The sequence below is a fragment of the Spodoptera frugiperda genome, chromosome 9 (assembly GCF_023101765.2).
Source record: "Spodoptera frugiperda isolate SF20-4 chromosome 9, AGI-APGP_CSIRO_Sfru_2.0, whole genome shotgun sequence".
NCBI lineage: Eukaryota > Metazoa > Arthropoda > Insecta > Lepidoptera > Noctuidae > Spodoptera > Spodoptera frugiperda.
Window position 1 is genome coordinate 5,360,873 of NC_064220.1, and position 144,179 is coordinate 5,505,051.

The 144,179-nt window shown below is 35.1% G+C and overlaps 3 protein-coding genes and 1 long non-coding RNA gene across 54 annotated transcripts; 2 read left to right on the forward strand and 2 right to left on the reverse strand.

Moving 5' to 3' along the window:
• The first annotated feature begins 370 nt into the window (after positions 1-370).
• LOC118271251 (probable cytochrome P450 49a1) lies at positions 371-28,174 on the forward strand. Its single transcript, XM_050696043.1, has 13 exons — positions 371-514; positions 3,400-3,527; positions 4,856-5,029; positions 22,242-22,407; positions 22,877-22,966; positions 23,330-23,446; positions 23,654-23,730; positions 23,867-24,062; positions 24,646-24,793; positions 25,314-25,477; positions 25,745-25,823; positions 26,308-26,511; positions 27,194-28,174. The coding sequence occupies exons 2-13, from the start codon at positions 3,416-3,418 to the stop codon at positions 27,299-27,301; spliced, it is 1,635 nt and encodes a 544-aa protein (XP_050552000.1). The 5' UTR covers positions 371-514; positions 3,400-3,415; the 3' UTR covers positions 27,302-28,174.
• A 315-nt stretch (positions 28,175-28,489) lies between these two features.
• Positions 28,490-99,753, reverse strand: LOC118271484 (mucin-2). 50 transcript variants are annotated; one of them, XM_050696002.1, is made up of 14 exons: positions 99,605-99,753; positions 43,151-43,203; positions 40,690-40,967; positions 39,983-40,142; positions 39,255-39,428; positions 38,735-38,913; positions 38,149-38,284; positions 36,177-37,686; positions 32,777-34,724; positions 31,805-32,200; positions 31,685-31,744; positions 30,989-31,564; positions 29,717-30,918; positions 28,490-29,383 (listed from the first exon to the last, which is right to left on the reverse strand). In XM_050696002.1, exons 2-14 carry the CDS (start codon positions 43,181-43,183, stop codon positions 29,160-29,162), a joined length of 6,876 nt encoding a protein of 2,291 aa, XP_050551959.1. In that variant the 5' UTR covers positions 43,184-43,203; positions 99,605-99,753; the 3' UTR covers positions 28,490-29,159. The 50 variants fall into 50 exon arrangements, with proteins under 50 accessions (XP_050551959.1, XP_050551956.1, XP_050551953.1 ...); XM_050695999.1 differs by having other exon boundaries at positions 30,989-31,624; XM_050695996.1 differs by having other exon boundaries at positions 30,989-32,200; positions 36,177-37,195; positions 37,316-37,686.
• LOC126911071 (uncharacterized) lies at positions 30,748-35,809 on the forward strand. Its single transcript, XR_007705638.1, has 6 exons — positions 30,748-30,898; positions 31,029-31,199; positions 32,352-32,471; positions 32,592-32,692; positions 34,145-34,208; positions 35,661-35,809. It is a non-coding gene; the product is annotated as an uncharacterized LOC126911071 (long non-coding RNA).
• A 30,871-nt stretch (positions 99,754-130,624) lies between the features above and the next one.
• On the reverse strand, positions 130,625-142,844 carry LOC118271483 (hemicentin-2-like). Of its 2 annotated transcripts, none has more exons than XM_050695770.1 (20): positions 142,586-142,844; positions 140,973-141,208; positions 140,389-140,511; positions 139,800-139,889; positions 139,131-139,265; positions 138,209-138,374; positions 137,892-138,070; positions 137,343-137,424; positions 136,613-136,773; positions 136,128-136,299; positions 135,393-135,641; positions 135,230-135,302; positions 134,593-134,783; positions 133,942-134,113; positions 133,606-133,700; positions 132,791-132,863; positions 132,202-132,392; positions 131,756-131,927; positions 131,423-131,517; positions 130,625-130,824 (listed from the first exon to the last, which is right to left on the reverse strand). In XM_050695770.1, the coding sequence occupies exons 1-20, from the start codon at positions 142,818-142,820 to the stop codon at positions 130,640-130,642; spliced, it is 3,075 nt and encodes a 1,024-aa protein (XP_050551727.1). In that variant the 5' UTR covers positions 142,821-142,844; the 3' UTR covers positions 130,625-130,639. The 2 variants fall into 2 exon arrangements, with proteins under 2 accessions (XP_050551727.1, XP_050551728.1); XM_050695771.1 differs by having other exon boundaries at positions 140,973-141,126; positions 142,586-142,699.
• Positions 142,845-144,179: the final 1,335 nt, after the last annotated feature.

Consider the following 144,179-nt stretch of genomic DNA (forward strand, 5'->3'; position numbering starts at 1 on the left):
GTCTTTAGTAATTAGAATTTTATATTTTCCACAACCAACTTCATTATGGATATCAAACGTTAAGGCTTGATTAGTAGAATAGAGCTCATTAACCCATTACAATTAAAGTTTATTTTAGCACTTATTATGATTTTAATTGAATTAATTATATTCACAATAAATAGAATTTTCTAGCGTTCGATTTATCAATTATGCTGTAATGGGTTAAAACCGCTTAACATATTTTTTTATGTATTACTTTTCTTTATTCGGAAGGAAGTTTAATAAAAAATCTACGTGAAGAAACGTTGTCCACTTTTCTAAGGGCGATTTAGAACGACATCGTTCACGGTGTAGTGGAAACGCGCTCGGAAAGCAAGCACCTGACTTATGTTCAAGGAAGCTCAGTCGACGTTCAACTTGCTAGGGGTATAGAGGGGGTCAGTAGAGTTCATGCTATTGTTACTGATTACGTGTCAAAGTGTGTGTCAAGTGTGTCACTGATAACGAACTTTTTGGATTTGTTTTTGCAAAGGTATGATTTTTTTTTGGAATGTGTGATGTTTGTGTATTGGAAATGATGGGTTTGGGATGTGCAAAGGTTAATTGCCGGTGTTTTTGATTATGTTTTATTTATGGTGAACTGTTTTTATTTTGTATCACCTTTTGCAGTTTGAGGTATTGTTTATACATGTTTTTTTTTTTCACGATTTGAATTATTGCTTTAAATGTAGAGAATTATAAAAATGGAAGTTCTATGTGTTAGGCTAAGTTTTGTAATTAATTAATTATATTATATGATGAAAGGTTTGCCTTTTCAAAATTGTATTGTTTGTAAATAATCCAAAGATTATAATTATATTTTTATAACTAAATGGAACAGCATAATTGGTTGACCAATTAAAATAGATTAATCTGTTTTCTTTTAAAACATTTTTGCGTGATAATTATTTTTTAGTACATTGCTATGTTAGGTATTTTGTAATTATATTGTCAGATCTCACATGATAATTAATCATCTAGAATATTAGACCTGTCAATAAGAAAGAAATACATATTATGAAAGTTGATTTTCAAAAATTCATACTTTTCATAATACTTATGTTAATATAAATGTCAACTTTTATATGAATAAAAATAAAATATATAATTAATGAACTGAAATATATTCATGCAAATTATATACATATGTAGGTGGTAATGTCTGCAATTTCTAAAAATAAACCATAGTCACCTTGATAGATAGGTCTAGCTAATTTTGCTATAATTAATTGTTTGACCTCACCTCAAACATTAGAATATAACCTAACGCCTCTTTACATCTCCATAGCTATCAAACTTAAACAAGTTTCATATAAAATAGATGAATAACTAACATTTTTTTTATAAAAAGGGAACAGCCTTCAATTTTCTTTACCACTTCATTTTTTAATTCAGGTAATATGTATCCTAAAACCTTCTCCTAAGTCTAAATGCTGTACAAATATAATACTATGCTGAAAACTACATCAAAATCGGGTCAGCCATAAGCAAGACAATACATATATCCAGGTCAAACTGAGAATCTTCATTATTTTTTTAATTCGGTTAAAAATAATTATTATATAAATGATATTTATTTTTACACGTCAATCTCTTAAATAACTAGATGAGGCCGGCATTTGAGAAGAAAATATGCCGAAGGAAGCTCAGAGGTCATAGTCTCCTTCTATTATTTATTCTGTGTCGTTCGAAATCTCGAATTAAAAGGTTACTTTTAATGAGCATTCAAAATAAATAATCTAAATGTATAAACATTACTTCAGACTCTAGACAACCTTGTTTACTGAAAGGTCACAAAAATATTCACACGATCATGGCTATCTTCTTAAAATGCATTAACTAACATTGTAATAGTAACTATAAATAATGTCTGCATCAATTACTTTTAAATGGTCTTCATATTGCTCACGATTTTCACGTTTTATTTAAATGCCCCCGCTGTGTTTAGATTGAGTGAAGGTTTTCATAGTAGGTAGTATCATAAAGATTATAAATATTACAACTAGCTGTTACCTGCAGCTTCACTAGTGGTGTTGAAATACAGAGGTATTATTCTCCAGCCAGCCTATATTACTCCTTTTTTTTCTTGTTGACGGGAGGAAACCTTCAAAAGGCGCCTAGCTTTTTGGGGAAAAAAACTAGGGAGTGTGGGATTTTTACCGCACTAAAACCTCCCCGGTGGCCACCATCTGCACCTAAAGGAGGCACCGGGCCCTCTTAGTAGACCAACCCCGGAGCCCCCGTGGTGCAACGCCTGTTATGGCACTTCCCTATGGAGACCTATATGTCATCCTTATACCTCTCTGTGTAAGCCTATATTACTCCTGGCAGGTTACCAGAGCTTCAGGTCGTATCAGGAGCAGGAACGGAGTCGTTTTAGTCAGTAACAGTGAAATACTTCCTCTCGTCTCTTAAATCTTTGGTGAAACAACACACAGGTGACCAAATCTCAAATTCAAGTAAAGATTTACGATATCAAGCATGACACTTCGCAGTTGACTGCCCTTACGAATACCATACTGATAAATCCAGTACTTAAAAATAAGTTGGGTTTTCCTTCCCGACGCTATTACTCCAGAACGCATGAACTGATTTCCACGGTTTTGCATTCGTTGGAAAGGTCTCGGGCTCCGTGAGGTTTATAGCAAAGAAAATTCTGGAAAATTTTCAAGAGAAAAGCGGGAAAACAGGGAAATCATTGGTGGCGAAACAGAGTTCACCGTGTTTGCTAGTATTATATAATAATACATACATGTAATAGAAGTACTAATAAATAAATGTGATATATTACCACGGAAAGTATTATAAACGTGTTGGTGTCTGCGCGTCAAACACCAGTTTATTACTAAAGTAAAAGTTTAGTAATAAATAAACGAATATAAGTATTTTACACATAAATTGTACTTACTTTTACATTGTTGTTTGGCTTATGTAGTGATATGTTTATATTTATTTAATGGTGGTGATTTTAGTAAAGCTACTTAGAGCATTTTTTATGGTATAAGCCGGTAAACGAGCCGATGAAACACCTGATAGTAAGCAATCGAAACTCCAGAGGGGCTAGAAGTGCATTGCAAACCTTTTAGGGGTTAGGAATTTAGGGGTTAGGAAGTGTTGTTAGGGAATCGGGGATTGAGAAGGGGGTTAATTGGGTCTCCGGTAACATCACTGTTTCTCATTTCATAATACAAATGTTGATCGATTGGAATTGGATTTTAGAGAAAGCCTTAACCGCAGACTCCTTGTTATAGCTTACAGCATAGCAAACAGCTGAAAAAAACCTCACATGACCCAGGAATTTAATCAGAGACTAATCGACATATGAGGCGGTTTACCAAGGTAATTTTATTTAATGATAATATTTCTTTTTTGTTTCAGAGCTAAATAATAAATAATGAGGGGTCGAATCAGCGTAGTAAAATGGCCGCTGCGAAACGTCAGTGCCGCTCGATTGATAACGACTAGTACACAAAACACTAAACCGACCGAGAGTGCGTTAGAAATCAGTAAGTATCTAATATTTATGGATTTCCTTTACTTGATTTATTGCAATTGTCGCTTTTTGCTACCCAGATGTATGGTTTCCGCGACTATTTAACAGCAATGCGGTTGATTTCAGTATCTAAAATCTCAGTTTTTACATAAAATCTATGTGTAATTGGTCGACATAGAATTTTAGATTAGAAACTAGCCCATTGAGAAATGATTGGTGATTTTTAGTTAAAATAAGAAAAAAATTTAAAGTTTGAATTGTTGCCAATAACTCTTATGTATACACTAGACTTTAAGAACGTTATTAATACTAGAACTTTCAAGAAAATTGCGTTAAAACATTAGAATACAACGATGATTACAGACTGATACTAAATAAATATTAGAAGTTTAGTGATAGTAATACACTACACAGAAAATTCACCCTTATAGACAATAACTAGAAGTACACTAAAACATCCTTCTTTATAGGGACATTTTTTCCTAATGTTGAAACTAAAATCGCGTACAACTCTTGCGCAAACTTCACGGCGTGTGAGCGTGTAGGTAATAGTGTTTCCACCAGTAATTAGATCTAGATATTTAAGGTTGCATGGTGATGTAAACTAGATAAACTTAGATAACTTAAAATTATAGTATCTAATGTCTTATAATAAAGAAAGTACTTTAATTATCGTGTTATTAGAGTTCAAAGTTGCTAGCCGCATTTTATGCTGCTGTTAAAAGCGTTTAAAAAGATTTTACACAGCCAAAGCGCAATACATTATCTGACAACTAGTATTTGAAGTTAGACCTTCAAAATTACTATAGAGGATTTTTATAGAGTTGCATATACTCTGAACTCTTAGTACAAGTTTGCTTTACGTTTAACGAAAACGAAATGAGAGCGCGTTCGGCGCTCTGATTGGCCGGCTCCAATGAACTAACCAATCACAGTATCGAATGCGCTCTCGTTTCGATCTCGTTAAACGTAAAGCAAATTCGTACTGAGGCCCCAATGCGTATATTGTATTTAACTGTGAGAACAGTTTCGTGAGAAGGTCTTGTTTAAATAAGAATTTAATTTTTGCTTATCAATCACAGTCGGCCTCGAGCGCCAATTTGCGAGCCGTTTTTTTAATGTTTGAAATCATTTTTATTACATCTATAACAAATCTAGATAACACTATTATCTAAGAAAACAATCTGATTACGGTACAAATTTTGGGAACAAAGCCGTTCAGTCATTTCTTTACACTATAGCATAGTAACAGAAAAAATACTCACGATACACGATTTTCAAAGCCGGTTTAAGGCATTCATCATTACTTTCATAAAACCCATTAAGATGTACTCGTTACAGGTCAAAAACCAGTTCAAACATGTCCGGTAAAAGGATTTCGCGCGAGATCCACTCATGCGGCGATCGACACTTCCATATTTGACATGGCTCCGTCGGTAAAATCGTGGGATGAAGTACCTGGACCACGCCCATTACCGTTCTTAGGCAACACTTGGCGGTTCACACCTTATATCGGTAAGTTTTTTTTTATGTATATTGAGTACTTACTACGGTACTGTGTATTAAATTGATTAATGTTCGAGGAGGTTGGTCGACTAATTTCAACACGATAGGGGCTCATAATTATCTATAATGTAGGTGTATTAAATTTATTAATGTTCGAGTAGGCTACTCGACTAATTTCAACACGACAGGAGCTCATAATTATATACAGGTAGAGTAAGCAAATAAGAATTCATTAAAAGTTTTTTTATGATCGAAAATATCTCGAACATAAGACTATGTATTATTATATTTAAGGCATTATTGGTATTGCTTATTTTACATGATCAATTTTTGTTCAAACATTTCGCGCATAGCTGTAAAATACGGAGCTGTTTATCTATTTATGGTATTAGAGACTTAGACATTCATGACTTTAGTACAACACATGGACCAACGCTTGCGTTGTGTTTCGTTATGCGAGTGAGGTTACTGGAGGTCTAATTACCATACCATTCCCAATCTTCCCGATCCCCAATTCCCTGAAAACCCTTAAATTCCTTACCCCAAAAGGCCGGCAACGCACTTGTAACGCCTCTGATGTTTTCGGGTGTCCATGGGCGGCAATGATTGCTCACCATCAGGTGATTCGTCTGCTCGTTTACCGGCTTATACCATAAAAACATACATAAACTATACATAGATAGATTAGACGTAGATAGAAGTAAACGTACTAAGCGGAGGTAGTTTACAACAAAAAACATCTCAACAAACGTGTGTTCTCTAGTGTTATACATTACTTAGAAATCTGTTTCAATGCACTAAGGCACAAAAAGTGCAGTTTCACACCTAACATTATGATCTCCATTTCCCTAATAACATAAAAGAATGGGAGCTCATCTTACACTGGCTGGTGACTTAAGAGAAATGACATGATGTTCTCGCCTAAATAAAAAAAAAAATGAAACTTTCATGTTACGAGAAACAATGTAACTTTTTCTTTTGTCTTACGTAATCATGTTTGTATTGACTACAGAAGTCATAGTTGACTGACTGACTGACTGAACGGTTGGCAAAGTGTAGCGGGTTAGATTCCCGCATGGAGCTCTTTGTGTGATCCACAAATTGTTGTTTCGGGCCTGAGTGTCATGTGTATGTGAACTTGTATGTTTGTAAACGCACCCATGACACAGGAGAAAATCCTAGTGTGGGGCAACGTTTAAAAAACAATAGTGTCGAGTGATGTTCTGGCCCTGGATTTGCAGATATCTGCAATATCTGCAAAAATGTCACCGTATAGTTCCATTCTAATTTAATATTATATTTAGTGTATCTTAAATATTTTTAAACTGACGAGGTCGTAGCTTCCTAATCAAGGTTCTGAAACTATTTAGTATATTATTATTTTTAACATTTACATATAATATTGTTTATACATCATTTACACTTGAATTGCTCCTCTGGCATTGAAGTTTAAGAATATTATAATTTATTTTACGAATATTCATTACTGATTGACGACAATGACATTTGATATATTAGTTTTAATAAAAAGTAATGTTACCAAATTAGTTAAATTTATAGAAGAATAGTATTTCCGTAATATCGTACTTAATGTTATTAATTGTTTCCTTTTTTCTGAATGGTTGGTCAAACAAAGAGTGAACTCAAGAAAAAGTAATATTTTTTTGAGTGGCGAAAACACCCAAATACTTCTCTCACCTTGGACGAGGCGAAAGGGAGTGTCAGACTCTTATCTCTGACTAGAATCTACACCGTTTCTACTCCTGCTTTACGAGCCGAAGCCCCAGTAACCCGGTTAGGTCATCCGCAGCTCCGGATCAGGCGTCAGCCCCTCTTCTAGATTCCGTATTACTGTGCTATTTCGAAAAACCGAAAAAAGAATTAAAAACATATTGTACGATATAGTAACCCACGAAACCTCACACCACCGCGTTCAACCACTACCAATGAGCCAGTATTTAACCAGTAACAAGTTCAAAATGTACTCTGCATTTCACATTACCATTCACCTCAAGTAAATTTAAAAGTTATCTTTCTGTCGGTCCATTTGTGTTTAATATCGCATTCACAAGCCACGCATGCGCAGAACCGTTCCACGAAATTAGTGTGTGTTCCTTTAAAATACCGTTCCGTTGAACCTGAGTAGGTAGTGCAGTGCAAATTGCATACTACTGAATGCAGGTACGAAAAGTTAAGAAGATTGTTGGGTCATAAGTGATTATTGCTTTTTCATGGTATTATTATTTAAAAGGTTTGACTACACGGTTGGTACAGTGACGGGGCAACTGACTGCCACGCAACGTGTAGCGGGTTTGATTCCCACATGAAGTAACTCTTTGTAAGATCCACATATTGTTGTTCGGGGTCTGGGTGTGATGTGCATATGAAATTGTATTTTTCTATGCGCACCTACGACTCAGGAGTAAAACAGTGGAGAGCAACGTTTAAAAGAAAAGGTACGACTTTGAACGGATAGATAGAGTTGCAGATGATTAAATGTATACGACTAATTTTTAACATATTAAGACTTCCAAGTACTTAGAGGATGAGCTCTGCTCAATTCAGAAATCAAACTCAACACAGATACAGTAGATTTACGTACAAATACGCCTTTTACCACTCAACTAACGCTAAAGAGGCAATTTTTCTACATACAAACTCACAAAAACAAAGATAAACAAAAGAAAAACATGCATCTGGAAGCGATTACCAATGCCCATCAAATAATAATAATAAGTGTTACGAAAGCGACTATTACATAGTAATTAACATATTACGTATACAAACGTGGCCAGTTGATACCACCTCAAAACCTTGACTGTCTACCGCCCAGTGTGTTAATCTGTTGACCATGAACTAGTAAACTTGACGTTATACGGAACATCGGTTAATTTTAGCTGGTTCTAGAATGGCATTTCTAGTTTTAGAGTATCTTTGTATGTTGTTATGTAATGGTGATTGATGTCATGCTTTTTATTCCTTGGTGGGGTTGATTTATATCATGTAAAAGGGGGTTATTTATTTTATTTTACACTTTCGGAAAACTTACAGCTAACAACTTAAGATAATTAAAAAACAATAACTTAATGATGGCCAATTACAAGCTTATCTTATCTTTACCAAACTGGCTTTACGTTTAGGGTTAATTCATGGTACGTATTAATAGGTCCTAAATCTATTATTAAAAATCTTTTTTACGGGATAGACCGGCAAACGAGCAGAACGAGCAGACGGTTCACCTAGTTTTAAGCAATCGGTGCCGCCAATGGACAGCAAACACTTTTAGAACCTTTAGTTAAATGCCATAGGCTGGGTAGGGAGATATTGGGCCTTTGGTAACCTCACTCACACGGTGAAATAAGTACAACAAAAACGTTGTTTCACGTCGGTTTTTATTTAGGCAGTGGTATCACACTGGTTCAAACTTAGTTTATTTCTGAATTGTTTAATATTTGCATTGAACTTATAATTACCATAATCACCATAAGCATATTTAATAAGCAAACATTGATCTCATTAAACAACAGCAGCAATCTTAAGAAATACAAAAGTACCATAAGTATAAATAAAAAATATTTCTCAACCAATCCCAATGGAATTTATGTCACAAAGTTATTCATTTTATTATATGTAGGTATAATATTACTTCTATTATCATATTGTAATAAAATTTATAACATAACAGAATGTTGACAAATATTTTTGATATGTTTCGCAATGGCGATAGAGTACAAAATGCGTTGACGACCGCACCTGTTTTGGGCTTAGGTTGGATAGATGTGCGAGGTAAAATCATACCAGTTTAATCTTTATCTACAAAGATCTGACCAGAGGCGGTAATTAGGCACGCCTTTTTTATGGTATGGTAAACGAGCAGACGGATGGTAAGCAATCGTCGCCGCCCATGGACACCAGAAACACCAGAGGAGTTACAAGTGCGTTGCCGGACTTTTAGGGTAGGAATTTCTGGATTGCTAGGGGATCGGGATTGGGATGGGGGTAACTGGGCCTCCGGCTCCGGCACCTTCACTCACACAACGAAACACAACGCACGTCGGTTTTCGCTGAGGCCGTGGTATCACTCCTGTCGAGCCGACCCATTCGTGCCGAAGTATGGCTCACCCATACTTAAAACTTCTACTGGTCTTTAGTAAAGTCAGATATCAGTTACTGGTTATCGTAGCACAGCAAGCAAGGACACCCAATTACAAGGTGGACGGACGACCTGACAAAGGCCACTGAGAATTGGGCGATTCTCCAATAAAATCACAAAAGTTAACAATTCTGCCGATTGAAATACAAAATTTGGTTTCCATAAATTAAGCTGTATTATTCTCAACATATCCAATAAAAATAAGGATGAGAATAAACCACCACAATGCTCAATAATGCAAGAGAATAATGATTTGTTAAATAAAAGTTAAAGTTTTCTCTCAACCGGCTGATGTAGAGATTTCGGGGGAGGCCTATGTTTACCAGGGATATGTGATAATGTATTCAGATGTAATCTTTAAGTACGTGTATTGTATACTGTTTCTACCTTTAGGTGCCCACTTAAATGATTCTTCCGTACGTTTGTGTTCCGTTAGAGCTGTTACCTCAAAAACTACTTATCCGATTTACGTGAGTTTTTTATTTAACAACTTAACTGTCCAATGAGTCACATATGAGTCACGGAGAACTTTTGGAATAAGTTCAAGAGTCACAGGTGACTCATTTCTTTATACAACTTTGGCACATACTTTTGTTATGAGCGTGAAGTAATATTATAATTATAATTACGTGAACGTATCGCAAAAAACCTAACCTACATGATAACAAAATAAAATTTCGCAAATTTTTGTATCTTTGGTATCAGGTCAAAAAAGAATAGCCGATGGTCGTAGGGTAGTGGTAATTTGTATTGTATAGGGACAGTGAAGTTGTTAAATAGAATTGTCTGTTTTGTTTATTAGATGTAGTACAGGTTTTCCTAGCCAGATGTTTTGTTTTTTTTAAATGGATGCATTTGTACTATCTACCACTCAATTATTTCGAGACTATTATTAATAAGTTTTATTTAAAACCCAACGACATGTCATTATCTGGACGTTAACTATTACGATGCAAGTGATAGCACACACGAATCTTCAATAATTACGCTATAATAAGCCATCTGTCCATTGTTTTAGGTTTCATAACTGCGCGCACGCATGCGGCATAACAATTTTCTTTAATATCGCTACTATTATGAAATTTATCTAGGACAAGGTCGGGTTTTGAATCTTCGTGCACGTTAACAATGCATTTGTCTCATTCTAATGACAATATGATGAAATGAAAGATTATATTATGGGTAATTTATGGTTTTATAAAACATACTAGCTACTACCGCCGTTTCGCCCGCAGCTTGGCTCCTACAAACCCAAATGTGATATTTATATTGACATGACAAAACTGGATGAACAATAAATTGACCTGTCAAAAATGGAACCAGTAGAATTCTAAGATTAGTGCGTTAAAACAAATAAATAAACTCTTTAGTTTTATATGTTAGGTAGTATGTTAATATGTATAGATTATTGTGTCTGAAGACTGTTAAGAGGCTGGTGAGTGACAAATCCTCCTTCTTTCCTTGGAAAACATTGCTGAAGCTGTGGGTGAAAACCAACTTTTACTAAGCATAAAATAGTAATATTTTTTCATACAGTCGTGAGCAAAAAAGAAAGTCATTGCGCGTAATTTGCAATAGTAAATTGTGGCGCGACGTAATTTGTCATTATGCAGTATCCAATGTTTATTTTATGTACATTTGCAAACGATACTTCTGACGTAGTAGTTAATAATATAATAGGACAATGATAGATGTGAATAAAAAAGTCCTTGAATGTTATTAGTGGTTATATCATTACTACTTAATGAAGCAGGACATGACTGTATACGATTTTGGGTTTAAAAATATTTTGATTTTAAGTAGTTTCAATTAATTATTACATATTAACTTCTGCCAGCGGCTTCGCTCATGTTCCCATGCTATTCGATCGCGTTCTAAACTACAATTTACCCCTGTTCGAAATTTCATATCGATCCCTTCAGCCATTTTGACGTGACGGAGAAACAAACAAGCAAACATACAAACTTTCACATCTATACATATAATAAAATCGTAGAAAAGTGCTGTCTGTACATTGAAAATAAAAATAAAAAAAATTGCAGGGGTTATTGTTATGTCGATGTCGAACCCAAAAATGTAATTAACTTTTTTTTGTCTGTTTGTCTGTTTGTCTGTTTGTCTGTTTGTCTGTTCGTCTGTGCGCGCTAATCTCAGAAACGGCTGATCCGAGTTGGATGCGGTTTTCACGAATATATTGTGGGATGCTTAAATTTACATTTAGGGTTTGTTTCATGTCAATCGGTTCATAAATAAAAAAGTTATGTCAAATTAAAGAATCACGTCGAACATTCTATGCTTATACCATTAATCTCCGCAACTATTTGACGGATTTGGTTGAAATTTGGTACAGATATAGTTTAGAACCTTAGAAAGGACATAGATATATTTTTATTTCAAAAATCAAAAAATAAAAATAAGAAATAAATTATTTATAAATAATTCTATGTCGATCGTTACACGACTTCGGTTCATGTTATTGTTTTAATTTATCGAAAAAAAGTAAATAAATAGTAAAAAGGTATAAAAAAAATAATATCAATATAATAAAACATTTAGTACAAAGAAAATGCTCTAACGGAGTATAGATAATTCTATGTCGATCGTTACACGACTTCGGTTCATGTTATTGTTTTAATTCATCGAAAAAAAGTAAATAAATAGTAAAAAGGTATGAAAAAAATAATATCAATATAATTAAACTTTTAGTACAAAGAAAATGCCCGAACGGAGTATAAATAAATAATCCAAGTTGTCTTTATCCTCGATAGATGGCGTTGGGATCGAAATAGATCGCGCTATGGTTTCGTTACATTCATTTGGTTGGGTATCGGCCGAGCGCTTCGGTACTATCGTAGAAAAAGTGTATTATCAGTCGTATGATTATTTATCTGTAGTGGTCCTGCTGTTTCGTATATTCTAAATTGGTTTCGTTGTATTTGTCAATTAATAAGTTTATTTGTTGGGTTTTCCTGGTTTTTTGGTTAAACTATTTAACGTAGGTTTAGTTTGATATCGATTATTAGTAGTTACTGTAGTTAGTTTTTTTAATAAAATTGTAAGTCTAATTTTTTTTCATTAGATTAGATTTAAGTCGTTTCTTTTAAATTATTTAGTTTAAGCTTGGTTATTATAGCATAGAGGATAGGTTGTAATATAGTTTCTTTTTTAATTGTTATAAATTCGTAATTCGTAGCTTTCTTTAGTTTTAAGTTAGTTTAAGTCCGTTTTTAAACTATTTTTTCAATGCCCTAAGTGAGTATACATCTATTAAATTCAAACGCAGAGCTCATTATGTTGATTTTTGAAGAGTTCCCTGGAATATCTTCCACATCTCATTTTTGAAGAGATCCCGCGAGATCGGGAACTATGTGGTTAAAACCAAAAATTTGCCGGAAGTCACTATTCCATGCGAACGAAGTCGCGGGCAAAAGCTATTGAAAATAAAAATAAAAAAAATAGCAGGGGTTATTGTTATGTCGATGTCGAACCCAAAAATGTAATTAACTTTTTTTTTGTCTGTTTGTCTGTTTGTCTGTTCGTCTGTTCGTCTGTGCGCGCTAATCTCAGAAACGGCTGATCCGAGTTGGATGCGGTTTTCACGAATATATTGTGGGATGCTTAAATTTACATTTAGTGTTTGTTTCATGTCAATCGGTTCATAAATAAAAAAGTTATGTCAAATTAAAGAATCACGTCGAACATTCTATGCTTATACCATTAATCTCCGCAACTATTTGACGGATTTGGTTGAAATTTGGTACAGATATAGTTTAGAACCTTAGAAAGGACATAGATATATTTTTATTTCAAAAATCAAAAAATAAAAATAAGAAATAAATTATTTATAAATAATTCTATGTCGATCGTTACACGACTTCGGTTTATGTTATTGTTTTAATTTATCGAAAAAAAGTAAATAAATAGTAAAAAGGTATGAAAAAAATAATATCAATATAATAAAACATTTAGTACAAAGAAAATGCTCTAACGGAGTATAGATAATTCTATGTCGATCGTTACACGACTTCGGTTCATGTTATTGTTTTAATTCATCGAAAAAAAGTAAATAAATAGTAAAAAGGTATGAAAAAAATAATATCAATATAATTAAACTTTTAGTACAAAGAAAATGCCCGAACGGAGTATAAATAAATAATCCAAGTTGTCTTTATCCTCGATAGATGGCGTTGGGATCGAAATAGATCGCGCTATGGTTTCGTTAAATTCATTTGGTTGGGTATCGGCCGAGCGCTTCGGTACTATCGTAGAAAAAGTGTATTATCAGTCGTATGATTATTTGTCTGTAGTGGTCCTGCTGTTTCGTATATTCTAAATTTTATTGGTTTCGTTGTATTTGTCAATTAATAAGTTTATTTGTTGGGTTTTCCTGGTTTTTTGGTTAAACTATTTAACGTAGGTTTAGTTTGATATCGATTATTAGTAGTTACTGTAGTTAGTTTTTTTAATAAAATTGTAAGTCTAATTTTTTTTTTAATTAGATTAGATTTAAGTCGTTTCTTTTAAATTATTTAGTTTAAGCTTGGTTATTATAGCATAGAGGATAGGTTGTAATATAGTTTCTTTTTTAATTGTTATAAATTCGTAATTCGTAGTTTTCTTTAGTTTTAAGTTAGTTTAAGTCCGTTTTTAAACTATTTTTTCAATGCCCTAAGTGAGTATACATCTATTAAATTCAAACGCAGAGCTCATTATGTTGATTTTTGAAGAGTTCCCTGGAATATCTTCCACATCTCATTTTTGAAGAGATCCCGCGAGATCGGGAACTATGTGGTTAAAACCAAAAATTTGCCGGAAGTCACTATTCCACGCGAACGAAGTCGCGGGCAAAAGCTAGTTTATAATATAATATGTTGAAGGAGTAGATAGGATTGATATGTGAATTCAAACATCGTAAAATAATGGTTGTATAGTAACTGTAACAGCATAGTATAATGTACTATCTTGTCATCACCCCTACTCTTCCTGTGTCCTGTATATAGGGGTCGACTGTAGGACAACGTATTTAAGAGAGACTGGGCAGCACTGCTCTTATATTGGAGAGGTCCATTGTCCAGCAGTAGATTGTCATAGGCTGCTGATGTTGAATTCGAATTTTATATTAGCCTGAGTAGTGGTTAGTGGTAAATGTGAAGTGAAACAAGCCATAATGGCCGGTAATAGGCGCAGGTTCCGGAATTACTCGCTACACGCAACGGTCTTCCTTCCTTGTGCAATCGCGGCGATGTTTTAGTACGATGACCAAGTAATTTAATGGTTGTGGAGACAAATCATAATTTTTTCCAAAGTCTGAGCAGAACTGGTAGTACGAGAGCTATTATGAACCTTTGTGTTATATCTTTCACATTCACATCATCACATTAACAGCCTATAAGTGGCCACTGCTAACTAAATGCCTCTTCTCACACGGAGGTTTGAGCATTAATCACCACGCAAGCTCAATGCGAGTTGGCGATCTCAACCTTGTAATTATAAATTATAAACCTAGCTTTCTTCACGATATTTTCCTTCACCGTTATTACGACAATATAACACGTTAATATTAGGCCAGTTACACATTATCGATCCATATGAAAAGGAATCTGCTACCAAATACTGGACAGGATTCCAGCCCGAAAACAGTGAAATCGACCTAATGACACTTTACCACACAGCGAAGTTAGTCAACCTTTTAGGGCTCATAAAATGTCGCGGCACTGCCAATTAAAGGTGCTACCTTCAATAAAAACTGGAAACGAGTTAACTAATTAGAAAGCTTGTCCAGAAGGACTGGTATTGCAAACCCTTGATTAGAAAATGTTGATCTGGAACTTTAATTTGATGTTTGATTTCTAAACAGATTGAAAACAGTTGTGGTGAACCGCTGATTATAGAAATGATAACGCGAATTCTTACTATTGTCAGCATAAAACTATACAAGCGCCCCTAGTGGTAAGAAGTAGAAATATTTTTAGTAAAAATTTTAACTTACGCTTTTCATTTGTTGTTCAGAGGTTGTTGGAGATGCATAGAGGTGTATTTAGAGTATATTTTTTTAGTGTTGATAAGTCTGCGTTTGGCCACCAACCCGTTGACTGCCAGAACGGCGAAGCGAAGATGTGGCCGAAGATGGAGCACACAGACTTAAAAAGTACCTATTCACTCTGACATTGAAAAGACCCGGGTCGTATTTCTCAGGAAAAATAGAACTTATAGACTACAGTAATAATTGGGTCTGACTGTCAAACCCAATACATAAATTTATTTTTATAATAGTAATAATTGATGCATCTGCTATAAATAAATTGCATTTTATTATAATCAGTGTTCACCTTGACCGATATTGCAAATTATTAAAGTGATTTTGAGATGAAGCGTCAAGGATATCCCGTTGAAGTGAGAACAATGGACACTTTACTCGTAACCACTTTGATGAACGCAAAGCATTATAAAGCAATTTTGATAACTATTTAGTTCCTTTAAGGTTCATTGTTGAACAATTTTTTATTATTTTTAACATTTATTGTAGTTTGCGGTTTAAATTTAAAAAGTTGACTGTATATTATGCATCGTAAATTCAGTACATCGTCGTATCGTACAGTTGTCCAGAGCCGCGGCGAACTTAAGGGGTTGCCGGGGCTTCGTTTTAAAAGCAGGAGTAGGAATGGGGTGATTTTTAATCAGTATTTTTTTTTTCATATACCTTATGTATGTTTATTACTTTTAATCAGTGCAAATAAACTGTGTTTCTTTCTTTATTCAGTAAGGTTGTGGCGACGGATGACGACATCCGTTGATTTTGCTCGTCGATAGTCTATGAGCGACTTCTGTCATCTGTCACTTGTCATGTCGCCATAAGAGACTGGCACGCCATCTCGCCTTACCTAAGGAGGGAGGAGTCATTGGCTGTTTTCCCTCCTCAAAAAAGCCTATCGTAACGTATCGTAGTACTACAGGTATCCATCTTTCTCAGACAAGTTTCTTAACCAGTATGGGTTTCAATACAAGTTTTCTCCTAACTTGACGAACTAGGGGAAAGGTTGGTCTGCACTAGGTTTTCTAAACTGGAATCACTAGTCGTGCCCTTTAGTATTAAGCGTGACTGATTAAAGAAAATTTTCTCTCTGAGATGATGGAAAGATCCTATCGTAATACCTTGTGTTTTTTCTATAGTGTTAGGCTTGAAAAGCAGGAGTAGGAACGTGGTGCTCATTTTTCCCTTGCTCACAGCGAGAACCGACATTGGATGATTTTCACTCCTTAAAAAAATCTAACTTAATCTAACAAATGATCGTCGTAGCCTAAACACATCTATATATATATAAATCAATTGCTATTCCTTTGTCTCGCTAAAACTCGAGAACGGCTGAACGGATTTATCTTATCTTGGTCTTGAATTATTCGTAGAGGTCTAGGGAAGGTTTAAAAGGTGAGAAAATATCAAATAATTGACGGAAAAGCCCTAAAAACAGCCCTTTTCTTTATCCCATACAAACGTTTTCTAACTAATACGTAGAGTCAATTTGAGCTTTATTGCTATTGGATAAAGTTCATTGTTGGATAAATGCTATTGGATACTAAAAAACAAATGCTATTGAATAAGACTTGGAGCACAGAATCCCTACTAATATTATAAATGCGAAAGTAACTCTGTCTGTCTGTGTGCTTTCAAGCCTAAACCAGTGAACCGATTTTGATGGAATTTAGTACTGAGATAGAATAGACCTTGATACTTTTTATTGCAAAAAAATAGCGGAGAATGGGTAAAAATAAGGGATAAATGGTCATATGGAAATTCGTCATTTTAAAAGCTGTAACAGTAAAACTTTGTATTTAGATACTTAATGAGGAACGAAAGAACATGGTCTACTTTTTATTGCAAAAAAATAGGGGAGAGTGGGTAAAAATAGGGGATGAATAGTCATATGGAAATTCGTCATTTTTAAAGTTGTAACAGTAAAATTTTGTATTTAGACACTTAATGAGGAGCGAAAGAACATAGGCTACTTTTTAATAAAAAGGGTAGAAGGCATAGTATTTTTAATAGAGGAGATTAATGTTTACTTGAAAATTCGTCATTTTCGTTAATACGTTGTCTGTGGCTTCACTCGCGTTCGATTCTTATTTAAATACACATATACTTATTTAAATCGCCAATATCCCTACTACCATACTAATGTTATGAATGCGAAAGTAATCCTGTTTGTGTTGAGGTTACGCTTGCACGAATGTTTTTTTTTTTGGAATATAACAACGAAACAATGTATTTTTTTATTGATAGGCAATATATAGGAAATTAAAGGATAATAATATAGATAACCTTGGCTACTTTTCATCATGATTATAAAATGATGAATCGGCGGTCGTGGTTTCTTTGGAATACATATCTTTAAAAATGCTAACAGCAACATATTCTCAAGTAATTCACATTTTAGATGACATACGGCAGCATTTTGACCACTAACACCACTACGCGGACGAAGTCGCGGGCAAAAGCTAGATTCGATAAATTTTCATTTGTACATGTCAAATATTTGTTGTTTCTAAATTCAAATTCTGTAAATAATAATTGACATTTATGCATAAACTATGAAAAGGGTGAATAAACAATTGTCTGTATTTTTTTTAATCTATTGAAAATGTTGAAAATTGCATTAAGCATTAATAGAAATTCCTCAAATATTAATTATGCGTGCGTTCAGAAATAATGACAAATTATCAACAGTTACGCGTGTGTTCAGAAATTTATTTTGTGTAAATTAAAGTTTCTATTCACGTTTTCGAACAAACGATGCTCTTTCAATATAGTCTATTGGTGTGAATGACACTGAAATTCGTATTGCGCGTTTTTTAAAATATGCAAAATTAAATGTATATTTTTCAATATTTCTGAGAGATTATCTTAATATTTCTTCGAGTTTTAAAGACTAAGAAGATTTTTATTTGCTAATAAGTGTTTGTTAATCAAGGTAAGTTCACATCTTCATTATTGATTTTTAGTAACTTTTGGTGACTACACAATACTACAATTTGGTATACACGGTTATGCAGAAAATGTATGAGAGCTTTTTATTTTCAGTTGGAATTTCGTTTTTAACAATGCTACCAACCAGACGTACAAGCTTAGGCCGCAGAACTCGAAATACGGCAAGTCAAAGAAATATAAGAGCAAATCAAACTGATGAGCAACGCGAAGCGCGAAATGAACTTGAACTGAATCGATATCAAGATAGAAATGTTGTGTTTAATCCCCACAAAGCTGCATTCAGTTATAATGTGGCAATTGATTACAGTTCAGAGCAAATTGTTGCTATTGGACTAATGAACATTGTGTGTCCACATTGGGATTGAAATTAAAAAATGAAGCCCCTGGATTGTGTTGCGCCAGCGGCCAAGTCAAATTGACGCCATTGGTACCGCCACCAGAGCCACTACATTCATTGGTTCATTTTTTGACTCATATCCAGCAGTACAATAATTGCTTTCAAATGACATCATTTGGGGCAACAAAAGTTATACGAGACAATTTTTTGCCTACTTTTAGCAAGTAAGTATCATGGCAAACGTTTTTTTTTAGTTTTAAAACCATGTAGCTGGTGCAAAATATGTCGAGTCAGTGATGTGTTTATTTTGTAAACAATAAATCAAATACATAATAATAGTCTATAATCCGAAGACTTAATCAGCAACATTTATAACATGTTGTATTTTATAGTGGCATGAGCAAGATGTTCTTGGTAAACTAAAGCTGCCGTGGAAGGCTGTTTAATGTCGAGGTTAAAAGTAGTTTTAATTTGAAATGATGTAAAGTATTGTGGCAGTATTTTGCGAGCCACATGGTGGTACAATTTGCTATACAACTACCTGTATACATATTTATATTCTTGCAGATTCAGGGATTCAAATATATCATCAAACAGGTTCCTTATTGCCAGTGCCTGTTGAAGACTATACATTTTTGCAAATATATTTTATGGACAATTCAGCAAGAGAAGTCGTTGCGCACACAACAACTCAGTAAAGAAATCCATTGTGATGAACAACTTCAAACATTTTTCCTTCAACACAATAAATTAGTTGCATTAGACCGATGCATTAGACATTCACAAATGCATTAGATCGCATGCCATCAGATAATCACAAAATTGTCATCAGAGCCGATAAGGCGCCTGCAGGACAGTGAAATGATTGAATCCTATGAAATAAACACTATTATGAAAATATATTTTGTTTTTTTTTTAAATTAGTAAAGTCCTTTTCAGGTATAGTGAGATCAGGAAATTATGGATTCATTTTTATATGGAGGATATTTATAGATTCCAATTCAAATTGAATAGGGACTCATACATAACTCAGCTATACAAAATAAAGTAGAGCATCATTGCTACGCGAAAGCGGTACGAAGTTCGCTGGGTCAGCTAGTATACTTATAAAGATGTATCACGAGCTCGTCGTAGTCTAAACACAGCTGTAACGGCAGATGTATCATTGATGTGAGCGCATTGCTGACCATGTAGAAATTTTTTGACGCCTTAGATGATGACAATTCCCTCTCTTGTAAATAGCTCCTTTGGTGTTACAGGTGTTTGACTCGTTTGCCATCCATTTCCCATAAAAAGAGTTTTGAAGCCATTTTACTGCTACCAGATCACTGCATAGTGGTGATTAGACAAAGTTTCTCTTTGTACTTTAGATGTAATAACAGACAATCGTGGCCACAGATGATGATGTATTAGCACCAAACAAATCTGCTTTTTAAGTAAATATATTCGTAATTGTTGTTTTTCCTATAGTTTTGTTCTTTGTGAAAGTTGTTCATAGCTCTTTGTTAATGCAGTAGATGTATATTAAAAAATATGAAATGTTCGTTATGAGTGCATACAAATTCAAACTGGTAGCCAAATATGTACTCAAAGAAAGTGCAAATTAATAATTCCGTGTTCATAATTATGTATTTAGGTTGTATGTGATGTTTTTTGTATATTTACTAATGAATTCTGTTGTGTGTCACCACGATGCTTGACATTTGTATTCAATTTGATGATAGGATCAGGATATTTACCATATTATTTGACATAGAATCTTCTTTTCTACTATAAAGCGGTAAACGAGGAGACGGATCACTTGATGGTAAGCAATCGCCGCCGCCCATGGACTCCCGAAACACCAGAGGCGTTACAAGTGCGTTGCCGGGGTTGTCATTGGGTGTTAGGAATTTAAGGGTTGTTAGGGAATCTGGGATTGGGAAGATTGGGGTAACTGGGCCTTCGGTAACCTCACTCACACAACGAATAACAACGCAAGTTGTTTCACGTTAGTTTTCTGTGAGGCCACTATCACTTCGGTCGAGCCGGCTCATTCGTGCCGAAGCATGGCTCTCCCACACTTAAAATGATCCCCAGACTTATAAATTTTACGGACAGTATCAAATTAGCTCCATCATAAATAATGCAATTAATGAAATTTTTATGAATTACTTCCTCAACATTATTGCACTAATCATAAAATGTATTATGAACATATAATTTATAGTGTTGGAAGATTAAACAAAGTACCTACAAATAAGATTAGAAACAATTGCAAATCAAAAGTCTAAATTCGAAAATTCAAACACGTTCCAAATCGTTCTTAACAACCGAATCGAAATTAGTGTAACGATTAATCGATAAAACGAGAAACGATGATCTTAGAACTCTCACTTTCTTAGGGAGAGGTCGCCACTGACCGAGTATTTTGAAAGTGAAACTGCAGGGAACGGGAATTCGCGTGAACACGGTTCTCGATTCTACCATAGTGTAGTTACGATTCATTTCTCTTCTCGATTAATCGGTTTCGAAAAAGGGAGAAGTAATATTTGGAATGTTTATTTATTCATGTACATTGTGCAGTGTACCGGTTTCTCTGAAGTTTCTGGGTCATTTCTTTTTTGGTTTTTGGTAAATGTAGCCCTCGGTGTGGGTCCTCAGAATGTACTTAATTGGCTGCAAGTAACGTGTTGTGATTTACATTACAGTTAGTTGATTAAAGAAATAAATGGCTTTAATTAGACTAGCGGTCGTGTAGTGATGGATTTTTAACCGCAATTTACCTAATTAAAACTTCTCAACAGTGATTTTATTTTTGCCCACCCTTAGGAGAATAAATGTCATTATGTTACAAATATCAGCATCGGCGTCATAATCTGGGGATATAGTACCTGGTAAGCCCGTTAGGTAGTCCGGAGCTCTGGTGGTTCCGAAAGTAATGTATCGAATTGACATTTATTTTTCAATATCCGAAGGTTTATCTACTAGCTTCCTCATATTTAAAAGGATAAGATGAAGGAATAAGGTAAGATTTCGCATTATAGCTACAGAAAAAAAATCTTGATATGGGAAAAATGAGTAAACATATAAATCTAATAAGTATTTACTCACAGTACATTCATGTTCAATTGTACATCGTAACAAAGTTTGCGTGATTGAATGTGCGGGTAACAAATTCAAGTTAGGTTAGTATAAGTACTTACATACATACCCACATTGCGTTTATTGATGCAAGTATCAATTAATTACGTTGGTAATTAAGGACAAACATGTTTTATATTGGTTTCTTTTTTATTGTTTATACGTCGAAAACCGAATTAATATTAATAATCCATTAATTCTAGCAGTTACTAGGACAATGACGAAGACATTACAATCTTATTAATTAAAGTGAACACATTGTGTGAACCTTGACCTTTCTGTAGCAATATGTTTCATGCTAAATGGGCAAAATATGGGAATTTGGTATCATTCCACTTTCAGTAACGAGATAGTAATTTAATTCCAAATCAAAATCAAGTCACTTTAATGCATTCATAGTGTACAGTGTGGTCTACAATTTTAATGCAGTAATATGTCCCAACTATGGGTCCTTTTGGGCACCGCAAAAGTCAAAATTTCAGAACCACGAAAAAAGTGTCTTAACAGGTTAAACGGAATTCAACGCAAACGCACGGGGGTTACGTTAGCGGAGGTTTAGACTTAAACTTTTTTCTATTGACAATGGGCAGATAAATGCTTAAAAATATATTTTTTTCTATTACAGGAGGATATTCAGTAGAGCACATAGACAAAGTGTGTCTGTCTTTGCGAGCTGAGTATGGGAACTGCGTGAAGGTGACCGGTCTGCTCGGGAGACCTGATATGCTGTTCGTCTTCGATGCCAGTGAAGTGGAAAGGGTGTTCAGAGGTGAAGACGCGGCGCCGCATAGGTAAGGAGTAAATTGGCAAAGTAAAGTAGAGTATTTATTGATGGACTAGCTTTTGCCCGCGACTTCATCCGAGTGGAATGATGACTTCTGTTTTTATATATATTATATGTGTAGATTCATTTACTGCTTATTGATTTAAAAAATATTTTAGCTAAAAGCAGCAATTTTAACGGATGGTTAAATGAATATCATGTCTTTTGATCTCAGTAAGGATAAGTAGCTAAGTCCACCAGCTATTATAGGCGGGTATAGGTGAGTGAATCTATACCCTGGGCATAATTTTAGTTATGTTATGTTAAATCAATTTTTTTTTAGTTTGGCAGATCCAGGAATCCGTAACTTCTCGTTTGATAGTCACGCTTATGACCACTTCATCAACAAGGCGATTGAGTCATTAGATTCGTTTACAGGAAGACTTCATTTGTTTAATTATGTTTTGTTTATTTAATAGTCGTTTTCTTACTTTCAGACCATCAATGCCTTCTTTGAACTACTACAAACACACTCTGAGGAAAGACTTCTTTGGTGCAGAAGAAAACTGTGCGGGTGTTATTGCAGTGTAAGTTAACATAATACACAGTTATTGCAAAGATCTAAACTATTTGTATGTGATTTTTTAAAATTCATCATATCAAGTTAAATTTCAGAATGTTGCCACCTTGATTTTGCTATTTTTTCATAAACATATTTTATTTCATGTTTGTACTGTAACAATTATTACTTTTGTTTGTATTGCATTTTTGGTGCATCGAGCCGGTGCTTAAAAAAATATTTTTCTTTCTCTCTTTCTTTCTTTTTTAAATGAACTAAAGCTGGAGTAGTTTGCTTCATAATTTTACTTTTCCTTTGTTTCTATTTCTATCTGAAATCCGTGCTTCGTTTTTTTAAATAAAATACAGAAGATATGAATGTTTATTTTCAGTCATGGTGATTCCTGGTCTGCTTTCCGAACCAAAGTATCTCGGGTGGCGTTGAGCGCTGGGGCAGCAGCTCAGTACACGGTGCCCGTCGCTGAAGTAGCTGAAGCTTTCGTCCAAAGGTATGACAATATTGGTTCATTCAAAATTTGTATCATACTCGGCAGAGGGCTCCCAAAAATAACAGTTTCTTATAAGGTGAATTTGAGACCAAACTATTTTAAAACACTACTATTTTAAAATGATTGGTTTTTCTACATACATACTTACCTATCTACGTAGAAGGTTAAAATTAGTAATGGTACTTATAACAATATACTATTTTTCAGAGTACGACAAATAAGGGATGAGAATTCAGAAACGCCGGGCGATTTCCTGAATGAAGTCCACAAATGGTCTTTGGAGTGTGAGTATTGTGATTTTAAGTTATTGTAATAACACTCAAATACTCTAACTTATTTCCCCTATGCTTGTACAGGGTTTCTTGTAAAAAGGTCTTTATATAAACATATTTATCAACGTATTCCTAAATTTAATTTCAGCCCTAGGATTAATAGCTCTGGACACAAGACTCAATTGCTTCGACGCGTCAGAAGACTCAGAGAGTATGCGCTTAATTCACGCCGTACAGACGTTCTTCCTAAGTGTGGGTGAACTCGAACTGCGCGCCCCCTGGTGGAGATTATACCCAACTAAGATGTTCAGACAATATGTTGAGGCTTTGGATACGATCCTTAGGTAAGGCATAATAAAATATCCTATCACCCAATACAAAGTATCTTATTACTCAAGTCAGTTCATACTCTGTCAATATACCGGATTTCATCAAAATCCGCTCAGTAGTTTCAACGTGATTGACGGACAAACATCCAAACCTCTAAACAAACAAACTTTCACATTCCGATACCTTAATTGACAAACCAGTTAACTCCTTATGAGCAATTTTTCAGGAGACACTTAAAACTTTATCATACTTTTGTTACTCACGAATGTGGAGTTGGCAGGTTAGCCAACTCCACATTTCCACAAACCTGTCAATTAAGGTATCGATTTATAATAGTATTCTAAGTGTGATTAAGTAATATTTCCGGAGCTGCGGACAACGTAACAGGTTACCAAGGCTCCGGCTCAAAGCAGAAGAAGGAACGGGGTGGCTTTTAGTCAGTACGAGTCTGACACGCTCTCCCGCCTCACCCAAGGCGGGAAAAGTCATTAGAAGATATTCTTCCTCAAAAAAAGTGTGATTAATAATTTAATGCTTCCTACTTCATTTCATTATATTGATAATACTCTAATCATGTCGTATCTTTGCACTTTCCAGCGTAACTCTCAGACACGTGGAGAAGGCGCTAAAGGAATGCGAAGCTAATGGCAGCAGTAAGTCACTGCTGCAGGATCTCGTCACAGCAGCTGGGCCAAGAGTGGCAGCGGTAGCGGCACTAGACCTGTTCCTAGTAGGAATTGACACAGTGAGTTAACACACCCATATTATGAGCAAACGTTATTTATGGAGTGAAACAACGCCAATACCCAAATAGCAAATAACAAATAGCCTTGAAATTCCTAATCCCGTAGGCCCAGCAATTTGTACTATTTATAATATTTTATTATTTATTTTAATAACTTTATAATTATGCATGTTATAGAATTATAAAATAAAATTGTGACATGACTTTAAGTTGAGCAAGTTATGGCGCCTACTGTAAATATTATAGCAACTCAACAGTTTCAAAAAGTAAGGAGTTTGTCAGGCGCATACTCATTTGTATAGAGATCAAGATTATAATGACTTTACTTTCAATTGCGTAGACATGTTGCTGATTGCCACAACATTTAGGACATTCTTTACAACCTATTACCTAATTTGAGCTGTAGAATTTTTTTAGACCCTCTTAGTTCAAGTCCAATGAATGTGCAGTGCAAATATATTTGGAAATGCATGTATCATTAGAAAATGTTGTAAGTAAATAATTATGTTTCTTATTACAGACATCAAACGCAGTAGCTTCAATTCTATATCAGCTATCTTTAAGGCCCTCGGTACAAGAAAGGTTGTACGAAGAAATTACCAAAGTTCTTCAAGGCAGACCAATGAAACCAGGAGATGTGAATCAGATGCCGTACCTGAAGGCGTGCGTTAAAGAAGTTATGAGGTTAGTCACAATTTCACTGATATTTTGTAATATAAAAATATTATAAATCATAAAAATAAAGGCCCAACTAAGCTGATTTTTTGTAATATAAAAACTGGTACCGTCCATTTGAAGAAAGTAATATTTGGGTTGTTTCAAATAGAAGCAAAAGGTGGAATTTGGCGCTACTTTGCTTGCTGATGGGGTCAACTATATTAAAATATGATTAAGAATAAAATAATAGTATTTTAATGAGATTGTTAAATTAAAGTTCTGAAATCATTTTAGGATGTACCCTGTTGTCATTGGTAATGGACGGCAGCTGACGAAGGATACTGTCATCTGTGGATATAATATACCAAAGGGGGTAAGTGTAGAGATTTTGTAACAAAACCAAATTTTAAACCTTATAATTATTCGTTGTTGAAATACCAGCAATATGGGTCAACTAATAAAGATGATATTGGAAATAACATAATATTAAGACCTTGAAAAAATAATAGACATGTGTATATTTGAGACCCAATAAATAAACCACCAATTTTGCCAATTGTTAGTCAAAGTCAAAGCGCTTTTGCAACTAAGTGTAAAGATGATGGTCACATAATTATTATAGTGCTTAAGACTTAGTAGTTAACCAAATTAATCAACTATTTTTCTTATGTTACTTGGTTTCCACAAGTTAACTCTTTGACGATAAACTCGATTAGTTTCAAGCCACTCTAGAGACTAATATTCGTGAGCAGCATTCTACGTCATGTGTTAAGTTACATGAGTAAGCCAAAAAACATGATAATTATTTTAGTCCCACAAAAGTTATAATTCAACCACTTTTCTTTTTAAATCCGCAGACTCAAGTAATATTCCAACATTACGTGATGGGGAACAGTGACGACTACTTCTCAAATGCGTCAGAGTTTAAACCAGAGAGATGGATGACCAGGTCTCCGGCGCAGAAACATCATGCCTTCGCCTCTTTACCATTCGGCTACGGCAAACGAATGTGTCTTGGTAGAAGATTTGCTGAGTTGGAAATACATACTGTCATTTGTAAGGTCAGTACATTTTTGAGGTCGAAATAAACCGCAATTCGCCTTGGTAAGTGATGATGTTAACCTACGATTAAGCACGTCTGCCGATAAACATTACCATTCACTCTAGAGCTTTGAAGACACCCAGGTTACACCATCAGGAAACAAGACTGATAAATAGTAGCCTACTAGTTATATAGTTCGCACTAGGAAGCTTGAAGCGAACCCGCAAAAAAGTAATATTTAGCTGATGGGGAAAATACAATTATTAATAATGTTAATATAGATTCTAAAGACTAGGAGAACCACACTTAGCTGCGGAGAACCGTAAGTGTTATGGGGCTCAGGCTCAAAGGTTGTTTTTAGTCAGTAAGAGTCTGGTTTGACTCTCTCTTTTGCCTAATCTAGGGTGAAAGTTGTCTTTCAATTGATTTTAATAAAAAATTATTGATAATTTACAGTACTTCTGATATCCCTGAAGGGGTATTAGCAAGAACATGGTACGGCATTGAGAGCTATACGGTAATTATATTTAGGTCAAGTCCTATTTAAGATGAACATCAAGATAATTATCAACCGGGATATATCTCCTGTTTTTAGATAACACGCTTTTGCAGTCCGAACAACGAAATTGACAATTGATATATTTTGTCTCAATATCACATTAGATAAAAACTTATATAAAATAAAAATTCCTATTTTCCAGATGATACAAGCCTTCAAAATGGAGTATCACCACGAGCCAATGGACTATCACATTCATCCAATGTACACGCCGAATGGACCAATCAGAATAAAAATGACGGATCGGTAGATTTACCGCTTGTATATAACTTAGTGTTAGCATTGTAATGGTCTAGGAATGCTAAAAGCAAACTGGATTTAAAGCTCAATTATATAGTTGCAATAAAATTGTATTATAATTCTCGTGAGACATATTATTGTTAAATTTATTGTGTTCAACACGCGGCCCTTGGAAGCACGACGTTCGTCGCGTCTGCATGAATATGAGCCCCTAAGGTGGCTAGAAACTTGTCGACTTGCTTCGGCAAACTGTTACACAAGCTGTTAAACACAATTATTAATATAATAATTGTCTTACAGCCGTACTCAGAGTTATTGAATGGTTACTTAACCCAGTCCTTAGCAATTGTTTTCGATACAAAATCGTTAGTAAGAAATAGTGTAAGTAATTATTAAATGACTCTGAGTGTGGCTGTTAGTGTTTTAGTCTTAGGGACTGTTTCACAATATTATATCTAGATTTGTATCAGACAAAGAATTGTATGAACTATCTATCATATAAGTCTATTGGATATTTGAATGAAGGTGGTGAAACAGACGCTTAGGGCACTTCATAAACGACATTGTGTTTGTGTCTATACTAAATATTTTTTATCTATTATGGTATTATTAGTGTGGATGTAAAACTGTAAGTTCTACCTATGTTAATTCACATTTTACTTGGCATTAACTTATTATTGTATACACAAAAATAAATTTTATCTGATTATTAGTATCTACTACTACCAAAAACATCATTTTAATATGTCTTTTAGGTGATCTTGTGTTCGTTAAGTTACCATTTCAATTATGTGTAACATAATTATGTAAATATTGTTATTATATTAGATACATATAGTTGGGAAATAATTATGTTGTGTTTTGTAAATAAAATGTCTTTCATATTTTTTTTTGTTTTAATGGTTGCCTGTTTTATGTTTTAAAATGTGGGTGCCTCTAACAATGTGGCTAGAGACTGTACATTGTAATTTGGTAGTTGGCCAAAATATCGAACACCGTTTTTAATGCTCATTGAAATAGCATTGCAATTTGAAACTATACCTTCCTACTCAGAATTTCGAAATCCAAAAATCTGAACCATGTTTTACACAGCCACCCGGTCACATATTATGTTTGCAACCCATACCTAGAGAATCTGAATCTCTATTATTGTATAGAAAATGTTTAAGGTAAAAATGCAGGATAAAATAAAACAATATTTTTTGACATTCATAGAATGTTTTACTTAGATTGACTCGACAAGCAATCTTAGGTACTAACATTACAAAATCATTGAAAATAATATTCCATGAGTACACTCTGTTTAAAGAAACATATCATTTATATTAGTTTTGTCGAAAAATTGTCGTTTATAATGTACTCAATGCGCTACAGAATGTACTCAAGTCATCTTATATTTATATTAATACACACTATATAATTAATTCAAATGGCCACATCAGCATACTGGTATAAACAATATGTATTTACACGAAAAAATATCACAAATGAGTATATTATTTCTTTATAAAAAAAATGAGTAATTTTTGAAAAAACAGGATTTCAGAACATATTTATAAGAATGTTATACATACAAAATATTGACTAGCGATATAATATACATTATAGATTGAGGACGCATCGAAGAAGACACTATATATTGTATTATATTATGGCACTATTTTATGTAGTGATAAAATAGGCATGCCTAGCGCATGAAGTATTAAGATAAAGCTTATAAGGCAGTGACGTCACATTATACAAATCAAATTATTCATATTTAGCAGCCATTATTAAAAAATCGAGAATTGGAATGAATCAAGTAGCTAGTAAAAATTAAAAATTAAAATATCACATTATTAAAATTTAACACGACAGTTATTTACATATTAACAGGGGCTTTGCGCAGTTGTGTTTACAGACGCAGTTCTTAGTTTATTTTTCTTGTACATATAAATGGCAAGTGTGATTGACATGATCATTGCTACAGCTGATCCCATGGCAATGTATATGATGGCAGTGCCACTTGTTGCAAAGGCAGCACTTTCGCTGCTACCAAATACGTCACGAACTTTTCTTGATCTTGGTTCTGTTCGCTTGAAATCGAACGAATCTGTGAATTGAAAAGAAGATATTAAAATTACACCTCAAAGTACAATAGCACGTTTATTATAAATCAAATTGTAGTCAGTAAAAATTACAGTAACACCGTTTTTTAACTAGGGTGACAACGGTAAGTTATAAAGAAATAAAAAGATTATTTTATGGTGATTATCACTTCACTTTTCTATTTAGAAACGAAGTGAAAAGTATTAAAGCGAGTCCAATTGGGATTTCATTTACAAATGGACGAAATACTTATTAATAAAATATGTTAGTTAATTGTAAAAATTGAAAACTTGATTTACAACATTGTATGTGTTGTTTCACAAAAAGAACTACGTACCTATATAATCGTTGACGTTATCTTCATTAGTGTCCTTAGTTGCTAATCTGCTGACTCTAGAAGATTTGATTTCATTTTCTTCTGGGAATGGTGGCAAATAAGTTGAAGGTGGGTTAGTGCTAGCTGGAGCAAACGGCTGTGGGCACTTTGGATCCCTTGATCCTGGATAACAAGAACTGGGGGTTGGAGGTTCCGGTTTGGGACACCTAGGGTCAGTTGATCCAGGGTAGCAACGTGGTGGCGCAGGGGTCGTTGGCTTGGGACATCTGGGGTCAGTCGATCCAGGGTAGCAACGTGGGGGCTCAGGAGTCGTTGGCTTGGGACATCTGGGGTCAGTCGATCCAGGGTAGCAACGTGGTGGCTCAGGAGTCGTTGGTTTGGGACATCTGGGGTCAGTCGATCCAGGGTAGCAACGTGGTGGCTCAGGAGTCGTTGGCTTGGGACATCTGGGGTCAGTCGATCCAGGGTAGCAACGTGGTGGCTCAGGAGTCGTTGGCTTGGGACATCTGGGGTCAGTCGATCCTGGGTAGCAACGTGGTGGCTCAGGGGTCGTTGGCTTGGGACATCTGGGGTCAGTCGATCCTGGGTAGCAACGTGGTGGCTCAGGAGTCGTTGGCTTGGGACATCTGGGGTCAGTTGATCCTGGGTAGCAACGTGGTGGCTCAGGAGTCGTTGGTTTGGGACATCTGGGGTCAGTCGATCCAGGGTAGCAACGTGGTGGTTCAGGAGTCGTTGGCTTGGGACATCTGGGGTCAGTCGATCCTGGGTAGCAACGTGGTGGCTCAGGGGTCGTTGGCTTGGGACATCTGGGGTCAGTCGATCCTGGGTAGCAACGTGGTGGCTCAGGAGTCGTTGGCTTGGGACATCTGGGGTCAGTTGATCCTGGGTAGCAACGTGGTGGCTCAGGAGTCGTTGGCTTGGGACATCTGGGGTCAGTCGATCCTGGGTAGCAACGTGGTGGCTCAGGAGTCGTTGGTTTAGGACATCTGGGGTCAGTCGATCCAGGGTAGCATTTGACAGCGGGTGTCACTGGTGGTAAATAAGTGGGAGGAGTTAAGGTGGTCGGGCGTGGTGGTTGGGGACATTTAGGATCGGGAGAACCCGGGTAGCAGACTGGTTTAGGCGTTGTTGGCTTAGGACACCTGGGGTCATTTGATCCAGGGAAGCATCGTGGTGGTTCAGGTGTCGTAGGTTTGGGACATCTGGGGTCAGTTGAGCCAGGGAAGCACCTTGGTGGAGCAGGGGTTGTTGGCTTAGGACACCTGGGGTCACCTGGGGTCATTTGATCCAGGGAAACAGCGCGGTGGTTCAGGTGTCGTAGGCTTGGGACACCTGGGATCAGTTGATCCCGGGAAGCACCGTGGTGGCTCAGGTGTCGTTGGCTTAGGACATCTAGGGTCAGTTGAGCCAGGGAAGCACCTTGGTGGAGCAGGGGTTGTTGGTTTGGGACAACGTGGGTCCGTGCTTCCAGGGAAGCATCGAGGTGGTTCGGGTGTCGTTGGCTTAGGACATCTTGGGTCGGTACTACCTGGGTAGCACCTTGGTGGAGCAGGAGTCGTTGGCTTGGGACATCTGGGATCAGTTGATCCAGGGTAGCAACGTGGTGGCTCAGGAGTCGTTGGCTTGGGACATCTGGGATCAGTTGATCCAGGGTAGCAACGTGGTGGTTCAGGAGTTGTCGGCTTAGGGCATCTGGGATCGGTAGAACCGGGGTAACATTTAAGTGCCGGCGTCACTGGTGGTAAATAAGTGGGAGGAGTTAAGGTTGTCGGGCGTGGTGGTTGGGGACATTTAGGATCCGGAGAACCCGGGTAGCAGACTGGTTTAGGCGTGGTTGGTTTGGGACATCTGGGGTCAGTCGATCCAGGGTAGCAACGTGGTGGCTCAGGGGTCGTTGGCTTGGGACATCTGGGGTCAGTCGATCCAGGGTAGCAACGCGGTGGCTCAGGAGTAGTTGGTTTGGGACACCTAGGGTCAGTCGATCCAGGGTAGCAACGTGGTGGCTCAGGGGTCGTTGGCTTGGGACATCTGGGGTCAGTCGATCCAGGGTAGCAACGCGGTGGCTCAGGAGTAGTTGGTTTGGGACACCTAGGGTCAGTCGATCCAGGGTAGCAACGTGGTGGTTCAGGAGTCGTTGGCTTGGGACATCTGGGGTCAGTCGATCCAGGGTAGCAACGTGGTGGTTCAGGAGTCGTTGGCTTGGGACATCTGGGGTCAGTCGATCCAGGGAAGCACTTTGGTGGAGCAGGGGTTGTTGGTTTGGGACAACGTGGGTCCGTGCTCCCAGGGAAGCATCGAGGTGATTCGGGTGTCGTTGGCTTAGGGCATCTAGGATCGGTAGAACCGGGGTAACATTTAAGTGCCGGCGTCACTGGTGGTAAATAAGTGGGAGGAGTTAAGGTTGTCGGGCGTGGTGGTTGGGGACATTTAGGATCTGGAGAACCCGGGTAGCAGACTGGTTTAGGCGTTGTTGGCTTAGGACACCTGGGGTCAGTTGATCCCGGGAAGCACCGTGGTGGTTCAGGTGTCGTAGGTTTGGGACATCTGGGGTCAGTTGAGCCTGGGAAGCACCTTGGAGGAGCAGGGGTTGTTGGTTTGGGACAACGTGGGTCCGTGCTCCCAGGGAAGCATCGAGGTGGTTCGGGTGTCGTTGGCTTAGGACATCTTGGATCGGTACTACCTGGGTAGCACCTTGGTGGAGCAGGAGTCGTTGGCTTGGGACATCTGGGATCAGTTGATCCAGGGTAGCAACGTGGTGGTTCAGGAGTCGTTGGCTTGGGACATCTGGGGTCAGTCGATCCAGGGAAGCACTTTGGTGGAGCAGGGGTTGTTGGTTTGGGACAACGTGGGTCCGTGCTCCCAGGGAAGCATCGAGGTGATTCGGGTGTCGTTGGCTTAGGGCATCTAGGATCGGTAGAACCGGGGTAACATTTAAGTGCCGGCGTCACTGGTGGTAAATAAGTGGGAGGAGTTAAGGTTGTGGGGCGTGGTGGTTGAGGACATTTAGGATCGGGAGAACCCGGGTAGCAGACTGGTTTAGGCGTGGTTGGCTTTGGACACCTGGGGTCATTTGATCCAGGGAAGCACCGTGGTGGCTCAGGTGTCGTTGGCTTAGGACATCTAGGATCAGTTGAGCCAGGGAAGCACTTTGGTGGAGCAGGGGTTGTTGGTTTGGGACAACGTGGGTCCGTGCTTCCGGGGAAGCATCGAGGTGGTTCGGGTGTCGTTGGCTTAGGACATCTTGGATCGGTACTACCTGGGTAGCACCTTGGTGGAGCAGGAGTCGTTGGCTTGGGACATCTGGGATCAGTTGATCCAGGGTAGCAACGTGGTGGCTCAGGAGTCGTTGGTTTGGGACATCTGGGGTCAGTCGATCCAGGGTAGCAACGTGGGGGCTCGGGAGTCGTTGGCTTGGGACATCTAGGGTCAGTTGAACCAGGGAAGCACCTTGGTGGAGCAGGGGTTGTTGGTTTGGGACAACGTGGGTCCGTGCTTCCGGGGAAGCATCGAGGTGGTTCGGGTGTCGTTGGCTTAGGACATCTTGGATCGGTACTACCTGGGTAGCACCTTGGTGGAGCAGGAGTCGTTGGCTTGGGACATCTGGGATCAGTTGATCCAGGGTAGCAACGTGGTGGCTCAGGAGTCGTTGGTTTGGGACATCTGGGGTCAGTCGATCCAGGGTAGCAACGTGGGGGCTCGGGAGTCGTTGGCTTGGGACATCTAGGGTCAGTAGAACCAGGATAGCATTTGAGAGCGGGTGTCACTGGTGGCAAATAAGTGGGAGGAGTTAAAGTTGTTGGGCGTGGTGGTTGGGGACATTTAGGATCGGGAGAACCCGGGTAGCAGACTGGTTTTGGCGTTGTTGGCTTAGGACACCTGGGGTCATTTGATCCAGGGAAGCATCGTGGTGGTTCAGGTGTCGTAGGTTTGGGACATCTGGGGTCAGTTGAGCCAGGGAAGCACCTTGGTGGAGCAGGGGTTGTTGGCTTAGGACACCTGGGGTCATTTGATCCAGGGAAACACCGCGGTGGTTCAGGTGTCGTAGGCTTGGGACACCTGGGGTCAGTTGATCCCGGGAAGCACCGTGGTGGCTCAGGTGTCGTTGGCTTAGGACATCTAGGGTCAGTTGAGCCAGGGAAGCACCTGGGTGGAGCAGGAGTCGTTGGTTTTGGACAACGCGGGTCGGTGTTTCCAGGGTAACAATTTGGTGGTGCAGGCGTAGTGGGTTTAGGACATCTAGGATCAGTACTGCCTGGGAAGCAATTTGGGGGTGCTGGAGTTGTAGGTTTTGGGCAGCGCGGGTCAGTGGATCCAGGGAAGCACCGTGGGGGTTCGGGAGTTGTTGGCTTAGGGCATCTGGGATCGGTAGAACCGGGGTAACATTTAAGTGCCGGCGTCACTGGTGGTAAATAAGTGGGTGGAGTTAAGGTTGTCGGGCGTGGTGGTTGGGGACATTTAGGATCCGGAGAACCCGGGTAGCAGACTGGTTTGGGTGTGGTTGGCTTTGGACATCTGGGGTCAGTTGAGCCAGGGAAGCACCGTGGTGGGGCAGGGGTTGTTGGTTTTGGACAACGCGGGTCGGTGTTTCCAGGGTAACAGTTTGGCGGTGCGGGTGTGGTTGGCTTTGGACATCTGGGGTCATTTGATCCAGGGTAGCAACGTGGTGGCTCAGGGGTCGTTGGCTTGGGACATCTGGGGTCAGTCGATCCAGGGTAGCAACGTGGGGGCTCAGGAGTCGTTGGCTTAGGACATCTGGGGTCAGTCGATCCAGGGTAGCAACGTGGTGGCTCAGGGGTCGTTGGCTTGGGACATCTGGGGTCAGTACTACCTGGGAAACATCTGGGTGGTGCTGGAGTTGTTGGCTTAGGGCAACGTGGGTCAGTGTTTCCAGGGTAACAGTTAGGAGGTGCTGGTGTTGTAGGTTTCGGGCACCTGGGGTCTGTGCTGCCTGGGAAACATTTTGGAGGAGCTGGGGTGGTTGGTTGTGGACACCTAGGGTCTGATGAACCTGGATAGCATTTTAATTCAGGCGTTACTGGTGGTAAATAAGTAGGGGGAGTTAATGTTGTTGGTCGCGGTGGTTGGGGACATTTAGGATCCGGAGAACCCGGGTAGCAAACTGGTTTGGGTGTCGTAGGCTTGGGGCACCTTGAGTCTGTGCTACCGGGGAAGCACCTTAGTGGTTCAGGAGTTGTTGGCTTGGGACATCTGGGGTCATTTGAGCCAGGGAAGCAACGTGGAGGCTCAGGTGTTGTAGGTTTAGGACATCTTGGGTCAGTTGAACCAGGGAAGCATTTTGGTGGAGCAGGGGTTGTTGGTTTAGGACACCTGGGGTCAGTTGATCCCGGGAAGCACCGTGGTGGCTCAGGTGTCGTTGGTTTAGGACATCTGGGGTCAGTTGAGCCTGGGAAGCACTTTGGTGGTGCAGGTGTCGTAGGCTTGGGACACCTGGGGTCAGTTGATCCCGGGAAGCACCGTGGTGGCTCAGGAGTCGTTGGCTTGGGACACCTGGGGTCAGTCGATCCAGGGTAGCAACGTGGTGGCTCAGGGGTCGTTGGCTTGGGACATCTGGGGTCAGTCGATCCAAGGTAGCAACGTGGTGGTTCGGGAGTTGTTGGCTTAGGGCATCTGGGGTCAGTCGATCCTGGGTAGCAACGTGGTGGCTCAGGAGTCGTTGGCTTGGGACACCTAGGGTCAGTCGATCCAGGGTAGCAACGTGGTGGCTCAGGGGTCGTTGGCTTGGGACATCTGGGGTCAGTCGATCCAGGGTAGCAACGTGGTGGTTCGGGAGTTGTTGGCTTAGGGCATCTGGGATCGGTAGAACCGGGATAGCATTTAAGTGCCGGCGTCACTGGTGGTAAATAAGTGGGAGGAGTTAAAGTTGTTGGGCGTGGTGGTTGGGGACATTTAGGATCGGGAGAACCCGGGTAGCAGACTGGTTTAGGTGTGGTTGGCTTTGGACACCTGGGGTCATTTGATCCAGGGAAGCACCGTGGTGGCTCAGGTGTCGTTGGCTTAGGACATCTAGGATCAGTCGAGCCAGGGAAGCACTTTGGTGGAGCAGGGGTTGTTGGTTTTGGACAACGCGGGTCGGTGTTTCCAGGGTAACAGTTTGGTGGTGCAGGCGTGGTAGGCTTGGGACATCTGGGGTCAGTCGATCCAGGGTAGCAACGTGGGGGCTCAGGAGTTGTTGGTTTGGGACATCTGGGGTCAGTTGATCCCGGGAAGCACTTTGGTGGAGCAGGGGTTGTTGGTTTGGGACAACGTGGGTCCGTGCTCCCAGGGAAGCATCGAGGTGGTTCAGGTGTTGTTGGCCTAGGACATCTAGGATCAGTACTGCCTGGGAAGCAGTTTGGAGGTGCTGGAGTTGTAGGTTTTGGGCAGCGCGGATCAGTGGATCCAGGGAAGCACCGTGGGGGTTCGGGAGTTGTTGGCTTAGGGCATCTAGGGTCTGATGAACCTGGATAGCATTTCAATTCAGGCGTTACTGGTGGTAAATAAGTGGGAGGAGTTAAGGTTGTCGGGCGTGGTGGTTGGGGACATTTAGGATCCGGAGAACCCGGGTAGCAGACTGGTTTAGGCGTGGTTGGTTTGGGACATCTGGGGTCAGTCGATCCAGGGTAGCAACGTGGTGGCTCAGGGGTCGTTGGCTTGGGACATCTGGGGTCAGTCGATCCAGGGTAGCAACGTGGTGGTTCAGGAGTCGTTGGCTTTGGACATCTGGGGTCAGTCGATCCAGGGTAGCAACGTGGTGGCTCAGGAGTCGTTGGCTTTGGACATCTGGGGTCAGTCGATCCAGGGTAGCAACGTGGTGGCTCAGGAGTCGTTGGTTTGGGACATCTGGGGTCAGTCGATCCAGGGTAGCAACGTGGTGGCTCAGGAGTCGTTGGCTTTGGACATCTGGGGTCAGTCGATCCAGGGTAGCAACGTGGTGGCTCAGGAGTCGTTGGCTTTGGACATCTGGGGTCAGTCGATCCAGGGTAGCAACGTGGTGGCTCAGGAGTCGTTGGCTTAGGACATCTGGGGTCAGTCGATCCTGGGTAGCAACGTGGTGGCTCAGGGGTCGTTGGCTTGGGACATCTGGGGTCAGTGCTACCTGGGAAACATCTGGGTGGTGCTGGAGTTGTTGGCTTAGGGCAACGTGGGTCAGTGTTTCCAGGGTAACAGTTAGGAGGTGCTGGTGTTGTAGGTTTCGGGCACCTGGGGTCTGTGCTGCCTGGGAAACATTTTGGAGGAGCTGGGGTGGTTGGTTGTGGACACCTAGGGTCTGATGAACCTGGATAGCATTTTAATTCAGGCGTTACTGGTGGTAAATATGTCGGTGGCGTTAAGGTTGTAGGTCGAGGTGGCTGTGGACATCTCGGATCAGGTGAACCCGGGTAGCATCGTGGAGGTTCAGGAGTCGTTGGCTTAGGACATCTAGGGTCAGTTGAGCCAGGGAAGCAGCGTGGTGGCTCAGGAGTAGTTGGTTTGGGGCACCTTGGGTCAGTGCTACCTGGGAAGCACCTTGGTGGTTCAGGAGTTGTGGGCTTGGGACATCTGGGGTCAGTGGAACCTGGGAAGCAGCGTGGTGGCTCAGGAGTAGTTGGTTTGGGGCACCTTGGGTCAGTGCTACCTGGGAAGCACCTTGGTGGTTCAGGAGTTGTGGGCTTGGGACATCTGGGGTCAGTGGAGCCTGGGAAGCAGCGTGGTGGCTCAGGAGTGGTAGTAGTCGTATATTTGTCGGCAATAACTGTTGGCAACGAAATCCTCCGATCACGTAGTGTAGTGAGCTCTGAAAGTTGTGGTGTCGTCGGTGTTGGCTGTTGAGGACATCTGGGATCAAGTGAGCCAGGGTAACACTTCAGTTGTGGTTCAACCGTGATGCGTTGACATCCAGGATCACGCGATCCAGGGTAGCATTGTGATGGTTTGATCGTTGTAGAAATTTCCGTGGTACCGCAGTTCGAGTCGCAGTTGTTTGTGCATAGCTGTAATAAAGGACAAATTATTGTTATTAGAGTTATTGTATTTAATAATCCATCATTAATATACTGCGTGATTTGTCATTATAGCGTGATCTCGTGTACTCTATACATATAGATCATTTCCATTTGTCGAACAAAGGGATAGTTAGAGTTGATTTGTTCTATAACGGCCAGTTTCAATAACCTATCTAACTGGCCGTAACTCTATACGAGATTATGTGATCTAATAACTAATCACTCTTTATTATAATAAGTTTATAGTCAGTAACTAAGTTTACAGTAAGTAATAGATTAGATGAATATTTAGTTACTGTAAGATCGGGTTTCTTTGACCCTAGGGGATAACTTTGACCCAAATTCTATAGCCAATAACAGCGCACCGTTCCACGTCAACGTGGAACAGTGCGGTAACGTGGCACGTTGACGACATTATCCGTATTTTAGTAAAAGTTAAAAAATATTTACCTCGACGTTACACGTTAGGTAGACTTGGTCGGTTTCAGGGAATCGGAAAGCGCTCACTTTGCTGTAGGCAATTAAAGTGGCACCGCTCTTGCCTGTGTTTGTAGTTTTCTGCCAGAAATCAATCAGCTTTTTCTTCCTGTAATTGAAAAATCAGTATTTTAAAGACTGTGACTGATTCAGTAGACGTGAATTTTTTTTGTAATGTTGTATTTCAATTTTTATTTATTCATTTCATAGTTTATAATTTATTGCATACACTAATAAAATACGTTTACGTTGTAATAGTAATTTCAGCACAATGGGCATTCTTATCAAACGGGTTTCTTCCAGACAACCTCTGAATGGATTTTTATTTTAATTTAATATGTTAAAGAAAAGTCCTTAAACGCACTTTTAATATACTGTAGCATCAAATGCAAACTACAGTCGACACACGTTAATTCGAAATTCAAGGAACTCTTAAAATATTTCGAATTACCAATTGTTCGAAATATCACATGGTCAGGAATTTGAACTCAAAATGAATTTGGACATAAATATTATAAAACTATAAAACTTCCTGAGACAATATCACAGCACAACTTACTTGGGACAACCGTTCTTGTCAGTCAGTTGAATCTTGTTGGTACTAGGACCATCGTAGTTTTCGTTGTCATAAGCCCAGCAATCGTGTATTTTAAGGCTGAACTGGTTTCTTACATCCTTGAGATACACAAGGATTGTCAAGTATTCTCCAATTTTGATCGAGTTCTTCAGTGGAGTGGTCTGAAAATAATTTTGTAGTTAGTAATTTACTCTAAGTAACAAACTGGTGCACGTTTAAGAAGTCTACTTGTAACAAAGTTATATCTAAAGTAGTTCAACAAAAGCGTTGTGAGTTGTATCGTGAATCATATTTTTTTAAACGTGCGTTTACAAACATAGATGTTGTTCCGTGCGGGAATCGAACCTGCGACACGTTGCACGGCAGCCAGTGGCCTAGCCACCTCGCCAACCGTGCAGTTTTTAGTTTTTTTATCACATTTGTAGTTCATTGTTATAACTTGAAGCGAGACAACATGAGAATTAGAGAAAATTAAACAAGATAGTAAAAAAATAATACTTACATTAGGAAAGACTCCTACTTGGATGTCCATCCAGCATTCAACTCCTCCGGCGGGTCCTTCGACTGCAACCACATCAAGCATGTCAACCATGAAAGGTTTTAGCTTGAGAGTATGCTCTTCTCTGGACGCCGTCACTCCAGTCGACACTTCCAGGGAAGTGCGGGCACATGACACCTGGAAAACGATGAGAAAACGGTTCGATATTGCTTTTGCATTTGACAGGTTGTACGATATAAACTGGTAGATAGAAAGGGAACGTTCTATTGCAAGATTATAATTAGTTACCTATCTATGGTATTTTGAAATAAATTCCATACGTACGTAGGTATGTATGTATGGCATTTATACATACATAACCTCACGCCTGTCTCCAATGGGGGAAGGCAGAGACGATGGAACGCCAATTGCTACGAATCTTACATACCTCTTTCGCTTCATCAACAGTCATTAGTCTTTTCATGCATGCTCGTCGGTAAATACCATCATATGTATCAAATGTATCGAAATTAGAATTACGATTAATTTGAGATAGATCTCAGATAGCTAAAATCTACCGACATGACGAATAGTTATTAAAATTCGGTCGGAATACGGTCTTTAGTAGGTAAAAGACAAATATCGCGATTTGCTTGTGTTGTGTTTATACGGATTTGGTTATGTGTTGAATTTTTGGCCACAAATTGTTTCTTTGAAAGAATGTCAGAAATCAAATCTATGTTTATAGATACCTTGCGAGCGAAGTCCTGAGGTCCTTGCAACAAGTCGTCAGCTTGGAACACAAGTACGTTGTCGATGGTACCACATGCATTGCAGAGAGGTCGGGAGCCACAGCCATTCAGTGGCACTCTGAATGAGTACCGAGACTGACTGTTGCCCAATGACACATATCTGAAATTTATCGAATATTTTGTTAAGAAACTTTGCTCTTAAAAGACTAGTTAGATCAAAATTATAGTATGAAAACCAATAAAATAATTTACAATGTACCAATACATGGGAAATGGTGGATAACATTAGCTGTATCATAAAATATTGCAATGGGTTTAGTAAACCGTTACTAACGGTGGTAGTTTATTGTATTTTCTAAATTGTTTTATCTTTATTTCCACCTATCAATAGAAACTAAAAGAAACCATATAAACAGTCCTGGGCGCTTACTCTTGAAACCAATCTTAATTTCAATAAAATCACAATAATTATTCAATGTCAAAACTATACAACCCCAATCGTAGCTGTTAGAATAGCATTCAGAGTACGGAATATAAAGTCAAACTCAATACCATTTAGTTCATTCAATATCCACGCAAGACGGATGCAATGGGCGCTAGTGTTGCAACTCAACAATACGAAATTTTACAATATCAATTTCAATCGATCGGAATTGGATTCAAGAGTAAGCCCCCAGATACTTTATTAGTAAACAAAAAATACTTACTTGCACTTCGGGTCATTTAAGTAACCCTTACTGTAAATGATGCCATCGAAAACGTCAGCGAACTCAACAGTGACGTCGATATAGTTGCCTGAGCATTGCACGTCGATATCAGGAGACAAGGGCGAGTCAGCCGCCCTTGATCCTCTTATGAACGTGACCCCAGCATCCTCACTACTTTCGTAGAAAGGCGAGAGCACATTGTCTCCGGACAACTCGCGGTTCAGCTCAACCGCTGTGAGCGTTTTTGGTTCATCTGAAACAGCTGTAGCGAGCGACAGCTACAGCGAGGCTTTTATTACACTTTTGTTTTGAAAACACTTGCAAAGTACGATGAAATGAAATCACTTTATGAGTGCTTTTCCATCAGAGATGTAATATGTTGTTATGATAAGAATAGGTAATAGTTAGGCTGTGAAACTATGTGACCGCTTCCACCGATACTAAGCTATGTACCGGTGCGAGGAAGATGCGCAGCTCGAGTATGCGATGTATCGATAGTAGAAAAGCCATTAATAGCACGCATCTTTCCATATAAAAACAAGTGTATCATATATAACTATGTGTAGGTACCAATGAATATGATTGGTGGAAGCCAAACGCATCCACAGCAACGTAATATAGCACATCTCTGGTGGAAAAGGACCCTTATGAATTTATAAGGCAAAACTTGTTATTTAGTTGATCTCAGGAATCAAATTAGAGCTCCACTGTTCATCAATCGGTGCAATAATGACCTCTGATTTAGGCGGCCGTACTCAAAAGTACTTTGCCTTACGAAGTACTACCAAATGACTGCGTTAATATTTTGTCTATCACATTAAATATTACAAAGTGGCAACTATTCGTCGAATAGCCAAGGATCTCTGATGTCGTTAGTTATTATTTTTATTATCATATAATCTGTATTTATTGTTCGTGGCAGCACAATGAGTGTTTAACTCTCACGTACTTAATTTTGTCTCACTACCCACTGCACAATATGAAGATTAGAAACACGCTCTACATAAAAACTGACATTTTTAACACATTATTATTTGGAAAATTTTAAACGAATAGATACGTTTTTATAATTCTTATTTGAAGTATCTAACCTTGTGATGTCATTTTGATGGTAATTATTTCAAAGTCAAAGTTGAAGTCAAAATTATTTATTTCAAATAGACCGGGAAGGTACTTTTGAACGTCAAAGCAAATATTACAATGTTAAAAAAATGTCTGGTTGTCGGTTAGGTCTCTAGTGAAGCTTTTAGCATTCAGGATTTAGTTTAGGATTTAGAATACATTTTCGTTAACTAAAGAGTAATGATGGAGTTTCATGCTCAGTTTTTCTTCATACTTAAAATGAAAACCTATTTTCACTGATTATTTAACGTAGTAACGTATAGATAGTTACTCTATACGTTACTACGTTATACTGTTAGTCTACGCCTTAGTAGATTAATTTACTAAGGCTTTTTTGCTGGTTTCAAAAGTTCCTGCACTTTAATTGATAATGTGTTTGATTTTACTACAGTTCCTTGGTTTTAAGGTTATTGTGCCACTGTTTCAACTTTATTGTATTGATATAAAGTCGAAAACCCAATGACCAAAAAATTTACTGATTGAAGTAGGTATGTTGATCAGAGGCGACTGTAACTTGATGATATTACGTTATGTTATGTATTACTTAACACATAACATTGGTATTGGAAGTCAAAGGGAAATTGTTTCACAATTATTTAAATGAGTGAATGTGTGAACTTACGACCTTAAGATTAGGTTGTTGTCGGGTCAGAAGCAATCACTTGATTATCTATTCATTCATTAACCTGATTGTAAAATTATCTACGGTTGTCTTTTATGTGGAAAATTATTTGGTAACTTATTAAGTACCTACTTTGTTTCTTGTTGTTTGAAATATTTTTAATGAGGCCATTGTTTTGTAGTTTGTTGGGTTAGATTAGTTTGGTAGTACTTATAATAATTAGTACTTTTTTAAACTTTGCTTCACACTAGGTTTTCTCGTGTTGCGTTTTCAAACATACATAAGGGTCCAGACCCGAAACAACAATTTGTGGATCACACAAAGTGTTGAATTTCCGTGAGGGAATCGAACCGGCTACATGTTACGTGACAGGTTGCCCAGCCACCGGCAGCAGTACAGTAAGAAAGTATAGTCTGGAGACATCTTTAACTATTCCTGTCCTATTTATGATCTAAAAAGATTACATTGTGATTTTTGTGGAGTAATATATTTCAGTCAACATAACAAATCCATGAAAATATAGAAAAAGGGTAAAAGCTAAACATTTCGAATGACTAAACACAGACAAATTACATAGAAAGATTACATTAATCACGTTAATTGAGATCTTTCTGTGAGGTCTTACGATAGACGAGTAATAGAATAATCAATGATGAATAAATTATGATGAAATTGTTTATAATGATCGATGGGAATATTATGGAGATGGGTACTAACCTGCACGAGTGCAATCAGTGCCGCTATGCGCATGACAGCCGCTTCATGGGGCCCTGGAAATAAGAAAATAGTTTTATTATTAATCTTTACATAATATAACATCTCTTAAACATAGAAGGAGTAAGGTTTTGTTTTGAGGAGGTGAAAATCATCCGATGATTTCTCCCGCCTAGGGTGTGAGGAGAGGGAGTGTCTGATTGTGACTCTTACTGACTAAAAACCAACTCCGGAGTCTCAGCAACTCACGGTCGTCCGCAACTCCGGGTTGAGAGACCACGCTGAGGTACTCATATTGAATGTGACAACCACTTTTCCACAGTTATGTTATGACACAATATGAGACAAAACTGAAAATATCCAGTCACGCTTTGCTCGACCCGGGAATTACTTAACAGCCATGCTTGTGACTACTAATTATTATATTATACGATGTAGTTTAATTAACCTTTATGCCGTTAGCAAAAGCTAGTTACTGATACATAATTATATACATACATATTGTCACATCTGTATCTTGTTGGGGTAGGCAGAGGAACCCAAATTAAGCTAACTTAAACAAGCATCCCTTAATGTTTCCATAAATATCTCGTAACTAGCATCTGTCAGCGGCTTCCCCCGCATTCCCGTGTCATAAAAAGTACCCTATGTGTCATTCCCGACTATAATCTACCTCTGTTCCGAATTTCACCTCGATCCCTTCAGCCGTTTTGACGTAATTGAGTAACAAACTCACTCATAAACTTTCGCATTTATAATATTAGTAAGAAACATAGAATTAATGACTGAAGAAAGTATAGTTAAGTATTGCTAAATGTGTAATCAATTACGAATCATAGTTAAAACGTGGTTACCTAATTTGACAGCTTTTATCACAACAGTTAATGTTCATTTAACCGTTTTCAAAACATCATTCGTTTTAGTTAATTCTTTGTTTTTATTGCGTGATATTTTTGAATAATTTTGTAAGTTTATTGTCGAAATTTTCCGTAGTAAGAGTTTAGAGTCCTACTCTTCTGATTGATAGATCGATGGTGTATAAAGATTTGTAGGCTACCGTGCCTTTTATATGAGCTCTGTTATATAACTGACTAAATTTAGGTGTGTAGGTGCATTTATATTATAAATATCTTCATTTCTTATAAAATCACACATACATTAATAGGTCTATGTGATCTTATGATTGAAATTACCCAATAACCGATCTCAATCCTAAATTCTTTGATAGATCTAAGTTGTTGACAGAAACTCAATGGAGTTTATGTCAAACATCGATTTCAATTTCGATTCGATCAATCGATAGTTAGCAGTAGTATCACATTTTCCTATTTGTCTTGTTAACAGCATACCATGCAAACGTATTACTTGGGCTTACGCATAAAATGCCTACTTAACGAAACCTGTTTAGATATCTACCTGATTATCTTGATCAAGTTAGTCTTTAAGTAATAAGTAAGAAATGATATAATCATGATTAGTGACTCCTGACAGTTTATCGTTGGACTATGAGCCTACTGTGCGCAAGGGTTTGTCGATATCTCCACACTTGACAGATAGGTTGGAGATCGATACGATAGTATATCGATACGAGTCACAGAGGGACTTTTCAGCCTACTAATGTGCAATGTCGCCGCGTCTACGCACGCTGCTTATAATGAAGAGTCCCTCTATGACTCGAAACTAGTAGAGCTATTCTCTATTAATTTACGTGAGTAAACTGTGATTTTTAATTAATCTTGTTTTGTCTCACGATAGTTATTATAAAAATACAATAGTATATCATAACTGAAACTCCATTATCATAAATCATCAAATAATTAATTAAATTAACAAACTATTAATTCATAAAGCACAACCTACATCAAAGCATTCAATAAAACCATGATTAATAGCCCATTCAAAATAGTGTCATAACACAACGCAATACGTTTCAAATTAAGAAACCATTAATATTGTTGATGACATTCGGATCGAAAAAAGTCACATTGGTACTGGCTGTTGGTAGGGGTTTTTATGAAAGACGCCGGTAATCGAGCAGGCGTATTACCTGATGGTACGCAATCGCCGCCGCCCATGGACACTTGAAATACCAGAGGCGTTACAAGTGCGTTGCCGGCTTTTTGGGAGTTAGGAATTTAAGGGTAGTTGTTCGGGAATTAATTAAATTGGGGAAGATTGGGAAGGGGGAATTAAAAGCCTCCGGTAACCTTACATCACACATACGCAAGCGTTGTTTCACGTCTGGTTTCTCGAGCCCGCACTCTCATGCATGAGAAGCGGGTGTCTTAAATCTCCGGGCCACCGCGACATCTATAATCTATCTCAGTTTGTTATTTAAGAGGGACAGTGAAAATGGACATATACTTATTACTAAAATATAGTAAAAAACTACCTCGGTGGTTGAGTGGGCTTTTTTCGGTTTTTCGAAAATTTCTTAGTAAGTAGCACGGAGTCTGAAATTGTGCCCAATATATGGCAATAATATACTGGGCAGAATTCTACAAAAACAGGTGAAAAGTGGATGTACATTATACAGCGGCATTACGTGCCATAGTGTGGACTTCTGCCTACCTTCTGCCTGATAAAAGGTGTGAAGTTGCATAATAAAAAAAAAAACTATAACCAAAATCAACACCAAAATGAAACTGATATATCCGTACAAGAAAAGTTAATTAATTCACACAACTACACTAATGAATCATACTAAATCAAGAGATAGAGTAAAGTAAAGAATTGATTGTAGTGTAATCGATCACCGCGGGCGCAGGTAACAATACAAATTAACGTTTCTTCAATGAGAACACGAAAAAATCTTGGGAAACGCTATTGTTACGGCCGATTAGTATTAATTACTTAGATAAAACCTATAGGTATTTTACCTTTAGGCTATGGAAACTAACACAGTTGAAACATTAGAAGAATCTTGTTTTCGTATAAGCAACACCTACTTTTGTTTGTATTGGTTAATATTGGCTCGTGTTGGTTGCCATGGAAACCGTATACGAGATTTTTTGTTGATATATAAAAATGTGATGAGGTATTTTCTCAGTAGGTATTAGTGTAAAGAATGAATTAATAAAAATGTAGGTATGTTTGTGCATTTTTTTACGAAGAAGCTACTGAATGAATCCGAATGAATACATATTATATAGGTATTGTAGATTATAGTCTGTTTAACACTTAGGCTATTTTTTACTTTGGTATCGCGCGCAAAGCCGTTGGCAGAAGCTAGTAATATCATAAGTACTTACTTTAGATACATTAGCATATATTATTAGTTATATATTTTAGACTTTAGTCTAATATAATAATAATAATATGTATATGGTGGATTGCTGCCTATGTAGACACTATCTACGTATATAGCGAACACGATCCTCCTCTTCCTTGAGGGTCTCAGGGCGGTAGGATTATGAAATACCGACTCTCACGAGTCGAGACGTACTTAAGGCATTACACACAATTAATATATGTATATTAGTTTATAAAAAAATCCAGGATAAATTAATCAGAGAGGCCTATGTCGAAATGTGACGCGGAAATCCTTCAGTTGCGAGTTCACGAGACTGACCTCACGAATGGAGGTAACCTCACAATTAAAGCCTCTTCGTGAGTTGCCACTTCACCTATAAACAATATTATAAATAGCCTTCTATGTACGAAGATTCGGTAAAGCACGATAATTGAGATGTTATTTTTTGTGATGTCTCATTTTTATGGTTCATATTACGTTTTTCGATAAGTGTTATACTAGACTTAATTTTTTTGGGTTTAAAGTTCCGGATAAAATTCCAGAATTTTGGTGGATGGTACCATGAAGCCAATACAAAGTGGAGATGTCATTACTGGATTTCCCTTTAACATAATGCGAGACATTTTACGGGGAGCGATGGACGTTACAAACCACGCCCCCTTTTATTTTCCATATAGCGGTCCTATACTAGAAAAACGTTGCCAACTTTCCACATTTAAATGTGTAACCTACCTATACCTTTTTACTTATAATATGTTTGGGCTGGGGCGTTTTTTCGATTTTCTATCATATAACAATCCATAGCCCCAATTATATTATACCATTCAAGTTTGTCGAAATGTTAAATGAATTGGCATATTTGTAGTAAAATAAATTTGTAGTTCATTATATAATCTTGTAAGTATAAAGAAAAACATACACAAAAAATATTCATGTAACAATGAAAGAATCTGAAGTTATTATATCATAAAATTATATGAGAACATTCATTAATAAACATTGAATTTGTTTAGATTTTTTTGTATTCTTACAAACTATATTGTAACTTATGTCATTAAAATGTATTCAAGAGATGTCAAAACACGTTATTAGGCCCGTGTCAGCTATAAAAGGTCAAGTAGGTACTTAGCGATAATTTGTAAGAAACGAAATAATTTGAATAAATAAAATATTTCATTTAAATCGACCTTGGTGATGAGTGAGGAAAGTTTCATTTACATTATTATTTATTTTTATACACTTGTTTATAGTTTGGCGATCACGGTTAGCAGTTACAAAGCCAACGTATTTTTTTCGATTTAATTCTTCCAAAAAGTCCTATCCATTGTTAACAGTTGACATACCACTAAATTGTTGTTTCACTTTTACAATTGGATAAACAATCGCCGGTAAGCGAGCAGCCCGGATCACCTGATGGTAAGCAATTTAAGTACTTAAAGTAATGTAAGCAAGCCTTTTGTGGGTTAGACATTTAAGGGTTGTTAGGGAATCCGGGTTTTGGAAGACAATTGAGCCTACGGTCCTCACTCACACAACGCAAGCGTTGTTTCACGTCGGTTTTCTGCGAGATCTACATACATACATACATAATGCCTTATTTTTACTCACCCAATATTAAATGAAGACGTAATAATATAATTACAAAATTAGTTTGATGATGACAAGAGATCCAAGGCCTTACCATTGGACAGGCTACCACATAAATAACATTTAATCCACGCATGAATTTGGTAAAGTTCACGAGGTCGATGTGTTTAAGTGAGTTCGTGTTTTTGTAGTAATTATACGAATACCTTTGTGTCGAGTGTAGCTTAACCTGTATAAGGTAGATTACTGTGAACCAACTAAGCTATGTTGTTTTCTAATAAACATATTACCGTATATAGAATTAAGGTTTTAATTACTCTATTATTTTAAGTGGTTAATTGATGTGGCTGGATTTGTGGTTGTCTGGAAATAACGAGGCGGTTTGTAGTTAAATTTGTGAAGAGAAGCATGGTGTTTACATTTATTTAATTTGTGTGAAGCAGGCACAAGAATATAAAAATTAAATTCTGTATTTCTAAATGGGAAAAGAGTAACTTTTCCATGCTTACTGGGTAGAACTGTACACCTTCTACACATGGGAACGAGCACCTAGCTTCACTGACGGACAAACTATTATTTATTTCTTTATTTGTTGACATTTTAAAAGTAACTATTTATGGTTTAATAGGAATAAATGATTTGACTTTGACTTCATTCTTATCAAAATCTATTTTCTGAAAAGCAGGCAAAATTTTATCCAAATACATCCAGTAGTTTTTGAACCAGACAAACAATTGACAATTAACCTACACAATATCAAACGTTTAATAAGCAGACCACGTCCAATGTATTTTTTTCCTTGAATGGCAACCGAGTCTCCAATACACACATCCAATGTTCTAAAATTAACGTATTTATTGACAATGTCAATAAAATTAGATTTTTATGTTCAATACTGGTGTCATCGAATTATTCAAATGTAAACTGTGTCATGGTCGACGTGACTTCATCGTATCGTATTCCATAGACCGGTTGAACGGGTCGATGCATCGCACCGCATCGATTAAATTCGAAAAGTGAAACAAGGGCCGTAGGGCTGAATCGATTGTTATCGATATGTCCTGTAAGAGATTCATTTTTATGAGTGTTACGTGATAATATAGGCTGTATGGTAGAGGAGAATAAATTTATGACCAGCTCTGGTTCTTCTTGAAGGTGTCGTAAGAACCGACTAAGAGACTACACATTTGACAGATATTGTGCAGCAAGCTTTCTGATGCATTTAAACCGCCATTTTACTAGAGGAGGCTCATAATCATGACTGTTTCAGACTTTTTTGAATAGGATAAGCCCGCCACATCTTCCCAAAACCGCTGCTATTTTAAATAATTGGTATTATTTTTAGTGACTTTTTAGACTGTTGATAATGATGTTAATAAGGCACACACTTTTATAAAGTATCGCTTTTTAATTTCCAAAAGAGTAGACTGAGTACAGTGAGTAATATCTAACATAGATTATTATTGTATTAAAATTATAGAGATTTGAGTTAAAATATGAATTAATTCGTAACATCGTCCTATGTAATAAAAGGTTTGTACCCAAAACCTATATTATACTATATACATTAGGCATGAGAAAACATTATACTACCATTACCGTAAAGATACAGGAGCAAACGTTTGTATTACAATCTCCATTAAAATATTTTGCAAGGGTCCCGAAGATGTCGCCTCGATGAATGTACTCGTATCGTCACGAGGTACCATCTTAATGTCAACTGATTGTGAAGGGCCTGATATTTGGCATTCCTCTGTCTACCGGAACGATGCGGTTTTATTTCTGAGTGATATATAGATTTCAAAAGTAAAGGTGTAATTATATTACAATATTTGGCATGTGTGCAAACTTAAATTACATAATTATACACATGTATACTAGGTAACAGAGAGAACAGGCTGATGATGGTGATGATGCTAGATAAATCTCATGTTTCTCATCCCAGCGATTGAATAAATATGGTTCTTATTAAAAAGTGATGGTTGAACTGCGTTAAAAGCCAATTAAATTGGATAAGCCCTTTTTGACCAATTTTAAGAAAGGCTCTTCTCTTAAAATGAGGCTTATAAAATACCCTAAGTGGATGACTCACATATATCAAAAAAACATATTGCAAAAGTCATCACTTCGGTGGTGAATATTACGAAAGAAAAAACAATTAAAAAATATTAAACAACAAAAAAAAATAGAAGCAAACAAATGAATGAAGATAAATAAATCACAGTTAAAAAAACTTCAAAGATTTCATAATTCGAACGCGTGAGTAGTCCGTTACGAATTGCAAGTCACAAAGCAATATGGCGGACAATTTGTTATTGTTTACAAATCGTTTTTATTCAATAACTTCAGATGCACGGTTACGTAAATTATCATGTTCACGGTATAACAATTACATTATTAATTACTGACAAAGTTCTACATTGTAATTAAATATTTTGTTGTAAACAAAACGTGGGAATTTGTGTCGGAAATTGTTCTCTTTGGGTCTTTCGTTCTATGGGTCACATAAGACTAGGAAACGTTGCTTGACGTGACCCCATCTTCTGCTAATAGGTTCCTCTTTCAGATAGATATCTGTTGTTTAGTCAATGTCTTTATACGATGATATCGGTTTATTTATTTCTAAACAGTACTTACATTTTTATTTCTTATTGATTGTATGTATCTTTCGGTAAACATGTGTTTATATCGTATGAAATTAAACATTGCGTTGAAAAAAGGGTTCAGCAATATTTTTAACACAATTTTCATTCAAAAATAACTTTTAATATTTCACCTTACGTCTTATTATAGAAATATCACCATAATCTTCAACTTAATTCTCAATAAACACTCGATTTGCATCACAACTACTATATCAATCGTTTCCAAGGCAAACTCCACGAACTTTGACCATTTAAAAGAATATTGGGACAGTTTTCCTCAATAATATCATTAATTTCATAACGTTATGTAGATATGACGAAAGATTTTTGGCGGCCAACCAATGAATCTCCAATGTATCTACCCCTATAATTACACCTTTATGCGTGAATCTTCTTGGTCGGCAATTTATGAAGTACCAAACATTACGACATGACACTAAATGGGCGAATCTCATAATTCCGTGATTAAAGAGTAAATCACTTAGCTTGTGGTTAATTTATGGTGGGAAATTAATTTACATGGTTAGGTCGTAACCGTTTTCGCGTGTGCGGTTTTAAATGGCCGACTTATTATGTGGTGATTTTGATTAATTGATTTTCGTTTGTGTTACATAATTATTTTTGGGTGTAGGTATTAGTTTTATAGCCTAATTGATCGTGTAAGTGAAATCACGATTCGATTTTTAGATTTCATGCAATAGACTGTTCTCATAACATAACTATTGATAATGGGGTTACCGGAGACCCAATTACCCTACTTCCCAATCCCCGATTTCTCAACAACCCTTAAATTCCTAACCCCCAAAAGGCCGGCAACGCATTTGTAAAGCCTCTGGTGTTTCGGGTGTCCATGGGCAGCGGCAATTGCTTATCATCAGGTGATCCGTATGCTCGTTTGCCGGCTTATTCCATAAAAAAAACATACTTTTTTATGGAATAATCGATACAATTTAACGCTAAAGCTTTCTTGGTAAGAATCAATATATGAAATGAATAAGCATCTATTATGACACTCACTATAAACACTAATCAATGAAACTGCAATCACCATTGACAAATGACCAACAATAAATTCTCTGTCCAATAATAACATCTCTTGGTTAAAATATGAATTAACACATGCGGTTCATGACCTGTTGACCGACACTTATAATACAATTTAAGCAACAACATTGCGTACCGAACCACAAATTACTTTTTAAGTAATCACAATGATTGTAAGATAAATAGTGGTAAGTGGAACGACTATATAAACTTTGGAATGATAAAATAATATAATTAACATGTATGTGTGTATTGTGGTCTAGTGTTTGTTAATAACCACATGTTTAATGTTACTAGGCTACTTTGTATTTAAATATTCAATAATTCCCAATGAGCGTTAAAAAAACCGAATTCAATAGTTTTCTTCTGTTTTAAGTCCGTTAAATTACCTAAACCTGCTGATAAGTGTAATATTACTCTGATCCAGAGATGCGCATTACCTAGCGGGTTTACCGTGGTTCTGTCGCTAAAAGTAGGAGAGTAGGAACGGGGTGGTTTTTAGTCAGAGTAAGAGTTTGACACTCCCTCATGCCTCGACCAAGGCGTACCCAAAGCCGCAGTAGTAAATAAAACTCTACATCTAAATTAATTCGGAACGAATCATAAACCTAAAATCAAAGGTATGGTAGGTAGGTACTTATCCAACACCACGCATAAGAGAAGTAACTAACGTAGTAGAAGAATCAACAGATGAATTTACCTGCAACAATAAACAAACTATTATTAGCAAACATTGAAATTTGAAACAACAAAGAGATGAATCAATCAACCAAATAGATACAGTAATCGGAATATATACAAAGGTTACATATAAAAGGGACATTACAGTCACGTCAATAGTTACAGTCGATCACGATGTTCCTAATGCTATATCATTGAAAGACGAACTCAATCATTGAGGTAATATTTATCGAGGAATATTTTATAGAACTTTATTTCTACCTCTATCATCATACAAAGTACTAGGCCACAATACATTTGCATTTTATAATCGACCTAATTGTAGCAAATCGAAGAACAATATGAGCCATAAAATTGGTCTAAATTATTACAAACACATGCAGGTTTGCACTCAATTCGACCTATCGTTACAGGTCAATTGATTAGCTTTGCTTTTCAGCTATTAGTAATGCCATTATTATTATAATCTTAGCTATAAACCTGGGAATATTAACATGCTCTTTATTCAGGTTTGAACTTTAAATCGATTATAATTGGGTTTAATTTGAATTGTTAACCAATTGCCTATATTTAGTTATCCGGAGTTGCGGACTACCTAGCGGGCTTATCGGGGTTTCGGTTCGAAAAGCAGGAGTAGGAGTGGGGTGGTTTTTAGCCAGCAAGAGTCTGACGGTCCCTCTCGCCTCGCTCAAGGCAGGAGAAGGCATTGGATTATTTTTAAAAATGCCTATAATATTTAGTTAAATAGAGGATAATTTAGTTAACTTTTCAAGAAGATACAGCCGTTTAGTGTCGTGTATTTAGAATGGTCTGTGTAACCTTTACATCGGTGCGTCAGGTCAGACTTGATGGCGCGGGCGCAGAGCCGAGTAGTCGTTGGTAAAGATCATCCAATAAATCCACACATCCATTCACCTGTGTGAATGTACTTCTGAATTAAATTGTACCGTATATATATTGTAGTACCTATGTACAAATAAGACAATGATTGTGTTGATTTGATTTTTTATTATCTCTCTCTCTCTCTCTCTCTCTCTCTTTCTCTATCTTTTTCTACTTTAATAATAATTATCTTTTGATTAATTTCGTCGTTGGATCCAATACAGTATGCTCATGTCTTTAAGATGCTTCGGTATTATCTGTCTCGTTTGCATTAGCGACAAATTCGCGCATACAGGAACTTAAAATACCAAATAGTCTACCTAAAGCTAAAAATAGATTATCATCAATTTGCTACTAGTTTGTAAGTCAAATATTATGCGTCAAACCGGACTCTGTGAATGGTCGAAATACTAGTTTTGTGTGTATCTAGATGCCATCTTTGGGTTTTATTATTTCGTCTGGTGTTCATTGCTGACCTTTATCTAAAACGTTAATACAAGATGTTGCAAAATTGAGTTCCTAAACATTAACTCCAATTAATACTAAAATTTTTGTGTTGGTTGCTCTTTGATGCCTGATCTTTATCTTCACTTAAGTTCGAAGGCAGAGAAATGGAAGAAATTGCTTTGATATTTACACCCATGTTAATGAAGTCACGAGTTAGTGTAATATCTAAGTTTCCAACACATTCTAAAGGGATCGGTATCAGTAGGTACTGCAAGACCTTTTGCCGCAATATGTACACACTGCTATACAAAAAACCAGTATAAATGGACCCTTGAATGTGCAGAAAGATCGTATAAAGCGAGACCATGATAAAATGGCGTTGTGTAGCTTAATGTGTCGCCAAGTGTACGTGGGTTTACTCTTTACGCCAATATTGTATGCGATGTTCCAACCGTGCTCAAGTAGGGTACCGTTCTCACGATTAAGCTCATTAGTTCTATCTGCTGATGTATTTTTAGCTGTCTCATATTGGCTAATATTGTTAGTGGAACCGCACCTTTTATGGTCAACCAATTTATCTTTATTGGTTGCACTTTGTATTCATTGACGAAGTGTCGATATATGAAATGATTGTTATGAAATATCCATCTGAATCTTGTTTCTTTCATTAGTTGGTGTGGTGTTTGTCAGCCTAGTTTTGTGGGACGAAGGCGTGAGTCTTTGAGGTTATTTAAGAGGTTACATAACATTTGGTCTTCCCTATTATTTTACTTTCGTGACTCATTCTCAAATGTCGTAGTCTGATGTTAGATAGCTTTAAATAAATGTTATGAACAATGACTTTTCGAATCGAATTGTTTCCTATTACTTTCATATTATATTAGAGTACTTGGTATTACGATAAGCTGATAAAGAATTTGAATAGTGTTAACCTATTTTCTAATCCACAATGAAGGAAAGTTTTCGATAATATTTGAATATGGGTTTTGTATCAAATCTTTTCTTTTTTATTTAGCGTTGATAAGTCTGCGTTTTGCGACCAACCCGCTTTCTGTCAGAACGACGAAGCAAAGATGTGGCCGAAGATGGAACACATAGATTTTGAAACTACCTATTTACTCTGACTTTGAAAAGACCCGGGTCGTATTTCTCAGGAATAATATGTCCTCTAGAGTGTAATAAGATCATAAATAAAAAAAAATAAGGTCGTAGTCAAATTCATGCGCGTTATGTCCTTCGAATTAATAAATAAAGTCATTTCCTGAGTGGAAATCTTCCAATAACATACCAAATGTACCATAAAATTATGATGGGCGTGTTAGGTAATATTTATACCGTAAAACCATGAAGCAATGTAATTACTAACATCGTTACCCTTTGTACATAATGTGCAGTCGCCAACAGATCAAACTGCACCATAAAATGAATGATTTTCGACTTTATATCAATACAATAAAGTTGAAAATGTAATAAAGAAATTTGACAGAAAAGGATAGGTTGACCTGCTGGTGACCGTACATAATGATGATGCACAATTTGACTAAGCAATAATATGACTTCTGTCTCTGATGTTAATGTTAAACCAACCTTAGTATTGATTGCAGAAGATTGCATTTTGTTCGATCCTGTTATTCTTTCTTTGTCATATCTAGAATAGACTTTTGTACTTTTATTTTATTTTTTAAATTCAAGTTTTATATTGTGTTCTTGCTTGTTTATTTATGAATTGTTCGATTTGAGATCTGGTTTCAATGTAAAAGCTTAGAAAGGTGTTTTAGTCTATTGTACTATGCAGGAATTGCGGAAATCTATGCAATATCATGCTACAATACTTAGCTTCGAAGAAATTGATTGAAATCATAGTGTAAAGCTGAATTCGTAGTATTTTATGAGCTCTTTGATGCCATATGAGGTCTGGTCTATATATGGCAATATGTGAAGTTGTTTTCAACAAAGAGTAGGTTCCTATAAGTAGGTAATTTTGTGTACTACACTCTATACAAGAACATTCTTATTATTTTCCAAAAGGACGCTTACCAGTCTCCCATATTTTATCAAACATTGAGTAGAGTTTCCAATAGATTCCGAGCCCTAACTAATTTCGATATGAGAAAATTATCGTATTATCGTTAAAGCAAACTACGCTAGTGCCTAGGGCGCCATGTTGTATAGGAGCGCCGCTAGATGTGCACAACTGCAAACAGAATGACGCAGCGCCGACGATAAAAAAAATTAGGGACGCCAAGGAGCTTTGGGTGTCCTCTAGGTTTAATCCGCTACTGATAAATAGGGTACGTAACTAATCAAAAGTAAGCACACTTGGCTGTCGGTATAGAATAGACGGTACCTACTTCATAAACACCTTCCCACACTATCGATGTTTACACCAAAAATATCGCTCGATTTTAATTATAAAGTGTTTAGATGTATTCAAGGGCAAGTCTATTTATTGCCGTGTAAAGTTAAAACAATGGTGGACTTCTGTTGGGCAACGCAGTGGGTGTCATTTCATAAAGCCTTGGACAATGGAAGGTGCCACTGATTTCTCACAGACATGTTAAAAAGTAAAAACGCAAATCTTAAATTACGAAACGTGGTCAGACGGACGTGGTTTGGATTACATCGTGAAGATATTTTTGTTTAGACGATTAGCTAGTATTCGCGTGGTAAGGTTAAAGTTTAAGTTCATTGTAGGCGTTGTGTGAATTTGTAATCAATAAAATATATTGACATTGAATCATTGGAAACAGTAGCTATGAATATAAGAGATATGGGTATGTCGAATATTCGTGGCAAAGAATCTGATACAAAATTATATAAGGTGTAGTAAAATTATTTGCCACGGCTTTATGGGAGGTAGTCTTGTGTTTGAAGATTACAATAGTAAATATAGGTAAATTAATTATTGAATACGAGTAATTTTCATTTCATACAAAAATCTACGTATGGGTTTGTTATGAAAGACCTATCTCTTTTACTATCTCTGTCGTTTTTTAACGACGAATCGTGCGTATTTGTGCACCATTTTTTGCAGAGTAGAGTCAATGTTTATTAAGCTTATTAATGTTCTCAAATTGCATTAACTGGTTCGAGTACGAAATATTTTCACTAGTGTAATCTTCAAACACAACACTACCTCCTATCAAAGCCAGACAGCTAGGTAGATAATTTTAGAACACCATATATTTTTTGCTTTCAAGAATATTACACAAAATTTTGTATACTTAGCCAAAATATTTCAAGGATTTCATAAAAACTATTCAAAAGCGCTTAATTAGATAACCCCCAGGCAAGAATGTAACCACAATACTTAGTAACTACTTAGTATTTAACAACACAGTCTAGGTCAAAACATAACGCAATTCTTTAATTACTTGCAATATTATGGACTTATAACTGACAGTAATGAGGAATTCAAATGGTATACTATCACAAATGAACCGCAATGAAAAGGTTAATATTACACAAGAATAAGAAATGATGATCGCTAAACAATATATTAATTGCATCAAAAAAGTTTCGTTGCCAAATGCATGTAAGAAGCTTTTATTTAACTTGCATTGTAAGAACCTATCTTTGTAAAGTGGAATGTTGCAACAAAATTTTTAAATAAGTAAGCAAAATTATCAATAAGAAAAAAAATTTTGGTAAATTTAGTCTAACTCTATTGGGCCATTTTGCAAAATTATTTAAGCTACAGAAATCCTTTACTTTTCCATGGCTAATATAGGCAGTTTATACAAATCAGAAAATACTTTAAAACTTGCAGCTCGTTTTTTAGCTTTAAACTGTCATCAATTTCAATAATTAATAGATAAGACCATATAACACATAAAATATCTTAACCTTTGCGACAGTTTCCGAAACAGGTCATAAGTCACTAAATTACTATTGAAAATGTATTCACATGTCTTCCAAAGCCGTTTGAATACATTACCATAATTACTATACAGGATAATAATATATTTCTATTTTTATCTATTAAAAAATCTACAAAATTTCTTGTTTGATTCAATGACAAACGTGACTGCTAAACAAGATTGAAGAGCGATTTATTAATGTAATTTTGGTATACCTATTATTATTTTTTCTTGAAGGTTAGATCCGTTTTGGATTTCACTATCTATAAGGCTATCCACACTACTAGGGATGTGTAGAATAGAAAAATGTAATTTGATATATACGTTTTTAAACTGACATGGTCACTAACACTAACATTAGAACTTAAGACATTAATAAACATGGTAAATATCCCGTCTTAAGTTCTAATGTTAGTAATTTGATATACTTATTATATTTTCTTGCAGATTAGATCCGCTTTGGATTTTACTATTCATAAGGCTATCTACACTACCAGAGACAGAATTAGACGAAATAATATCGTACCAGAGAAAGTGGTATAAAAGGGTGATCAAGACCTTCGGCAAAGAGGAATATGAAGCAAGGACGAGATTTTCTTGAGTTTTCATTTATGTATAGTCTTCCTGATATCTATAAGATGTTTATTGCAGATTGGTTTTATAGACTTCTTTCAGTGACCTTCTGATTATGGAGTTCGAACAAGAAACGACACAACAGGAATAAGTTGAGTGGGTATTTTTATTTTACCACTATTTTAGTATGACATAAGGCTATATATTAATGTATTACTTTGTCAATGATTATTACAACATAAGGTTAGACAAAATGATAAATGATAAATGATAAATGATAAATGATATTTATTTTGCAAATAGGTTATAAAATAACACTTTTACACGTCAATCTCTTAAATAACTAGATGAGGCCGGCATTTCCTATCTGACTACTCTGAGAAGAAATGCCGAAACAAACTCAGAGGTCATAGTCTCTTTTAAAGTCCAGACAAAATCAATTAAAGATGTCGGAGAACCGTGCAAGTTGATTCTGTAGTGGTCTTTTGAGGAAAGAACCACAGCAGTTTGAGCGGACCTGTTCAGATGGCAGCACGCATGTGTCAGTTTACAATCAGCTCAGCTGACGGCTGTTGCTGAATGATCCGACGAACAACACCAACCAAAAGAACATTTGGGTAGGCCACACAAATGCTCAAACTGTCAGAATATAATTTACTAAAAATAAAATGACTAGCAAAAGTCTCACACGGTCCTCAAACTAACAATTTTAAAAGGAAATATAAAAATATAAAAGGAAAAAAATATATATATAAAACAATGTCAAATTATGTTAATGTCAAATTGTATAAAAAAATGTAACTATATGTTACAAACATGTCAGCAAGACCTGTGTGGACATTATAGCAGTTCATTCCCAAGCCTGACTATCCTCCAAGTAGTCTTTTATTTTATAAAAAGCTTTACTACAAAGTTTTTCTTTAATAATATTTTTAAATTTACCTAGGTTTAAACTTTGAATATGGCTGGGAATTTTATTGTAAAAGCGTATACATTGACATCTAAACGAACCGCTTATTTTCTTAAGTCTAGTAGTAGGAACAACATATTTATTTTTATTTCTAGTGTTGATATTGTGTATATCACTGTACTTTTTAAATAATTTTATGTTTTTATGAGCATACACTATATTTTCATAGATATATTGAGAGGCAACAGTCATTATATTAATTTCTTTAAATAGTTCCCTGAGAGAATGCCTCGGACTAAGATTATAAATTGATCGAATGGCTCGCTTCTGCAGCACAAAGACAGACTGAATGTCAGCAGCATTCCCCCACAGGAGAATACCATATGACATGATACTATGGAAATAACTAAAGTATACTAGACGCGCTGTATTTACATCAGTTAAATTTCTAATTTTTTTAACGGCATATGCTGCTGAGCTGTGCCTTTTCGACAACTTATCTATATGTGGGGCCCACTGTAGCTTAGCGTCTAGGGTTATACCTAAAAAGATAGCTGAATCTACAGGGTCCAACTCCCCGCCCTTGATTAGCACGCTGGTTTTGACATGCCTAACATTTGGTGTTGTGAATTTAATGCATTTAGTTTTTGATTCATTAAGTAGCAAGTTATTGGCACTAAACCAGCGTACTATTTTTGAGAGAGCACTATTTACATGATCACTGACTAATTGTCCACGTTTGAGTTTAAATAATAAAGAGGTATCATCAGCAAACAGTACTATCCCATGGTTATCCTTTACAAGGTAAGGTAAGTCATTAATATAAATAAGAAATAAAAACGGACCGAGAATTGACCCCTGCGGAACACCCATCCTAACAATAGACCCGGCAGAAATTTTCCCGTTAATCTCAACTCTCTGAATTCTATTACTCAAGTAAGAGATAAGTAGGTCCAGAGAGTTGCCCCGCATTCCATAATGGGATAGCTTCCTGATCAGTGTTTCATGAAGGACACAATCGAACGCCTTGGATAAGTCACAAAAAACACCCAATGCGTCCCCCGAGTCCTCCCACGCGTCATATATGTGATTAAGAAGTTCAACACCGGCATCAGTTGTTGAACGACCCCTTGTAAATCCAAACTGGTTACCATGCAATAATTTATTTCTATTAAAAAATCTTTGCATCTGATTTAGAATAATTTTTTCAAAAATTTTACTGAATGTAGGTAGTACTGAAATAGGTCTAAAGTTAGTGGGGTCAGAAGTACTACCCGATTTAAATAACGGAGTTATTTTACTATTCTTCATGAGATCAGGAAACACACCACGATCAATACAGTTATTAAAAATTAAAGCTAATACAGGTGCCACAATAGTTATTACAGAGCTGGTAATGTACACAGAATTACCCCACAGGTCAGCAGTCTTTTTCTTATTCAAAGTATGGAACGTTTTAATTATATCTGTATAATCTATGTGTTCAAAATTGAAACTTGAATGGCAAGCTACAACATTTTCTTTTAGTAAAGATTCTGCGACAGTGGGTGATGAATTCAAGGACCTGGTAGTGGAAACAGGAATGTCCGAAAAGAAGTTTTCAAATGCGGCTGCAACTTCAGCATCTGATTTAATTACATTATTATCAATTACCAGATTATATTCACTACTTCTCCTTTTAGATCTTCCTGCTTCACCATTAATAATACTCCAGGTCGCTTTAATTACATTGGAACTGTTTTTTATTTTAGAGCTCAAATATAGTGATTTAGCAATAGAGCAAACTTTTTTAAACAATTTTGAATACTTCTTTACATATTCATTAAATTCAATTGTGTTTATAAATATCCTCTCGTTATAAAGCTCATATAGGCGTTTCCTACTTTTATAGATGCCAGTGGTTGCCCATTGATTGAAAGGCGCATTGCCATGAGCTGGTATGGTTTTAGGTGTGAAGGTAGATTTAAACTCGGTATGGTAAATATTTAAAAAATCATCACACAAGTTATTCGTATTTTTATTCCTTAATAATAAAGGTAATTTGTCAGAGAGTTTAAAGACACTTATTAACACCTATCCATACAATAATACATCAATAAAACCAAATATGGCGAATAACTAAATAATTTATTTATAATATTTATAAAAATCACCTGCGTCTTCCTGTTTTGGACTTTTTGTTGTATATAAATAAAGTTCAAAGTTCATGTGCATTATGGATGAACTGAGATAATGTATGCCTCGCCTTGATGTATAATCTTAGCATATTGTTACAGTAGACTGAAAGGTTAATGGTTGGTATAACAAATAGCTTTGAAAATTAGTCATCGTATAATAAAGCTTAGCACTTTTCATTGGAGTACAACGGCGCATATATTCTTTTATATAGCATTGTATCAACACTTTTGAATAAGTTTATATTTAGTTTTTTTTTATGTAATAAGCCGGTAAACGAGCAGACGGATTACGATAATTGTAAGCAATCGTCGCCGCCCATGGACACCCGAAACACCAGAGGCTTTATAAGAGCGTTACCGGCCTTTTGGGGGTAAGGAAATTAGGGATTGTTAGGGAAACAGGGATTAGGGAGATTGGGAAGGGGCCTCCGGTAACCTCACTCACACAACGAAACACAACGCAAGTTTTGTTTCACGTCAGTTTTCTGTGAGGTCGTGGCATCACTCTGGTCGAGCCAGCCCATCAGTGTTAAAGCATGGCTCTCTCACACTTAATTATCCTATTTCTACAACATTAAGGCTACTTTTAAAAAGAATATGACTATATTTTCTTAATTATCCACACAATCAAGCATATATTTACAACACACACAAAGTTTACAATTTGACCACTATTGACTATTTCAACATCAAAAAATCTATTATTATTACGAAACAATCGTTATATAAAGGGAACCTAGTTCTATGTTATTAAATTGGTTCCTAGGATGGCAATATAGACAATTTGTTATGGTTCCATAATTACTGATGTCCATACTGATCGAACTAACCTGCCTTAAGGCGTAATTGTTGATTCGCTAACTAATAACATAAATAGAAACTAATACGTCCAAAATGACTTGAGATACTCCCACGATCCGATAAAATTATAATCAAATGAAATATACTTAGAAAAGTAGGACTAAACTTAGGTTTTTATTCTATCCATTCCATTTATGACGAATGTTTTTATAAACGGTTTAGTAGTTTCCGAGAAGAGAGAAGCTCAACTAGTTTCGAATCACAGAGGGACTCTTCATCATGAATAAAAGACGCGGCGACGTCACGCAGCCTACTTTTTTTAGTTAAAATATATATTAACCTCTTTTTGAACAAAATTCATATAAATATCAACGTGTCTATTTTTATGCTAACCGCATAATTAACCTTAACATTTTAGGCTTGAATTCATTAATTATGATAATAACACGATCAAATTATCATCAATATAAATATAAAATGTTACGATTACGTCAAAACATTGTAACAAAAAATACGTGTTTGAACATCTTTTTGATTTAATTAAAAAAAAACGATATTTTATGCCAAAAAAATAACAAGTTTGTCAACTTTTTTAATAGGACTAGTTTCATTTTAATTTGACTTTCGTTTGTAAATAAGTCCATTAATTTGAAATATGTAGCAATTATAAAATCACAGAAAAATTAAAAAAATCCTATTTCTTTTCGACCAACTATTTTTATTAATCTACCAGTGGAATACTTGTGCTTGAAACAGCTTCAATAACAATAATAAAATACGTTGTTGCCACCCAACTAATACTGGCCATATTTAAACACAATTCGAATAAATTAAATTAACAACTTTTATAGCTATAAAAGGTACTATATCATTTTTTTTTTACATCAAAATTGATCGGCGGTTTACTAAGCGATCGAATGGCCAGATTACATTTACAAGAGAAAAAAAAAGATAAACCTCCTTGACAACTTGACCAATGATCGTTTAAAGTAAAATGACGTCACGATATATTGTCATAGAAAGATCCGGCACAGGTGTACATGACCTGTCTATATAGTAAAATATGTTTATTATGATGTGTAACCGATATCAATTAAAATGGTTTAAATACTTTATGATTGTTATATAGATAATCAATTTATATTTGTCATGTTCTAAGAATAATTTCCACTATTTGAACAACCTATTCAGTTATCTAATGATCACGGTTTACCCAAGTAAATTAATGAAGAAATACTCTACTAGTATGTTGCGCGACGTCGCCGCGTCTGCGCATGGTACCGCTGCTCATGATGAAGAGTTCCTCTGGGTCACGGCATTTTAGCTGAGCACTGGCCTTTTTGCGCCGTGTACACCTTTATTTTATTTTGTTTATTTCTGTTAATTATTTTTGTTACGGTGCAAATAAACTGTTCTTCTTTCTTTCTTCTCTGTGACTCGAAACTAGTAGAGCTTTTCTCCATTAATTTTCGCGAGTAAACCGTGATCTTTAGTTAACTACATATGTCGCACGATAGTTTTTATAAAATTTAGGTCCTGTCATCTTAGTTTTTGTAATTATTTAAGGAATCTGTCTAATGTCTAAAAATGAAAACGTTAATAGTATACGTAATCTGTGTCCACGAAGATCCTCCAGAAAAAAAAACATTTCAGTTTTGAAGGAAAACTCACGATTTTACTCTTAATTTTTACTGAAAATTCTGACTGACTAATAGTATACAACTCAAAATTTAACTAAAACATATCAGGCTCGCATAAAAACATAAATATAAATATCACAAAACGATAGCAATAACAAGAAAATCTTCATTGATTTCGCAACGAAATTGCAGAAATCAGTTGTCCAAAATGCAATTCCCACACTCATCAGTAAGTCAGTATTACCACACAGAACATTATGACTCAAATGTTAGGTGTTCTTACAAGCACTTGTTTCACTATAAAAAATGTTAAATGCCATATCTGACAGCTGTTCAGGTGAATCACGATACAAGACTGCAATCTATGTACCGTAATTACTACCAATATATTCTTCAATAGATTATTAGCTTTATATCACAAAAGATAAAGTTAAAATTCCAATAAAATAACTGATAGTTCGGGAGAGTTTTGTATGCTGTCGTCTGTGATTGGTCCGTCAAAGTTGACCCGCCAATCAGAAAGCTCTGTCATTACGGATAGTTATGTAATTAAGAAGGTTCACGATTTCATTTGTGGTTTCATGTCTGTGTTTATTTTTCCGGTATTATTTTAATGCGATTCCGGATAATTAGTGCCATGTTTTAGTTTATAAAGAGGAGCATTAGATGTAAGTAAACTTGAATGATTTCACATTATATAGGTATTTATGTATTTTGTTTTTGTTAGCTATTTTCGCTTTGGGTGGTACAATTTTGCATGACACAATTCATTTTCAATGTTCACAATCTGTTTAATGGTTTTTCAGTGTTCACAAATAACGCGCTACGTACGCCTGTCTCCCATGGGGGTAGGCAGAGACATTGGAATGCCAATTGCTATGAATTTTAAATACTTCTCTCGCTTCATCAACAGTCATCAGTCTTTAGTTTAGTTTATGCATGGTCGTCGGTTAAGGGTACTTTTAATTTAGCCCTCCTTTAATATGTCGCCAATCTGATCGATATATGTCCGTCTAAGGCGCCCTTTACCGACGGTTTAATAAAATTATTTACCTATAATTTACGCAGACAATGGAAACCCTATTCTGAGAATTCTTTCTCAACTTTTCCAAGTAAAAGACTAGCTCATTATTACATGTTACTATCCAAATATATTTTACTTATTTTATAGGATCTTACACCATTTTAAAAACGTGATTAAAAACTGGTTAATTTAAATTCACGTGTTTATTTTTTTTAACACAAAAAAGTGGTTATACTTGTCCAATGTTGTAAAAAGTAGGCATTTTTTTGCCATAAATTTTATAGGAGATGATAAAGGATATTGTCTGTTTATGTGGTATATGTAATGTCTTGAATATATAATTAATAACGTCATTATGTAAAATAGTCTATAATTATAAGTTGTTTCGTTATATGTAAGTCGTAATATATATATGTATACTGGCTTTTATTATTGTGTTTAATGAAAGTTGTTTAGGCATTATTTTATAATTAACGTGAAAGTTTGTGAAGACGAATGGATGTTTATACGCAAAAACTGCTGGGTAGATTTTGATGCAATTTCGCAAATGGATAAATCACAGTTTGAGTAATTGTAATTGTTATTTTAAATTTTGGATTCAAGTATTCTGGTTATTTGAGCAAAGGGTTATCTTTTACTTAACGTTAACGTTTACTGAACAAAAATGACTACTTATTTTCTTTGTTATCTTCATCATTTTGTTCATTCATATTTTTAGGGAAATAATCTCAAATTAGGACTTACTCTCTAATATTATCTTTTACGAACAATTGAATAATGATATATCGATACATTGAATTGTTTGCCACACTTTTTAACAATCAGATCCAATTCATGCATGACATACAAACAATACTGTCAAAGTGGTTTATCATAGAGATAATCCAACAACGATATATTGCGTATTTGATCGAAATGTCAAATTGGAAAGTTTTATTTAGAGAGATGGTCCTATTGAGCCTATGGTGAGCACAATGGTATTGATTGTCAACGTCAATCCATCAAGTGTTATGTAAGGTTGATAAATATTTTTGTATTAGCTTCTGCCAATGCCTTTACAGTGCCGTATATGTTATTCTAAATTGTATAGTTAGCTATCTTTGCTTCAAACATATTATGTTCAACTTTTTTATGGAGTAGATGGCAAACGAGCGGATGGGTCACCTAATGGTAAGCGATCAGCGTCGCCCATGGACACTCGCAACACCAGACAAATCAGAGGCGTTGCCAGCCTTTTAAAAAGAAATACGCTCTTTTCTTGAACGTTTGAAGGTCGTAACGGTTCAGAAATACCGTCGTCGATTTTTTGGATACTTTCGCATTGTGTGAAGATAACAGAATAGAATACCGTACATGTTATTATCTCAAACTTTACCGTGAGAAACATAAACCCAGTAAGGGACTACACACTATAGATGCTGGCCAAAAGCGCTTTTCTTATAAACCTGAACTTAAAACTGCGATTTCTAAACCGCAATGAAAAGACTTTTAAAAATATTTACTATTGTTTCCGCGATTTACAAGGTAATATACTAAAAATATGTAAAAAGCGTCTCCGATATATGATAATAGGCACAATGTATAACATGACTAGTGACTTGTAGCATAACACTAGTGAAGACTACCAAATGAAGGCACCTAATGGGCCATTATAAAAGGGAAAAGTTGTGTTATCTTACAGTACATAATTATTATACTGCCTATGTTATGTCAGCTATGTAATAGTTATGTATACCGTGCAGTCAGTTACTTCAAGTAATTAAATTTTGAAGTACAATCAGCCAAGTCATTTGGTATACTTACAGTTAAAAAATAAAGACTGTATCTAAATAGTAGTATTAAGAGCAAAATAGGGCATTAATGTAGAAAAAGTCATGTGCAGGCCCTTTCCCTATCTACCCCTTCGGGTATAAAAGGCGTGACGTTGCGTGCGTTAAGAAATAGTAGTAAATTGCTCTGATTTAGTAAAACATGTGCCTCTTACCTAAGCAAATTCTTTTTAATCATTGATCGGTATAATAGAAAGCTATACTGAATGAATGTTTATTTTCTTACTTGCATAGGTAACAAGTAACTTTGCTGACTGTACTTCGAAATTTAATTGCAAGTGACTGCATGTAATTATGCGTGTATCTATGTATGTATGTATGTACGTATATCTACGCGGTCGTTCACCTTTCCTCTCTTGATACAAGAAAGATTTGTTAAGATATTTACTGGTTATAGTCGATTCTAAGTAAGAAACCCATAAACTAATGTTATTGAAGTAAGCAACGTACTTGTCTATTAAGTAAAATAATAATATCTAAATGTATTGAAATGTTTTATAGTCCATCAAGATGGATAGGTAGTAAATAGTTTCGTAAGTTAAAATGGTTAAATTAAAATCTTTAAGTAAATTATAAAAGAAACCTTCATTTAATCCAATGACGATACAAACAAACATAAAACCGTAGAGATATTGATGATTTTTTGTTAAGAAATAGTACAACTATGTTTTTAGTTTATAGTACAAGATTGTTTTGGCACGCGCTACGCTGAGCCAAAATTAGTTTGTAAATAAAATTGCACTCTTATCATAAACATACTATAGGCACTTTCTATAAATATTATGAAGAAAATTTCAAACAAATTATTATTACGGTTATCATAACATTGTAGTATTGTTTGCAAATGTATGAGCAAGGTTGCTCTGTACCAAATTGTATAGAGGATCAATTGTTTTTTTATATTTTAAATATTATCATTATGAAGCATCTCATAGTGTTTCTTATTCGAATCGGTTATAGAGAACAGATAGGCTGTAACTTTCAGTAATTTGAAAGATAAAAGTGAACTCGATCCCGGTCCGTCATGTCATTGGTTGTGAGAATAATCTCGACCAATGACGGGCGGGAATGCGATCGAGCTCACTTCAATTGTTTCAAATTGACACTTACAGAATAACCAAGCAGTGGTAGAGTTGTAACTACTTCTTTTCTTCACGTGGGTGTAGTAAGAGACCAACATATTTGACTAAAACTGGGCATCTACGTTCGCTTACAAACCTGAACCTTTTACTACTGCGATTTCCAGGCGCCTGACAGGTGTGGAGATTATAGCAGTTAACTGTGACTGGTTGTTGATAATTATTTGCGGATATGAACTTACCTGTAACAAAAGAAAAGAACATTTATTAGTTTATTTAGCAAACTCAAGTAATACATAAAAATATTGTTTATGTTAAACGGTATACATATGATACATATATATGGTCTTCAAAATTACGAGTGTGTACCAAATATCAGATCAATCTGACGTTAGGAAGGGGTAAAATTCGAATTGCTAAATTTCACCTAAACAAAACGAGGTTAGCAAAATAAACCTAATGAAATGAAAATCAGCAAGCAGCTTGACACATTCTTCAAACCTTATACATAAAAATGTCGTTACTTAAATAATATTTTAAAGCTTTTCTTAGTTATTTTTTCTCTATATACCTCATTTAATTTTCCATAGAAACGACTAAGCAATCAATACAATAAGCAACACTTCGGATTTCAACATGAAATTTCACACAAAAGTAACGCACCGCAATAAATTTACGTATGCAAATGAATATTGCAGTGGAAATAGAACTCGAGACGACAACTTGTGAGAATATGCGTAGAAACGGCATTTCAACCTACTCTTTTCTTTATATTAGATTTTCAACGTTATTGGTTTTCGTATAAAGTCCAAAATTGAATAGTAAAATTGACATATTGGAGTATGTTGACCTGCTGTGTGCATAAATAAGTTCATAGTGTGAACTGCCTTGTCTTATTTGGATTTATGTGTTACCGTGATTTTGTATGGAATAATAGATGTTGCTTGATTCTATTAAATGGTCGCAAATAAGTTTGACTTAACTGTGGGTATCCTGACATACCCTTAATCCCCGAAGAGTGAGCCAGAGGTGCTTATAAACATATGCAATGTAACACCCCTTTTACGACAGCAAGTTTTTTCACCGAAATACACTGTTAATTGTATGGCGCTCAGTACCCTTAATACGAGTTTGTTTTACATGAACGAGATCGAAACGAGAGCGCGTTCGGCGCTCTGATTGCTTGGTTCATTGGAGCTGACCAATCAGAGACAATCTAGTCAAAGGTACGGATTATATTATGAGTCCCTCATCCTATGAAGCTGCAGTCCTTATGAGCACTGCAAGTTGAACTTATAGTCATATTTCGTCAAATCTACTAAACCGGATCTGATACTAATTGAACAATGTATGATATAGCTGTACTGGGATCGTTGAAAAATGTTCATAAGTATTGCACTTGACCTCATTCCGATTAACTAATACTACTGCAATAAACAATGCCATTATATAGGTATCTTATGTCTTCTTAATAAAGCATACAATGCTTAAACAATACAAGTCTATAGCTATGCCGTAATACGTAACAAAGAGACAATGGGACGTACAAATTCTCATGAGAGTACTTTCTCTGTCGTGAATAGTCGTGATCGACTGCGATCGTTCGTCTCCGGACATCTATTTATGAGAATCATCATTCCGTTTAGCATTTCCCATAATTCTATGTTTTCCTGTTTCATTTACTATCGTACTCAGAGTCGGTTAATGGTTACTTAACCCTGTTCTTAGCAATTGTTTTCGGAATAAAATTGTTGGTAAGGAATAGTTTAAGTATGGTAGTTATAGAAGTAGTCGTGATTAAGGCTTATGGTTTCGTTACGGGAATCAGCAGTAATGCCAGCGGTATGTGTCTTGCTTAGTACAATTTGATATGTTTTAATTATGACCTACTTTATATTTTAACACATTAAACGCCATGGGGTGCAAAAGTGACCGGCGCTAGCGGAGGATTTGCCTTCAACAATTTTTTGTTGGCAGTCAAAGTCTTAAAGCTTTATATAATCTTTTTTCTTTTAAATAAGTATACGTACGTACTGAGTTCAACATTCGATCTAGTTTACTTATAATAAATATTTGATCTAACAGTGAATGAATGGATCTTAGGCCAAGAACGTTTAAAGACACGTGATAGGCAAATCCAATAGGTGTGGCCGTATTAATACACAATTTACATAATAAATTATGCAAATCCAATGTTGTCAACTCAAATATTCGGTATAGAGACCAACAAACAAATGATATGCCCAACTATAGGTTAAAGTTGAATCGGTAGACATTCGGAAAGTCGTAACCTCGTAAATTTATGCCGAAAATTCCGAAATTTCGGAACTCATCATCGTAAATGCCAATCATTATTTCGCAGTGTCAATAAATTATAAACAGGGTGATGTTTTTATTGCTATCACCTTTAATAAGGTAACATGTCAAGGTTTTTTACCTAAATTTAATGTGATTTTGGTGATGTTATTTTAGCACCTTCATTAATGTTGCTAATTGGCCAGATCATTAGTTTCACGGATGTAACTAAGAGTTCGTAATTCCATTAATATGCCAAAAGTAAATTTCTTGGTTGTGGTCTCAAAGTACCCATGAGGAGTAAAATTTAATCTTAATAATAAAATTCCGGGTATCATAAAAAATCTTTAGGCGGAAAGGTATAAATATCGTGAATTTGTAAAGTAGGTATAATTTTAGGGGTGGTAGACGAGTTAAGAGAAGATGGCATATTCGAAAGAAGTTTAATTTAATGTCGAATGATGAATACATTATCGGAGAAGGCGACAGAAAAAGTTAACTCCCTGAAACAATAAACTCGCTGCTGACAAATAAATAACATCTTTAATAATTCAATATCATCACATGTCATGTCACAATACTAAATTTGTTCATAAATATATTTTATTACCAATCTCCTCATAACAATACGTCGGTTCAAAGTTTAATCATATTGTGTACATGCCCAAGCACATTAACGAACACTTTAACCATTATTCGATTAGTAATTGACTTTTAACTATTCAATATTATTTAATTGCCACTAACTTTGTTCACATGTCAATTCTATTTCTCTACAATGGTGATTTCATACGAAATTTTGCAAGATAAATATCAAAATTCATGAACATGGATATTATCAATTAGGCAATTTGTATGTGGCAACCACAGAGGCTCAATTCTAAAAACTAGGCGTGGAAACACGTTTCATTAATAAATTATGAGATGGAACAAAAAAAAAATATTTCGTTTATTATTCGAATTTTGAATTTGACATAAAGTTTAATTGTATCGTTTCTATTTTTTTTAATTTGTTTTTAGCCGTGTTCTATATTTGATTGTGTTGATTTTGTGTTTATGCCAGTATTTTTTTAGTTATAAAAAGAGGTGTGTTAATGTGAGATAATTTTTGCTTGAGATGTTACTAAGGGCGCTTTACACAGGCGTTTATTATGTTTAATGTTTCTTAAAAATGAATTTGTTTTCTATGGAGAGTATTATTTAAAGTCTCTCATAAGTTTATGCAAAGACCACGGGAAACCCTAAAAATATTTAAATGTAACTTGACCATCGCTTAAAACCACTACCAAAACTTGACTATTTATTAAAAAAAATAGATTCAAATGAATCTTAATGTCTGAGATCCAATCTCAAGTGTCGCATACTGACCTTGCCTGGCGGAACTTTATGACCGTGACCACCATATTATTTTTAGTGCATTTAGCGCTAAGTTGTTGCCAATCGACTCATCTCCGACTAGATTTGTTAGGGTTCTGTATTACATTTGTCTGTGTTTCCACGTGTAAGGTTTAGGTGGTTAAGTTAACTAGGACCTAATGTATACTCATGGCTCAACATTTTCTATGGCTAGTAACAATACATGCTTTTCTACCAGAGATGTGCTATGTAGGTATGTTATGAAGATGTAATAGCTAAGCTTAACTGAGTCCGTTTCCACTAATGTTAAGCTATGTATACCAATGATTGTAATTGGTGGAAGCCAAACGCATCCACAGCAATGTAGCATAGCACATCCCTGGTGAAAAAGCATCCTAACCTAGGTGTTAACCCCAACGACTTAATAAAAAATTACGTAGGTATTTCTTTTGGAGTACAGAACCATTTACATTTCAGTCCATATATCATTAAATTATTTACCTACAAAAACCTAACGGATATAGACTTCTTGAAATTAAATAAAAGGTCAACAATTTACATACGGCGATGATATGTTTATTAATTATTCAAAGTTTTGACTCGAAGTGAAGATGGGTTGACAGACATACCGACACATATGTATGTATATTTACGAATTATGTATCTGTATGATCTTAATGTGTTTGAATATTCATTGGACATAAACAAATATACTTATGTATATGCAGTTTGGCAGGTGCATTGTATAATATTATTATCTTGTTATATTTATTTACCTATATATGCTTTATTGTACACATTTAAGTAGCCTAGGTTACATACATTTTAAGTAATATGCGTACAATATTTAATGTCAATTGGACCGATAAAAATATGTATAATGTACATTTACCCATATAAAATTCAATAAATAACTGTATTATTATTTTTGAAAATAAATTCATATTTATAATAAACTTTTAATATGATGAAAAAGCTTACGGTCTAACCGATAACAGTAGTTGTATCGTCAAGTAAAAAAAAACCTAAAAAAAATTTAAAGATAATATTGTTCTGAATTTAAAATATTATTATACATACATGTATAATCAGATCGGCAAAGACGACACAAAAACACGTGTAAGATAACACGTGATCTTAATTTTAATTAATTTTAAAATAGATTAGAATGTTTGAATATTTTAATACCTTTATAATTGATAAAGTTCATAATTTGACATTCAGTTTTAAAATAATTCGTAGATTTAATTGGATTAATATATTGGTCTGATTGTGTATTAATGAGTTTTTTTAACTAAATACATACTATTATTATAGTTTTTTTTCCACAGTGTAGAATCAAAATATACCTACCGACATTATGCAACGTCTCGCCTTTTTTACAATAGAGTACAGCATTAGTTTATATCGAATAAAAAAGAAATGTAAAACATTCAAACTCAGCAATCAAATTTTTATAACAACCTTTTTTTATAACAATTATGGTAATTTTTACTAGAGTAACCTCCAAACTGTCACTTACTTGTACTGTTATTTGTCATTTAGGTTGGTCAAAACAAAATGATGTAAAAGTCACCTATCTTAGCTTAAAGGTTTCTTTAAATTTAGCCGAGGCATTAGTCGCCTTAACAACATTTGAACACGCAGCGACCTTAATGAAAAGTAATATTAATAATCAACAAAGAATCTATCATCTAATACTACGTACTTAAGATAAAAAGCCCATGATTATTAAAACAATAGGTCTCTATAAAAACGTCATCGCTGTGACAATCATTGTCTTACCTTTTTACACATCATTATCTCAATGACTTACCCTGAAATCTATGTAAGAATATTTTGGTACATCTTGCTTAATAGTAAAGGGATTTTACTGAGATGTTAAGTTGCAATATTTTGTTTGTTATGTAAAACATCGATCTATACTAACTTAAGGAGTACCAAGCTTCATTGACGGACTATTGTTTATTTCTTTATTTGGAATAAATAATTTGACTTTGACTTTAAAGAGTTTGTTTCAACTCGCTAATCTCCGGAAATAGTGGTATTTAATAGTGGAAGTCTATTTGTGTTGGATAGTCCATTTATCGAGGAAGGCTTATAGGCCTTAAAACAACAGGCTACAATTTTAGAATTTCGAATTTCTTGTTTGTTGCAAAATATTTAGAGATGAATTTTGAATGAAACTTCCTATTTAATTTTTTTACTGATTTATTTAATGATAATAATCTATTTAATGAATTTAATTAATGGGTCAGTTTGGAAAAATGTTACAATTCTGTAAAATTTTGTAAAACTAGAATCAGGATGTAGTTTCCAAATGAAGTCATTGGACAACCCATGTTCAGTAGAGGACGTCTTGTGGTTTATATAATGTATGACAAACTGTAGACAAAATGTAAATTGTCTTGAATGTTTGTCCAACATGCGTATTCAAGTCACAGTCTCGTGAGACGAAACATAATATATCTATGACATATTCATTAATTTCTTATGTCAACGTTCAACGAAATCCTTTGACAATTGTCCTCGGTAGCTGATTGCTGTGAACATATAGTATTTGCCTACTTTGTTTGCCATCGCTCAGAAGCATTACAGATGAATTTTGTAAGTGTCTAGTGTGCTATTGCAAAATGACCCATGTTGACGCACGCACCAAACGTATTAATTTATGTAAATATTGCGTAAAATGTCACCTGTTGACAGAGTTCATTTTATATGAGCAACGGAAAGGTACTTATGATGTTTTGTAATTGTTATAGGTCTTTTGTTGTATGAGTTGTAAAATTTTTGACTGTGTGTGCTCATAATTAGTCGGTAATTATAATGTGTAAAGGTTAGGATGTAATTTTTATGACGTATTTATTCATTTATTAAGACCTTTAACATTTGATCTGCTTACTTACTTAGTGTTTGAAAAAGATGAACTTTATCATAATTTGCTAACAAAATAAAGGTATAAAACTGTCTAACGCAGAGTAAATACATCGTGTAAAAGCCAGTAACAATATTGACCAATTAAAGGGCAGTAGTGTTGCATTTCTTTGACAATATTGACTGAGTAACATAGGAGAGTTGTTGCTACAATGTCAAACAGTTTAGCACGACATGACAACACCATATCATGTTACTTGGTTTGTCAGTATTTCACTACTATTTAAATGTAATGTTTCATGACAAAGTGACGTACGATTTTGTAGCAAAATGTTATAATACAATTATAATACAATTTATTATCCTGCCTTATTGATCGTGGAGGCGACCACTGAGTAAAATTATACAGGTCCCGCGTCTCAGTACTTTCTTTAGATTTTTAAACATTATACTTAAACTACACATTGAAAGTTGGGTGTTGCATTTCATTCACGAATTAAAAAAGCGTCTTTTTATACATTCATACATTTATTTGTTTATACATATATTGTACATGAAGATATCACAGAACTACTCGTATTGTTTCAAAAGGCACTACAAAGTTGCTCTATACAGTCAACAGATTGAGTGTTCTTTCACAACTACGGGTCGTTCAGAAACCAAAGACTTTAGGAGTGGTTTCTGAAGACTATACTGATTGCTTGTAACATATAATTTAATGTAACTGCCACTGTTATTTTGTTTAAGCATCAGGTTGGTAATAGTTTGTGGTTAATGATAAGATGGTGGACCTTTAAGTTAAGATGTAGCTCTTTGAATGAAAGATAGATACACAATAGACATCTAACTGGGCATATAAGACATCTCTTTGTGTGATCCACAAATTGTTGTTTCGGGTCTGGGTGTGATGTGTATGTGAACTTGTATGTTTGTAAACGCATCCACGACAAAGGAGAATTTGTAAGGTGGGTCAGAGTTTTTTTTTAAATCTGCGTGTTGAATAAACAGCTTCACTAAAAAACAATAGACCGACAGATAGGCACTATTATTTATAATTTGTTTGATATTTAATAAGTGCTTTTTAAACGGTAACTTATTTGACCTTATTCTTATATATTTTGCATAGACAGGATGTGATGCCCATCACATAATTATATAATTATACATGATATTATGTATATTTCAAGATTTTCTATTAAAATGATATTTAGACATAGCTTTACCTTGAAGGCAAGCAGTTATTAAAATTAAAACAAAACGATACGTATCATTTTGAATCAATTAGTATCTACGTGTTTATCAAACGATGCAAAAAAAATATAATTTGTTAAAAAGAATAAAACTTGAAAATACCTAGGATAATGAATGCACTAATCACTATTTATAATATCTTGTATCATTAATGTATCCAAGTTGCACAATACCTATTAATATGTTGATGGTAAAGAATGTGGTTTTATATATTTTTTTGTTTATCGTACTTTCAACTAGTTTTAAAAGATCGCTGATCGAGCAAATGATAAGAACACTTAAGTATGTGAACAAATAAGTGGGCTCATGTCTTTTTTTAAGGGGAGAAAATCATCCAATGACTTCTCTCACCCTAGGGAAGGCGAGAGGGAGTGTCAGACTCTTACTGACTAAAAACCACCCCGTTCCTACTCCTGATTTTTAAGCCGGAGCCCCGGTAAACCCGCTAGGTAGTTCGCAGCTGCGACATTAGACAATTTTTTTCTGTCAAAGCTTATTATGTCAAATTCATATTTACCCAAAAAGTCTAGTCTAGTTAAATAACAAAATATTGTGAAGATAGAATTTTTTTGTTTATCGTACTTTCAACTTATCTAGATATAGAAACTTCATGAAACCTTGTAGAAACTTATCAAATGAGTGTATAAAAAAGCAGTAGACCGCGAAGTATATTTTTTACAAAGAGAAGATATTTCTGAATATTTGGCAAAAACTTATCGATTCGTTCCGCAAATTAAGTAATTCTTGCTTAAACTGCGTTTGTGTAGAAACCTGTATCTAGGTTTCTATGTAAACGCATCTATTGCCCATTTCTACAGATCATACATGGTTAATTAAATTTTATTATTAATGGTGATATTTTATTTAATAGATATTTAATTTGCCGCAATGTGCACCTCTGCCTATCCCTTCGGAGATAAAAGGCGTGACGTTGCAACAGTTAATTAAGTTATATTTTTTAAAATTTTATTATCAAAAATGTTCTAGTTACGATTTATTTTCTGCAACATTTTTTCCTATCTTTAATGAATATTGAAAAGTAGCAAATTAGGTATATGTTGGTTAATCGATTTCATTGATTGTTATCAATAACTAATTAGCATCTAAATTTAATTCAGTTTGGCATAATATGATAGGTATTATGATAATATTTATGTTAATTGGTAGTAGCACAAAATAATGAGAGACGAATATTTTCTTAAAATTCTGTTAAAAGGTTAACTACCTAAGTGCATCCTAAATAAATAAACGGATCTGAAAACCGATACGTGTGTACAAACTGCTTTGCAGTGTAATTATTGTTTATATATAGACAGGTCTCTTAATATATACATTTTATTAGGTATGTTTATAAAGGAGCTTACTTATTACTTTTGTGTAGGTAGTCATCATTGGAATAAACTCTTATTAATTAGAAGAGTTAGGTTAAAATAAAAATACAAATCTCTTGATTGATTTTGATCATGGTGGCCGGTCTTTCTAACTATGCAGGAGATAGTATAGTGCACAAGTGTTTGCGCAAATACAGGTGCACTCTCTGTTCCCTCACTCTCTGAACCCGATGGGACGGCAGACTGACACGACCGGAGAGATGCCAGGCGCAGAACCAACGGCTTTACGTGCTTTCCGAAGCTCAGGGGTGAAACACTGCCGAATTTCTTGACTCCAGGCTGATAATGGTCATTTTACTCACAAAATGACATTTTCATTTTAGGCCGGCTCGAGAATCGAACCCGTGACACGTTGCACAGCAGCCAGGCAACCGACCACTGCGCCAACCGTGCAGTCGAATACATATTCTAATACTTGTGTTTTTTTCACAGGAATTATACCTATTATAAGTCCCATGCCAATAGTTTACAAGCCTATTGCCAATACTCCGGCAATGTTGTAACACGTTCAAACAAAACCGAAGCTAAACATTAGCATACTAACCTAACTCTGACTTAAAGAAGACAAAAACTGTTACACAATTTCGGAAATACATCATAGGCATAAGCATAACTAATAAAAATGTAGGCAAGTAAACCATGGAGAATTAACTAGCAAAGCTTGATCCTTTAGGCTTCGGATACGGAGACGCGGTACGTTGGGAGTCCGTCTTACCTATATTTTCGCAGTGCATAGAGTTATCACTCGCTTAAACTTATGCATAATATGAACAACTAGCTACTCTCACACGGTTTGACATGCTGCTTGGCTTCTATTGATTAAAGCGTGATTTTTTTATAGCTCATAGCCTTTCTCTTAAATTCGAACCAGTAGTTCTGGAGATTAGTGTGTTTAAACAAACAGAAAGGCATTAAATATTATAGAATAGAAGTATAGATGAGCAATGTACGACAGATGCACATCTTCTACATTAATTCTTATTTTATTCATTTAAAAAAACGTGGCCTCACACTAGGATTTTCTCCTATGTCGTGGGTGCGTTTACAAACATACAAGTTCACATACACATGACACCCAGACTCGAAACAACAATTTGTGGATCACACAAAGGGTTGCTCCGTGCGTCCGTGTCCGTAGCGCGGCAGGCAGTTGCCCAGCCACCGCACTAACCGTGCAGTCAATCATCGCCCCGCGTCTCCGTAAACAAGGCCTTAGACCTGAAAGTCTAGCCACGTAAGATTACGTAAGGTCCCTATGTTCCCCAAGTTATTGTTATTAACCATGTTCATTGTGACCACACGCCGCAAAACCATGAAATTTGCAATAGTAGAAATAACTGTTTTTAGTTGAGACCACGTTGTTGTAGACAATCTGCGTAATAACAGTATTGTACGCGCTTTATAGCCAGTTCGTCTTTGCTGATCGGTTAATAACTGTTTTGTAACTGTTGTTTCGTTTTTATGTAGTTGTTTGTTTTTTTGGTAAACGGTTGTTTTGTTCCTTTTAGTGTAAAACGATGTTTCTGATTGTATTGTATATAGTACATTTCTAACATATTTGTGTAATGTGTCTAAAACTAAAATTGCATACTCAATGTGGACCTATTTCTCCCATAAAAGTTCTATTCTAAACTCTAAGGCTATAAGAGTAAATATTGAATCATTTTCTTTTCAAACGAATCTTTCAAGTTTCCAGTCTTCTTAGATTGTAGTTGAAGTTGTACTTGACGATTATTTTAATAGACATTTGTAAAATATTATTTAAAGTACCAAACGCTTTAAGTAAAGGCAACAGAAAAGTCACCAAAAGCATAAGAATGGTCATTTAAAACTAAATGCCGTTTGCGAATACCTGTGAATTCTTAGCTTTAAGAACTTCCAACTAGTTACAAGATTCTCATGTCTAAAACAAAAGCAGCCCCACACCTACTTACATATCGCAAAACTGTTGTTTCTCGTTACGAAATAATGCAACAATCTGATAAAAAACGTGACTAATAAAACCACAATTTTTGTGTGAATTTTTCATTTTTTTCACACCAGATTTTATAATAAGGCCAAGTGCGAAACGTGGTCTACAAATTAATTAGATATTATTAGTTTACTAGGTATGTATGTTATAGGTACTTTTTATGTCCAGTTTTGTTGCTTTTAATAGATTTTCAACTCTTATACCTTAATAATAAAGTCTTATGTATGTTGACTACTTTATTGGTTGGGTGGTCGCAAATGGAACAGCTAATGTAACGGGTCTTTAATTAGATTCCCGAATCCGACCAAAGTAATCTTTAAGGATTTTAGGCTTTCTGGAAAATTTATTATTGATGAGACATAGTTTGTGTTGTGACTGGTATGTGGCAATAGGCTTTTTTTAAGGGTGGAAAATCATCCAATGACTTCTCTTGCCAGGGCGAGGCGAGAGGGAGTGTCAGACTCTTACTGACTAAAAACCACCCCGTTCCTACTCCTGCTTGTCGAGCCGGAGCCCCGGTAAACCTGATAGGTCTGCAGCTTAGAATTAGGCATCAGCCCTACTGGGCCCCATCTGATGGCAATAGGCTGAATGTTGTATTTCATAAATAGGAACTTTACCCGTGAGTAAGATCTTGATAAATTAGTGTGAGACTAAATGTAATTATAATTAACTGAATACAATTCTTACATTTATAATTAAATGATAATCGCGCTGTTACAACATTATACATTATTTCATAACTTTTCAAAATAGACAAGTGTCAAGATATAATGCATTGTGCACATTGATGGTGGTTGCAATTTTAATTAAAATTAATTATTTATCTCTATGGCGGGGAGGTAATTTAGTTAGTATACGAGATTGAATTATACTCAAATAGGATTACTTTTCTGGATTGTATACAAATGTGTATAACATAATTTATTTGTAGTATGATTGACTTCTAAAAGGAATATTAAGCCTAATAAAGTACCGATCGAAACCTACATATACTTTTAGTCAAATGGCATAGAATTATTCTTGTTGATTAAATGCTGATTTTTCTAACACTAGAAAATTTTATCGAAAGAATACCATACAAAAAATGTCAGATTTCAATTTCATTCTATATTTTGTCGATAATTATTTAACACGAATAAGTTAAATACTAAACACATCTCATAAACCGCAAGACGTCAATATGCCAAATCACACATGTTGTATGACACACACTCATACATAAGAATAACACTTTCGCTTTCCGTATGACGAATTCATTGACAGATATTGTTTGTTTTGACGGCGCACGAGCATCTCACGACACGACACGTTTATTAATTTTTCAACTCTAAACAGTAAGAATTATGGTTGAATATCGTTTAAAGAAAGTGGCACTACGAGCAAATCGCGACCTATACTAAACTTTCAATAGTTTCAACTCTAAGCCAAAGTGATTAAGGTTGAAAATTATTTAAAGAAAGTGAGTGTTAGGGTATTTTGATGTGCAGTTGACCTAGCACCGGATAATAATAGACAGTTTATATGTAAATTTTCTTGTTATGTGTGAAATTAATTGGTGATAACTTTCGTTTGATAGATTTTAGTAAACCTTGACTGAGAATTGAACCTGTTCTGTGAGATTCTTGGTATTGTGGTAAGAAAATTGGTACCTAAGACTGAATAGAACACAGTATATAGAAATGTTGTTTATTTATTTAGTTATATAAACTTTTATTGTCAATTTGTCATGCAGTTATTGCCCCTAAATATACACCTTATATCTGTAGTCATCATACTTAGTAGCGAAGTTTTAGTTGCAGCTTCGAGTTAGTTAAAATTTAAGATTGACGTGTAGTAGTAGTACTTTGTAATACATTTGCAGTAAAAAAAATATATTTCGTTTGAATTGTAATAAAAGTAAAAGCTGACTAATAAAATAGAAAATTTCTATTTAGGCTTTTAATAGAAAATTTCTATACGTAGAACTAACGTTGAAAATCTTTATTTAAATAATATTTTTAAGTCACGTACGTATCGTCAAATTATAAAAATAAAAATATTGATTTCAAATGCTATATACCGGCAATATATAAAATATATATTCGAATACTAATTTCAAAATTACAATTGCTAAATAAAGCTTAGACTTAAGGTTTTATATACAATATATCATATTTATACAATAGCGATCCTTGAAATAAATCTTTAGTTTCATTTGTCTGAAGCTATATTTGGATAAGTGATTGCAAAATAATTCATAAATATTTAATACTCGATGATGCATCATACAAAATTTTATGACTTTGTAATATATTCATAGTATATTGGTGAAGTGCGTACTATTATTTCGTATATAACACATTACTGCAAATGTTTATTCTACGGACTGCCAAGCGGGTCACCGGGGCTCCGGTTCGAAAAGCAGGAGTAGAACCGGGGTGGTTTTTACTCACTGAGAGTCTGAGACTACCTCTCGCCTCGCCCAAGGCGGGAGAAGTAATTGGATAATATTCGGCCTATCACAAAAAAGTTTGCTCTAGAGCGATTTGCAGAGGTATACGCATTTAAATGTACGACGCTCATAATTTTTGTAACATTAATTAAACGGCAATGACGTTGTCGACGTAATTTTTCTAAACACAGGAATAATTGTACTGTTTGATTGTTGTCCACTATAATTATGTCAACAATGACACTTGGAATCGTATCCAATTTCAGAGTCCATGGTATTGGCAAGTAGAGAAATTCGATTTTTAATTTTTAAAAATCTAAGGCCCATTAGTACAGTCATACTTACAAACTACAACATGATCGTTGAGAAAATATTTTTAAATTGGAAAGAAAAACTTCAAAAGAACCGCTTTTTTAACGAAGTAAAGCGTCCAATTACCCCCTATACAATATCTAACATCCATCTAAAACTTACACAAGCATTTTTTCTATTACGAAACGTGACTTTAGAAGAATGTGTTGTGTGTTTATACCATTGAAGACTGTTATAGCACTGGACAAATACTCGCTGGCTACTCGAGCTAACGACCTGTTATGTACCGACGGAAGAAACTCCTGTACATACATATTGTTAACTTTTACACATAATATGTAACTTCATATAACATAATGTTTTTGTAACATAAATACCGAGATATGAGGCTGAGTTAGACGTCGCGGGTTTGATTTTAGGTTTTTTTATGGTATAAGCCGGTAAACGAGCAGACGGATCACCTGATGCAAGCAAGAAACACCAGAGGCGTTACAAGTGCTTTGTCATCCTTTTGGGGGTTGTTGGGGAATCGGAGATTGGGAAGATTGGGAAGAGGGGTAATTGGGTTTCCGGTAACATCACTCACACAACGAAACACGACGCAAGCATTATTATACGTCTGTTTTCTGTAAGGCTAAGTAAGTAATTGTGCCAATATGTCGTCTACGCAAAATTTGATAATCAAAAGTTTATCTACATAATGAAAACTACTTTTTAAATTCACACATAAATTAGCAAAACAAACATCGAAAAGGTCAATGTTTCTCGAATACTTTAAACGATGCCGACCGAACAATTACACAATATCATCAAAAATTGCTAACGGTTCGTCTAGACCGAACGAAGCCACCAATAAATTAGATGAGACGCTTCAAATCTGAATTAATTAGTCAAAAATTTGGTAGCACGAGCATAAATTACAACGGATTTAAAAAGTCAAGGTTTATTTGTTTGCAAACGTAATTCGTAGTCTCTCACGAGACGTCATTACTTAGATAATGTCACCGTGATGGTATGAATATTCAATGCTAGTATTCCACCTGCGGTTTTACCTGCTTAGAATATTTTTATGATATCTTTGAAATAGGGTCCGATTCTGTTGGAATATCCAGACAAAAGGTCTATATTTTGTTCTCGAAAAGTTAGTTGACCCTTGATGAAAAGAATTTTTCAAAACAATTCAGTAATTTCTGAGCCTATTCAGTGCAAATCAACAAGTTATTCGTAATTTTTTTCACTAGTATTGAAAGTACTAGTATATTTGGACCATTCATCTACTTCCAATACTTTCGTCTTAGTCATCGTATCGTAAGCAATAAAAATATTTTATTTAGTAAGTTCATACAAAAAAAAACTTCATTCAAAATGAAAGTATTAATAGTACGGTTAAGTAACAAACTAAATCATTCGTTTAGCGAATCACAGGCTTCATAATATTCTAATAATGACCAAATGACGTCATAAACGTAATAAAACTTTAAATCTTATGGTAGCACATATTTCTTCAATGTTGCGCAACTATTTTGTTGCATGTTTAAGTTTAATTTGTGTCAGAATCCATAGAAAAACCTATTAAATTGATGCTAGGATGTGTAGTAATCATTTACGCAATAGAGTTTTTAGCAAGTGATTTGTCAAATTATATGGCATACTTAGATTTATCGATTAGTAATCGTACAGCTAAATATGGAAAGATAAAAAAATAGGTACGAATCGACAGTTTTATGAGTCCATCTGTATTATATAGCCATATAAAAATATCAAAGAATGACCGAATAGAAATACCTAATTTACATAGGCTACTTCACAGTGCATATCTAAGTTTCACGCCTAAAACTGCTAAATCGATTTTGATAAAATTTCGCACATACAAAGAAAACAAGTTAAAGGACACGTTGGTTGCATAATTACGCACAAAAGTGTGATATTATGCTTTTAACGCATATTCGTAGATTTCACCAATTTTAAAGGTTAAAATCCATGAAAAAGTGTTTGTGCTTGAAGCATAAATATATGAAATCGTTTAGTTACCTATGTATATAAAATAAAGTTGGTTTAGTTACACTATTTATAACTCAAAAACTAATAAATCAATTTGGCTGTTAATTCGTGGGGAGATATCTTAGAACTACGAGACGGACACACATTTTTTATGGTATAAGCCGGTAAACGAGTAGACGGATCACTTGAATGATAAGCAATCGCCGACGCCCGTGGACACTTGAAACTCCAGAGGCGTTACAAGTGCGATACCGGCTTATTGGGGGTTAGGAATTTAAGCTTTGTTGGAGGTCGGAGATTGGCAAGATTGGGAAGAGGGGTAGTTGGGCCTCCGGTAACCTCACTCACACAACGCAAGCATTGTTTCACGTCGTTTTCCTGTGAGGTTATCATACGGGATCAGGAAAAACGCGATAGTGTATAAGAAGTTCATGGCAAAAGTAAAATATGAATATATTCGCGAGTCCGTAACGCTATGATGATATTAAAACACATATGTATTGCATGCTTTCTAAATAATTATGCGCGTAATGAACGTGTAATATCTTTCTCTTCATTAGAATTTTTAGTGATATACACAATATGGTGATACTTAGAAATAAAAATAAATATGTTGTTCCTAAGACTAGACTTAAGAAAATAAGCGGTCGTTTAGATGTCAATGTATACGCTTTTACAATAAAGTTCCCAGCCATATTCAAAGTTTAAACCTAAGTAAATTTAAAAATGTTATTAAAGAAAAACTATGTAGTAAAGCTTTTTATAAAATAAAAGACTACTTGGAGGATAGTCAGGCTTGGGAATGAACTGCTATAATGTCCACACATGTTTGCAACATATAGTTACATTTTTTATACAATTTGACATTGTTTTTATAGCAAATATTTTTTTTTCCTTTTAATTTTTATATTTCCTTTTAAAATTGTTAGTTTGAGGACCGTGTGAGACTTTTGCTAGTCATTTTATTTTTAGTAAATTATATTCTGACAGTTTGAGCATTTGTGTGGCCTACCCAAATGTTCTTTTGGTGGTGTTGTTCGTCGGATCATTCAGCAACAGCCGTCAGCTGAGCTGATTGTAAACTTTTGCCATCTGAACAGGTCCGCTCAAACTGCTGTGGTTCTTTTCAAAAGACCACTACAGAATCAACTTGCACGGTTCTCTGACATTTTAATTGATTTTGTCTGGACTTTAAAAGAGACTATGACCTCTGAGTTTGTTTCGGCATTTTTCTCAGAGTATCGGATAGGAAATGCCGGCCTCATCTAGTTATTTGATTGAATGTAAAAGTGTTATTTTATAATTATTTGCAAAATAAATATCATTTATCATTTATCATTTATCATTTATCATTTCTTAGGTTGTCCTACGGGAAATCGCCACAATCGGAATTGTACGTACGAAGTTTAGCGCAGAAGTAAAATATGTAAATTTGCGTGTCCGTGACGCTATGATGATATTTAAACTCAAATGTATTGTATGCTTTCTAAATAATTATGCGCGTAATGAACGTGTAATATCTTTCTCTTCATTTGAATTTTTAGTTTTTAGAAATTGGTGATACTTAGTGATAGGAGTACATTAATATGTATTAAGATTAAATTAATGAGCAAAGTAAGTGAAGGTGGCTTGTAGAGTCATGGTGTATGTTTTATTCAATAACTGTAATTTTGTATGTGTTTTAAAATAATTGTGTATAAATAAAAAAGTGTATTTTGCCAGTTTTGCTGTCATTTTTGACTTGTTGTGATTTTTTAAATAAATTAATAAACTGTCACAAAATAATTAACTTATAATGTGTATCTATAAATTAAGATAGGTATTATCATTAATTTTCAATATCAAAATCATGTCATGAATATTCAAATTATTGCAGGTATCATCAGTTAATCAATTACATATGTAAAAAATACATAATTACTTGATTGATGCTACCATCGAATTATTGCCAAAATAAAATGTAAACTTATTTTATTAATTTGATAATTACAAAACATGTGCCTACTATTAATGGAGTAGGCATTTAAATATTCACAAGTGGGCGTTGTCAGTATTTAGCGTCAATTTAACATTTTAATTATTATTTAAATTTAAAATTCCGTGATCTCGAATAAATTTGACGGTAATTTATAAATAAAAAAAATCAGATTTTGATGACCCTCATTTGATTGATTTGTATTTTAATAAATATCGAAACGTGATTAATTCAAACGTTTATTCATGTTTAATAAAAATACAGTATATTTTTTTAAATGTACGAGGAGCCAAATTAATTCACAATTAATTAATAAAACGATTCTTCACAATTGAAAAGCTATTATAATACATGTCGTTAAATCTTATTGGAAAGTTATCTAAAGATATTAAATCTATTCTTCCTTCTAAGTTAGGTATCTCTTAATTCCTAACTAAGTTACTGCTACGCAAAAATAATCGGAATATAATTTTGTCAATGTTTATTTCCCTACATCCGAAAATACGGTACAAAACTCTTCAAATTTGACTGCAATAGTCTTATGAGCATTCATAATGAGTCCAGCCAAGGTAATTTGTTCCTAACCGTGGGAGCCTCGCTGATAATTATAAACAAAATAGCCGTTACTTCATCCATATTGTTATTTGGTAAAACGTTTCTTAACATTGTAGCCATTTAAAATAACATCACGCCAATTATCGAATAATGGGTAAGAAGAAGTGTAAGCTAATACGTAAAAAGAGACTTTGTTTCGTACTGAAAACTTTAAAATTAATATTCCTATAGTCAAAGTCAAAGCATTTATTTCAAATAATCCTTAATTACGCACTTTTGAAACGTCAAATTAATAATAATAACATAAAAATGGATGGCTAATAAAAAGGAATACTAACTGTCTCATAAAATACGAATATTTTATGAATGTGAGAACTCGTAGAAAATGGAGGTCAAATCGCTTAAATGTTTGCAAAAATATGTATATAACTTAAATGTTAAAATCATTAAATAGTAGGTATATAACAAGTTATAAATAGTTTTTAACTACGTAGTATATAACGTAACCTATTACAGAATTGATTGCCACGCTAAAAATAACATAACATCAAATATATTATAGATTAAAATAAAATATAACCTATATATTATTTTAGGAAAAAACTAAAAAAGACTAAAGCAATACTTGGCTGCATTTGTGCCCACTCAATCAATAAAACATTCATTAGAATACTTATACATGTTTCTTATATCATATCTTAGGCACTTATAGTTGTAAATTTTCTTGTTTTTTTTATGATTTTGACCTCTAATAATATTGTAATAAATACTCAAGTATATTGATACTGATTCCGTGTTTTTCACAAAAAGTCAAGTGTTTAGAATTTACATTATAAATGAGCTCAGCTTATTTCGTATTGATGACTTTTTTATTTTATTTATTTTAAGTCCAAACATCTTATCGTTGATCACTTCGTATGTTAAAAATATTGTAAAAAGAAGTGTTGTTGTAGTGTGCAAATATTGTTTGGAGAGCTATTTAGGTAAAAAATTGCTTACAGTTTTAAGTAAGATCAAAGTATATATTCGTAAGTACTAGTTTTTTGTTTATATTTGTGGTTGTGTGGCACTATCTTTGCTGCAAAGAAACTGCAATAAATATACCTATTTAATGTAACTGGAACGTATTGTCACTGTAAAGGTTTGCCACTATCTCAGCTCTCTTATAAAAATAGCAAAAGGGGTACCTAGTCCACTAGAGTAATAAGAAACGTCAATGTATGAAACTGACACACGTTGTAACATTACTTGTGGAATATAAGTGTTAATCGTATCATATTTATTTAATTATGTTCTTTCTATTAGTTTAGTGTCTATAATATTATACCATTTGGTTTAGATGGAAAACCTATAACAAAATTGTAAGTGCACTCAAAAAAATACACTAAGCACTTAGAAATTAAGGCCAACTATTAAAGTGCCATTTATAAAATGTACTCACATGCATTAACTTATTAGAATGTAATTTTCTATCAAATAAACACAGCCTATTACGTGTCTTAAATTCTTTACAAATCAACACACGTGTTGAAGATGGTTTCTATGAAACGATGGAGTAACGTTACGTATTAGTGTATATGTGTTTAGTTTCTTTACCAACCTTTGCGGTCATGACCTATACAATCTTCCTCTTAAGTAAAAGTCTTATGCGAATGTTATTAAGGTAGTTGATAGGCTGTCATTATGTTTTTAATCGGTTTTTGAATATGGTTCATTGGAATTTGAACCTTATGGTGTTTTGAAACGTTGCTTGCTACTGTTGGCTTTGGAAGATGATATAATACTTATATTTGCTTATAACTGACTATGCAGTGTAGAATCGTTTATAAAAGTAACGATGAGTCAGCAAATTTAAGATTCATCATCATCATCAGCCTATATCTAAGTGGCCACTGCTGATCAAAGCCTCTTCTCACATGGAGAAGGTTTAAGCATTAATCACCACGCTTGTTCAATGCAGGTTGGCGATTTCAAACTTATAATTAGAAATTATAAGCCCAAGTTTCCTCACGATGTTTTCCTTTACCGTTTATCAGTGGTGTCTAAATAATCTTAGAAAGTACATACAACTCGGAAAAAGTCACATTGGTAATTGCCGTTGGTAGGTTTTGAACCCGCATTCTCATGCATGAGAAGCGGGCGTCAAATTTAAGATTGCTTGTAATAATATAATGTTTTATCAAAATCAGTACAGGTATCAAACTAAAACAGAAACGCCTACAAAATAGTGTAAGATAACTTATTTATATCTTAAGTAATCTCTTAATAAACACGTACAGAATCATCTGATTTACTTACAATTGTTTCGGTAGGTCGAATTTTATCTGCCATTGTTGTTCACACACATTTCTCACGGAAGGCGTTCATCTGTCGTCACACTTACCTACATTGCTCAGTTACGTACAAAATGTAGTAAATTTTACCGCACTTATATATGTTATTTGCAGAATTTACAATACATAATAAGTTATATCTCCATTCATATAAACTTCGACTTGTTATTAGGGCTATTTCAGTTGTGAAAGTGTTTTTGGTCGTTTGGTTGTGTTTGTCAATCGATTTAGCTGTAACTGCTGAATGGATTTCGATGGAATTAGTCCTAAGTATAGATGAATGGAAAATTTTATAAAAATGCTTAGGTATGTAAGAATGTCTTTTGGTTTCATTGTTTCTAGGTAGGTATGAATAAACTCGTAGAGAGAAAAATATAGTTGTTGTCATGGAATAACTTATAGTATTAACACTAGAAACTTATTGTCTATTTTATTACCTTTACTTATAATAACTTCTAGGACATAAGTAAGTACTTATGTCACTATTAAAATATCTCAATACTGAAGAATCCATTTGAATCACAAGTTAATTCGCACTGGAAACACATACTCATTACTTATTTGGTGATTAACGCCAATCGTGCATTCCATTCACCAAACAAATCGCAATTACTATGTCAATGCTCGACGTAACATAACGTTATACCTTTTATTTATATAGAGAACTCGCATTTAAGATGTAAACAAATATTTTGCTGGTTATTAAGAGGTCCACATATTTTTTTTAAGAGGAAAAATCATCCAATGACTTTTCCCGCCTTGGACGATGCGAGAGGGAGTGTCAGACTCTTACTAGCTAAAAACCACCCCGTTACTACTCCTGATTTTCGAGCCGGAGCCCCGGTAATCCCGCTAGGTCCGCAGCTCATAAGACTTTATTTAACTTTACTGTGCATTTTATTTGAGACCCGGTTCAATAGTCACGTCTATGTTTTGAGGAAAGTCTTAATACATGCACATATTTGGTAATTGATGTCAATCACGAACCATTCACCAAATCAGAATTACGTTGTCATTGTTTGAAGTTCTAGAGTCAATATGCACATTGCCTAGTAACCTGCCTATCTTTGTAATCAATGTAGCGGTATGTCAGTGTGCGATAATATTATGTAAGGTACACGTAACATCTTCACTTTCGCTCGCCCGACCCCTGACATTACAGACCGCTTAGACCGTTCATTTTTATGTGATTTATGACGTGTCCTTCTCAATTAGGTCGTTGCGATTTTTTTTACGCGTTCATTAATTATTATAGTGAGTGTTTATTGTCAAGGGTTGGGTTGTTATGTATGTTATAAATGAGTATTGAGTGTCGGTCTTTTGTTTTACTGTCTAGCTCTGTTAGATAATCTAAAACAATATTTATGTCTAGTCTTTTTCCTGTGTAAAAAAGACTAAGGAATGTTTCTCAATGTCTGAATAGTCTCAATGTATGAGATAACTTTGAACTAAGAACGTAATTCGTATACACTATCTGTCACATAAGCTTATCGGGCACTTATATGAAGGTAGTGAAATAGGCGCTAAGACTAGACTAAGAAATCATAAATGCAGTTTTTGAAGGCAGTAAGAAATAATACAAATACCTACCTACATAATATTCGGATTAATTTCTTAAATATTACAATATATAGGCTACTATTATATGGACTTTAATATAGGTATATACAACTAGGCTTAAAGAAAATCTATTGGTTTACTATGAGAAAAATATCGTATAGGGCTATGTGTAAACAGTTTCGCAAATCCAATTAATTTATCACCAAACTACCAATGTTTCAATCCGAAGTGACTGCCTGCTGAGTATAGTCATTTATCAACCATTTTGTATTTATTTGGTGATTTAAAGAATTAATAAATTCCATAATAAATGAAGACCTCGGTTCGCCCGTAGGTGGCATTGATAGGTCACAGTTTATGTTTTGTAATAATAACTCAATCTTATGTTTAATTAAAGAAAATTATTTAATGAAAATGATGTGTACTTTAATATTGTAACTATTCAATGTTGACAGACAGTTTGAATAGTGGATTATCAACGGATAATTGTTGGATTACTAAATACTTGGTTACTTTATAAAAGTTTTTGTCTTAGAACCTCTAAATCGACGCCGCATCGAAAAGAATCTTTTGAGCTGCGGAATACCTAACGAGTTACCGGGGCTCCGGCTCGAAAAGCAGGAGTAGGAATTGCGTGGTTTTTAGTTAGTAAAAGTCTGAGACTTGCCCAATGGGGTAGAAGTCATTAGATGATTTTTCCCTAGCACAAAAAAGATTGAAAAGAAGCTTTCAAAGAAAATAACAATGATAAAATATTTTTTGCATTCTTTTTGATTTTTATCTTTAAACAACAGGATAACAACAACATATAACTACAGAAAAACCTCAGGATATATGCAAAAGGCTAGACATGTTTTTTAAATGTGAATAATTAGGTCTATATTTAGCATATTACTATGTATGACGATGCTATACATAGTTAGCATTTAACATAAGTAGCTCATTTTCATTCTATATGTAAAGCATTGACCAGCCAAGGCTATATTTTAACAAAAACGTCCAATGAACTAACAGATCTACATTACGAATGCTTAAGAAGCTAAACTTTACAATTAACTTGTATAATAATATTATTTAATTCAAATTTGTTTTGAACTAATTCTTCTTCGTATTTATATAATAACTCATAATATCCCACATAATCCACGAGTTACGGGCTCCAGGTATCGCTTGAAACTAGTCGAGTTACTCGTTAAATAATTATGTCAATGTTATGTTATGAGTTCTATATAATAGACGCAGTCATAACTCTATAGGTAGAACATTATATTTATTTAATTATAGTGGAGTTTTGTAAATAAAACAAACAAAATACTATTATTTTTTATAACGTCTATATTGTTTGTTAAAACCTCCTTGGTCTTATCTCATCTAAGCATTGGGATCTGTCCATCAGTGGAAATAGGAAGTCAGAATAAAATACTTAGGTACGGTCAATCGAAACTGTAGTACCAAAAGCAATCTTACTGCTCACGTAATAAAGTCGATTTCAATGTCAAAGTAACCACGGACGTACGGTAAATTACGCGCATTAATATGAATGTATAATGTGTTGAAGTTTGTTTGAATTGAATATTTTAGGAAGTAATTATATTTTAGAGTTATGTCGGTGAAGTTGGACACGTTTTGTTTTAAACTGTGGTATTCTGTTACATAGGTTAGTAAAAAAAAATATTTTTGAGGGTAATAACTGATTTGTTGGATAGTGCATCTAATTTTGGGTTTAAAAATATATCTATATATATGTATAAGATATAGATAGTTTAAGAATACTGTAAATGGTATTATTTTGACCTTAATATAACAATTTTGTATTATTATATTAGTTCAAGCTGGTTTAAATAAAATCAGAAAACAGGTTTTATTCTTTAAAAACATATGAAAAATAATTAAGAAAATTAATTGAAACGTTAGTTATATTATATTAAATTAGATTTAAATATCATACACATAGCGATCACAACAAACGGATATACAAAGTCATATATAGATATTGTATATATATGACTAAAAGAATGTACATAATTAATAACTTGTGTCGCTCATACAAAATGAGTAATAAATAGCCAACGGATGGGTCAAGTGCAAAATGTATATATGTACATAATGTTATGTATGACATGATTACATCATTATATTACATACGCAACTTTATGACAGTTTTTTATTGAACATATAAGAAGTAGTATAATTTGTATTGAGAATAATTTGTATTAATTTTAACCAAATGTGTGAGGAGTTTTGGTTAAAATTAACTTCCACGTGTTTGTATCGTTTTCTTATCATCATTTTCATATATATATCAGACACAAGACATCCACTACTGAACATAGATCTACTAATGACATTCAGAATCAGTCAGTTGCAACTGAACTTCATCCCTTCGACCTTTAACAGATTATTTACTTATTCGAAACCCATAACCCCTCACAAGTCTATGGGGACACCAGTCACCAAAAAAATGTTGCCTAGAAACAGTGCGCAGGAACGCCAGACCTCAAGTGACTTGAATTACTCTAAATCCATCTACGGCCAATTCCTATAACCTATCTATCTGCAGATTTGCCTACTAGAGATAGTATTTTGAAATAAGCTCCATGCAAAAGGTGTCAAAATTCTATCTCTGCCATCAGTGCCTTAATTTGACATTATAAGTACTATTTTTTAATAGCATTTAACTTAAGAACCACTATGGTTCTCAAGAATATTAAATAGATTTTTGTCGAGAGACTCGCTCGCGGTCAATTGAAATAAAGCAAGCAACGCGATTGACAATCGTGAGTTTAGACGTATTAGTGGCTAATAATTAATACTCAGTAAGTAAGCTTAAGATAAAATGACTGCCTCGTTGACCGAGTGGTTGTAAGTGCGACTGCCGGGCAAGGGGTCTCGGGTTCGATTCCCGGGTCGGGCGAAGTATTACTGGGATTTTTTCGGGTTTTCGAAAATATTAGTGGCTAATAATTAATATTCAGTAAGTAATTACGTGCCATAGTGTGCACCTCTGCCTACCTCTTCGGATATTAAAGGCGTGACGATACGTATGTATGTATGTAAGCTTAAGATACTATGGCATAAATGCCTACTTCTTAACGGATCTCAACTATGACGTCATCTTTGCCTATTCATGTACAACCATCAATAAAATGTTTAGATTAATTGCCAATAAAAAGATCAAAGATGTTAAAAACAACGCGTGTAGGCGTAGGAACAAAATGCTAGTTTGAAGTCACCATCTTTTTGTGTCTGCCCATTGTCCTTTCAATTATGTAATGCAGTCTAGAGGTCATGTGGACACAGGATTGGAACGGGTTCGTGAGAAAATAAATTTTAAAAAGAGAGCAGATTAAGTATGTTGACCATTTCATTTTGGTAATCAAAACCAAGTTGAAATAATTAATAATAATAATGGGGTCATATTTCTCGGTAAACTGATGAACAAATGGGATAGAAAAGTATGAAGTAGAAACAAAATCTAGGAGAATAAGTTAACCTCAAGCCTGTTAAGTTTAAGTTATAATTTTGTATACATTTTTACTGTCAGTTAGTATCGTCACGCCTTTTATTCCCAGTCACTGTACAATGTACACCCACTTTTCACCATTTGTGATATAAGTCAGTAAAGGGGTGAGCCTATTGCCATATACTGTGGACAATCCAAACTCCGTGCTAATACTGAGGATTTTTCGAAAAGCCGAAAAAGCCCAGTAATACTTCCCGAGCCCGGCAGTCGCACTAAACTTGCGACCATTCGACCACCGAGGCAGATTTTATATTGTACGTTTCACTATTAATTGATATAATAATTGATAACTAATATACAACTGTAGAAAATACTATTAGTAGTACTCGTAAGTAAGTTCACACATTTTTTATAATACCTGTGTATTAATATAATAAACACACGTTTAAGCACTTATGCAATAAAAAACCACAGAAATAACTTTACCTACTTTTTGATTGACACTATTCATAATATAAATATATGTATAAAATGTGTGAACTATGTACCTACATATATAAACATAAATATTGCGAACTTCCGTAGATTACATTATTCATTACTGTTATATTACATCATATGAAGATGTGGGAGTTTTTCTCAAAAGTGCTCCTATGATATTTGTTCAAGACGCAAGTACGCTAAATGTTATTTTATTGCGTAGTGTTATGGTCGGTTTTCAAGTGCGGTCGGTTTGTAAGCGATGCGTCAATGGGTGCTATAAAAATAAGTGGTTAAAGAGCGAAAGTATATAACAGTATAAATTACTTAATTATATTATTACATGTTAAGCTCCGTTTAAGTGCGTTTTGTGAATGAGGTTGTAGGTTCGATGTATGGTTTACTAATCGATATTGCGTGTTTATATACTTCGATTTGTAATTTCCTTTGTGAATAAAAACTCATAACTGAAAGAAGATAAAGGTAGTATAGAAATATATTTGGTATGATATAGGTATTTACAATAGTAAATAATATAATATCAGACGTTAAATAGTTTTTATTGCTGTACCTATACAATGTTATACAGGATGTAAACCGCAAGCTTTTTAAAAACACATTTTTTTTTGTTTTCATGTTCATCGTCCAACATCAGCCTTAAGCAGTTGAATACAAATAAAAATGCATTAAAAAAATTTTGAATTACTTTACGCTATTTTTAAAATAAAAGTAGTTTTTTATCGTCACCTGTTTGCGGAGTTTGGAACCGTTCAGTTTACACTCTGTATATATGAGAAAGAAATAGCCTATTTCATACAAAAATAATAGCATTTATGTATTATTTTCTTTATCGAGTTGATAGCTAAAGCACACTTGACTTGCATTAGTATGCAACGACATATATGTCAAGTGTGCTATAGGCCTAAGGCACAGAATGTGATCTATTGTTCGACGGACTATATAAACTACGAGTACTCAGTACGTGTGCGGGGAATAAACTGTTGTAACAATGACTTTGAATGCTGTTTGTATTATTATGTTCATTGAAGTAATAATACAATGTTTTTTGTTTAGGTTTAGTTGAAACACATCACACTTTTTTCTTGTTAAAGATTAGTAGTAATATATTTTTCACCTGTTACGATTATATTAGGCAATCTAAAATGAAAATAGTAATTGATAATATGATATTAATTTTTGCAAATAGGTTATAAGGTAAGACTGACGTGTAAAAACACGACAATCTTTAAATAACTAGATGAGATCGGCATTTTCCTATCGTACTACGCTGAGAAGAAATACCGAATCAAACTCAGAGGTCTCATTTAAATTCAAGCAAAAAATAATCTGAGAGTAAATGCTTCTACTTTGAGTCTAGTCTCAAATTTTTCCTTAAACTTAATTTAGAAGTATTTAGTTTATTTTAGTCATTTGTAACAAAATATTTTTCCTGAACAAGATTTTGCGAATAAAAATATTCACATATTCTTGTTATTCTTGTAGTTATACATTTCAGGTAAATTAATATTTATATTACAGATAAGGAAACGTAAAATGTCACTAAACCGGTAAGAGACCAGAAAAACAATCGAGAAAATAAATTATAACAACTGACAATATATATTTATATATACAACGTGTAACAAAATACCTATATACATCAAGAAGCCCTGATGAATACAGGTCGAATAGAATCTCTACACAAAGTTTCAGCTTAAAATACGTTTAAAAAAATTAGTAGCAAATACTTGGTGGCGCATTGTTCTTGATTTTATAAATCAATACAAACGTATCACAACACTACAGGGGTCACTCACTAATGTTACGAAACATTTCTTCTTCTTCTGTAAATCTGATCGCCTAGTACCTATCTACCGAATTACAATTCGCATGAAAAATAAAAATTGGAAAAAATCATAACTTCGTACCAGGAAAACATGAGTTTCAAAAACCCTTCCCGTATAGTTTGTTATGTTATCTAGAAACCGTGCACTTGTTATGTATACCCCCCTTTTTGTTACACTGTGTATATATCAACCTCTTATAGTATATAGTTCCCAGAGTCTCTAGTATGATGTATGGTCACTCCTACCGGACGACAGACCGAGTCAACGCAATCCATTGTTGCGTAGTCCGTATCAGTCATCTCCACACTTAATGAACCCCGCCGCACGAATAGTTAACAAGCTAGAAAATTCAGGTCAATAGTGTCATCGGATAAAGAGATTCTGAATTTATTTCTCGTTTAACCTTGTGAGTTTTGGTTGCTTTTAGTGCGTTTGATTTTGTTTTTTTTTTATGTTTCGATTGATTTCGTAATGTTTTATTATATTATGTCAATGTGAACTCGAAAATTCGTTATGAAAAATATCATTAGATTTTTTTCAATAACAAATTAAAACTTATATCAACATCAACAGCCTATAAGTGGCCACTGCTGACCAAAGAAGCCTCTTCTCGCACGGATAAGCTTTGAGTATTAATTATCTTGTTCATGCTTGCTCAATGCGGATTCAGGTATTTAAAAATCTTAGAAAGTACATACCAACTCGGAAAATATCACATTGGTACTTTCGAACCCGCACCCTCATGCATGAGCAGTCTTAAACCTAGTTAAATCTTATTTTTAAGTAATTGTGAAAATTGTTGAAAAGGCCTCTTCTTATTGTCTGCGACCTCATCCTGAGTATTAAGCGTCATTGCGTTTATTACCACCTAACATTAGCACCAAATGCGTATTTGTATAAAATTACTTATACCGTACACAAATTGTGATTATTTATGATAATTTGATCTTGGCCTCTATGGTGTGGTAATAGCAAAAATATATGTTTTCTCAGGCAGATGTCTAAAAGTTTCATAAATGACCCGATGTTGCAATTTTTTTTAAGTTTGTTAGTCTTTGGACATAGTATATAACCTTGTATATATATCTGGTTTTAGGCATTTAGATTTAGGCGATAAACTGTCCTATGAAATAAAATATATGGAGATGCCTTACCTTATTTTTTTTATAATAAATCAAGGTGGTTATATGTTAATTGTATTGTGTAATCTTCTTTTATGTATTTTGCATAAATTATTGAGTCGCGAAAAGCTTTGGTCTCGCAAATAATTGATTGATTGCTTTTTGTTTTATGACGTAATTATTAGCTGTAGTTTTTAATACCAACATTTTCTGATATTATATTAATATTTTTATACTCTTAATAAAAAAAAATACTATGTAATAAAAAAAGGTTAGTTACGGTATTTGAAAATCTTGACCTTGACAATATATCGAATAGCTATCATACAGAGAGCTTTGAGTAACTAAAAGTGAAACCTGCGTGTGCGCATCACAAACACAAACAGGTATCTCTAACTGCAAAGGTCGAGTTAGCAAGTTTGACCTTCGTACTTTCTTTAGTAATTTAGGTTAAGCAAGGAATAAGGCACAAATTATTTTCAGATATGTTAAGAACTGGTACATATAATTTTCTTAGACTTGTTTATATATAATATTATGTATGTATGTATTAGTGACATGGGCGACGTCAGGAAAATCAACGAGTGGCGTTGTTAAACATTAAAATTATAAGTGCTATTTATTTTTAAGTTAAGTAAATAAAATGCGATGTATGTAAATTAACAATTGCATATTACAAACGAATTTTAATATATTATGTAAGTGGCAATGACAGATTTTGTTGATTGATATTTTTATTTGTTTAGACATTCCTAAAAATTACGAAATCAATTTGACATTGGGATGAATAGAGCATTTCCAAATGTGAATAAATTTAATTCAGCACACAATATAATATTATATAAGGTGTTCTAAAATTATCAGCCACGGCTTTAATCAATAATTTATATTTACTATTGTAATCTTCAAACACAACACAACCTCCCATTAAAGTCGTGGCAGATAATTTTAGAACACCTTATATATTTTTTTTATTAGGACGATTTTTTTTTAAAGTTTAAAGCAAGCAGGCTACTACACGCCTTTTATTCCCGAAGGGGTAGATAGAGGTACGTACGTAAAGAATAAACTGTTAATAGAAATGTATCAAGTATCATAATTAAGAGTTCTAATTAGTCTATTTTAAAGTCAGTTAAATAGTATCAGGTGTTAGTTTTTGCACCACACTATGATACAAAGTAGACAAGTAAAGTATGTCAGTCTGTGCGTTCTCATGCACAATCTGGATGGCTCAATGTATTTTGATAAACGCGATTTAAAAGATATCTCCCAGTCCCACGAGAAACGACTTTATATTTTGACAAAATTGCAGATTCAAGATACAATTCTTACGATGTGATGTAATTAAAAATTCTGATCTTAAAAAAGTCATTTTTTCAGTCAAGTCTCAGTGCTGATCTCAAAAAAATTACTAAACTAATTTAATATTATCTAAATCATTAATGCTACTTAAAACTCAACCTTAAAACCCACAATTATTTGACCTAAAGCACCCAATAAGCATTATACTGTTTAAATCAAAACCGCTTAAGTCGATTTTCCATTAAAATCAATTAAGGCTCTGGCATTTAACTTAAAGTCTTTCAAACATGAGTAACCTCGTACATATTCCTTCAAAACTCATAGTAATTTGAAGGCGTATATAATAAATTGCATAGTAATGACATATATGAACAAACATACAAAATCAAATCTTAATAATACTAATGCAATGTTGATGTTTTGCGGGTAAATACTTTAATAGTGATTTTGCAATTGGCTCTTAGCCTGTATCCTATTCTCGTTATTATTCATCATGGACCATCTGATACGCTACCAAAGGTCGAATGCACATGATTGGTGCATTTTATTGTGCATGTTAACGTGCATGAATCGAGTCAATGGAGCTTTTGATATTTAAGTTCATTTATTATATCTTCTTTTCTATATATAAAAATGTAATTGCTTTTCGTTCGACTCGGTAAAACTTGAAAACGGGTAGATCGGATATTGAATTATTTATGGAAGTCTAAGGAAGGTTTAAAAGACGAGATTTTTTTAGGTCGTACGACGTTTGCCGGGTCAGCTAGTGAAAAATAAGAATAGTCTAATATATTTTTAAATTGAATTAACTCAATTTACATTTAAGTGTGAATTTTGCTGATATAACTGCTTTGTAAAATTACGTACTTTTTTGTATTTCTGATTATAAGTATGAGGTTGCAATCTTAAAGAAAATCCGTGAAAATTTTCTTCACGCAAATAATTATAATAAGTGTAGATTTAACCTAGTTACACGGGTGACCGGCGATCATGCAAGCAATAAAAGGCTATAAATGCTGATATAAACGGTCCTAAGTAATTAAGCAAATTATTGTTAGATAATATTGTATATTTATTCGTGTAATTTTTCATTTTCACGTTAAATTAAACTAATTACTTAAACGTGTTTTTTTTTTGTTTTTTTATGTAACTAATATATAGGAATAGTTCGTTCTTATATGATATTTCCTTCGGACAAAGCTAGTTCCGGTCACTATTACCGATGATTGTCGGCGGTACGTTCAAACGTATGTCAAATGTGACGATTGCGCGTTGATGTCTTTTTAACGCGCGAACGTTATTTGAAGTTTGTATTTTAGTTTTAACCGATTTCAGCTAATATTTAATAATGGTGCCTATTGCAGATTTATTGTTATAATTAAAAAATATTAAATTATTATAAATTTGGATATTTATGTTTCAAATATTCTATTAAAAATAAAAAAATAATAAACGCGTCACAAAAATATAAATAAATCAATTGTAAAAATAAAAAGAACTCACCTTGCACACAAGAAAATACACGACACTACGTCACTCACACAAAATAAAAATTCAAATATAGTAATGTCCGTTACTCGCGCTAGCTGGGGTCAGAGTGCGCATGCGTGTATCCGCGGTGTCATCCCGCGACTCGCGCGCTCGCGTAGTGAAAGTGCTTATATAGCCTTTTAGTTGCAAGCGTGCAAGGCGTGACGTCACACGGAGCCTGCAACGGATTTATGGGCGGCCCAAACAATGAGATGAACTTTGGGTGAAGCATCGAAGCTTTTTTAATTACATTATAAAAACTCCACTATGGCAATGACACGGTTATATAAATTGTTCTTTTTTTTTTGTTGTTTCTGCGAAAATGTGGATGAGTCGTGTTCGTTTGGTTTAATGTAAAAATTGTCGTTTTTATCAATGAAAAGTGGTAACATTTTTCCTTGTTTTATATTTTACAGACTTTATTATTATAATAAAATAACGACCGATGAAAGGTCAATTAATCTAAACGACATGTTGAAATCTGTCAGGAAGACTGATAAAAGATTTTATCTATTATTATCTATATATTTAAAAAAAGATATCCAATCGTCCGTTTATATTGAAAAAGATATCATGTTTTTGTTAAATTCAAACATGTTTTTTTTTTTATATTTCTAAGTCTTTTTAAATCTATCTATACATAAAAATAAATAGTAAAATATTTTACTACAAGTAAACTCAGGTAAGGTGGGATCAATTTCATCGGTAAAAAATAATCACATATAGTTAAATAGGTAGAACCGATGTTGTGGCTCCAACCTAGTTGGAAGATAGCCAGAAGAAAGAAACAGTGCAACATATACATTCATACATACAACATACTCCATTTATTTTGCACGCTATTGCAAATGGTCGTGATGCGTGATAAGTAAACGTTTTTGACTGTATTTTAGACCTTGGAATCGATATGTCACGTCTTTTTAACCATCTTTAATTATATTTTGATCATCACTTTGTAGCTCAAGCCTATTTCCAAACATTAATGCATATACATCGTCACGCCTTTTATCCCCGAAGAAGTAGGCAAAGGTGCACATTATGGCACGTAATGCCACTGTACAATGTACACCACTTTTCACAATTAATGTTATAAGTCCCATGTAATAGGTGGAGAGCCTATTGCCATATACTGGGCACATTTTCAGACTCCGTGCTACTACTGGGAAATGTTCGAAAAACCGAAAAAAGCCCAGCATTACTTCGACCGACCTGAAAAACGAACCCGAGACCCCTTGCCCGGCAGTCACACTTGCAATCACTCGGCCAACGATGCAGGTCATACGCCAAGAACAATTTGTAATTCCGTGCTATTCAAAAGAATTTAATCCTAATACACAATATCGATGAAAACCTCTATAATTTTTGTTTGAAATCGGTTAAGAAATAAATGCAATAGATCATTCTGGAAGTTATTAAAGCCTTTTCAGTAATCGCATTACCTATGAAACATCTTATCAACTTTAAAATGAACTTTTGATGCGTTCAAACAATCGTCTCAAGTACATTTCACAAGCTCATATTACACACATCGATGATTAATCGTCGTATTGTGCTACCGGCGAAACAGTTGTATAATATTTTTGTGAATGCAATCTCATCAATGGCTGTAAGTGCTAAGTTCGTGATGCCATTGGACGTGTTTAGTGTCACGATGATAAGGTCAAATCATTAATGATTTTGTCATGTCATTGTAATAGAGGTTTAATGACTTTATGTTTTATACATAGATTTTCGGATTATAACTTTCGTGAGAAAATGTCTACTACTATTATTAGTGCCATTATTAGTATTTATAAATGATAACTGATGTATTGGCAACTGATTAAAACTAAAACTACTAAAATCCAACCAGTATTTTTTTATTTATTGATGTTTTTGCAATCAATGCGGGTTTTGTTTTATCAAAACCCAAAATGTTGATTATTTCAGAAACTAGCCACTTTCCACCCAAGGACCTCAGGGCTAATTTTGTAGAGTATTAGTTGTATTATCACTTCCCGAGAGGAATACGTCGAATTCAAAGTCGCCCTGTATAATGTGGCTAGAAACTAGTCGAGTTTCTAATCAAATAACTACCCTTTTAGGAGGTGTCGTACGACTAAGGGTAGTATGTATTTAACAGGGTGTTGGTAGCAGTGTTCTTTGATAAATAAAGGTTCTTTTAAGCTGCTGTCAAGGGCCAAGGGTTTGTGAGGGAACGAACCTCTTTACGACCGGTCCCAGCCATTGCGGGAGACACGTCAGCCGTCGGGGATAACGCGACGATGTCCCGATAATTGGAAGAGGCTTTTCTGGCCATTTCAGGATATGTAACAGAAATAACGTACTTTTTACTAACATATTAGATCCATATAAGTATTGAATGGGATTTTATTGACAAGCGTCAGTTGCTATTTATAATTGTAATATTATTGTTTTATAAACAGTTATTCTATGTTAATATAATATGTCATACAATCATTATACTGACGTATTTTTATTACTACTTATCTTAAAGTTATTCATTATGTTTACTGAAGAGCATTGATGGTCAAGATGCGGGTTTATTTTGTATGAAGTATTTTTTTAGTTTAATTATATTTATTTAGAGTTCATATCTGTTAAAAACCTCCATTAAATATGTTATTTTATCTGTATTAAAATTGCAACAAAACATTATTAAAAATATTATTTTGAAATAGTAATAGAATATGAACTAGCTTTTTCTCCCATGAACGTTATAAATTACTTTACCCAACACGAGAATTATTGCCTACAAAGTACTTTACTTGGCAGTCGAACTTGTAACCATTCATCCAACGAAGAAGTCTTGCAGTGTAAAAGGTCAAACTATTAATGATTTGCTCATGTCTTTGTAATAACAAATTAATGACTGTGTGTTTCGTATGTTATTGTATATTTTAATTTACGATGGGTATTTGGGACAAATAATACAACTTTTCTAAATATTAATTTTAAGTCTTTGACCGCCAATAGAAAACTGTTAAAGGCAAATCCTCCGCTTACGCTCCTTTTTAAAAGGCCGGCAACACACCTGTGACTCCTCTAAATGATAAAGGATAAATGATAAATCATATTTATTTTGCAAATGGGTTATAAAATAACACTTTTACGGCGCTGATCGCTTACCATCAGGTGATGATAAGTCTGCTCGTTTGCCCCCTATTCCATAAAAAAATTAAAAACCGGTCACCGGTGACCACCACGTCGTTCAATGTGTTAAACTAATAAGTTTTTAAGCCTCGTCCCCACTAGGAACATTTGTCGAGCGACATGTGTCCCCAGAGACATCGGGCGATGTCGGACGACATTGTTGACTGTGCGACAAGGAACAGTTTAACAGGAGACGTTCGACTTTATTTACTAAATTACTGGTTGTTGTATGCGGTTTCACAGGACTGAGGGAAAACGTAGTCTATATTACATGACATGACTTTCCAGCCTCCTTACTACCAGACAAAAAAAATACATCTTAAAATGTCTCTATTCTATCGTGACAGAATGACAAATATTGTTGTTTGACCAGTGACATTAAAAATATAAAATAATAATAAAATTAAAGATTTTTGTATATTATTCCTAAAGATCTTTTTTATTATTATGCATTTTGAGTTAAATAAATTAATAACTTCCGCGTTTAATACAACGGAAAAATACTTAAAAACTGTTCAAAACCTTTTATATAAAACAATTTATCAAACTGTAAACGGCAGTCTTGATTTTTCACGGAGTTGAGAACCTTCTGCGGTTTACCTCAGTTCTGACCAAATTTTAATGTTTTAATGCACCAAGACGCATTGGCCATGAAATCCAATAAAAGATCTATCTATTTATGTATATGTCGGGATCGAGGGTAGAATTGAAACACAGGCGTCCACCCTCGGCGCTCGACGGAGTCAAGGATTCATCGGCTGAGCGGCGTGTTGATCACTTCTCGTGCAGCAGCCGACCAGTGCGGTCGAATATTGAACCGTCGTGTGTTTCAACCGTATACCTAGTCTGTAACCTGTTAGTTTGATATTGTAACAGTTAATTATCTTTCATGTACTTTGTAACCATGTTTGCACTTTGAGAGTGACTGAGACCTCTGAGTTTGTTTCGGCATTTCTTCTCAGAGTAGTCGGTAGGAAATGCCGGCCCCATCAGTAGCTTAAGTAAAGTAACAGTGCAATGTACAGAATTAAACAATAGTTCCATATCGAAGACTTTATTATTTTACTGCTACCTTCGTCATAACGCCCACAAGTATTCCTGACATGAGTAGTGAGATTCTCCTTTCACCGACATATCGAAAGTGAGAGATCTCCTATCTCCGACATATATTACATTTTATTACTTCATTAGAGAATTTAAATATTAATGGATACAATGTGAGAGGAAGATTTTATTAAAATGTGAAGAAAAATGCTCTATTGGTGAGATTAAAATACTCTTGTTTTCAGTTGTGGTGTATCTGTTGACATACTAAAAAATAGGTGTTACTTAGTAAGGCGTATTTCTAGCTGATACATTAAGTATTAAAGAAAATTATTGTATTGCCATCTGATTCAATAAATCAGAAACATCACATTCTTTTAGTAAATTTTGTTAAAAAAAAAGTAAACAGGATTGCAACAATATCAATGTTGGCCAATAGCGTAATTCTAATGTACTACAAACCTTTAATATTTAGTAACTACAAATTAAACATTGGTTTCCACAACATTTTAATTGCTTCAATTTGCAAAAGTTTGAAATTTAATTTCCCATTACTAATTTATTATAAACTCATCAACAGCCTATAAGTGGCCACTGCTGACCAAAGGCCTCTTCTCACACGGAGAAAGATTGAGCATTAATCACCACACTTGCTCAATGCGGGTTGGCGATTTGTAATTTTATACTACCTTTGTATTTTACGGCATTACGTCAAATAGAAAAAGATTTTGGAGATACGTTTATTACGTATATTTATAACACATGTAAAAGAACACTATTTTTAACAAATTATTCAGATTTTTGTATTCTGAGGTCAAAAGTATGTGCAAGTTTCAATGATTAATTTTTATTTTAATGTCCTTTGTAGATTATTTTAAAATATTATACACGTTTTTTTATTCTTTTACAGAAAATAATACTTTCGACGATATATTGATTTGAAATATCGCGTGATGTCACTTCTATGTGTGTTTTATACGTAAAATACAACTAACACTTTGAATCGTTATGTCTAAGTATTGTGTCTTTAAACGACAAATTAAAAAAATACATGTCCAATATTTTTTATTACGTAACTGACGGACTAAATAGATTTTTTATTTCATACCCCGTCATTATCCTTATTGATAAGTCATAAGGTATTAGCATACGAATACTCAATTAATGGGACATTTCAATCACATAAAGTAAATAACAAAACATATATTCATAATTATGTTTACATGACCCAGCAACTACAACGCAACCTTCCTATCATACTTATCTAATTTTTAAATAACTCTTTTACTAAATAATAGTGATGCTATTAGTTACACGATTTCGTTTAATAAACACGATCCGTTAATGTATAACAAATACATATTATGTTATTGGTTTATGCTTGCACGACTCACTTTTATAATCTTATCGATATTAAAATTCGTCTCGACTCGATATAACATGCGAATGAAACTGATTCACTAGATGGAGGCCGACCCAGTGCGATGTTGTAAGCATTAAATGTTAAGGGGTTTTTCGATTCGCGAGAGACACTCCGGGCGTAGGGGATCGCGAGACGATCTCCGGCCACCGTAAGTGCGGGCCTGCGGACGGCGAGCAAGGGTAGCTCGCCGCCCGACCAGATCCAGACCCGTGCGTGCGGCGCGTCGCGTTCCGCGCGCGCCTCAAAGAGCCATCAGACCACCACAGATGGGGCCCAGTAGGGCTGATGCCTGATCCGGAGCTGCGGACTACCTAGCGGGTTTACCGGGGCTTCGGGTCGAAAAGCCATTGGATGATTTTCCCCCTCAAAAAGAAAAGAAAAAGGGGTTTTTCGATAAAAATCTGCCGCTTTTTGCTATGGAAATATTTTGGTTTTTGTTCGGTTTCTAGTTTTATATTTAATTTTGAATCTTCATAATTATGATAGTATTGTTATGACTTGAAAGTAGTAGTTTTTTTAGTAAATCCTTATGACCCCATTCCTATTCGGATTACATTGGTAGAAAAATAGTAATTACAAGTATACATAAATAGTAGTCATCACACAGTCTAGAGAGTGATATCCGAATTAGCTGGTATTGGGACTTTAATTTTGGAAATTAAATATGATCTTACTCTAACTCTAATATTGAAATTCTTAATTTAAGGTCGATTAATATGAAAAGGCTTATTACTTTTAGAAGTAGCATGGCTTTTTTAAGAGCGGAACATCATTCTATGTCCTTTCCTGAAGCAATACGATTGCAAATAAATAAACGTTTTACGGTTATTTTACATTACAGTCTATACAAATACTGTATTCTAGAATGTGTGATAAGTCTGAAAATTTTAAACATTTTCTATTAATTCTATTTTCTACCCATCAAAACCTTGGCGATCCATCTTAAATTTATCTTAAATTCGTCTGTATCAAACAAGATCTAACCCTAACACAGTTCGAAAAAGGCTTGGTTTACCTAAATACATGATAATGTGTAGGCGCGTCTGATTGTGATAACATCTTTACTTGAGCAATACAAAACACTATCGACTTTTCTACATATTGACCTTTCTCGACTTTTAACGCGCTGTGTATCAGTATAACTTTATAGATGTAGTAGTTTCTTCGTCTTGTTTCTTAATGAGGCAGGAATAAATGGAGTAATGCCAAAATTTACACGCAACGAAGCTGTATTTACGACCATTGTACTTTATACTAGATCAGGCCAAAATTAGTGAAATTTAAAAAAATATATGTTGTCCCATCCTAGGCATTTCTCCTGTGTCGTGAGTGCGTTACAAACATACAAGTTCATATACACATGACACCCAGATCCAAAACAACTCTATTTGTGGATCACACAAAGAGTTGCTCCGTGCGGGAATCGTTACACGCTACACGTTGTGCGGCAACTAGTTGCCCAGCTTTTACGTCAACTGTGCAGTCTGCAGCAGATATTCTTCCAATGTGTGGTTAGTTTTCTTTTTGACCTGTATAGTTGTGTGTTTGATTTCGTGCTTATTCTAAAGAGGAACATACTTCAGACCACTTAAAACATATTACAAATTCAAACTTGTCGTTGGCAAAGCTATACCTAATGATTCACACTAAAATAAATTAAATATTAAACAACATTTCAATAATTTTATTAAGCAACAAGTTCCTAGCATTACATTACCATTAAAACTCGTTTATTTAAATATTATACAAATAATAAAAACGCTATCTATTGTCGGTTTGGTCAATTTATTAATGTCTTATAGTTTATGAATGACTGTGGCATTTGAACGCCTACAGTATTTGGGTGGAGTTTTGAGGCGAGATCTAACACGTTTTACAATACACTCGTACGCATCTATGTATGTTGAAACTATATGATATAAGCTGTATATTCTTATCCTATCATCTACGATATTAGTTTACACGGTTTTTGTTATGTCATTTATGGGACAAGCCCGCCACAACCTCCCAAAATCTGCAACTCCTGTAAGCCAGGATCTACAGTAGATACAACCATGAAAACACCGGAACACTGAAGTTTGGGTTACAGGGACATGAATGACTGTCTTGCTAAAAATATAAAAAATAAATCAGAAGATATTATTAGAGGAGAAGAAAAAGAAAACGACAGTATTTTTTTTACATTTAATGGGTCGACGTTTGGCCGCTATCTCACCTGATGATGATGATGCGGCCTACGATGGAGCACGTCTGCACTTAAGCAACCTATTCAATCGGGCATTGTAGACACTCGTAGGTTATACCCATCAGACTCCGGCAAGGAGTTCCACTCCCTAGCAGTTCGCACAAATTTCCACATTTGTTATGTCTATCTGAAGTGAATAAATATACACTGCAAGGTTGGCACGGTAGCTGGGCAACCGGCTGCCGCGTAACGTGTAGTGGATTTGAGGCGGGAGAAGTCATTGGATTATTTTCCTCCCTCAAAAAAAAAGGGACCAAGGCAAGGTGTTCTTACAGAGAAAATTTTCGAAAAATCTAAGAAGTGCCGATTCGTGTCCCATCCTTTGATCTGCAGTTAAAGTTACTAACAGTTAATAGTGTATAAAAGTATCGTATGACCTTAAAACTGACATCTCTTTTTGTAACATTCTTTAAAGTTTAAATAATACCAAAGATTTCATGATGACTCATCGACGTTGTATCGTACATAATTTACATGACAGGCTTCAGAAACTAAAGTTGAAATCAATATATATGTATATTATAGAATTATTTTACTGAGAGAAACTGACTCATTGGTCTCGTAATTGCTAGTGCGACTGCCAGCCGCCAAGTCACGGGATCGATTCTCGGGTTGGGAAAAGCATTACTGGGATATGTCCGGTTTTCAAAAATTTTACAGTAGTAGCATGGAGTGTGGAACTGTGACCCCCCCTATTACATAGGACTTATGACAAATGATGATAGTAGCATTAGGTGGCATATTGTTATGTGCACCTATGCCTACCCCTTCGGGGATAAAAGGCGTGATGATATAATTATTTATGAACTTGACATAATTTATTGTATATCCTATATCCTGATGAAGTATTCATATTTATTCCCGAAGAAATGGGTGTAGTTGCAAGATTTTAATATAAAACCCACTTTTGGCATTTATTTGGTCACAATCTCGTCTAGTGGCAATAATGATACGGACGTCGACAGAGCACGCTACCTTTTTTACATTGATGTTCGATGCTGCTAAAGGATCAAGCAAGTAAAACCATAAAGCAAAACTAGTTTATATGTCAAACAAATGCTAAGCTAAAGATCAGATCGTATATCTGGTAAAACCTGCTTTTATTTAAATTATAATCTAGTGTAAAGTTGAGCTTTATAGTAGTTTTATTATCTATTATTACATATTTTATTATATATCCACAAAATAAATAACAGTAATATAACATACGTACATAATGTCACGCCATATATGTATAGGTAAATCTAATGTTTACCATCTGGGCTAAAAGTCTCATGTAAATTAAAAAGGCAAGGTTTTCAACTACACCACTGAGATTTTTTTAACCAGAATACCCCAAACTATGGTTTGTTCGTCTTGGGAATCCATGCAGAAATCCCTTTTTTTTTTCACGAATATCATTCAATGATTTCTGCCGCCTTGGGAGAGGTGAGAGAGAGTGTCAGACTCTTACTTACTAATAATCACCCTGTTCCTATTCCTGCTTTTCGAGCCGTAGCCCGCACGCACGGGTCTGGTTCTGGTCGGGCGGTGAGCTACCCCTATCCGCCGTCGGCAGACCCAAACAGAAACCCCTAACTTAGCTGTTGCACTTGCAACCACATGAACAACGAGTCTGTTTCAAATTAAAGCCTATAAAACAATATTCCACTCCAGCAGATCTATAAAAAAATATCTTTGTACATAAAACCACGTCATCACACGATCACATCAAGCCATTGGTTCCTGATGCGTGATTACTGATGAACAGAAGCGGCCATTAAAATAGACGTTACACTTGATTTATTGCTTCACTAGTTTATGTACGCGGCTTTGCTCGCATGAATCATCCTGTCCTTCACTGTACTTCCAATTTACTGTTTTTAAATATGCAACATTTTGAGAATGTGATTAATGTTATGTATCTTTATATATATAATTCTTCTGTAAGTGTGTAACTATGTCACTGAACTTCTCTTAAACGAGTGGACCGATTTTGATGAACTTTTTTGTGTGTGTTCAAGGGGATCTGAGAATGGTTTAGATTCACAATTTTGTCCGCTGGACAATGTTTTTTTAAATTAGTTGTAATTTATTAGTAGTTGTTGATTTTGGAATGTTTTACATTGGATCCGACAGACGGCGCTACCATCGCAGTGTCAAATATTAATGACGTTAGATATTGTCATAACATTTGAATAACAATTTTCATCAAAAAGGTCCAGAATGTTTTAGCTTATTAAAAAAAGTTTAAAATTTTCAAATTAGAGACGTGTAGACAGGACAACGTCTGTCGGGTCCGCTAGTTACCTTATAATTATATTGTTGTAGGGAAAATCATCAAACTCCTTTTCCCGCCTTGGGCGAGGCGAGAGGGAGTTTCAGATTCTTACTGGCTAAAAACCACCCCGTTCCTACTCCTGCTTTAAGCTGGAGCTCCGGTAAACCCACGAGGTAGTTCGTAGCTACGGATGAAAGGAATATTATGATTAGTTCTTTCGTTGATTGCTATACAAGCAAGTAACAATATTCAACATCTATTCTCATTAATGTGCACTGACTAGGTTAATTCGTCTAGCTTCGTGTCACCCTGGGAACTTCTTCATTGTGCATTGAAATCCAATATACCTATATTGAGAAATATAATATATTGAAATCGATGAATGAATCGAGAAAAATAAAAGATTTATAACAAGATAATTATATAGAATATAAATAGAATATACCATACTACTTAACTAATGGGCAAATGAGTGCCCAATAACAATAAATACTTTTGAGTCATTACAATTCCCATGGAAACAGCTTACACATCATAAGTTGCATGTTTGTTTTGCAAAATCAATATGTAATAGATGCCAAATCTGTTAAATTAGGCAATGCTGTGATTACTGTATCAGAATCCGTACCATTCATGCCCATATTTCTTAACTCATACAATAAAATATGAGAGTTTGTTTATTTGCTACAAGTAGACATCGGAATTGCTGCACTGATTAAAATATTTTTTTTTGTATCAAGAGAGATTACTCTTGTATGGAGATAGAAAGAGATCCCTAAAAAGATAATAATTAGATGTGAACGTTAATGCTTATTATATTGCATTTGGTGTGAAAATAGAGATGAATAAAATATAATAGGTGAGCTAATAGTCAAACAAATACAAATGACAACATTCGCAGCTAGTAAGAAGCTCATAGAAATGACTATGAGTCTACCAAAGCAAGCACTTTTACTAATATGAACGGGAGATACATAGAATTTGCTGTGGCAGAAGATTTCAAGTATATTCATGGCAGGCAAAGCTACGGTACAAAGTAACACTAAATAACGAGGTGTTTGGCAAAACTTAATATCATTTCGGACATTGGATTTTGATATTTAACACATGATGAGTCTTATTGGGCAACTGCGATAGTAATTGTCTGACATTTTTCTCGTAATGGCCGGCGAGGCAGTGTTTGCCTCGTAAACAGCAAGGTTAAGTATTAGTACATCTTAAAGGCCAGGTAAGATTTACAATGTTTCTCACCGCTAACTTTTGAACTGCTAATCGGGTTAATATGTGAATCTAATTTTTATCTTTTGATTTTTCTCAACAATACATTTTTGTTATGGCATATTCGTGATTGGGAGTTTGTTACGATGTTTGTTTTTAATTTTATTTGTTGAGTTGTATTGGTAACATCCTGTTTTGTGTGTACGGCAAAAGGTAAGGCAAAAGTGTGTACTATGTACTGATATTGTTAGTCTCGTAGTGTATGATATGCTTATTACAATACGTTCACTCATCTTAGAACCATTACGGACGTGTCTCAGTACACGTCGAAATTTCGATTGAGATATTTTTTTCTTTATAAGACGCTCAGGTTATAGAATAGATGTCCCTGGTGAGTTTGTTCATACGAGTATTCAGTGACCCTATTGTTTTCAGGGAAGAAATGTATAGTTTTAATCGGTAAGAGTCCGGCATAACCTACTGTCTGAAGTACACCGTAAGACAAAAAAAAAACGTTATATAATGTTTTTCAGTTTTTTTGTTGTTTTAATGAAAGCTATGAAACTGGGGTAATGGTTTATTAACATTATTTGACATCTTGTTAACTCTCGTTAGTTAATTCAAATGTTTAATAATTTGAACATCTTTATAACTTGAATTTAATGAGAGTCGACTGTATTATCAAATGTATGTAACCTAGGCTACTTAAATGTGTACAATAAAGCATATATAAATAAATAAATAAATATTATTTCCACGGAATACAGAAAACTACATATTATTTCTGTCCTAGGATTCCAGTGTCCAAGAAGGTTGAACATAATTTTCTAATTAAGTACATAAAAGGTTAACTTTTTCTGGACAAGTTCTTGACATTTTCTAAGTTACTTCACACTTAACTACTCCATATAGTTACGCATCTATCCGTACTTGTTGAGTTAATTACTGCCTAAGGCTGTCATCTAATGTTTTGTTTAGACCGTACTTATTGTAATGTGTATTTTTATGAGATTTTTTCTGTAAAAATACTGTTTATGTGAGATTCAAGACGTGGTGCAGACTACTTAGTAGCTTACTGGGGCTCTGTCTCTATAACCACGATAAATCGATAAGGAACGGGGTGGTTTTTTTGTCCCTGGGACACGTCGGGTTTCAGGGTTCCGGTGTTTTCATGGTTGTGTATCTATTGTAGACCCTGGCTTACAGGAATAAACGGTTGTAGGGGCTTTTCCCAATAAATAATAAAAAAACTCAATTTCTGATGAATTTAAAAATAAATATTATGTTGAAACCATATCCTAATAACCACTTAAGTTTGTTCTTAAGGACTGGGTTAAGTAATCGTTAAATGACTATGAAAACGGTGGTAACAGTTTACGCGCAATGCGATGATCCAGGACAATCAACAATGATCCTTTTTTATATAAAATATAAGTGCTACATACAAACAGCATATCCTACACATTGTGTAAACTTGTATGCCTCTACAATGGCACATACCTGGCGTTCTCAGTAGATGTTGTCAAGCCTGTAATGACGATAATGTGATAATGATAACAATTATCATTACGAAGCAAATTGTTTATTAACAGGTAAAGATTTAAAATAAAGTAAAATCTTTAAAATAACATACATACATACATATCGTCACGCCTTTAATCCCCGAAGGGGTATGCAGAGGTGCACATTATGGCACGTAATGCCATTATACTATCACTTGTACACCCATTTTTCACATTTTTTGTAGTAAGTCCCATGTAATAGGTGGTGAGCCTATTGCCATATACCGGGCACATTTCCAGACTCTGTGTTACTAAAGAGACATTTTCGAAAAGCCGAAAAAAGCCCAGTAATACTTTTGCCCGACCCGGGAATCGAACCCGAGTCACACTTGCCACCACTCGGCCAACGAGGCAGTCTTTAAAATAACTATAAATATAATAACACTGTCATTAAAAAATACAATAAAGATAAATAGGAAAAAGCACTGTCAGTACCTACGTACCGATTGTGCTATCCGTCTGTTTTTCGTCTCGTCTGTTCGTCTTCACAAACAAAAATAATTATTATGTTACGGTATAATATAACATCACGCTTCTTAATTAAATTTTAATATATTGTCGCACAAATTTTTACCATTTATGTAAGAATCGTAGCAATTAGCGTTCCATAGAGTCTGCCAAGAGCATATACGAACCCCATGTAAAAAGGGGTGAACCTATTTTCATACGCCAGCCATAATTCCATACTCAGTACTATTACTGCGATACGAGATTCAAGCCAATTCTTAATAGTCAATATTTTTGTGAAATCTGTATGTGGAAATTGATATTGTACCTATTTCAATCTCATATTTAGATATTTTATGACTATTAATATCCTGATAATAAAAAACAAGTACCGTAAAACATGGCAACTTTACCATATTTTAGAACAAAACACGAAATATATTTTTAACCATAAGACGCATAGAAACCAAAACTATATATTTAGAATTGTAGTCTATCTGGCTCACTTTACTGTAATCGTCATTATATACAAACACTTATTTTAGCCGTAGTAAAGAAAAAACAACATGGGTAAAGATACCAAATTTTTGGCAACTTTACCTACGCGCCGTATTCATCGTGTATTGCATATTAAAGAGTTGTTGAGGTACAGAGGGCTTCATCTAGGACCTCTTCGTATTATAATGTAAACAATATGAGGAAATCTATAAAGATAACGGCTACACAGACATTAGGGAAAGTTGCCACGGGTTTCATCGTAATTTACATACAAATAATTTGTTACGCTCGGGGTTGTCAAAAAAGGAGGAACTTTTTTATGACATGTATATTTAAAAAAAAATTAATAAACCTTAAACCTAAAGTAAAAAAACGCACAAATTTCTAACATAAATATTATTCCCTTTTAAACTAAATTAAGTTCTAAAATTTTAAGTATTTATGTTTAAAATTGTAAAAAAGGCTACAAAATAATGTTTAATCCTTGACTTTTTAATTTTATGACTTCACTATCTCCATAGCTAATTATAACATCACTTCCGTATAATTTTTATAGTGTCTAGCTCCGAGTTTTCTGCGGTTTTGTTTTATGGGAGCCATTTTGGCTGTAAAACAAGAGGTATTATTAAATACATTATATCTTATCATCCAGGATATTCACTATTATGCTGTGAAATTTAGGTATTCGAAAATGGTTACATACACACAAACAAGAAAAAAACATTTATTGCCAACCCTAACTGTAGGCAAAGTTGCCACAAAGCAGGCCGTGGCAACTTTACCTAACCTGTGTCAACATTACCGAAGCGATTATTTATCAATAAATTAAAGAAAAAGCAATTGCTGACATTACAACAGTAATCCCAACTATATTATACATACAAGATCAAAATTTCACTCACCTGTGACAAATAGTTAAGGCTCTGTGAGCACAATTTAGGAACTACTAACTTTTAGCTCATTTTCACGCATACATTGTGACGGCCATTACTGGCATAATAGTAGTCTTACGTCTACGCAAAATATAGTAAATATTTCCTTTTAATGTCTAAAAAATACTTCTATTACAAAACAGAATTCTAGTGGGTAGATTTTTAGATAAATGAGTTTACACCGAATACCTATAGTATGGTAAAGTTGCCAAGGGCCCGGTAAAGTTGCCATAGTTTACCGGTATTCGATATGTTGAGGCCAGTATGACTTTAGTTTTAATTATTCTTTTTTGAATAAAATGGATCCCAATAGGATACCTGTTCGAAAGAAATATACTTTGATTTAAAAATGTCATTAATTTATATAAATATCTTATACCTAACCTAGACATGAATTTATTTAATGGTCTTAGTAATGTACCTACTTATTTGATATTTTGAATCCAATAAAATTGATATTTTGAGTTAAATAGTTACTTACTTTATATAGTTTTTGTCTGATTGTACCGTTTGGGTGTGCAATAGATTTTCCTATCATTTAAGGAACGGTCCTGGTTGCCAGAAACCAAATATATAATTTTAATCCATCTGGTGACCAGGTCCGCGGTTCCAGTTACTTTAGGGTCTGATTCTTCATTGAATACACCCACACATATTACGGTAGTTTGTATTGGTGTTACACCAGCTTTTCATTAGTTACATATGTCATTGCATCCCATGTAATAGGAATAAGGCCATATCGTGAAGAATTCCAGAAACTGATATTGATTGGTCCAGGGATCGATACCGATACTCATAAGTCGCATTGTAACATTAACGCAGTCTGTCTTGCATACTCACAACGTCACGCCTTTTTATCCCCGAAGGGGTAGGCAGAGGTGTACATTGCCGCTATACAATGTAGATCAACTTTTTACCATTTGTGTTATAAGTCCCATGTAATACGGGTTAAGCCTATTGGCATAATTATAGTAGGCGCAATTCCAGACTCCGTGCCACTACTGAGAAAGCCCGACCCGGGAATCGAACCCGAGACCCCTTATCCGGCAGTCGCACTTGCAACTACTCGATCAACGAGGCAGTCTGTCCTTGCTTACTGTCCATCAAAACCACTAATTATAACAACTACCCTAATAAAATAATTCACAGTACAAAACCACATCCAAACATGTCAATGAAGACAATAAAATTATATAACCACGTTAACGTGGGTACTACACAATTGGCCAACATTACCAACACTTTGATAGAATCTGTTCATCCCACTACGCATTCAATTATCACAACCACGTTAAGTATTTTGTCTGATTTCTAAACAATATCGCAAATACGCTTTCGACATTACTTTTAAGATGTACGACAATTTCTTTTGAAGTGCGTTTCAAGTATGTATACCTACCTATTAGTGAATTCAGTTAGATGCAACCTTTGGCATTGAGTTTGAGTTTGTATCAGTCAAATTGGTATTTATATGTGCAACTAACTTGAGTAGTTGCAACCAAAAATATGGTTTTGTGGTCAAGTCTTGACACAGACTTTAATTATAAATATATTTTTAGATTTAATGTTTTATGGATTGCGATATAATCATCCTCTATCATCTATCTGATAAAAAAATACGAAGATCAAGAGATCTTTGTCATTTTGAAGCCGGGTAAGAACGCGGCTTTACGAATGCAAGTTTTTAACTAACAAAATTAAAAAAAAAATACGATTACGATCTCAACTACTTGTCTGTGTGTAAAATATAAAATTCATGGCTTTTGTAACATTGATCATCGATATTCCAAGACAGTTTTTACTTGTCTATGAGTGTCTTCTACGGAAGAGAGGTTTTCTATTTATTTAAGATAACGTTGCCCCATACTAGGATTTTTTCCTGTGTCGTGGATGCGTTTACAAACATACAAGTTCACATACACATGACACCCAGACCCCAAACAACAATTTGTGGATCACACAAAGAGTGCGTTTGTTTGTTTATCATCAAACTCCGTCCGTGGTTATAGATATTATAGTTTATAAAAGAACGCTAAGGCCTGGTCTTTGTCAAATATATAGACGGTTCGAATCACACCCGAGGGAAGACGAGGGATGGTGACAAATGTATATTGACTCTACCGTTACTATGCGACTTTAAAAATAATAATTTGAAAATTAATACTTGCACTATTAGCATACAAACTAGATTCTTTCAATTAATTTATTATTGAACGTGCAATACCTACTAACCTTTTGCGACAATAATATTCTTAAAGTAATTTGAAGTAAATCATCGTCTTTTTATTGGTATTTTTTCTTATTGACATTTGATACGTTTATGCAAAAAGTACAGTCACGCTCCGATTCTTAAGTGAACCGGAATATCGAAGAAAAATGGGATTCCTAATGTCGATACAATCTAATTATGCTTTTGTGAGCAGAACAAAGGTGCATTCCAGTACATTCGATGAGAATTGTAGATCAACGTCCGAAATGTAGTGTGTTATGGAAATCTATGCATAAAACCTATACAAGAACTATGAAATACGTATAATAATACAATGGCAATGGTTTTAAAAGGCGATTGTCATAAATATGTGGAGATTACGGCTAAAATTACTCTTAAGTATGTAGAGGAACATAGGAATGAACTGCTACGGGTTCTTATTATGTTAGAGATGTATACCATTTTCCAACAAACTTGACAAAAATTACCACACCCTTTTTCACCTTTTTTGACCATCCAATTCTTTCTCCCGCGTTTGATGAAGTGGGTAGGAATGTTGACTACTGCGCGTGGGCTCATATTGACTAAAACCCACCCAGTTACCACTCCTTCTTCGAGCCGGATTCTCGGTAACCTACTAGGTGGTCCGCCGCTCAGAGAGCTCATGCACAGCTTTTTTGAGGAGGAAAATAATCCAATGACTTCTCCCGCCTTGGGCGAGCCGAGAGGGATTTTCAGACTCTTACTGACTAAAAACCACCCCGTTCCTACTCCTGCTTTTCGAGCCGGAGCCCCGCTAAACCTGCTAGTTAGCCTACAGCTCCGGAATTATTTTTTATCTGGAAGTTAAACATTGAATCTCCTACCAGTCATAACAAAGCAATAATTATGTCTATTATAAACATTAACAATGTAAAGTTCAATGGTTCAGACCATCCTTGACCTTATGCCTCTATTCTAAGTAATATAAATAAATAAAAATATAAAGTTCCTATATAAACGGTCTTGGTAATTAAAACATTACCTATTATTATAAAAAATCTATTATTGATGATCTAAGTAGGTAACGTATATACTCGTACATACAAATAGGTAATTGTAAACACATCAACAAGTGTTTGTACGTCTGCTGTAATATCGCGAAGAAAATTGTTACAATAATAATGTAATATGGTACATGATTAATTTTAATGTGTGTCTTGCAGATTATTTTAAAATAAGAGTCAGTCACTTATAATATACTTATATACTTTCGAACATATATTAATTTAAAACGTCACCTAACATCACTTCTTGGTACCTTTTTTACGTAGGATTGACAAAATAAAAAAAAACGTGTCTTATATTTTTTCATTACCCAACTGACTGACTAAATACACTTTTAATTTTCATATCCCGCCATCATCTCTACAATTAAATATTGGGTGCGTTGAGAACGGGATTCATAAGGCATAACTGGTAGACACATCAGATTCCTATATGTATTCACTTCTCAATGGTGTTTAAATGTTAACTTAAAAAGTAGGTACCTACTTTTTAAGTTAACATTTAAACACCACGTATGTTAGGTCGTAGGTACTTATGTATCTACGTACGTACTGTCCATGTTACATTAATTTAAAGAATGCATGTATTCACCAAAAACAATAAACGGATTTAACGTAGACAGTTTTCATTATTTCTAAGCAAAATGCAAGCATTTGTTATTGTCTTTGACCAATGAATGCATTCGTCAACTAACTCGAATAAGACATATTGGTACTTGTCAGGTGCAAAAATCATCCAATGCTTAAGGATTGGGTATTGGGTACCTCCGAACCATACGTTAAATAAAATAATAAATCTCAAACAATTTACTTTTGTACTTACCTGTACACGTCAGCTGTTTACATTTGATTGATATTGTACTTTATATCGTGTTAGTAAGGTTTTTATTTCAAATATTTTTTACGAGTATCTACATTACGTTATCCAGCTAATTAGTGATAACGCAATGATTTTATTATAATGATTCCTTATTTGAAGTCGGTTACGGCTGTCAATGTTATATTTATAAATGACTCGGCAAACTTCGTACCGCCTCGTTAGTTTTATGCTCACCTTTTAAACCTTCCCTGGAGTTCCATTAATAATTCAAGGCCATAATTCGCCCAGCCATTTTCGAGTTTTAGCTAGACTAACGAACAGAAATTCCTTTTTATATATAAGATTGTTATAGAATATACATATACAAGAGCACAAACTCATGCACACTCTCTCTAGTTACATCGATGAAAATCGGATGGTAAAACACCACCGAATTACGAAATGCATAGGTAACCTTGTGCGCAGAGGCTGAGCCACTGGTTGCTATGCAAAGTGTCGCAGGCTCGATTTTAATAACGTAGGTACAATTCTTGGCGTAGTTCACCAATTAAATGATAAATGATAGATATTTATTTTTCCAAACAGTATTATTAGAACTTATGACGGGATATTTACCATGTTTATTCATTTTGGTGAGTTTCCGATTTTTCTTTTTATATTATTATTGAAAATTAATAAACATGGTAAATATCCCGTCATAAGTTCTAATAATAGTGTTAGTGACCATGTCAGTTTAAAAACTTTTCCAAACAGGTTACAAGGTAACACTTTTACACGTCAATCTCTTAAATAACTAGATGAGGCTCGGAATACACTAAGAAGAAATGCCGAAACAACCTTCAGAGATCATAGTCTCTTTTAAAGTCCAGACAAATCAAATTAAGAATGATCTGAGAGATTATTGTTTTAAGTATGAGTATGAAGAAAAAGTGTGTTATAGTATGTGTAGTGTGATATTATGTATTTACAATATACACATAAATGACACAAGAGGAAATCCTGGAGTGAAAAAAAATGACACACCCACTATTGACATGCCGTCTTAATCCTTATTAAAACAGCAAACATTTTTCTTTGAAAAAAAAATCAATCGATTTCGCTAATGGAAAAATTAATCATAAGATCCTCAATCCTTATTGACACATATAAAATATAAAGACTTCCTTAACAATAAAATTAATTTTATTTATACATAGTATGTAGTTTCTATTATGGATTTTTTTATACGTCCGTCAGGTTGGTCAGCTAATGGTTTCTATGAGTCAGACTTTAGTCTAATCTTAGACCAACTGTAGACATTAGACACACCTTCGTTGAATGTGTTACAGGCATACAGTGACACAATATGAATTGCCTTATGCATCATGCACTTCACAGTTAAAGTGAATCGTTTAGCCACGTCGGTTTTCTATCACTCCGGTCGAGCCAGTCAATTCGAGCCGAAGCATGGCTCTCCTACGTTTATATATGTAAAAAGAATTTAGAATACCTATTGTCAATTTAATATTCGTACTCTATTGATCCGTTTACTATTTTAAGATCAATATCCGTCAAAGAAACTATAATTTATGAATCAATCAATTCTATGATAATTCGATAAACTTAATTAATCCGGATCGCACATTTATTAACTTTAACATTTAAAAAAATCAAAAATTGCATATAAATAACTCATCAATGATGAATGCCGAGTTTTTCATTTAAAATGTATTTAAGGCAATGTCAACCGCTATTTTGTTTCTATCTGTCCATCTCCTGTGATCATCATAATGAAATAGTAACAAATTGATGTCTGTTTGTCATATTGGAAGAATGTACCTTATTTGGAAGATTAAAAGGATTGTTTATAGGTGTGACTCCTCTGGTGTTGCGGGTGTCCATGGGCGGCGCTGATCGCTTACCATCAGGTGACTCGTTTGCTCGTTTGCCTCCTATTCCATAAAAAAAAAGGTATCAAATGTAAGCAATCAGCATCGCCCATGAACGCCCGCAACACCAGTTAAAAGTAACAAGTGCGATACCGGTTGGGGTTTGAGGATAGATTGGTAGATTTGGGGATAAATGGAGGAAACAGGATTAGGGCCTCAGGTGATCTTACTGACATGGTGAAACACTACGAGCATTATTTAAGTATGGAGCAGCCACGGTGGAGCCGGTCAGTTATAGCCTGAGCCGAACCATGGTCCAGTTGAAATAAGATTATTGTTATGTTACTGTTTTTTTATGGTTTTCTCCTTGTAGTTGTGAATTCAGAGAAGGCTAGAAGTTGTAAGTTAAATTTACGCAGGAAAAGTCGTGTGAAAAACCAGTAAAGCTACAAAATCACAGTCGTAAAATCGATCGCTTCAATAATAGACCGAATCATTTAATTTTATTGTAATTTTTACATAATATTATGTTTTGATTAGAAATGTTATGGTCACATAACTGTCTGTCTTTGAGTCTAATTTATTTATTTATTTGTTTGATTTTTACAAAATGCCGCTTTGTGAAGGACCGTATAGTTTGTAATAGAAACCAAGGTCATCTTCATTCATTTCAAATCAGATCAAGATACTTATTATTGCTGTTAACTTAAACATGTTTTAATGAAAATATTAGAGTGTTAAAAAGTTTAAATCCTGATTTTAAGAATTATTTACAAAAAATACTGTAATTATTTACGCTGGAGCTACAAGTGCGTTATCAGCCTTTTGGGGGTTAGTAAATTAAGCATTGTTGGGGAATCGGGGATTAGGAAAATTCCTGCCTCCGGTAACCTCACTCAGACAACGTAAGCGTAAACCACGTATGGTTTCTTTGAGACCGTGTTATCACTCCAGTCCAGCCAGCCCATTTATGCCGAAGCTAATAACATATGTTAGAGATTCTCATCTACTAACGATTATGGTATTTGATGCAAAGCTAAGATCTGACACATCAGGCCACGCAGTTGAAAGGGCAAGTCTAGTGAAGGCCAGTCTGACCGCATCCGCTTCGAGCCTAGTGTTAACATTAAACGATTCAATAAAATGTTTCTAATTCTTTATTTTATCGTTAAAACTTATTGTTTAAATTAAATGTAAGTTACAATGTAGATATTTATTCGTATTGGCTTGTAGTAGAATATTGTTGTTCAATAAAGTATTATCTATTTGAAAGATATTAAGTAAAGAGTTGCTGAATTGTCACGCTGACTATGCACTGTTTATAGGTAGTATATATTTATATAGGTGTATGTATGTATGTAGGAGTAATTGCGCATAAGTCGTAAATCTGGTTAGGAACCAACTAAATTAATAACCGAATGTATTCTTTGTACTAAGATTGATTTGTGGCATTAGTAATATAGAGCTGCCGACGACCACTGGGGCAGAAAGATTTTCGAGTGGAGACCGTGAAGTGCCAAGCGCAGCGTAGGACGTCCACCCACAAGGTGGACAGACAACCTAATTAAGGTCATAGAGAGCCGCTGGATGCAGATTGCTTCCAACAAGCCTATCTGGAAGTCATTGGGGGAGGCCTATGTTCAGCAGTGGACGTCGTATGTGATGATATGATGTTGAATATGGAGCTTCTGACAAGAATTAAGATCGATCCAGAGTTTGAATTAGGATCGGGTATTAACTTCCAAGGTTAGTCGTAGACAATTCATTGTTATAAAATCAATTATATTATTTACACGCAAGTAGTAAAATCATAGTAACACAACACAAAATGATAATAAATTTCAATTAAGCACTTGTTGAATACATACTACATTGAGAAGAATGTAATACACTGAAATGTCAAAGTTGACGCCTTTGTGTTGTCATTGCAATATTTAATAAATAAAAAAAGAAGATGGACGATGGGCCTGTTGCGATGACAAATCAGGTGTAGCAACGCTTTGATCGATAATTGTACCGCGGTATAGTAATGATACATAACTTCGATAACATAGTGACTATGTATTATGTAATAGGTATGTTTTTGCTGCAGGTGATTGTGACAAGTAGTGTATCGCAAAAATTACTAGAAAATACGATGTTTTATAACTTTTCTTTAATTGTTTTCAATTCTATAAATGAAATATCAAATATGTACCTATTTAGTATGAAATACTAACTTAATGACGTTGAATGTTTTTGGATTAAATAGTACTTAGGTATATCTTACTATTTATACAAAATATAATTATATAGAAAAATACGAATTAAGTGTAACACCATAATAATTAATGAAAGTTTTATTGTAACTTTCGTGAGACATACTAAATTAATTATTATGTTATCGGCTTAGTCACGTAATGTTTTGACGATTAACTCGACTAGTTTCAAGCCATGCAAGAGGCTCATATTCATGAGGAGCATTTCGCGACACACGCGTCGTGTGTCGCGAAACTAATAAATTATAATAGAAATAATAGAAATCGCGAAAAATAATAATTAATGAAAGTTTTGTTATTTTTTGGATATTTTATTGCACATATTAAAATTTTAAATATATTATTCACACGTTTTTATAAAAATATTTATAAGAACGTGTATGTATTTATGTGTAAGTAAGTGCTTGTATGTATGTTATTTTAAATCATTAAATCTAGTCATTGTAACAAAACACAAAATTCCCACTAACACATATGACTTTAATTACTTGAACATCTTGATATGTCAACTGGAGACTGTTTGTGATATGTATCATATCTTCTTGTTTATGTAATGCCAATGAGTACGTATAATCATAGACATAAAGTTTATTTTAGCTTTGGATCAATTAAAAGTTTTCAGAATGTTACGATGTTTGAAACTCTAAGATTTTTTTTTTCATGAAATACAATGACTACAAGGCATATTACCTAATGGTAAGTAATCAGCGCCACCTATGGACCCATTTTTTGAGGGGCCAAAAATCAACCAATGACACCCTCTTTGGGTAAGGCGGGAGGGAGTGTCAGACTCTTACTGTCTAAAAAATCACCCCGCTCCTTCTCCTGCTTTGAGCCGGGACCCTTAGAACATCAGAGGAGTTGCTAGTTTGTTGCCGGCTTTTGTGAGGTTAGGGTTTAAGGTTTTAGGGATTGGGGATGGATGAGGGAAGAAGTCTGCCTCCGGTAAAATGAAATAAAAATTATGCAGCTATGATTGCAAATACAAAATTTTAATGAATAATGAGGTGGAAAATATTTGTATTGGTGTTGTATTAATCATAGTTTACTATACACATTTTTAATGACCTTAGTAAGTAAGTAGTACAAATACGGAAATCCTACTAATTTTGGGAGGTCGATCGTATCTTCATAAAAAAGTGGTTAAACATAACATTATGTTAACTATTGGTAAAGTAATACGCAGGTTGTGCGTGATAGTTATATACATAGTATTTAGATGACGATATAAATAACATTTATACCAAAGTACCTTTAAAACGAGGTGAAATTAAGTAATTTAATACGTTTTTAAAGATATTTTTCAATTACAGTTTTGTAGTTCCAACAGTAATATGTAGTAGTTTACATATTCCTATTGGAACATTTCTCTGTAGACTTTTGTGACCATCAGCCTCGAGACGTTGCGACACTGCGGAACATGGTCTATATGATCACTGGCGTTCCTCCAACGAATACTAAGTAGGCCGGTTGGACCGTTGAAGTTGGGAGTTGCATTCAGTCAGCCTAGTAGAGCTGCTGTCTGATCTGGAGCTGCTGACTACCTAGCGGGTTTACCGGGGCTCGAAAAGCAAGAGTAGTAACGGGGTGGTTTTTAGTCAGTAAGAGTCTGACACTCCCTCTCGCCTCGCCCAAGGCGGGAAAAGTCATTGGATGATTATCCCCCCTCAAAAAAGCCCAAATTCCATTGTGCAACCCATTTATCTGTTTTGTGGTGCAACCTACAATATTGCCCGCAAATAACACCTGACATTAGGTCACACAAATAATGACAGAACAATCTTTTAATTCGTTTAGTAATATTTAATTTTGCGGTATATTGTCCTTTAAATATAAACGTTGGTTGCAGCCTCACAAAAGTACGTGTTACATTGGCGGGTCAAGAGTTCAGTAATTGACATGTACGTTCACCACATGAAATGCAACTTTATCGCAACGGAATGAAGTTGCAAATCCTAGTTCATCAATCTCATATTGATTTTTGATTGTCTAACAGTAATGATGTGTAAAAATGATCCTTATTGCGATAACTTAAGGTGTTATTGTACTTGGATGATATCGGTGGTTTATTGTTTGAGGTCTTCAAAGTAAGATGTCGTGATTTTTTTTAATAGTTTATCACGATCTATTACTGTAGCCTTTACAGCAGAGGTTCCCAACCTTTTCTTGATCAAGGACCCCTTTTATATCATTACCATTAGTTTTTCATGTGGTTCCATAATAAGTTAGTCTTATTTACTCATAAAATAAGAAACTTATGCAATATTGAAATCATGCTCCTCTCAGTAATTTCTTTTGACATAAGTTTGATTCAAGCTTTAACCATGGCTATTTATTAAACAGATATGTAGTTTTGTGTTTATTTTTTAATTTCGCGGACCATATTTTGTCTTTTGTGGACAATTAGTGGTATGCGGACCAACGGTTTGAGACCACTGCTTTACAGGGTGTTTGGTAACTTATTCTATATCTTTCATCAGTTTACAGTCTAACATTTAGAGTTGATTTTTGATAGAACGATGAGTCAAATGTCTTGTAATGCACATCGAGGGTTACTGCTACTAACAATATACGTAGTTGCCTAAAAAAGAAACTATGAAGTAATCTAACTATAATACAGTAATTTCAAAAAAATGTACATTTGTTACTCATACACACGAAAAGAAAAGCTAAAGAAAGTCGTTGGTACAAATAAGAATAGTATTGGAATAATTAAAATTGGAATGTATGTTTCTAAAATTGATATTACCGCGTTTTACTACTAATCTCTGAAATGGCTGGACTGATTTTGACGGGAATTTTCTTGGCTGGACTAAAGAGAAACCTGGGCTACGTTTATTTTAGAAAATGATGAAAATAAATCTGCGAGCATCAGCCAGTATATTATAATATTATGTAATACAGTATCTCGCATGGAACAATGCTTTGCGGGTCTAAAAGTGTCATAATAAAAATCCTTGACACTTTATCCTACCCAAGAATCGCATCAAGGACCATGTATTCACCTTACCAAATAATGAGCCACATAATCAAAAATAGTACGGTAATTCAATTCCTAGAAATATGTTTTCGACACTCACTAGGTAAACATTTGTTTAAGAAAAAGCCGAACACAGATACATATCAGGTTAAGCTAACCAGTATTAACTGATCGTTGAACACGTGGAAAGATCATACAAAGCGGGACCATGATAAACTGGTTATGTATATGCCCGATCCGATGCGCAGCTGTGAATACAGTGTACATTGCAAGTTCTCATGCGATCTTTATGCAAGTGCACAGCACGATTGAAGGTTAGTATTATAATGTTTCACAAGTAACATTCCTTTAGTATTGAACGTTAGGAACCTTTGACACGCTGCAAAGTGATACGCCTGCCTTCTGACACGAATCAAAGTCTTATGACACGCACTTAATATTAACGAAGCAATAATTGTTGTTTAATGACTTCTATTCATCTTTTCTTTATTGGTCAAGTGGGCACTATGTCGAGTTCGCACTACGATAGTTTTTTGTCGAGTAACAAGAATATTTTGTAGGTCTCTGTCGCTTCGATTTTGGACCTTTTTTATGGGACTAGCGCACCACAACCACCTCCAAACCACGGCAACTCCTGTAAGCCAGGATCTACAGCAGATACAATCATGAAAACACCGGAACATTGAAGTCCAGCGCGTCCCAGGGACATGAACGACTGTCTTGGATCCCGCAACGAAATAAATAATAAAAAGATATTATTAGAAGTGAAGAATTTTGGAAAAGCTATTGAATATTCGCTACTCGACTAAAATACTAGCGTAGTGCAAATAAGGCATGATATTATGCGTGCATCTGTCAAGCAAGATAGATACAAAATTTTACTATAGATAGATACTGAAGTAACTTTTGGACTCTCGAATTGTGCCCGGTACATGGCAATATACTCATTCCCTATTGTATGGGATTGGTGATATTATTATAACTGGTGGAAAGTGGGTGTTAGCCCAACAAGCAAAGTAATCCTATAAGGAAATATTATAAGTCTGTCACTACTAATAACGCTCTTGTAAAGGCATTGCGATAGACTTTTTAACTTATAATAGCATTTGCCAAGCCTTAACATACTCAAGTGCATTTGTTTTTATATCTCGGTCTTGTAGTTCGCTACAAGACTGATCTCTAAAACATTTATAGGACATTTTTACTAGTAATAGCATTTCACAAGCATACATATACTCAAGAGTAATAGCCTTTATAACTCAGTCTTTTAGTTAACTATAAGATTATCTTTTAGGACACTTTAAGGAATAAGTCTCCTATAATTGTTTGAAGTAAGACTAAATAATCCTGAATAATATTTTGATCCTATAGTAGCATTTTGTGAGAGAAAATGATATTATAACATACTTAGCTGAAACGATTACAAGTTTGTGCCATCATAGTCTTGCTCGAGACTCTTTTAAATCTAATAGTACTTAAAAAGAGAGCTATAAGATCAAAAAGGTTTATAAGATAGTAGATCAATCACTTTACTAGTAAACAACAGGATCGGGATATAAATCAAGCGCGTCAAGTGCAAACACAGGTGAAGTAATTGAGGGTTCCGCGATCAATAATATTTTTTTCACCCTTTTCCCACTACTCAGAAAGTAAAGAAGTTGAAAATTGGGAAGAAGAATACGATTTAAATAACGCAGAGACCACTGACTATAAAAAAATAACAAATGTCAAAAAAAATATTATCCGATAAAATTTTTTAACATTAAAAAATTAAGTACTTATGGGTGTGTTTAAAAAATATGTGGATTCAAAATCAGTAACAAATTGTGCATTCATCTTCGATGTAATGGTCATATATACTGTACTGGGAGCAAATCGGGCACCAAAAAAGATTTGATGCAATAAAAATATTATGTTTTCTTGACTACAAACGAAATGAGTAGGTCTATACATATTGTTTATATAAACTGGAAATCCACACCCATTGCAGCTTTGTGTATTACGTAACTGGCGAGTTGGCCGCACGCACGGAAAGAGTTTAGAAGATTGAATAGATTTTTAAGCTCAAGCCCATATGACGAATAGCAAAAAGTCCGTGCGGCCGACTCGCCAGTTACGTCCAAGGTTTGCACGCCTACGAGATTATAGCGTAAAAACTCTGCTACGCGCTACGAACTACGCAGTACGAGCTATGGCTGTAGAATTTCCCCGTAACTTGAGTGTGAAATTAGGGCTTATCGATTTAGGTCTGGGCATGTAGGGTTAGAAACTTGGCTCTACACGGGATCTGATTACTTTTTGACAGTGCGAGCTATATGGTCTCGTCTTGGCAACATTTAACATGAAATGTTTTTGTGGGATTTCATTTCTTTTTGTAGGTTGCTTATCAAATTATTCTCACTAAGTCGTACCTACATAAACAACTATAAACATATTATACCTACTAACCTATACTACTTAATTGCAAATACCTACTTATTCAATCTTTGAATTTCTTAATTAAATTTGTGAGAAAATTGCAAACGTAATGCTAATACTTTTTATCAATGAAAATTAAAACACTAGTACCTAACTAAACCTTCACCTACTAAACTACTAAATTTATAAGAAAATTGCAAACGTAATCCTAATACTTTTTATCAATGAAAATTAAAACACTAGTATCTAAACCTTTACCTACTAAACTACTAACAATTAAATATTAGGCAAATTTTTTTCTCCGCGATAGCAAACTTTTAAATCACCGAAATAATCCGAAAATTTTTCATTCAACGAGACAACCGTCAACGACGTCTGCCCTCGCGCGTCTGCCCGCGTTCGGGTGCCGCGCTCGCTGACGGGCCGATTATTTTTAGCTACTGCGCGGGGACGAGGGGGCAGGCGGCGGGCGTTGGCGCATACTATACTTACGATGCTTATGTTCAAAAGTATAGGTTGATTAATAAACACTTACCGAAGTGAAGTGTAGTAATATTATTCATATCTAAGTACTTATGGGTAGGATAATGTTTTGATTTGATGAAAAGTTTGTGTTCTATGTACTTGTGTATAATTTTCAGATCTCAAGCAGGAAATAGGGAATTAAGTTTCCCTATTTCAGATTTTTACCCCTCCGCGGCCGCATTCAGACCTCTAGCGTCAAAAGTTGCGGAAGTCTCGAACAAACTTTCACCCCTAGTTTAAGGGGTTGGGGGGTAAAAGTTCCAAGTTTTAGGATTTTTTTGTTGTTTGGGTACTAATACTAGCTTACATACCAAATTTCAGTTTTCTAGGACTTCAGGAAGTACCTTAAGAATTTTGTTGATCATCAGTGAGTGAGTGAGTGAGTGACGAAATCGGGGTATTTTAGATATCAATAAAATCTAAAGTATAAGAGCTATGCAATTGAAACTTTAAAGGTTTATTAAGTCTACCACTGACATTATATCCTGAAAATTTTGTTTATCTGGTATAACCCAAACTCAAGTTATGAAGGTTCAAAAATACGACGAAGCGCTTCGAGAAAAGGTAGGTAGTGCCCTTGCGCTTGCGCTTCGCTTGGCTCGTCTAATGGCACTACCGTGCCCCCAGATTTTATAAATAGATTTAGCTATTTCACATATATCCTAAAAGCTTTCCAAGAAACCCGACGATTCTAAAAACCTTGGACACAGTAATATTGTCAGCAAAATTTGCATTATCGACACAACGAAGACACATCAATCAGGTGACCTTATAAAAAGATCCAAATAGCAAAGTAATAAAACACAAAATTAGCATTCACAGTGTTATGATACTCGTAAAGATTATTTTTTCACCTTCCCATTGAAGAATATATTATATCATTGTTAAGCCTTGACCTAACCGTAGTTCGGAAATTGTTTTACCATTGATTACAATTGGCATTTCGATGTACTCACTATTATTTATAAGATACAAAGACACGACTATTTTGTTGATTGGGTGGTCGCGACTTCGCGGGTGCCAGCGTGAAGTTTTGATTTTTTTAATTGTTAGTTGATCTCAGTTTCTTTCCATTCATATTAAATTTTCTTTCAAAAGCTTTTCAGGAGAGTTTTAAGAAATGGAATTTTAAGGAATGTGTTTACAAACATACTTTCACATAACTAGACACGGAACAACAATCTGTGGTTTACACAAACAGTTAATCCGAGCGGGAATCGAACCCGCGCTATGTTGCGCAGCAGCCATGGAGATAGTTAGGTAATTATCTTAGGATAGGATAGGACATGATTGCTATAATTACTGGTTGGTTACTTAGAGAACCAATAGTTGAAAGTATAGTATAATAGTTAGTTAATGTACTTTCATTTAGTGAGGGAGAGCCATGCTTCGAGACGAATGGGCCGGCTTGACCGGAGTGATACCACGGCCTCACAGAAAACCGACGTGAAACAACGCTTGCGTTGTGGGAGTGAGGTCACTGCAGGCCCAATTAACCCCTTCCCAATCTTCTTAATCCGTGATTCCCCAACAATCCCTAAATTCCTAAACCCGCTTAAGGCAATGATCGGTCCCCTACATGCCCTAAATCAATTTTCAACGACCGGTGAAATAGGTAGCTTTAAACAAATTGAATAAAAAGCAAAGTAACCAGTTCGAGAATGATGCAATAAAATTAGAAATCTAAATGAGAAGAAATGAAAAATGAAAGTGTGGCAGAGCCATGCTTCGCCACGAATTGGCGGGCTCGACAGGAGTGATACCACGGCCTCACAGAAAACCAACGTGAAACAACGCTAGCGTTGTGTAAGTGAGCTTACCGGAGGCCCAATTCCCCAATCCCTGATTCCCCATCAACCCTTAAATTCCTAACTCCCAAAAGGCTGGCAACGCACTTGTAACGACTCTGGTGTTTCAAGTGTCCATGGGCGGCGGCGATTGCTTACCATCAGGCGACATGTCTGCTCATATACCATAAAAAAATCGTCGTTCCATAAAAAAAATGACTATTAATTTTACAGCACGCATAATTTTGAAATTTTCTTGTTACGATAGGACACCAACAATAAAATCAGGCAAACCAACCAGCTATATCGCAATACTTACGTGACTGATGTCACGACCTTTGATGCTCCTGGCACTGATGTGCCAGGAGCATCAAAGGTCTTGTGGAAAGTCCATTTTATGTCTGGTTCGGGGTACCCCATAGCGGTGCAGCTTAGTACCTTTCCCTTGCCAACCATGGTCTCAACCATATTTGATTTTGGTTCCACAATGGTCACTGGAACTGTGAAAACAAATTGAACGAAATAATTACGACTCGTCTATGTTATTAAAATAGAGACTTGAACAGTGAACACCCCAAAAAAGAGGTGTGTGTTTGTCACAAAATCCCATTATTTGTTCCTTAAAAGAGGGAGATGTATTCAATACCCTACTTTTCACCAGACACGTGGTTTGCAAAATAGAGTCTATATTTGAAACGTGAGATTAAAATTTTACTTTAACTGGTGGAAAATACAACTAAATTACAATAATAGAATTCATTATTTCCTAAATAATTACACATTAACATTAATGTGTGGGAGAGCCCTGTATTGGCACGAATGGGTTGGCTCGACTGGATTGATATCACGGCCTCACAGAAAATCGATGTGAAACAACGCTTGCATTGTGTTTTGGTGAGTGAGTGAGGTTACTGAAGGCCTAATTACCCCCTTCCCAATCCCCGATTCCCCAACCACCCTTAAATTTCTTGAAATGCCTCTGGTATTTCGGGTGTCAATGGGCGGCGGCGATTGCTTACCATCTGGTGATCCGTCTGCTCGTTCACCGGCTTTTACCATAACACAAGGAAAATGAGATGTAGATATAATATCACTTACTGTATACTTGTAGGAAAACTTTGCGTTCATCTTTCCCAAGCTTATTTTTTGCATGGCACACATAATTTCCAGTGTCACGTAAAGTGGTTTTGATTCTAGAAAATATGATTTTATTTTTAATAATTCGTGTGTTAAGTAAATGATTTTGTTCATCATCAGGTGATTATAAGATAACACTAACCTACTCTTCTGTATACACTTTGTAATGAACCCATTAAAAACTTGAAAAATATAATGAAATACTTTTTTTATGGCATCTGAAAGTACTTTTATGGTCTGATTGAACCGAATTGCTTTGACTATATTATGTTATAATTATGCTTTAATACTTACATTAAATTGTAATCGGTAGTAATTTCAGTTTTCCAAGTATTTGTTACTTCAATACCATTGAATGTCCAGTATACCGTTGGCGCTGGCACTCCATCCACGTCACATGTCAACTTTGCTTTATCGCCATCCACAATCTTCATTACCTTTACACCCCTTTTTATGCGTGGTCGATCTGAAAAAAACATACACTGAGAAACGGATTTCAATAAACGTCCACCAATCCCTTCTACATACATAATATGCATAACTAACTATAACTGTTTAAAGAGAGTATAAATGCAGTATACACTGAGCACACAGTTAGTGTACACTAACTGTTGTTCCCATATTTTTAAGATTGTCCGTATATATCTTAGTTGGTAAGCCGTAATAAATAAAATAAATACTATCATACTACCTTTGGACCGATGGTAATGAAATTGGAAGAGTTCGAAGTTCATGCTTACATTCTACTATCAATTCTGTGTTGTGAGTATCCGATCCCTCGACGTTTTTCGCTGTACATGTGTACAGGCCACTTTGGCCTCTGTGAGCTTTTTTCAACTGTATGGTCTCTCCAGTTTGTTTCAAATACTTTTTTGTACCCGAACCTCGGAAGGACCAGATTATAGTTGGTTTCGGGATCCCCTTAAGAATTCTAAAAATAAATTTTATTTATACATTAGTCATTAAGTTGGTAAATATAGTACTCAAGGATTACGAAAGTTACCTACATATTTAGTAGTGACACCAGGAAGGCTACTCTACGAAAACATACCGATCTCATTAAATAAGTTATCAGAACTTGTGATGTTAAATTATTATCTTATAAGTACATAGTCATACATACAATGTTAAGTAGCCCTTTCTCGATCAGTAGATTTAACATTATTTCGATAAAATATTAATGTTCCAGATTACAGCAATCCAAAGTAACAATACACGTACAAAAAATAAAACATTGTAATAACTAACATTAATCAAAATGAAGCAAAACAAATTAAACATTATCATGCTATTATTAGATTGTCTAATTATAAAAATGACTTTACTTACCTACAAGACAATTTGCCATATGATTTCTCTCTGACACGGATTTCGGCAACTGATTTATCGATAACGGGTTTTTCTGGAATAAAATTTTTATTAGCATACGTTCTAAGATATCAACCATTATTTATAAATATCGACTTTTAACTACAATGTAGCAAAATGTGTATTTAAAGAGTAGAATCAGGCGTTACTTTGTGGCAATCTGTACTACACTAATACTACTGGAAAAAAATCCGCTGCAATGATAAGTTTGTAAAATACGGTATTTTTTTGCGGGGGAAAATCATCCAATTACTTCTCCCGCTTAGGGCGAGGCGAGAGGGAGTGTCAGATTCTTACTGACTAAAAACCACCCCGTTCCATCTCCTGGTTTTCAAGCCGGAGCCCCGGTAAACCTGCTGGGTAGTCCGCAGCTCCAGATCAGCCATCAGCCCTACTGGGCCCCATCTGTGGTGTTCGCGAAACTCCCATGTCCATTAAGCATCTGCGTCAGGTAGGTGAGGACGCCGCGGCGCCTCTCTAGCCACTCCTCAAAGAGGGGTACTTACCGAGGGGTACTTACCGCTGCAAAAATGCAGCACCCACTATTATTTGTGGGTGGGGCCCACAAATAAATGGACGCAATACAAAACACGCTAAAAACCTCCAGAACCACACTCGACATGTGTTTTATTCCTCCGCGGTGCATCTTTAGTAGAAGTTGTGTAGACGGTAATGCAAGTATCGTCGAGTTTTAAAAAATCTAACGCAACACTCTTCTGGAATAAATTCTACTTTTCACATTCTATAACATATTTGTATATTTAAATTTTACTTACGATGTATTTTTAGAATAATTTTTCTTTCATCTTTTCCAATCTTATTATCTGCGTGGCAAACATAATGCCCAGTGTCAGCTACAGTGGTTTTGATTCTGAAAATTCGTATGTTTATATCTAAATAATACGTATTGGTGATTTTTGCACCACCCAGAGTAACAGTAACACAGATATTTATCTCCAAAGAAACATAATACACTTTGTTATGAGCCAATCAAAAGGTTGGAACATAGAAATATGTACTTTTATTTTAATTTTACGACATTTCTAAGAACTTTTTGATCTAATTCAATAAAATTGTTTTGCTTTTGTGTTATAACATGCTTTAATACTTACATTAGACTATAATCGGTAGTAATTTGAGTTCTCCAAGTACTTGTTACATTGATTCCATTGAATGTCCAGTATACCGTTGGCGCTGGCACTCCATCCACGTCACATGGCAACTTCGCTATATCGCCATCCAAAATCTTCATTTCCTTTACATCACTTTTTATGCGTGGTGGATCTGAAGAACCACACAAATACGTATATGTATACCAGGAGGCATATACATAGCTATTTTCAAACGACGTGTTTGCCTTCTTACGTCTGGTGAATATATAATTAAGTGAATAAATCTAAAAATGTCTCGTTGGTCCAGTATTTATTTAAATAAATAAATATTTAGCTAAGGTGAAATTCAAATATTACGCGTCGTGGTGCCCCGGAGGTTTAAGAAGCCCGCTTCTCATGCATGAGGGTGTGGCTTTGGATTCTATCAACCGAAGCTACCAATGTAACATTTTCAGAGTTATATTTACTTTCGAAGATTACTTAGACACCACTGACAAACGGTGGAGAAAAGCATCGCGAGGAAACTTGGGATTATAATTTCTAATTATAAATTTGAAATCGCCAAATCGCATTGAGGGTTGATCCATGGATGGTAATGAAAAAGGAAGCTGAGAGAATAAAGGGTGCGAATAAAATAATGTTCATACTTACATTCTACTATCAATTCTGTGTTGTGATTATCAGATCCCAAGACGTTTTTTGCTGTACATGTGTACAGGCCACTTTGGCCTCTGTGAGCATTTTTCAACTGTATGGTCTCTCCAGTTTGTTTCAAATACATTTTTGTACCCGAACCTAGGAAGGACCAGACTATAGTTGGTTTCGGGATCCCCTTAAGAATTCTGAAAATAAAGTTTATAAAATATATATACTTAGTAGGTACAGTTGTAGAATATTTCACACGAGCAATATAATCCCATAATGACAAAAATATTAAAAATGTTAAGGCATAGGCTGGAATTTTGTCTCATGTTTGTTAGTTCCTAAATATCACGACACTTATAAAATAACTGATAAACTTGATGTAGGTATATGTAGGAGATGTCTTGTACCTACCATTGTATATAGATACACTGATAAAACATAAACGTCACAAGTTTATGTGACCTAAAAACTCGCGACCAAACAAAAAACACAGAAGCGTAGACATGAGACACAATTATCGCCTATTCTTTTGACATACAGTTGTCTTGAGCGCGAGCGCGCGATCGTAGGTATGTTTGCATTTTTGCCAGAGGCTACTCTTAACCAGGTGATGCCAGGGCTATCGAGTTATGTATGAACATACCTGCAAGATAATTCGCCATTTGTTTTCTCTGTGACACGGATTTCGTTTATTGTCTTATCGATAACAGGTTTTTCTGAAATAAATATTTCGTAGATTATTTAACCAATCAAATTATCCATCTTTTCACTTTATAATATCGTATAGACGGGTTAACTTGACTTACCTACACCAAATATTTCAACGTTGGAATAAAATACTTTCCTCTCTTTATCATTTCTTGCTTCACACATGAACTTTCCTTCCATACCTGGTTGCATGTCTTTCAAGGTCACCACTGTCTGATCTTTGGATATCTCAATACGGCTGCTACTAGACAAAGGTTTTGCATCTTTATACCAGTTTATAGTCGCAGATGGGTAGGCATATACCTTGCAAACAAGTTTACCTTCTTTGGCATATTCTATACGAATATCTACAAATACAAAAACATTATTTAGATTAACACTACGGTTGTAAAACGCGAATCCACCCGTAATATTTTCAACTTTAAGTCCTACCACTAAGATACAAATTTTGGAGTAGTTTTTTTCGTCAATGGTTTCCCGATTTTATCGTTTAAAGTTGTACATTTTGTTCTAGACGATAGTAAACTGTATGCACAAAAACGGCGAGAAAAACGCGAGTGTGGACGATTGTATACATTAATTTTAGTGTTCCACAAACTCACTTGGTTACAAACTGCCGCTGTTTAACAGTAATGCGGCCAAGTGCAACGTCAGAAACAAAGTTTACAAGTTATAAATTGGGTTCATGTTCTTATTTATAACAGTTTTATATATTTTAGATAGGTACCAAAAGCTAACTACAAAAACATTTAATTGTGCATACGGCTGTGGCCCGGTATCTTTAGGATAGTAGTAAAACTTAAACATAATTTTAATTCTAAGATTTAGATTACCTTTAGGAGATTCGATTATATAAAAATAGAATCTCCTTTTTGCCATAACTTCTACGCCTTTAACGTCGTTTCCATTGCGATTGTTGGCTTTACATTCGTAAGTGGCATTTTTGGTTGCCTTGTCTATTTTTAAAATACTGATATAATCATAGGGTAATTCGAAGATGTTCGTCTGTAAAATATGATAATAATGTAATTAATATTGCACTACAAACTTGTAGCAAAATGCGAGCCTACTTGTTTTTTGGAGTTGCCTTGAATTCAAGCGTCATTACTAAGTACCAATACATTACAATGCTAAAATACTGGCAATAAGTTAATACCAGTAAAAACCGAATGTATATTTACACTCTCCATATTGTGAAGGTATCAGCAATTGTATTTTTGTATTGTAATGCCTCTAAATTATATTATTTTAAGCTGACTTTGACACAAAATAAAGATGAGCACGAGATAATTTATATCGGATGTTAAAACGTCATTACCTCAGCAAGAATTGCATTCCCAGATTCCTTATCCACCCATTTTATATCTGGTTCGGGGTAAGCGTGAACTTTACAAGTCAGTTCTAACGGATCATCATCGTATAGAGTTATTGACGAGTCACCATCAATCGTTACTACTGGTGCTGTTTCAACTTTTTCCTCTAAAAAAAGGAAGGGCAATTAGAATCCTTTCATTATTTCATACCTTTAGTACCTAAGGACAGAAAAAAATCAAAATGTCTTTACCCACCCAGCCCAGAGCGTGACTAGTTTTGCATGCGCCCCTAGCAGGCTCCGTTTGGTTGTTGTCGACTTACAGATTTGCGATTACGACGGTAAGAGATCACAGAGTACACAGTGGTCCTTATTTTCGTCCCCTCCTTAGAGAGTTTATGTGCTTCGCACAAGGAGGAGGCGGCTTTGCAGTAACTCTTGTTCCGTATCACTGCCTATACCTGAGTACCGCCGTTGCTGCCACATGCCTGGCCTTGTTTTGCGACCATTACTTACTTTCAGAGCGTAATGAAATCGCAGCACACACTGATATCGATCGAATTTTTTGTACATGTGCTTACAGAAATATTTTAGATTGCATGATGTAACGAAATGTTCCATGAGATCAAAATCAGAATTAGTTTAGACAATTTTCATTAGTTTAGATTCGTAAATAACTATTATCTTATTATTTTTATGGATTGCAAATTAAATATATACAAGAAAAACTTTCTACCTGTGGACAAATCTTGTCTAGATATAGGTGTTGGACTTTTTCTCGTCACTGGCGATTTAGTATTGATGTCATATCCATTTATCTATAAGAAAATAACCTGTATGAATAAATGACCCTGTGGGATCATCGCTTTATCAGTAACAATAATGAATTGAGATACAAAGGTTGGTATTTGTGACTTAAATTACAAGATAACTGGCAAAAAATATTACCAATGCGTACTAAGTGTGTTGTTCCGAGTCTAGGTATGATGTGTATGTTTGTAAACACACACATAGGAGAAACTAAAATTACAAATACTAGTAAGTATTTTGGCCATGATTACAAAAAAGAAAAATAAACAAAAAATAAAAAGATCACTTATAGTCAAATGGGGGACCGTAAGATAGCATGGCAATCTATTGAAATGATTGTTTAAAGATTTTTTTCCAATATGCGTTTTGTAGCGACTAGTTTTTTGTATGGATACAAAAAACTAGACGTTCTATCTAGGAGATGATGGAAACGGGCTAGTGACGATGATAATGATAAATTAATAGACATACTTACAGTTACACTAAACATAGTAGACGGTGGGCTAAATGACGGTGTCCGGTAGAATTGCGTTTTTTCATCGACTAGTTCTAATTTTAGTTCCTCGATAACTTCACCCTTCATTCCAAGTATTTTAACTGTCTCAAGTTTAACTCCTGTCCCGAGTACCTTGACACCCATGTGAACATTCCCTTCTGCAAGAAATATTAATTTTATATTTAAAAACTTTCTTAACAGTTATAAATTGCCATCTTGCCAAACCAAGCCTGGAGAGTTGGCCTTGCAAGGGTAGTTTCAATATTATAGGAATATTATATGAAATCTATACAAACTTGGCGCCGGTCTTGTGACTATATCTTTGCTGGATTTTGGTGGAGACACGCTAAATCCGAGTTGAAAATCGATTGAGCTTTTTACTCTCACAACTGCGTGCGTTTCGGACTTACTTCCGACCGGCACGACGTGTTCTCCTGGCATCGCACCCGTCACCTTCGCCACCTGATAACGGAAAAAAATAGACTTACTGTAATTTTTATGGAATAGGGCGGCGTGCCAAGAACGTTAAGATCATCAACGAGTATGCGTTTGTGGAGGCTCGGCTTCAAAGCCTCGAACACGTTTGTTTCTTTTATCTAATTACACATTTTTGTGAGCGTTCTGGATATTGCTTACTTGATTCCTCCAAGTTCTTTCCAGCATAGTACCACCAGTCAATCGGCAAAACACCACCGCTTCATGGTAGATATGACACCTATATGCCTGGAGCGTTTCGCCTTAAGTTCTTTTATAAAGTTCGCAAAGGAGTGGAATTATGAAAAAGGACATCTGGTTAACAAGATACTCAAGAAACCTAGTTGCCTTCATGGCCCAAGTTAATAAGTTGCTAATGGAAAAGCCTATTCCATCGTACGCTGCATCATCGCTTACTACCAGACAAGATAAAAGCTGAACACCATAGTAATATATGTATGTACTAGCGGACCTGATAGACGTTGTCCTGTCTAATTTGAAAATTTGTCGGATCCAATGTAAAACATTCTAAAATCAACAACAACTAATAAATTAACAATTAATAAAAAAAAATCCAGCATTGTCCAGCGGACACAATTTAATAAAATTGTGATTCTAAACCATTCTCAGATCCTCTTGAACACACACAAAAAATTTCATCAAAATCGGTCCAGTCGTTTAAGAAAAGTTCAGTGACATACACACTATAAAGATATTATACAAAAATTAAAAAGGATCACTTACCGCCATTTCTTTTTTTTTTGATACTATGTGTTCTGTATAAGGCCGACTTCCACTGGGACCAATTGCGTTTCCTATTTTGGGTTCATCTCCAGTTATAGCTACCAGTATATCTCCAGTGTGAGAGTCGACGGTATACTGGATAAAAATTAAGCAATAAATATTTTTTATTACCATCATTTAGGACTATTTTTATTTACTAAGAGTTTTAAATTGCCAATCCATCTTGAACAAGCGTAGTAATTAGTGCTGATGATGTCGATAAATCCCATGACTTTTTACCAAATCATAGTTCGACAGAAATCACTCTAGTATTACACCTTTGGTTTACCATGAGATAAGTTGTCTCGTCAGTCGAATATTTGGACGTAAGAATACAAGTTGTACGAGTATTTTCCTATTCGTTCGTGTCAATTACAATTGTATTAGTCTCGCGACTGCCACCATGAGTGCTCTTCTGCCACACTAAAGCGCTCTCGCAAAATCACACAAGGCATTCAGATTAATTTTTAAGTAGAAGAGAATATTTCTCGTCTTAGTGTTTGGTTATTATAAATTAAAAAGTAGGTTGCTAATTTGTATAGAGACACGTTATATTATATTCTATAGCTTTAAGGATGCACAATTTAAAATTCAAGTGATTATAAATGTAATTAATGATAAAGTACTCACTGTTAGATTTTTACCATAGCCGGGTTCAAATTTTGTGTCTACAATCTTGCTTCCTATGCCTGTAATAGACTCCTCAATATATTTCAGTATCTGTGGAAATAATAAAAATATGTAAATCAAGCTGACTCGACCGGAGTTATACCACGGTCTTACAGAATACCGGCGTGAAACAACGCTTGCGTTGTGTACGCTGTGTGAATGGGGGTTAACATTTTGTTTTTGCTCACCAGATGGCTCTTATCTAAAACGAAGATTTTGTGTCCAAACATTAGAGTTTTCAAAATATCAATGTCTGATGGCGTAACACTAGCTAATTCTCTATCTAGAGAGCAAAAATAAAGTTTTTTTTTTTATACGAGGACGGTGACAAAAAGCACATAGCCCTATTGCTAACCACCAGGTGCTCCATACATGCTCATTTGCCGTACTATCCTCAAAAAACAACGATCCAATAATCTAATATCTAAATCTATGTTTTCATTCATTTTTCATAAACGTATATTTATTTATACATTTAAGAAAATATAAATGTATACTTAAGAATACTTGACAGGTAGTCTAATTTCAAAAATAATTGAATATTTCTTACATCTTTCAGTTCATTTTTGCCCATATTAAAGACTTGTCCTGACGTAGCCTCTGCCACTTTGTGATACACTTGGTATTCAGGTGTACTTCTATCACCGCAATCGCCAGTCAATAGAAATACAATCTAAAATTAAAAAAAAACATTATAATTGTTCGTGATATGATAAAACTGTTAAATGAATATAATATTTAACTCATTCGTATGGTCTAAGATCCTACATGTAAAATCGAGCTTCACTGTTCTGTTTAATGGATAAAACTTAGGTGACAATAATTTAGTTCATTACAAATAATAATAATAAGATCTTGCCCAAACTATAATATTTCAACAATGAGTTTATGCACATAAAGAATGTGCGACCCAACCGTATTACAACTTAATTAAAAAAATCCCTTAAACAGGAAAGTGAAGATCGATATAATATCGTAGCCGCCGTACTCAGAGTCATTTATTGGTTACTTAACCCTGTCTTTAGCAATTGTTTTCGATAAAAAATCGTTACTAAGGAATAGTTTAAGTAATCATTAAATTTCTTTGAATGCGGCAGTAACAGCTATATTTCTCAAACAAAAACGAGATAATACCTGGCTCTGCATTTTGTGTGCAAGACTTGTAACCTGATCATACAATGCATAGTCATTAGCTGATGCATCAGTGAAAACGTACAAAAACGAGTGGGGCATACTACTTCGAAGTGCTAAGTTAATGCCTGCCATAGCAGCTTCTGCACAATCCGGCCTGCCGAACGAATGAAGATGTATTGCATCTACAGCTCTTTTAAATTCTTTCGGGTCTTTGGTAACGGTACGCAGTACAGTTTCTAAAACAAAAGTATATATCACATCACATCAACTATCTATCTCACATCACATCAACAGCCTATCAGTGGCCAATGCTGACCAAAGGCCTCTTCTCACACGAAGAAGGTTGGAGCATTGATCACCACGCTTGCTCAATGCGAGCTGGCGATTTCAAACTAATAATTAGAAATTATAAGCCCAGGTTTCCTCACAATGTTTTTCTTCACCATTTGTCAGTGGTGTCTAAATAATCTTAGAAAGTACATAATAACTCGGATAAAGTCACATTGGTACTTGCCGTTGGTAGGTTTCGAGCCCGTACTCTCATGCATGAGAAACGGACGTCTTAAACCTCTGGGCCACCACGACGTTAAGGTCTACATAAATCCAAAAAAATAAAATACTATAAAAGAAAGAAAAAAGAAAATTAACGAGTTCTCTTAGCGATCATGCCAGTTTATTATCAGGCCCCTAACGATATCAGACCCCATTCATATGTAAGTTTCTTAGATTTCCCTGGGATCCCATAATAAGGTCCTGACTTGGACCCTGAAATGATATTACCCCATGAGTATAACCTATCCAACAAAAAAGAGTCATCGTCCACAAATGCCGAAGTAATCACTTTTGTAATGTCCTGAAATAAACATCTTTTTCTACACCTCATCAAATAAAACAAGCGTACTTGCACTGGTGTTATCAAGACCTCACATGCTCAATATTGTATGTTATCACAAGTTTTTTCACAAAATAATAGTATCTTTATTCATTACTAGCTACTTCACGTGGTTTCACCCGCTCTGCTTGGCTTTTATTGGTCATAGCGTAATGTTTTATTAGCCCATAGCCTTCTTCGATAAATGCACTATCCAACACAAAAATAATTATTCAAATCGGACTAGTAGTTCCGGAGATTAGCGCGTTCAAACAAACAAACTCTTCAGCTTTATACATTAAAACAAATTATAGATGTTAGTAAAACTATTGCATGAGACTCAAGAAGCTTGTATAAGCACTTAAAATGTTCCTTTACCTAACTCATCTCGAATTAAATGGTGTGACAGTAGCACAAGTTACGTGTGGAAGAGCCATGCTTCGGGCACGAATGGGCCGGCTCGAACTGAGTAATACAACGGCCTCATAAAAAACCGCCGTGAAACAACGCCTGCGTTGTGTGAGTGAGGTTACCGGAGGCCCAATTACTCCTCTTCCCAATCCCCGATTCTCCAACAACTTTTAAATTCCTAACCTCCAAAAGGCCGGCAGCGCACTTGTAGCGCCTCTGGTGTTTCGGGTGTCCATAGGCAGCTGTGATTGCTTACTATCAGGTGAACAGTAAGCTCGTTTACCGGCTTGTTCAATAAAAAAAAACAAGTAATAAAATATTAATGACTTACCCGGATCATTTAGAGTGACGAGCACAAAATTTTCTATTTGCGAAGCGTTTGAACTTAGCACTTTATCAAATATAATGTTAACTTCTTCCCGCACTTGCCCTATTTCACCTCCCATGGACATTGTATCGTCTATTACGAACGTTAAACTACCTTTGTTCACTGCATCGGCCGCAGACAAAGCACAAAATATGATGAACGGAACTAAGAGTCCCGAATGTGCTCTCTTAGAAATCATTGTGCGTACTAAAGATTGTTGTAGCGAACAAATGTTTAAAATGTGTTTTTTGACAACGACAATGACCTAATGATTACGGAGTTCAGTAGCTTCTTTAATCTATATTCTAATATTTCTGTAAAAACCCACAAGTTCGTTATCTTAGGTTTTTCCAGTAAATCTAATTGCCTTATCGACGAGTATTTCAAAAAATTATTACAACGAAAGAAGCGGACATTAGTCTCACATTTCTTTCGTAGTCTGGTCATTCTAACGTTCCGGGTCGGGTCGGGTTGCCTCATACCTGCTCTCTTTTTCAATATTTAGCGGATCTTTGTCACATATTTTAAGATATGCCAAATGAATTGCGGTAAAAGATCGGAATTTACGATGGTCACAAAACTATTCGGACTTTTATTGGAAGTTCGTAGATCTTAGGAAATGAGTCGGGATGCCACTACGTAGAGTTGGTAGGTGGCTAATTGAACGGCCACTCTAATATATCTTTTGTCCATTTTTCTTTTTCTGTTCTCATGATATGTCCGGTCCAGTTCCATTTCAATTTCCTAATCTTTTGTAGGATATCATAAACTTTTGTCCTTTTTCTTATTTTTGAAATTGTCCACCTGTCCCGCAGTCTTATATTCAGCATACTTCGCTCCATATTGCGTTGACAAACTGTGAGTTTCTGATTGTTTTTATATGTAGCGGGCCATGTTTGACACCCATAAGTAAGACATGGAAGAATACATGTGTTGTGCAGCTTGCTTTTCACTGACATTGGCACCGATTCATTTTTAAATATCTCTTTTAGGGACCAGTAGCGCTTCCATGTGTTGCTTATTCTTCTGTCAATTTCTTTTGAGTATTGGTCTCTAATTGATGTTAGTTGTCCTAAATATATATACTCATCTACGTGTTCAATATTCTCCTGTTCTATTTCTATTTTGGTTTTTATTGCGTTTATCATAACCTTTGTCTTTGTTGGGTTCATGGATAATCCTGCTTTTTTGCTTTCATGATCTAAGGCAGTTGTCCCACCGGCAACGATGAACGAGTAACGAGTAGAGCTAGAACTAGAAACGAGTGAAAACGAGTGAAAACAAAAACAAACAAGTGAAGCGAGCACTCGCCGGCAGTGTGAACAGTCAGCGATCAACTATTTGTATATGCATCTCTTTTGTTTACACGGAAAGTATATCTATTGTACGTTTCTTGAGCGAGAAAATAGCCGATAGTTAGTCGTTCACTCGCCGTTGGTGGGACAACTGCCTAATTGTAGTAGCATAGTTTGTAATGTATCTGGTTTCTCAGCAAAAATCACAATGTCATCAGCGAATCTCAAATGATTTAGTTTGACTCCATTTACGCTTATACTGA

What these genes read in the sequence shown, in the direction of transcription:
- LOC118271251 (XM_050696043.1), top strand. Translation starts at nt 3,416, where the DNA reads ATGAGGGGTCGAATCAGCGTAGTAAAATGGCCGCTGCGAAACGTCAGT. An exon ending in GCTTTGGATACGATCCTTAG is followed by an intron (nt 24,063 to 24,645) that starts GTAAGGCATAAT and finishes TGCACTTTCCAG; the next exon opens with CGTAACTCTCAGACACGTGG. An exon ending in TGCGTTAAAGAAGTTATGAG is followed by an intron (nt 25,478 to 25,744) that starts GTTAGTCACAAT and finishes AAATCATTTTAG; the next exon opens with GATGTACCCTGTTGTCATTG.
- LOC118271484 (XM_050695995.1), bottom strand. Translation starts at nt 43,183, where the DNA reads ATGCGCATAGCGGCACTGATTGCACTCGTGCAG. An exon ending in AAGTAGGAGTCTTTCCTAAT is followed by an intron (nt 38,914 to 39,254) that starts GTAAGTATTATT and finishes AATTATTTTCAG; the next exon opens with ACCACTCCACTGAAGAACTC. An exon ending in TGAATTGAAATGCTATCCAG is followed by an intron (nt 34,725 to 36,176) that starts GTTCATCAGACC and finishes AATGCTATCCAG; the next exon opens with GTTCATCAGACCCTAGGTGT.
- LOC118271483 (XM_050695770.1), bottom strand. Translation starts at nt 142,820, where the DNA reads ATGATTTCTAAGAGAGCACATTCGGGACTCTTAGTTCCGTTCATCATA. An exon ending in GCTATGGTAAAAATCTAACA is followed by an intron (nt 139,266 to 139,799) that starts GTGAGTACTTTA and finishes ATTTTTATCCAG; the next exon opens with TATACCGTCGACTCTCACAC. An exon ending in TAGACAAGATTTGTCCACAG is followed by an intron (nt 136,774 to 137,342) that starts GTAGAAAGTTTT and finishes TCCTTTTTTTAG; the next exon opens with AGGAAAAAGTTGAAACAGCA.